General features: G+C 41.2%; 8 protein-coding genes and 1 pseudogene across 12 annotated transcripts in view; 2 read left to right on the top strand and 7 right to left on the bottom strand.

Moving 5' to 3' along the window:
• The first annotated feature begins 24,558 nt into the window (after positions 1 to 24,558).
• Positions 24,559 to 26,997, top strand: LOC108710069 (trophoblast glycoprotein-like). Its single transcript, XM_018250463.2, has one exon. It carries the CDS (start codon positions 24,681 to 24,683, stop codon positions 25,743 to 25,745), a length of 1,065 nt encoding a protein of 354 aa, XP_018105952.1. The 5' UTR covers positions 24,559 to 24,680; the 3' UTR covers positions 25,746 to 26,997.
• Positions 26,998 to 36,192: 9,195 nt separating this feature from the next.
• LOC108709043 (olfactory receptor 2M3) lies at positions 36,193 to 37,176 on the bottom strand. The gene has a single exon (XM_018248670.2). It carries the CDS (start codon positions 37,165 to 37,167, stop codon positions 36,193 to 36,195), a length of 975 nt encoding a protein of 324 aa, XP_018104159.1. The 5' UTR covers positions 37,168 to 37,176.
• A 6,307-nt stretch (positions 37,177 to 43,483) lies between these two features.
• LOC108710074 (olfactory receptor 56A5) lies at positions 43,484 to 44,487 on the bottom strand. The gene has a single exon (XM_018250469.2). The coding sequence runs from the start codon at positions 44,477 to 44,479 to the stop codon at positions 43,571 to 43,573; it is 909 nt and encodes a 302-aa protein (XP_018105958.2). The 5' UTR covers positions 44,480 to 44,487; the 3' UTR covers positions 43,484 to 43,570.
• Positions 44,488 to 47,863: 3,376 nt separating this feature from the next.
• LOC108710072 (olfactory receptor 1496) lies at positions 47,864 to 49,879 on the bottom strand. The gene has a single exon (XM_018250466.2). The coding sequence runs from the start codon at positions 49,485 to 49,487 to the stop codon at positions 48,516 to 48,518; it is 972 nt and encodes a 323-aa protein (XP_018105955.1). The 5' UTR covers positions 49,488 to 49,879; the 3' UTR covers positions 47,864 to 48,515.
• An 11,433-nt stretch (positions 49,880 to 61,312) lies between these two features.
• On the bottom strand, positions 61,313 to 64,276 carry LOC108710073 (olfactory receptor 1A1). Its single transcript, XM_018250468.2, has one exon. It carries the CDS (start codon positions 62,318 to 62,320, stop codon positions 61,376 to 61,378), a length of 945 nt encoding a protein of 314 aa, XP_018105957.1. The 5' UTR covers positions 62,321 to 64,276; the 3' UTR covers positions 61,313 to 61,375.
• Positions 64,277 to 85,163: 20,887 nt separating this feature from the next.
• Positions 85,164 to 107,828, bottom strand: cdk4.S (cyclin-dependent kinase 4 S homeolog; the record flags this gene model as incomplete). Its single annotated transcript, NM_001086250.1, is given in 8 exon segments — positions 85,164 to 86,444; positions 88,628 to 88,763; positions 89,494 to 89,544; positions 90,887 to 90,996; positions 94,745 to 94,912; positions 96,408 to 96,543; positions 104,883 to 105,135; positions 107,729 to 107,828. Coding segments are annotated over 7 exon segments (960 nt in total). The 3' UTR covers positions 85,164 to 86,303.
• A 6,064-nt stretch (positions 107,829 to 113,892) lies between these two features.
• Positions 113,893 to 114,882, bottom strand: LOC108710070 (olfactory receptor 10G8). The gene has a single exon (XM_018250464.2). The coding sequence runs from the start codon at positions 114,880 to 114,882 to the stop codon at positions 113,893 to 113,895; it is 990 nt and encodes a 329-aa protein (XP_018105953.1).
• A 6,049-nt stretch (positions 114,883 to 120,931) lies between these two features.
• On the top strand, positions 120,932 to 122,086 carry LOC108710076 (annotated as a pseudogene).
• A 19,401-nt stretch (positions 122,087 to 141,487) lies between these two features.
• arrb1.S (arrestin beta 1 S homeolog) overlaps positions 141,488 to 144,179 on the bottom strand; it is an 88,474-nt gene continuing 85,782 nt past the window's right edge. For 4 of the 5 annotated variants that reach the window (XM_041583195.1, NM_001094402.1, XM_041583192.1 and 1 more), the window contains 1 exon segment: positions 141,488 to 141,955. In XM_041583195.1, the coding sequence (XP_041439129.1) occupies positions 141,844 to 141,955 (112 nt within the window). In that variant the 3' untranslated portion in view covers positions 141,488 to 141,843. 5 annotated transcript variants of the gene reach the window in all.

Below are 144,179 nucleotides of genomic sequence, written 5' to 3'. Positions count from 1 at the left end.
GTTATTTGATTATAAAGCTTTGGACTTTGTCCTTATGATCTTCCTGCAATTAGTAGAGCTTAATAGGCAACTGTCTATGTTCACAAACTACCAGTCATAACAATACGAGTTCAACAACTCATCCACCATGTTGTCTTCAACTAATTCAACTATTTTAGTTCAGCTGACTATGGGCATCAGTTCTAAGTTGAGTTTCAACCCGAGGGTCACTTAATGAGTTTTTTCCACCACCACTGCACTAACCCAACTCCCACTCTTGGACGCTGAGCTTGAGATCTATTCCTACTTCTGGTTTATTCCCATTCACACGGTTTACAGTCCTGATGATCTGTACTTACAGATCCTTCTTAAGTGGAAACTCAATATAAATCATCCCCATTTATAAACAATTTGGGTTGGGGGGTCGTCTTTTCATGATGAGATAGCTTCTATGTAGGATCCACTTTATCAATGAGGATATAAGAAGTTGTCCAAATTGTTCTTCTATGGTAGAACGCAACTACAATTTGAGGAGCTGCACATGCTACAGTATACTCTTTGTGGAGATGACACACTTTTGCCACATTGGAGCTTGTCAATGAACTTGTTAGTATTACAAACAATTTATATAATGCAGTTGTGCCTTAGAAATGACCCATGTTGGCCATGTAGCCTTCTATTGTCAAATTAGTCTCCACAAGTTAAACAGTTGACTTGCTATTGATGCTGCATTATTTTCCATTTCCTTGTGTTTTGTGGTCTAGACCACTGAGTATACTCTAACAATATCTTTTAAAAGCCAAAATGTAACAGATAAAACACTGGGCACCTTGTGGATCCTTTGTGTTAAATAGGTACTGTACATTTCCCAGATATCCTGAGCATTACAGGTTTGTTGGGAAAATATGATGGTTTTACAGAAAGGTCATTAGAACCTGTAAAAAGCATGCACCTCATGGTGGACCCCATTTGGCAGGGGACCTCTGTGATACAAGGAGAAATCAGAGAACCTTCTCTAAAACTCTACATTGAGTTAGAAACTACTTACAAATGGCTAAAAAGCAGATTGTGGCTCTGGGAAATGTCTATATTCAACATGCAATTTTTTCACAATGCCATACTTTGATAGATACAGACACTGTCTGATCTGCTGATGTGAATATTGCAGCCTTTTAAAAATACATGAGCATTCTGGCAATAAACCAGCATAAACCACTATAGGCTGTCAATTCTCCCACTTTCTCAGTACAATGATTCCACTCATCTCAGAGAATTAGGCCTGTCCGTCTCTATGAGTCATTAAGAAGCCGGGCAGATTGATGGCAGCTCATGAAGTGGCCTAATATTAAAAGTATCCGTTAGACAGCTTGATTCAGCACCGAGCAGGAATATGGACTTCTTTAACCTTGTTGGCCCTGCTATTGATTGATTATGCAAAAACCTCACGATTCAGCAGTTTACTGAGATGTCAGAAAGGCTTTTCATTATCAAAGTGCAGGAGACCTGTGACCCCCTTCCAGCCTGAAGAATGTCAAACTTTCAATAAAAATTCATCATTCATCAAATGTTAACCTATAGGTTATAGCCAAACGATTTGACTGAAGTCTCAGTTGTTCTTAGCAAAATGGTTGGTGATTATGCAATAGTATTAAACTGGTTGCTGGGGTCACTGACCCTACAACATATTAAACCTCTTGATCCTAGTCATGAATAAAGTCCATCATTTCCTAGATTTTGGGAGTATTTGTATTTGCCACCCATTACATCACTACCCCACACAAGCCTGTAGCATTTCCCAGCAACCCCAAATTGTTGTATCCTGGATAACCCCAAATTGTTGTATCCTGGATAACCCCAAATTGTTGTATCCTGGATTACCCCAAATTGTTGTATCCTGGATAAAACTACAAATCCTTAAAGAGAAAGAAACCAGGCAAATCTGATCTTCTAATTCAAACATTCTCTATGTGCTCTGTTTTACTAAATGGCTACTCTGCAGCCCACGGATTTTCTTAAGCAAATGTTTCTTCTCATATTGAAAGTAATTAGAACAGGATCAAGAGGAAACCTGCAGGCAGAACCTGCTGAGCTCTCAGTTACAAAGGTGGAAAATATATTCCATGTCACAGAACGATATTCACCTTGAAACAACAATATTTCCAGGAAGTTCAGCTCATCTCCTCTATAATTCCTGGTGGGTATTAGCTGGGCAATGGCCATACAATTACACACCCAGCAACTGTTAAGTGGTGCAACCTGAGCTTGTATTGGCCAATCATATAAAGGTGCAGGTGCTGTTACAGTGTCTCTTTGCACATGAGCATTCTGTGCCTTGTCCATTTTGCACTGGATAAATGGACTGGAGTAAATTGGCACAGGCAAGTTGTGTAAGGCATTTTATGTGCTTAGAATGGAGCCTAGTGACCATAAATACTCCATACACTGTCTGCCACAGCTAAGGAGATGTTGCTAGACCTCCAAACGTTACCATTTGGATAATTTTTAATATCATGAAAGGCTGGCATTCCAAAGACACCACTCTAATGGTGAAAGCTTCCTATATTATAACAGTAAGGGAGAGCAGGTATTGTAGGGCAAGGTGGAGACTGTAGGACTAGATAGAGACAGTAGGGAAGATGGAGACAGTAGGGTAAGATAGAGACAGTAGGACAAGATGGAGATTGTTGGACTAGATGGAGACAGTAGGGCAAGATGGAGACAGTAGGACAAGATGGTCACAGTAGGGTAAGATAGAGATTGTAGGACTAGAGGAGGACAGTAGGTCAAGATGGAGACAGTAGGACAAGATGGAGACAGTAGGATAAGATGGTGACAGTAGGGCAAGATGGAGACAGTAGGGCAAAATGAAGACAGTAGGGCAAAATGAAGACAGTAAGACCAGAGTGAGACAGTAGAGCAAGATGGAAACATTAGGACTAGATAAATAAGCCTGGATAAAATCAGTAAGACTGGATGGAGACAATAGGCAAGATGATGCCAGAAGGGTAAGATTGCCCACATGAGGCTCTTCAGGCAAACATTGTTGATCTTGTACTTTATACAAATAATGGTGTAAATAATTTCCCTGTGCCCCATAAGAGCGGCTGAGAAATAGATGGCTACCATGCATAATTCAGCTGCAGTTTTACCCACTAAACATTTAACGGGGAAAGGGAGGGAACTCCACCTTAAATATGCAAGAAAAGTCATTTTTGACTTTTGATTGAATTATTTATTTGCGAAAGGGCACAGCACAATTAGTCGGGATGCTGGCGAGTGTTGCCTTGAAGGCTGATAAGGTTTGTCAGATGAGATTAGAAACAAAAAAATTTTTCACTTTCGCAAAGTTGCGTTTTTCTTTTCAACGAGTCAGACACAGCAACTGACACTCACAGTGGAAAATTCTGTGCCTGTTTTGCCAACCCGATAAAGAGTTAATCTGCTTTATGGCAGAGCCATGGCTATAGGGCTAATTTCTGAATGAAAGCACTATGCAACCTCTTTTTCATTCCAGAATTCCAATGTTATTTCTAGTGCCTACAAAATAGCATGTGCCACAACATATCCCTGTCTACATAATACTAAACATTAAATATCCCTTATCCATGCACTTTCCCTTTAAAAAACTGGTAACAGCTGCTGCACTAAATGCCCAATCTACGGCGACATTCCATCGTTCTCGGACTGCGTCTGTGCCCTGGTGATTTAAATACACGTCCCTGTTGCACAAACCAATTCACAGTTTTTCCTTCTCTGTGCTCTGCTTCCCACCTAGAGGTTCATCTCTGAACTCAGTGTCGTACATGAGGAGCCATTAATGAAAATCTATTTCTGTGACAGAGTCATTATTCATGAGCGCAATGATGTGGAACCATTTGAAGTCCCAGTCCCAGGTGGATTCAAAGATGTATAAATCAAAAAGAGAGAATCTTGGGTTTGCCTGTGTCTTGGTTGGTCAACAGTCATCACAAAAAGAGGTTAGGGGTATGGTGGCCCTTTAGGGGCAATCACTGTCTTGGCCTTAGTTGGGAGCTTTTATGGGGCGATGTAGGGAGGATCCCCTAGTCTGCTATTCTGTATTCATAGTGCCATGTTCCTTTTCTCTTCTTATACTACAGGTATTATGCGTTTTTTATGCCATGAGCCCCACCATTCTTTTTGTCTTTGTTGGATATTAGATATTACAGTCTTCTTCTCTTGGTTTTGACTTTCTTCCCTTTAATCTGCTGATCTGTCATTCTGCTCGACCATATCCTACCTTCTCCTTCTACTCCTTCACCTTACCCCTTCTCTTCTGTTTCAACATTTAAAGTTTTGCACACCCTTTTGCTTATCTTATCTCCCTTTTCCCAAAATGTCCTACCTCTATGTCCCTCCCTCTTCTCCATATTCTGTTGTCCATCTTTATTTTGCCATTCCGCATGACCATTTTGCTCCTTCACATTAACACTTTTGTCTCCTAGGCACAATCTTTCCAAAACAACACTAGTTTTAACCAATCACAACTCAACTCAACCTTGTTTCCTTGGTGCTCCTCACTGGGACCTCATGCTGTTTTGTGTTTTTTTCTCTCCTGGGCATTTGCATATAAATGGACCTTGGCAAAAAATAAATGCACAACAGAATATGGAGAAGAGGGAGCAGAGAGGGAGATAAAGGTAGGACATTTTGGGAAAAGGAAGAGAAGATGAGCAAAAGGGTGTGTAAAACGTTAAATGTGGGAACTGAAGAGAAGAGGTAAGGTGAAGGAGTAGAAGGAGAATGTAGGACATGGTCAAACAGAATGAAAGTCTGCAGATGGAGACAGTAGGGTAAGTTGGTAACAGTATAGCAAGACAGAGACAGTATAACAAGATGGAGACAGTAGAACAAGATGGAGACAGTAGGACAAGATGGAGACAGTAGGGCAAGATGGAGACAGTAGGACACGATGGAGACAGTAGAACAAGATGGAGACAGTAGGACAAGATGGAGACAGTAGAACAAGATGGAGACAGTAGGACAAGATGGAGATAGTAGGGCAAGATGGAGACAGTAGGACAAGATGGAGACAGTAGGGCAAGATGGAGACAGTAGGGCAAGATGGAGACAGTAGGACAAGATGGAGATAGTAGGGCAAGATGGAGACAGTAGGACAAGATGGAGACAGTAGGACAAGATGGAGACAGTAGGACAAGATGGAGATAGTAGGGCAAGATGGAGACAGTAGGACAAGATGGAGACAGTAGGACAAGATGGTAACAGTAGACATAAAGTCAAACTTTATGTCTGCCGTGAGCCAATAAAAACACTTTTCTTCACAAGACAAGTTTGATCGGTGTGCTACAGTTTTCTTTGGATGTTCGAGTTATTTGGACCTTGAGCAGGAGGTCCTGTGGACTGTTTAGCACCCGGCACCCGAGAGGGTAATTACGTTCAGATGAGCACTCTAATTCTGTGTGAAGATGGTAACAGTAGGCCAACCCATGAGACATAGACAACTCTCATCATGTCCATAGGCAACCTAGACTGCTCCCTAGATCCTCTAGTCATCCTTACAGGTTCTGTAATTTGCTCACAGCTCATGTCTTACCACCCCAAACTCATTATCCTTATGAGAATGCAAGAAGGAGGATAAGTCAGATGTCTGGAAATAGGTATGGGCCACATGACAGGATAATTTCCTTGATCCACCTTAGCACAGTCAGTACAGGTCCCTAATATTAAAGGAGACTCATCGTTTTGAACTGCTACAAACACCTCAGCAATTTTTAAAAAAATAAATGAAAAAACAATTAAGTCCAAACTGAACTGTGGGCCAAGGTCAAGTTAAATGCTATTAAATGCATCAATTAACATTAATCTGCCAGTCCCGTTGCTCGTTTGCATTTTGCTGGTAGTTTGCACATTAACTTTGTCAATATGTTGCAAGAAGCCAAAATATTTAATCCAATAATCAATGTTTTCTCATTATACCGGAATGACCTGAAATGTTCTCTGGCCCTGATAGCTTTCATTGTGTCCTTCTGTGTAAGTCTCCTCATCCTTCCTCTTTCTCCCTCACCTTCCATAGAGTGGAACCATTCCACATCTCTTATTCTCACCAACTCCATGACTTTCCATACTCTCAGAGTACTCGTAACGTTGGACAGGTTTTGGCACCAAATAATCTTGCTTAATAATAAGCTTAGGTGGCCAATAACATGGGTGCTCTTCAGCGCAGTGGCTTTCTGTTAGGGTTATATGTTGCTTAAGCTTTTTAAGGATGCCAGAGACATTCCTTTTTTGCTTAGAGATCTTCAGTTTTTCCTTTTTAACTTAGTATGGATACCCGGTAGGGAACTTCTCTCCTTTACTTCATGCTTGGTATACAGCATATTCTTCATTTGCAGATCTTTTCCATCATCTCTGACTTCCACCTACCTGATCTCTGGTGCTGCTTGTCTGGTCCACTGGCTCTTACATCTCCAAATTCCAGCACCACTGCTCAAGTTCTGCCCCAAACATCCAAGAACCTTTGGACTAGAAAATATCTGAACTTGAAGTACAACTACTCCTCTTCAAATCAAAGTCTCTCCTTTCTCTTGAAAGACACAGAATATAGTAGTGAATGATAGAACACCCTCAAAACTCCATGTGTCCCCAATGAGAGGATATGGAAGGGAAGATTAGGAATGGATTTAACATAGAGAGAGAGGGAACATCCAATGACAAAAGAAATGCCCTATGCAATACAAGCATGTTGCTCCTTCCTTCTCCTTATTACCCCAACTTTAGTTCATGAGGGTCTCTCAAAATGATCCCTAGTGACTGCATTGGAACCACTATGGATAGTTACACACTTAATTTTGATATTCAGCCTACAGAGCTGTCTTTATAGGATCTAAATAAAATCATCTGCCCCAGGCCCTCAAGAGCAACCAGGACTCATAGTCCTCTAAAGCCCAACTCAAGAAGTAACAGAGAACAAGGAGCATCCAGCAGGGAGCAGGTTTCATTTCCTTCATCCAACAAGATGATTCCCGAACTAGAATGTAGAAGGTGTTTGTATGTTCTCATGTGTATATTTGGGTTCCCTCTGGGTTTATACAGATATCCCTAGTGTTTGTAAATGGGATACGGACCTTAGAATGTAAGCTCCATGTGGATTTAATAGGCACTATATAATTTAAGCTCAAGAACCTTTTCTTGCTACTCCCAGCCCGAGCAGCAGAAGGAGATTGATAAGGGACTCAAGTGAAGCTGACGGCCAGTAATTAAAGGTTCCTGGATATCGTTACAATCTGACAGAAGATGCCAATTACATTTACAGTAAATATTACATTACAGCGTCGTTCCTGCTTGATAATAACCAGTGCACTCATCACAAACCTCTGCAAGGCAAGTCCTATGATTGTGTCCCTTCCCTAATGAGCCGTTTAGGGGTTTAGGAGATGCTTTATGGCCGTGAGTCATTGTAATAAGGAAGGCTCTGGTCTGTGTTGTGAGTATTACCTTTAGTAAATTGACCCTGGTGACTCTTTTTTTTCCTCTTCTGAGGGAGAAGCGCATAGTTCTACCTACTCAGTTATTCTGGGAGCCGCTGCTGGGAACATTGGTACCGACTGCCAAGAAAGAGAATTTGCAAGCTAATAATTTTCAGCCGCGGAGCTTGGGACTCGTCTCGCCTACGGAGGAAAAATTTATTCAAAGCGCACGGATCCGATGATGGATGCCCCAAGCAGAGCAGGAACCACCCAGAGCAGAGCGAATGGAAATTGCAGACTTTGGAGGCTGTTTTCTCTTTACTTTAATAAAAAACTATGAAGCCATTAAGGACTTTGAGTTTCTCCAAGAACAACAAAGTACATTGTCATTAGTGAGAATCCACGGTGCCTGAAGAGTTTTATTATGGAGGTCATTTGCATGCGGAGAGCGAGCGACTAAGGGAACACCCTGCGTTCATTTATCACTTTCCAACAGTATTTGTATAAAGGGAATATAAAGAGCTGAATGGGTTATTATCCCCCTCTTGCCTAAAGTTTCCATTGTCTTCAGATGTTTGGGATTGGGAACAACCTTCTTTATTAAATCTGCTATGGCAGTGACAGCAAAACAATGGCAGCATAGTTATTCCAATTCAGCAGGAACAGCCCTGTAAGTTTGCTCATAGTCTGTACAGAGAGATCCCATAAAACTATGGCAGCATAGGTATTCCCTGTACTAAGCACAATTCAGCAGGAACAGCCCCCTAAGTTTGCTCATAGTCTGTACAGAGAGATCCCATAATACTATGGCAGCATAGGTATTCCCTGTACTAAGCACAATTCAGCAGGAACAGTCCCTAAGTTTGTTCATAGTCTGTACAGAGAGATCCCAGAAAACTATAGCAGCATAGGTATTCCCTGTACTAAGCACAATTCAGCAGGAACAGCCCCCTAAGTTTGCTCATAGTCTGTACAGAGAGATCCCATAATACTATGGCAGCATAGGTATTCCCTGTACTAAGCACAATTCAGCAGGAACAGTCCCCTAAGTTTGCTCATAGTCTGTACAGAGATCCCATAATACTATGGCAGCATAGGTATCCCCTGTACTAAGCACAATTCAGCAGGAACAGCCCCTAAGTTTGCTCATAGTCTGTACAGAGAGATCCCATAAAACTATGGCAGCATAGGTATTCCCTGTACTAAGCACAATTCAGCAGGAACAGTCCCTAAGTTTGCTCATAGTCTGTACAGAGAGATCCCATAAAACTATGGCAGCATAGGTATTCCTCTGTACTAAGCACAATTCAGCAGGAACAGTCCCTAAGTTTGCTCAAAGTCTGTACAGAGAGATCCCATAAAACTATGGCAGCATAGGTATTCCCTGTACTAAGCACAATTCAGCAGGAACAGTCCCTAAGTTTGCTCATAGTCTGTACAGAGAGATCTCATAAAACTATGGCAGCATAGGTATTCCCTGTACTAAGCACAATTCAGCAGGAACAGTCCCTAAGTTTGCTCATAGTCTGTACAGAGAGATCCCATAAAACTATGGCAGCATAGGTATTCCCTGTACTAAGCACAATTCAGCAGGAACAGCCCCTAAGTTTGCTCATAGTCTGTACAGAGAGATCCCATAAAACTACTATGGGATAATTTAGGAGGCAGAACTGCTCAGAAGGGCCAGTACATTGTGGAACATTATGTTATTCCTATTAGGGGCAATTTTAGTGATTTAGTAAATCTCTACCTACTGGGAGCCTGTTTATCGTCCCGAGGGAGCTGTGCCGTAGCTTCCAGGAATCTGGTTAATATTTCCCCTGTCACAGAGAGCTGAGCCCACTGAGCCCACCCCGGCTGCACAAGGGGCTTCTATTTGGTTTTCTAAGAGACGAATTGGAACAGCCTGTGAGTCACATGATATGGAAAGAGCCAATATATACTGTATTTATATATATATATAGTCCAGCCATTCTCCCACTGGGATTTATCTGCCATTAACCATTAAAGGAGACTGAAAGAAAGACCAGTGGGGATTTCTACCCCTAGTCCATTGTGACTGTTCTTTAAAGGGGTCGTTTGGCCAATTCAATAACATATTAAACCTCAATAACATTCATACTTCAATAACATTCAATAGCAACTTTTCAATTGGTCATCATTATGTATTCTTTAAAGTTTTTTTTTCATTATTTGCTTTTTTTATCTGACTCGTTCCAGCTTGCAAATGGGGGTCGCTGACCCCATCTAAAAAACAAATGCTCTGTAAGGCTACAAATGTATTGTTATTGTTACCTTTTATTCCTCATCTTTCTATTCAGGCCTCTCCTATTCATATTCCAGTCTCTTATTCAAATCAGTGCATGGTTGCTAGGGGAATTTGGACCCTAGCAACCAGATGGCTGAAATTGCAAACTGGAGAGCTGCTGAATAAAAAGCTAAATAACTCAAAAACACAAATAATAAAAAATTAAAACCAATTGCAAATTGTCTCAGAATATCCCTCTCTATATCATACTGTTAATTTAAAGGGGAACAACTCCTTTAAGGCGCTGCATATGGGTTAGGAATAGTGATGGGCGAAATTTGTGAAACGGTGAAAAATTAATGAAATGCAAAAATTGATGTCCGCGTCAATTTTGGAAGCACATTCCGAAAACTCGATTGTGTCAAAGTCAATGAGGGAGTTTTGCGGATTTATTCGCCGGCGAAGTAGAAATTTGCCACAAACTCGCACCAGGTGAATTTATTCGCCCATCACTAGTTAGGAAGGGTGAGACAGTGGGGCAGGATAATGTATTTCCAACAGCCTAAATAAAATGTGTGGATCCCAGAGGTCCGGGCCTATAAATAACATGGGCCCATAATATAAAGTATCTGCTGCTGCGTAATTATCCCTGTGATCTCATTCCCCTTCTCTTTCTCAATTATCTCCCGACCATTAAATCAGCAATGGAAAATACATCAGCGTGGGGCTCTTTCCCTTCAGCTCCATCTCCTCCTCTGCCCAAATGGCCTGATATCTGCAGCTTTACTTTTCCTTTATTACCCAATTACACGCCATTACGGTTGCTTTTATCATGCGCGGTCGCCGGACCTCCGACAAGAGTCAAACTGGCAGTTGCATATGCTAAAAATATCTCATCATCATATCATATAGTCAGATGGCCTCTGGGGAGATGAATAGAATTTGGGAATCTATTTGCCCCTCTCTGCTCAGCACTGGCTTATTTTTGTGTCTATAGGAGAAACAGCTTAAAGCCCAGAGATGTGATTATTGTAGAGGAGAGAAGGCAATAAACAGCATTCAGAGCTGAAAGAGTTAAGGCAAGAAGAATAAGTATAAAGATCCATTTATTGGTCCATTTGCCCCGAGAGACTCTGGAGATGAGGGAGATCTGGGGAGGGGGAACGGCGGGGCTTAAATCATTTACATTTTTTAATAACAGAAACACTAGGAATTTATGGGATTTTTTTTCCCTTTAACATAATGTTCCCTTTAGTGCGGCTGCTGCTGGGGGAGATCCAAAGTCAATGAGAGGCGCAGTTCTGTATTACAGAGGAATATATTCATGTATCTGTAGCCGCCAGTCAGTTCCAGTCGCTAGAATGAGGGATGGCAGTTAGAAATCTCATCTGGATCATATGCAAAGTGTGGGCTCTGCAGAGTTGGATTAAAGGAGAAATAAACCTGTTAGGCCCCTCAGCCCTAGCACTGCCCCAATGGACTCCCTATTGCAGAACAGACAGGGATCTGACACCCAGACTACACTGTTCTGATGGTGCCCAGTTCAGAGCTGGCAGTTGCCACTGACAATTGATAGTCCGGCCAACCTGATTCAGCTCAAGCAGGGCTGCCATTATAAATCACGGGGGCCCCATACAACAACATTTTTAAAAACATTGGTGACAAAGAAGTTTTTAAAAAAATTATTGGTGGTCAGGGCCCCCCATAAGACATACATCCCAACTGTCCCGTTTTTAGAGGGACAGTCCCTCTTTTGACAGCTCAACCCACAGTCCCTCATTTGTACTGGAAAGTCCTGTTTTTCCCAACACTGAACAGCCAGAAAAAGAAAAAAGTTTCTAACTTAATTGGCTTTTGACAGAGAGCCCAGAACAGCCACAGCAGCAGATAAGATACTTTTGTAACAATTTCGAGATAAGCAAATAAGTAGCTGTAACAATATCAGATAACAGGTCTCGTGGGAGCTTAAAGGGCAATTCGCCTTCATTAGCAAAACTGCAAGAACTGAAAAAAAAACACAAAAATATGTTCAATCTTTCATAACCTGCCAAATTTTGTAAAATTAACATGGTAAATAGGGGGTGTGGCCACAAAAACAGGCGTGGTCAAAAAAAATTGCCACGCTACGCGAGCCAACTTTTTTGTCCCTCTTTTTATTTCCAAAATGTTGGGAGGTATGCATAAATTTTTTTAAAAAAAACATTGGCACCAGGGCCCCTTTAGAAGTTAAAAAGAAACATTGAGGCCCCAGAGAATATTTTTTTAGGGATTTAGGGATGCATCGAATCCAGGATTCAGTCTTTTTCAGCAGGATTCGGATTCAACCTTCTGCCCGGCCAAACCGAATCCGAATACTAATTAGCATATGCAAATTAGGGGCAGGGATGGACTTTTTGTCACAAAACAAGGAAGTAAAAAATGTTTCCCCCTTCCCACCCCTAATTTGCATATTCAAATTAGGATTTGGTTCGTTATTCGGCCAAATCTTTCGTGAAGGATTCGGGGGTTCGGCCGAATCCAAAATAGTGGATTCGGTGCATCCCTGTTTTTTCTTTTTAAAATGAGTGTCAGGGGCCTATAGAGTATTAAAATAATACATTGGTGGCCAGGGGATTAATAAAATATAAAAAAAAATGGTGTTCAGTAGACTTTAGGACTTCAACTTCGGCTCCTTTCGTGACTTCGGGTCTTTTCGGGGGTGCGGGACTTCGGCAGGTGAGGCACAGCTTCGGTGCTGTCATGGGGGGGCCTGGCTATTTCAAAAAGTGCAGCACAGCCGGGCCCCCCTTTAGGCCCAGTACAAGAGTTGCCCTGTTTCCCCCTGATGGCGGCACTGAGCTCAGGTCCAATAAAATCATTTCATTTCGAGGCAATCGCTGGAGTATTTTATAGCCAGGGCTGATCTGATGAACCTGTTGGCTCGTTTGCCAGAGAGCTGATAATTAACGAGACTCTTTTGCTCATTGGAATTGTTGGTGAGATTTACAGCTCAGAACCTGCTCCTGTACCAGAAATCTTCCCTCTGCCGTCACTAATGTATTTCCCTACACAGCTCTGCCTATAAATCCTTGATTAGAACATTGTTTTTTCTCCCCTGTGCCGCTGATTACTTTCAATTGGTCCCCAACATATATTTCCTGGCTGAGAGATTTGTATTAGATATCGACCCCCTGCCTGTAGTTTATTCTGCGCTTGGCACAAAGAAGAAAATATAATGCATGGGGTACGTTGCCATGGATATTGTGCCGTAGGCATTTTCGGCCTCCAGGTGCCGTTGCTTTAAAATTGGCAAGAAACTATTAACCCCTTCCCATGTTGCCCAGTCTCTGCCATGTCCAGTCACTTGTTTGTGATGTCAGCGAGTGGATGACATCATCAGAAGCTAGGGAAGAAGCTGTTCCGATCCTTTGCTGAACTGATTCATTATATGGGTTTCACCTTTAAATCACAGGGATTGTTTGCCTTTAAATTAACTGTTAGTATGATGTAGAGAGGGATATTCTGAGATAATTTGCAATTGGTTTTCATTTTTTATTTTTTGTGGTTTTTGAGTTTTTTAGCTTTTTATTCAGCACCTCTCCAGTTTGCAATCTCAGCCATCTGGTTGCTAGGGTCCAGATTCCCCTAGCAACCATGCATTGATTGGAATAAGAGACTGGAATATGAATAGGAGAGGCCTGAATAGAAAGATGAGGAATAAAAAGTAGCAATAACAATACATTTGTAGCTTTACAGAGCATTTTTTTTTTAGATGGGGTCAGTGACCCCTGTTTGAAAGCTGGAAAGAGTCAGAAGAAGGCGGCAAATAATTAAAAAAAATATTAAAAAGAAAAAAATGAAGGCCAAGTTGCTTAGAATTAGTCATACTATAACATACTAAGGGTTAACTTACAATTAAACCACCCGTTTAACCTCTAATTGTGTTGTAGAGAGTTCGCTTCTAAAACAAATTGCAACTGGTCTTAATTTTTTTAATGATGTGTGGTTTTTGAGTTAACTTTTTGTTCAGTAGCTCTTCAGTTTGCAATTTTAGCTCTCTGGTTGCTACGGTTCAAATAATCCTAGCAACCAGGCAGTGGTTTGAATAAGAAACTGGAATTTAGTATTAGAGAGTCTGAATAGAAAGATGAGTAATAACAAGTAACAATGACCCCCTGGGGTGCTCTGCAACTGATATGGCAACACCAATATACAAATGTGGTCAATTAATTTGCTGTTCTTACACCTCAGCCCTTAGATTTCTGATGGGGCACCTTGGAGGGCACCTAGAGAACAGGGCACATGTGGGTGGGGTACCTGGCCGTCGCAAGCAGAGGAATGGGGGTGCAGGTATAGACAATGGATGTGCCAAGTCTCCCATTGATGTTCCTGTGGATCATGTTGGTCTGAAATAATCGCACAATCCTGCCTCCCCCCACACACACACAATGTTTCTACATTGATCAAAGACAAGGCAAGTCTATTGGTCACTGTGTAAGGTCACTGAGTGGCTCATTACAGGCCCCGCCCCCGAGGAACCCCCAGAGAACAGCTGATTAATGACACAGGGACAGTTTGGCTGCAGGGGGGGTAATATATCAACAGAGGATCATAAGTCACGTGAATATTATAATGTTTCTCTATACCATGTGACTCTCTTCAAGTGTCCTGGGAGTGTAACTCCCTGCATCCTGTATTAGCCAAACTGAGACAGAGATTCCCGGCTCTTACACCATTTCTACTTCTTTGTTCCATTGTCTTGATATAGACTTTTATCTATCCCACATCTCTCTCTCTCTCTCTCTCTCTCTCTCTCTCTCTCTCTCTCTCTCTCTCTCTCTCTTTCTCTACCTCCTTCTCTCCAATGTCTCTTTTAGAAAGACAGATATACAGATAGATAGATAGATAGATAGATAGAGAGAGAGAGATAGATAGATAGATAGATAGATAGATAGAGAGAGAGATAGAGAGATAGATAGATAGAGAGAGAGAGAGAGATAATAGATGTGTCTGTGTGTCTGTTAATGGGAGCCCCGTGTGACATCACTATGTACATTGTAAAGCAATAAGGCCAGTGGGTTAGAGGCAACACATGGACCAAAGTGATAAATCCCGGGATGATAAAGTGACAGAGCTGAAATCTTCTGCCACAAACACCCATTGATTTCCTGCTCCAGCCAATAAAACGATATTGTACAATTACTATTAAGATAATCAGTGAGTGAATGGGGAGTTGGGGGGATTTATATGGCACTGGGCTAAACTATCACCAGTAAATCTCCCTGATCTATGGTCTCATGCCCAGCCCAGCTAATGGTACGGCCTAGATAATGGAACAGCCCAGCTAATGGAACAGCCCAGATAATGGAACGACCCAGCCCATACAATGTAATGGCCCAGTCTCAGTTGTATTGTAATGACCGGAGGAAACTTCCTTGATCTTAACACTTGTGTCATGTGATATAAAATGATGGGCAAGATGTCTGTTTAGCATTTGCTTTTCCAGTCGTGTGAATTCATTATTGTACTGAACTGTGTCCTACGTCTGTCCAACTCCCTCCATTGTGTCATTAGTCAGAAATCAGTAAGTCTGGAGAAAACTGTCACATAATGACGGGGAAATGGTCTCTGATTGATGTTCTGCCTCCCTCACTGGAAACACTGGCGACAATATCTCAACTGCAGCCACTTACCCTGTATTGTTATATATATATATATATATATATATATATATACTGTATATACTGTACATACCCATCTCATTGACTCTGTTCTCTTCCCTGTGTCAAGATGTTCCTGAACTTCAAATTCTGTGGCTGCACAGATCCTATCTGATCCCCATTGTAAGCAGCAGTCCTGCCCTGCTTTATGGCAGCTGAGATTCTAGCTATCTGTATAACAGAACATTCTGTCCCAGTGGCTGCACAGATCCTATCTGATCCCCATTGTAAGCAGCAGTCCTGTCCTGCTTTATGGCAGCTGAGATTCTAGCTATCTGTATAACAGAGCATTCTGTCCCAGTGGCTGCACAGATCCTATCTGATCCCCATTGTAAGCAGCAGTCCGGTCCTGCTTTATGGCAGCTGAGATTCTAGCTATCTGTATAACAGAACATTCTGTCCCAGTGACTGCACAGATCCTATCTGATCCCCATTGTAAGCAGCAGTCCTGTCCTGCTTTATGGCAGCTGAGATTCTAGCTATCTGTATAACAGAACATTCTGTCCCAGTGGCTGCACAGATCCTATTTGATCCCCATTGTAAGCAGCAGTCCTGTCCTGCTTTATGGCAGCTGAGATTCTAGCTATCTGTATAACAGAACATTCTGTCCCAGTGGCTGCACAGATCCTATCTGATCCCCATTGTAAGCAGCAGTCCTGTCCTGCTTTATGGCAGCTGAGATTCTAGCTATCTGTATAACAGAGCATTCTGTCCCAGTGACTGCACAGATCCTGCTGCCCCCCACATATATATATATATATATATATATATATATATATACACAGCACATTTATTATATTTAATATATATTGAATAGGTTTTCACGTTCCTGTATATGATTTGGCCCATTGACCTTTACTGGAAACTGGCAGCCTGTTTATTCCCTATAAAATCCTAGTCCGGGAAGGCTGAGATCTGATTGGCTGGATGGGAATGGAAAGGTCTATCCCGTCATACTGGGAATATTTACATTTGGAGTTATTTATGGGCCGCTAGCAATATGCACTCAGTATAATATACACTTAGATGGAGCCCACCCAGGTGCTTCTGCTTTCATACACGCACATTGGGAACCATTAATTCCCTTTATTTATACATAGAATGGAACATAAGCAAATTCCTTACTGGCTGCATTTGAAGAAGCTCCTTGGAAAGTGCAAAGAACCTGTTGTGGTGGCAGCAGAGGGGAGGAACCAGGGGCATTGGAGGTACCAGACACTACTACGCAGAATGAATGAATCTCTTTTTCAGGCCCATGGGATAGAACCAAATTAACTCTCTGGTTGGGGTCAGTAGGGCTTCTCATCAGTGGATGGCAGATTTGGTGGGTTCTTTTGGCCAAACAAAGTGGAGACCATCATGTGAATATAAGTGTGAGTGCTCTGAATGTGGGGGAACTCACCTCATACCAAGTGTTAGGGCTCTCTATAGGGATTTAGGAGGATCATATTCAATGTTGAAGACGATCAGGTAAGTTCAAGAACCTTAGGTCAGTGTTTGACCATAAGAAAGGGTTCATGGTTATCGTCCTTGACTGGGGCCCACCAGGAGATCTTCTGATACACTCCCAAGCCAGTTCAGCACTGGGATTGGTTGTAACCTGATGTGGAGAGGAAGATGATGGGAAGAGGGTGGATTAGGTTGGATGGATGGCTATTTCATGGATTCACCACTGGGGGATAATTGCCCTTGGACCTCTGGTCAGGGAGGTGTGATAGGTCATGGTGAAGGTGAACATTTTCTTTCTTGGATCACGTTCTGTAGAAGTGGTCCAGCTCCTCATGTTTGATACGTTATCTTGAGGATTCTTTGTGCTTAGGACTAGAGATGTCAGATGTTTGGGGTTACTATAGGGGGTTATTGGGGCAGAGATGTCAGATGTTTGGGGTTACTATAGGGGGTTATTGGGGCAGAGATGTCAGATGTTTGGGGTTACTATAGGGGGTTATTGGGGCAAAGATGTCAGATGTTTGGGGTTACTATAGGGGGTTATTGGGGCAAAGATGTCAGATGTTTGGGGTTACTGTAGGGGGTGATGGGGCAGTGTAGCTGCATTGCTGCAGGAGGAAACACTGGGCCTGGTTAATTGGCATGGCTTTGGGGTTCAGGAAAGTTACTGATTGCCAAGGGATAACTTGGTGGCACTTAGGTTGGACACCGAGAGTCCAGTAGAGATAAAGATGGTAACCCTCAGAGAGCACCATTTCTAGACCACAGGGTTATCGTATGGGGTATTTTTTTCTGATTAAGGGATAAGAAAGTATGAAGGGAGTATTTGGGGGTTCAATGGGAGATTTACTTATAAGCAAGGAAAGTGTCTAACAGGAATTTATATTTATGCATTAATGTACAGGGAGTTGCAGTGTTGGATAAGCAGCCAGCCATGTTGACTCTGGTGCCCAACCCTGATAATCTGCCACTATGTTTGTATAGGAGTTTGGAATTCCTGCGTAGTGTGGACTCCCTGCGTAGTGTGGACTCCCTGCGTAGTGTGGACTCCCTGCGTAGTGTGGACTCCCTGCGTAGTGTGGACTCCCTGCGTAGTGTGGACTCCCTGCGTAGTGTGGACTCCCTGCGTATTGTGGACTCCCTGCTCTACGAGGAGCTCCAGAATCTTCAGGGAGATGGGCCAGTAACTGTCAATATCATTCTTGCCGCCCAGGAAAAAAAGCAAAATGCTTCCAGCAGATTCAGAGTGCGACAGAGCCACAGGGCAACATCATGGGAATGTTTCATGAGCTGAATCCTTCCAGATTGAAGCAGCTCCCTCTGTTTATTCTCACTCACAGGAGGCAGAGACAATCAATACTTCATTAGGGCTCCGAATGCGTAATTAACCCTCGCCTGCCTGCAGGATATGTTCCAGTCCTACCATTAAAGGGATGGTTTACCTTTAAGTTAATTTTTAGTACGTTATAGAATGGGCAAAGCACACTGTCTTGTATTGTTAAATCTCTTATCCCCTCTCATCCCATCAAACAATACACTGCTCGGACTGTCAAATCTAGGTCACACCTTGTCTCACTCTCATTATTACTGTTACTTACAGCTGGGGATATCTCCCCAAACCCAGGCCCCACTCACTCATTCCTCCCCTATTCCCACTCTCAGGCATTTAACAATGTTTCCAGTCTCTAAAACTTTACTCACTTCTAATCTGCAAATCTTATTCACATAAAGCCATCACCTCTCTGCCTTTATCATGTGCCCCCTAGCAGTCCATGATCTCTTTATAGCTAAATCCCTTCACCTTCTGGTTATCACTGAAACATGGCTCTCCCCACAGACACGGCTTCACCTGCTGCCTCTGCTATGGAGGCTTCTCACTTACTCACACTCCTAGACCAGATGGGGTGGGGTGGGATTTCTTCTCTCCCCCAAATGTAGGCTTCAAAATCTAACTACACTGACTTCTCTCTCCTTCACTTCTTTTGAGTTCCACAGCATACGTTTGTTCTCTCCAATCTCTCTGCGTGTTGCAGTCATATATACTCTACTTTCTTGGATCACTTTGCTGCTTGGCTTCCATACTTTCTCTCCAGTGAGACACCTGCTCTCATTTTAGGGGACTTCAACATCCTCATTGACAACTCTGCTTCTCCTGCCACCTCTAAACTTCTCTCTCTAACAACTTCATTTGGTCTCTCTCAGTGGACCGACTCACCTACCAACATTGAGGGTCATGCTCTTGATCTTATATTCTGCCATCGTGCCGCCCATCCAATTTTACTAACTCTCCTTACCCCCTATCTGACCATCATCTACTCTCCTTTCAGATAAAACTTTCACCTGCACTATCACAACCATCTCTCTCCACCCACACATACAGAAACCTTAACGCCTTTGATCCAACAATTATCAACAGTATCAGCACAATACATCTCTCATATTCTCTGATACTCTTTCCTGTCCCAATATGGCAGCTTCTCTCTACAACGATGCCCTTTCAACACCTTTTGACTCCCTTGCACCTTCTACCACCCGTAAACCCCAACCCTGACACACTAGTGTAACTCGGTACCTCAGAAGATGTAATAGATCAGCTGAGCGACGGTGGAGAAAGTCACAAACTGATCCTGAATTCATCCACTTCAAATTCATGCTCTCCTGCTACAATCAAGCTCTATAATTAGCTAAAAAACAATACTTTAATCTCCACTCTGTCCTCTAAACCACAGCTACTGTTCACATTTAACTCACTCCTATGCCCCTCTCCACCCATTAATGTAACTGCCCAAGATCTTGCTCATTTCTTTAATGAAAAGATCGATCTCATTAGGCTGAGCATTCCGTCCGACAACAATCTCAGACCAACGTGCAGTCCACTCACATCTACTTTGCACTCCTTCACCCCTGCAACTCTAGATGAAGTCAGCAAACTTCTAGCCAGCTCAAAACCCACCACCTGCTCCCTTGACCCCATACCCTCTCGCCTCCTCCACCCAATCTCTGATACACTCTCTCCTGCACTTACCCACCTATTCAATCTTTCACTCTCTACTGGTACCTTTCCATCATTATACAAACAAGCACTAATCACTCCTATCCTCAAAAAACCTTCCCTTGATCCCAGCTCTCCCACTAACTATCGACCGGTCTCCCTTCTTCCATTTGCATCCAAATTACTAGAAAAGCTTGTTTACAAACGCCTGATCCAGCATCTCACTCACAACTCCCTTCTCGACCCCTTGCAATCTGGCTTCCACCCATCACACTCGACTGAAACTGCACTCACCAAAGTAACCAATGATCTTCTATTGGCAAAGTCTAAAGGTCATTATTCCATTCTAATCCTTCTAGATCTCTCTGCAGCCTTTGACACAGTTGACCACACACTCCTCCTTGACATTCTACACTCAGCTGGCATTTCATGGTTTACATCTTATCTGTCTGACCGTTCCTTTAAAGTTTCCTTCTCTAACTCTACTTCTACTATGTTCCTTCTCTCTGTTGGAGTTTCTCAAGGCTCTGTTCTTGGCCCCCTGCTGTTCTCGCTCTATACAACTTCACTAGGAAAACTCATTCAGTCATTTGGACTTCAGTATCACCTTTATGCTGATGACACCCAACTCTACTTGTCTACTCCTGATCTTTCTAATTCTGTCCTTTCCCAAGTCACAGACTGTCTCTCTGCTGTCTCCTCCTGGATGTCACACCTGAAACTGAACCTTTCTAAAACAGAACTCATTATATTTCCTCCAAGATCTTCCCCTGTCCCTCAGATATCACTCACCATAAACAACACCACCTTTCATTCCACCACACAGGCTGCCTAGGAGTCATCTTAGTCTCACATCTGTCTTTTTCACCTCACATTCAAACACTTGCAAAATCTTGTCGTATTCAACTGCGCAACATTGCTCGAATACGACCCTATCTCAGTTCAGAATCAACTAAAACACTGATTCAGTCTCTCATCATCTCCCGCCTTGATTACTGCAACTTACTCCTCACAGGTATTCCAACAAGTCACCTTTCACAACTCCAATCTGATCTAAACGCGGCCGCTAGACTCATTCATCTATCTCGCCGCTCAACATCAGCTGCTCCCGTATGTATGTCCCTTCACTGGCTCCCAATCTCCTCTAGAATCAAATTCAAATTACTCACACTCACATTCAAGGCCCTTAATAATGAAACCCCTCCCTATATTTCATCTCTAATCTCCAAATACTCTCCTTCACGAAACCTTCGCTCTGCTTCTGATCTTCCCTCACTTCTCCTCTGGTCACTTCTGCCCATTCTCACCTACAAGACTTCTCTCCGGCCTCTGCTTTTCTCTGGAACTCTCTGCTCTTTAAAGGAGAAGGAAAGCCCCAGGGCGCAAAACCCCTCCCCCCCTCCCCTGCGCATGCGCCGAATGTCACGAAGTTTTCCGATTTCACTTCGTGACATTCGGCGCATGCGCAATAGAGCTGTACCGGTACCTGTTCCTACTGCGCATGCGCCAGAAGACGCCGGTCAGAGCAGGAAGAAGACGCGCGTGGGAGAAGATGGCGACTGTGAACTCCGTGGACAGGACCTGCGCAGAGGGGTGAGTAACAAGTTAGGGGCATTTGCCCAGGGGGACAGGTAGGCCAGGGGGGAGGAGGGAGGGGGGGCAACACAGGGGAGGGGGGGAGGGGTTTTGCGCCCTGGGGCAATCCTTCTCCTTTAAAGACCCACCTGTTTAAAGAAGCTTATTCAATGTACTTTAATTAATCAATCGTTGCTGTATCAAAAATCACAAAATGATTTCTAAAATCCTAATGTCTCAATTGAACCCTAACCTTTACTTGTAAACTCTAATTTGTAGGGCCCTCTAATCCTATTGTATCTGTAACCCTTGTTTGTTATCCACCATTTATTCCCTGTTTGTTATAACTAAGGTAAATCACTGCGTATATTGTCGACGCTATATAAATAAATGATGATGATGATGAATCTAAGCAACTTTTCATTTGGTCTTCTTTATTAATTTCTTACAGTTTTTTAATTATATGCCTTCTTCTTCTGACTTTTTCAAATAGGGGTCACTGACCCCATCTAAAAAACAAATGTTCTGCAAGGCTACACATGTTTTTGCTTCTTTTCGTTACTCATCTTTCTATTCAGGCCTCTCCTATTCATATTCCAGTCTCTTATTTATATTAATGCATGGTTGCTATGGGAATTTGGACCCTAGCAACCAGATTACTGAAATTGCAAACCGGAGAGCTGCTGAATAAAAAGTGAAATAACTCAAAAACAAATAATAAAAAATGAAAACCAATTGTAAATTGTCTCAGAATATCCCTCTCTACATCATACTAAAATTAACTCAAAGATGAACAAGCCCTTTAATCTCCCAATGTTTCCATAGAAGAAACACAACAGACACGAGACTACAGGTTCTCTGTATGCAAAACAGTGGGGATTCTGGGTAAGGAGTCCAGGGTGCCAGGTGCCTGGGGTAGGGAGGTGCTGCCTGACCCAAAAATGTAATAACAGGTGCAAGAGAATCAACCAGTTAAAATGCTACTGAGGAAAAACCAAATGACAAGTGCCAGTGAATCGGCCAATGAGAATGCAGCTTCCCAGCCCTATCCCAGGCATCCTGCTGTTATCTGACATAGGGAGATTATTGTGGAATTATGTGACAGTGGAATTAGACATGAGGAGGGAGGACAGACTGCTGTTTCTTTTTGTTTTGTGACAGACAAACTGGGGTTAACCCTTCCAGCTCCAAATGCAGGAACAAAGATGATGGACCCAGATTGGCATGAATCTGCTGGGGTTCTTATTGGAGGATTCTTTTGCATGTCAATGGCTGTTGGACCCAGAGAGCTGCGGAGAAGAGTTCAGGGTGCAATATTGCTTTAAAAATACTAATGTTGCAGAACTACAGCTCTCAGCCGTTTAAACACCATTGAAATATGTAAAAGCATGCTGGGATTTGTAGTTCAGCAGGGGAAACCCCAATGATCCCTATGTATATAAACTCAGCAGGGAAGGAGTGCTAGGAATGCATCTCTTCTGTCTGCCTACCCCTAGTTCAGGGTCCTAAAAGTCTTGGAGCATAGCTGGGCGGCAGAAAGAGTGGTAGGGTGCAAGGGGGTCTGGGTGCCTTCCCTTCCACTAAGATGCTCAGCATTAGGGTCTTGACTTCTCCTCACTGACCCCTCCTGCTCCAGGTCCTCCAGCACATTCGCCCCTTCATAGAGTGTATAGAGTCCAAAGAGATAGAACTACATGATCCCCTCTCTTTTATAGACTAGGGAATACCCATAACACCCCTGGGTCAATAGGAATACATCCCACCCATGGGGCACAGAGGGGCTTCTCCCCACTAGCTCAGGTTAACTCCTTATATCCCAGACAGCAGTTTTAATGGCGAAAGTGTAGAGTGGCAAAAGCACAAAAGTCAAATCAACTGCACGAAATAAAAAAACTAATGAACAAATGCAATTGTCTGAGAATCCAACCAACGATCAGATAAATAAAAGATCAGGTTTAGATAACCTTCCATTTAATTTTCTCCTGTGGGGTAAAACCAGAGAAATGCTCTCCCTACGGATGGTAGTGTATGGGACCTGTTATCCAGAATACTCAGGACCTGGATCTTTCCCTAATTTGAATCTTCATGCCTTTAACGTCCTTGAAAATAATTTAAACATTTAATTAATCCAATCGGCTGGTTTTGCCTCCAATAAGGATTAATTATATCTTAATTGGGATCAAGTACAAGCGACTGTTTTATTATTACGAAGAAAAAGGAAATCATTTTTAAAAAAAATTGGATTATTTGGATAAAATGAAGTCTTTGGGATATGAACTTCCCGTAATTCAGAGCTTTCTGGATAACTGGTTTCCAGATAACGGATCCCATGTTTGACTGGGATTTTCCTTATCCCCTTTCCAACTGGAACATATCAGCCAATGTCACTCATAACTACCCAGGCTCATACCTAACCCCCCGACCCCTCCAGGGGACTCCCTGTGTACTCCCTGCCCAGCACCCACACACATATAGAAACTCCTCATTCCCTGTGTGCCGCTACCTGGAAAGTCAGTGAAAAAACCTTCTGGTCTATAGGAAGTAGAAAGGCATTTAACCAGCTTCACAATGGTCCCTTTTAGGAGGGGGTGACAAATAAAAGAATAAACAAATATACAGGTTGTGGGTTGACAGTCTTGCAGCCGTTGATGAACTAAAACTCTCAGCAGGTAATTAAGGCAGATACATAATCTCTCCCTCCTTAGATGGTGACTCCCACACTGTCCCTAATTGAGAAATCCTGTTGCTGCATGCCTGGCAGCAAAGGGGTTAATGCAGAAATAAATTGCCATTCCCTGGGGGGTATAATATCGTCTATATACTGTACATCTTCCCTTTAGCCGAGTCCCCATGGGAACATCAGGGGATTTTGTTCCTTAAAGGGTTAAGCGTTTGTAGTGGGAATATGTTTTGGGAATACATCCCAGCAAATCATTCCTGCCTCCCTCTCTCCGTAAAGGCAAGAGCAGCAGCTGGGAGGTGGGATGGGGGGCTGTATTTCTGCAAAGGGTGGGCGGGGGGGAGGCTTCTCTGTTAGACACAGGTCCATCCATCTGACCTGCCAGAGACGTCAAAATGAAATGAAGAGTTTCAAGGAAAGGACAGCAGTGTGGCTCTGTATAAGGGATCCGCTCTGGGAAGCCCCGTGCCCAGGAATGAGAGGAGCCGAGGATGAGAGAGCAGGAGCCTGTCCTGGTGCTTCTCTTCTACACTGACAACCAGGAGGACAGGGAGGCACCTCTTGCATTTTGGAGCTCCGTTCTCATCCCTCCGTCAACTGGCAAGATAAAAAGATGCCACGGGGGCACCTACATTTCCATGGCAACACCAACGCTTTGCTGGCCCGGAGCAGGCTCCTCTGGGATCTCCTTTTTAAACTACTGATGTTGATAAATGTCTCTGTCTCCTGCCCGTCAAAGTGTCTCTGCGACGCAGACATCGGTCTTGTGCAATGTGACTTCTTATCTCTCCAGGGGATCCTGGAGGACATCCCTCAGTGGGTCCGAAACCTGTCACTCGTAGGCAGTGATGTAAATGTTCTCCGTCCAGAGACTTTCCACAGGGACGGGACCCGACTGAGCAATTTAACCGCACTTCTTTTAATAAACAGCAGCATCCAAGCCATAGAAGCCCTGGCATTCAAGGAACTTCCACGCCTCACCACCTTAGACTTGAGCTTTAATCGCTTGACCGCCATAGCCGATGATGCATTTGATGGAGCCAGTCAACTGGAAGTCTTAAAACTTAATCAAGCTTTCCAAACTCCAGCCGTGAAACCTTTGCTTAACTCTCACTGGACAAAACCCTTGAGAAACCTTAACCGACTTGAACTGACCGGCAATGCTTTGCAGTCTCTACCCAACTTGGTCTTTCACCTGGAGACCTTGGAGACAGTGAACATTGGAAATAATGCCATAAAGAGGTTTGACGAGGAAACAATCTTGCATTTATCCTTTAAAAAGAAACTTGGGCTTTATTTTAGCCCCAACCCTTTTGTGTGTGATTGTCGAATGACTAAGATGTTTCTGTGGCTCAGGAATTCCTCCCAAGCGTTGGACGCTCAAAGCCTCAAATGTTATGCCCCATCGAGCCTAAATGGTACGGACATCATGACTTTGAAACTGGAGGACTTTAAGTGCATAAATGAAGACCTAGAAACAGCATCATATGTCTTCTTTGGTATAGTGTTGGCTCTCATTGGGGTCATCTTCCTCATGGTCTTGTACCTCAACAGAAAGGGCATAAAGAGGTGGCTCAACAACATCAGGGAAGCCTGTAGAGACCAGATGGAAGGCTACCACTACCGATATGAACAAGACTCAGATCCCAGAAGGTCCAATGCTTCCACCGGCATTTAGAACGTGTATTCCAGGACACCAAACTCACTTCATATTGGATTGATTTATTACATTGTTCCCCTTGAGGGTATTGGGATTTGGGGGGAGGTAGGACAACCAGTTTTTAGGAGGATTTTGTTTTTAATGAGATATTTCTTGCTGTGGGGAACTTTTTCCCTCTCCTCCCTTCGATGGTCTGCTGGTGAGTAACGTTTGCCATGGAATGCATCCAATTCTCATAGTTTAAGGTTTTGCCCAATAAAAACAGGTCTCCTTGCTTCTCCAGTAGAAGGGATGTGGGGCAACATTATAGCACAGCACTGACCCACTGTAGAAGCTAAAGGATCTCTATGTATTGTCATTATTAAAGCTAATACGTCATCTCCTTTTACTATGTGATCCATTGTAGCCACAGATCAATGGCAATGGCACCATGACTGGTATCTAACCACATCTTACTGGGCATTATGTAAATATCCTTTATTCACCACCACAGAATAAGCTTTCACGGGGTTCTTACTTACATTACAGGGCCAACTTTATTAATTAGAGAGAATTAATTCATATTCATTATATTATCGCTATTATCTGACTCCAAATAATCACAGATCCAGCTAATTATAAAGCATAGGAGGCTCCATCTATAGTTCATTTGCTTAATATCACTATATAGACCATAGCAATGTACTTCTAGACTGTGCAATGACTATTCTAGAGGATATAGATAATGACCCCACATTTATTTACCCCCCACACACACAATTAAACAATAGATACAAACGCCGCAACTTTTTTTATTGGGTTTCCAGGCGGCGCATATTCCAAAGCACAAGTATTCACACAAATATCAGACTATTCAGCATTCCACTTTGTTAACGTTATTTTTAAAGCCGGCATAAAAATGGAACCATAGCCATACCGGGTGCAAGTTGAGGGACTGGGGGGCCACAATCTATCATTGGGGGGGCCTATTCTAAGCATCTTTTACTCCACATGTTTTTGAGACAAGAGCAGCCAACCTCACGCATGTGACCAGTGATTAATGAGCATTAAACTGAATGAATTACTTGCACTTTAGGAAATAAACATGTTGTTAGGCTGGAAATATAAATGCATTTGTTTCCAACAATGGAGCTGATTCTAAGTAACAACTAATAATAATAATAATAAAATTGTAGATTTAATGAAAAATGCCAATGTTTCCTTCTTTTTATAGGGCTGCTATAGGGTATCCTGCTTAACTGTCTTATGGGATCTCTCTGTACAGACTATGAGCAAACTTAGGGACAGTTCCTGCTGAATTGTGCTTAGTACAGGGGAATACCTATGCTGCCATAGTTTTATGGGATCTCTCTGTACAGACTATGAGCAAACTTAGGGACTGTTCCTGGTGAATTGTGCTTAGTACAGGGAATACATATACTGTATGTGTCCAGCATTAGGTTAACAGCAGATCTAGTGGGGGCTAAACTTTGAAAATAACAATAATGGCTTCTGTAGGTTGGGTCATGTTATTGGGGTAACAGTCTCCCTGCTATAGTTCTAGGGGTAACCAGGGCACAAATACAAACTCACCCCAAATCTCCCCTAACTGACCTTCAGACTGGGCCCCCTTAGCGCATAACAAGGTTACAGATATATAGAAACATTGGGGTAACAGTCACCCTGCTATAGTTCCAGGGGTGCCCAAGGTACAAATAAACACTCACCCCAAATCTCCCCCTAACTGACCTTCAGGCTGGGCCCCCTTAGCTCATAACAAGGTTACAGATATATAGAAACATTGGGGTGTCACCCTGCTATAGTTCCAGGGGTACCCAGGGTACAAATAAGCACTCACCCCAAATCTCCCCCTAACTGACCTTCAGACTGGGCCCCCTTAGCTCATAACAAGGTTACAGATATATAGAAACATTGGTGATGTGTGATCATCTAAGATGATGTATAAGATGGTGGCACCTCATGTTGGTTATTGTTAATAAAGAGGTTCTTGTCTGGCATGTTGAAACTGCACCCCAACAAACTACAGATGTTGCATTTACTAAACACATGTCCAGGTGTAGCCTGATGTAGCAAATAGGTGGCACTTATATAATGGGTTATTTAGCTCTAGAAAGTATAAGTATGCAATGAAATATGATCAATGTGGTGCCCATAATAAAAAGCAGTAGATATTGGGTAATATGTGGGTAATGCTCACACAAAATCATGGCACTTATAATAAATGGCCAGTAGATGTATGAGAGCTGCATGGTTAGACAGCACAGTTGGTGGGATTAGGCTACATTTAGTGGATAACATTTAGGGTGCAAGATATTTTACTTATTGCCCCCAATGTATTACATAAATTGCCCAGAGGTCACTTTACACTGTGGCCTAAACAACCATATAAATGATCATTATTTTGTTTATTGGTTTGTGTTACACCTACTGACTCACTGCATTCAACATTTTCATCATCTTCATCATCATCATCATCATCATCATCATCATCATCATCATCACACATTATCTGCCCATAACTCATGATCTCAGGGTCTGATGGCAAGTTCTGGATATCTTTAGCTCTTGATGGACATGGCTGATCCCCTTTATATACTAATTATTCTAAAAATTGTTCTAGTTTTAAATGTATCATTTATTCTTCTCAACCAAACCCAATGTTTTAGGTTCAGTTGTCCTGGTGTCTACTGGGGACAGTGGTTGACTGGTGAAGACATCTGAAGTCTGTGTAGGTTGAAGAATAACCTTCTCATCTCCTTTAGTTTTTACCCTCAATGATTTGGCAGATTGTCTACTTGTTAGGGAGAGTTTGGAGACTGAAGGGATAAAGCAACATTCTCACGTTCGAATACAATGAATATGATACAGACGGTTTGCTCCAAGTTTTAAGTATTTATTAGCATCTAATTTCCCTGGTTTGTAGAATCAAAAGATCTGTGCTCATCGTTGACTTGAATTGATTTTCTTTGGGTGGTTTCTGGGGTGTTGATGTACATTAAAATGAAAAATGTCTTAATAACATCAGTTATGTGTAGTGAATTCTATTCTCTGAAAAAAACGACGAAACTGCTAAAAAAAATTCACAAAACTGTGATAAAACAATAGTTGACAAAAAAAATGTTTACGGGCTACATTTTTTAAGTGTGCAACTTTTTTTCTCACTTCAAAAGCATTAAAGTCAAAGGGCGCTTTTTTCTTGCGTCACTTTTTTGTCTCTGCGACTTCATGTCCTGATGGAAGAAAGTCAATGGACATTTTTTCTTTTGGTGACTTTGGCACCTGCACAAACTCATTCTTTACAATAAGAGTAAAAAAAAGAAAGAAGAAGAATACTCTAATGGCCCCGTAACCATCATTCTACCCTTGCAAATAATTCACTCCACCATATAAAATTTCATTCCTAACCCAACAAGTGTTTTTTTTTAGTTGTAATATTGGTGTGTAGGTGCATCTCAGGTAATTTTGCCTGGTCATGTGATTTCAGAAAGAGCCAGCACTTTAGGATGGAACTGCTTTCTGGCAGGCTGTTGTTTCTCCTACTCAATGTAACTGAATGTGTCTCAGTGGGACCTGGATTTTACTATTGAGTGTTGTTCTTAGATCTACCAGGCAGCTGTTATCTTGTGTTAGTGAGCTGTTATCTGGTTACCTTCCCATTGTTCTTTTGTTAGACTGCTGGGGGGAAAAGGGAGGGGGTTGATATCACTCCAACTTGCAGTACAGCAGTAAAGAGTGATTGAAGTTTATCAGAGCACAAGTCACAAGACTGGGGGCAGTTGGGAAACTGACAAAAGTTCTAGCCCCATGTCAGATTTCAAAATTAAATATAAAAAACTAGACTAGAAAATCCTGTTGGACAAGCTCTGCATAATCATATTGATGTGGTCTTCTCCTGGAGGAGCTCTATAACTCTGGAGAATAATCCATCTTTGGCTTAGGGGCTGTAATAAAATTTCCTGTGCGGCGGGGACGCCCGCTGCGTGGTTCTTAGGCGCCAGCGCCATATTTGATTCTTAGGGCGCGCGGTGCGCCTGCGCGCCTCTTAAAGGTACAGGTGCGTGGCGTGATTGCAAATCCCCCATGTATATATTGGGCTAGGAGTGCTGGGCACAAAATAGAGTGTGGTTTGGGCTGTAACTGGCCAAAAATCTCCTGAAAATAACCCAGAGGAGGTTGAGGTCATAACAATAATCATGGGAGAAGTCAAGGACCACCCTCTGTGTTTTTCTAATAAAAATCCCAGATACCAGTCAGAGGTACATCTGTAAATGTATATATATATATGTATGTATGGAGATATGTGTTCCATTTAAGATTGCCTAAGACTAAGTGTAAGGTAAGCATGAAACGAAGGTTTTTTTGTTGATTTTTAATATGATGTAATAAAACTTTCTTATAAAAAGCATGGATATTGGGAACGTTTTTGAATTTGTAGTCTTACCTCTGTTTGGTCACTAGAGGTCTCAATCGTGCCATGACATTTACGATATATTTACGGAGTTCTGTGATCCAGCCTTTTTTTCATGGATTAATACAAGTCAGAGGTAGACATGGCATTATCTTTACTTGTCATTTACTTATATGATTTCCCTAAATCTGTCATTACAACCAGTGGCGTAACTAGATCTTACTGGGCCCCACAGCAAATAATTTTTTTGCCTCAAAAAATGTCCAGAGTAGTGATGGGCGAATTTATTCGCCAGGCGCGAATTCGCGGCAAATTTGCGCGATTCGCGTCCAGCGAATAAATTCGCGAAACGCCCGCGAAAATTCGCCGAAAAAATTCGCCGGCGTCAAAATTTTTTTTTCGAAAAACGGACGCCAGCGTCAAAAACGGGCGCCGGCGTCGAAAAAACGGGCGCCGGCGTCAAAAACGAGCCGTTTCGTGAATTTTTCGCCGTTTCGCGAATTTCGCGCGAATTTCGCGCGAAATTCGCGAATTTTTCGGCGAAGCGAAACGGCGCAAATTCGCCCATCACTAGTCCAGAGGTTGAGCTGTTTTACCGATGTTTATTGAAATTGTGTATGAATTAGTGCCTCATGGGGCCCCTATACCTCCTGGGCCCCCTGCAGCCGCAGGGTCTGCTTCCTCTGTAGTTACAGCTCTGATTACAACATAACCATCATCATGATGTCATAATTATACCTGTTTATAGAACAGCTTCTTATTTCATACCAAAAACCTGTAGAAGTCAATGTTCTTGCTGGATTTTCTACTATAGTTATTGGACCTGTTATTCAGAATCGTCGGGGGCTGGAATTTTCCAGATAAGGGGTCTTTCTGTAACTTGGATCTCCATAAAAATTCCCAATTCTGTTTGCACATTAGATACACTTCTCTTATCCAGCCTTAGAAATATTCCCATGCGCAGGACAAATATGTCCACGTGTGACTATAATGTGCTGCACAAAGATTATAAATGAGCCCCACTATCTGCCAGTAATTGTAACTTCATGTTAAGATGGAAAGCTCAGGCCGGCACTTATAATTATTTAATTAAAATAGAGTCTATGGGAGACGACCTTCCCATAATTCAGAATTTCATGGATAATGGTTTTCCAGATATTGGATCCCATACCTAGATTTATATTTTGGGCTCGGTGCAGTTGTAGCCAAATAAAACCCACAGGGGATCTCCTAGAACCTATATGGAAGCAATTGGGGAAGTTTGGGAGATCAATTGTCAAAGTTAAAAAAACTTCAAATCGAAGTACGATCATAAGATTCGAAGTATGATCGTACGATTCGAAGTAGGCTGAATTCAGCCCACTCCGACCCCAAAAAACTTCGACCTCCATTCGGTTGGTCTTTTTGAATTCAAAGTTTGAAGTTTTTTTTTACTTCAAAATTCGACCTTTGATAAATATGCCCCTAAATATTCGGATTTTATAGTAAAAAAAAAACCTAAAATTTTTCAAGCATTTGGCATTGGGACTTTAAAAAATGACCCCCTTAGTGTTTAACTCGGGGTCTATCTAGGCCAAAAGCACAGATATAGATGCAAAGCAAAAAATATCTCTTTATAACAAACAACTTGTATTAAACATTATGAAAAGGGAAAACAGGTTTTGGTTACTAATCTGTACTACCTCTGGGTGGCAGAAGAAGAGGAGGGCCCCGTGGTGCTGAGAAGAAACCCAGGCCGGGGTGTAAGTTTATTGTATATTATATATATATTAATATACCTTAACCCTGTTACTAGGGTTCTGGTTCTTTTGAGCAAGCAGACAATGAATCCACACCAATAAGGATATATTAAAGTGATCAGGGCAGGATTTACATACCGGGAGCCCCTAGGCCAACTGCCGTTCATTGCCCCTGTCCCCAACCCTTAATGGGGATTGGTGCACGGTAAATATAACTTCAAAACCACCACCATTGTCCCCGTGTCCTGACTCAACGACTACTGTCCTGTGGAACTCACCGCCATCATCATGAAGTGTTTTGAGAAGCCTGTCAAGAAACACATGAAAACCCTGCTGCCACCAGCACTGGATCCTCTACAGTTCACATACCATCAAAATCGCTCAACAGACGATGCAATAGCCACCACCCTCCATCTGGCCCTCTCTCATCTGGACAAAAAAGACACCTACGTTCAAATTCTGTTCAAAGACTTCAGTTCAGCATTCAACACTATCATTCCTCAACATCTGAAAAGCTGAGCCTGCTTGGACTGAACATCTCCCTCTGCAGTTGGGTTCTGGACTTCCTAACCGACAGACCTCAGTCAGTCAGGATTGGAAACATCATCTCCAGAACCACCACACTGAGCACCGGAGCCCCTCAAGTCTGTGTGCTTAGTCCTCTACTGTTCACTCTGCTGACGCATCACTGTGCAGCCAGGCACCGCACAAATCACAGCATAAAGTTCGCTGATGACACAACCGTGGTGGGTCTCATCAGCAATAATGACGAGTCACCATACAGACAGGAGGTGCAGTGGTTAACAGACTGGTGCAGAGCCAACAACCTGTCACTCAATGTAGACAAAACAAAGGAGATGGTTGTTGACTTTAGGAGTGACCACCTGCCACTGTACATAGATGGCTCTAATGTGGAGATCGTCAAAAGCAGAAAATTCCTTGGTGTCCACCTGGCAGAGAACCTCACCTGGTCCCACAACACTAGCTACTTAGCCAAGAAAGTCCAACAGCGCCTCTACTTCCAGTGCAAGCTGAGGAAATCCCATCTCCCACCATCCATACTCACAACCTTCTACAGCGGGACTATCAAGAGCATCCTGAGCAGCTGTATCACTGTCTGGGCTGGAACTGCACCGTCATGGAGCAAAGACCCTACAGAGGATAGTGAAGACAGCAGAGAAGATCATAGGTGTCTCTCTACCTTTCATCACAGACATTTACACCACTCGCTGCATCCGTAAAGCCACCAGCATTGTGTCTGATCCAACACACCCCTCACACTCACTGCTCACACTCCTGCCATCTGGAAAAAGGTACCGAAGCATTAGGACCCTCACTACCAGACTGTGTAACAGTTTCTTCCCCCAAGCCATAAGGCTCCTGAATACTCAGGGACTGGACAGATCTCTCTCACACTCACACTCCATCTGACCTTATTGTATAAATAAATAGCCATTGGTAACAATTGTTCTCTATGAGCACATCTGCACTTTATCATGTTCTTTATTCTTACTACTATCATATCACAATGATACACCCATCACGTCTGACGTTTAGCATTATTTACTTAACATATTACATCTACTGAGTGTGTCTTGTCCTGTCCCTGCACTGTGTTGTCCTGTCTTGCACGAGTTGCACATTTTTGCACTTGCACTTTTTGTCTGTTGTACATCTATGTTGTGTGTAGCACCAGGGTCCTAGAGAAACTATGTTTCGTTTCTCTGTGTACTGTACAAACGTAAATGGATGAAATGACAATAAACTCACTCTTGACTCCTGACAAAATCAACCTCTATACAAACTCTTCTGAACAGGGGAGGTACCACAATCCTTCCAAAGATGGAGCAGAACCCAGAGATTTCACCCACATGGAGACGCCAGTTTATTGCCGACCTGTAAGTGTTTAGACTTAGATGAAAACATTGATAGAAGCCCTAATACAACAAGATTTTACTTGTTGTATTACTAAAACTCACCCCCCCCCCAAAATGCACAAATTTATTCCCTAATTTTTTTTAATTCCCTAACATTTTTTATTTATTTTTCTGTTTTGATTACAAAATTTGAAAAAGGATTATTAGTTGAAAGTAATTAAAAACCCCCGTAAGCAATGACCAAGAACAATAATCTCTAAATATCTTGAGAATAATAGGAATGAAGGCTGGGAATTCTCTCCTAAAAAAATCTGAAAAGAAAACAAATCTGGAATATAGGTGTTTCGTGAGAGAAACCTGATGTAAGGGCACCTGGTGGTCCAGTGGTGTGGTGGGGATGCCCAGAGCAGCCGCCGCACTCATGTGCTTTTACTTCAGCGCCAACATGTGACATCGAATTCAAATATTTAAAAGGGCCCTTTGCATAAAATTCATTGTCCAATGTAAAGTCTATTTCAATAGTTCCAGTGTCACGGTCGGCACCCTAAACCAGAACTAGTGCCAAGCTCCATGGTCTCGGCTCAGCTTCACCAGTAGTGTGACCGCCTTTGGCTTCGGGAGGAGCCCTCAGCATACTCAGATGCCACCTGGACTTTTCGAGAGGAGCAAGGCGAGGAGTTCTGGCAAGCAAAGGGGCATGACTGTTGTTAAAGTCAGTTAGGCCTGAAGGTCGTTGTACAATAACGTAAGACAGATTCGTGGTCAGACTGGCCGGGTTGAGGCAGGCAGATAGCTAGAGTCATCAGGCAGGCAAGGGTCAAAACCGGGTAATCAATCAGATGGGACGAGGCAGAATCGGAGTCAAATAACAGGCAGAGGTCAAACCAGAATGTCGAACAGAAGGGTTAAGCAGAATCAAGGTCGGTTTCAGGCAAGGGTCAGGTTCCAGAGATCAGAGTAGTCAAACAGCCAGGCAGGGGTCAAAGCAGATAATCAGGATCAGATTCAAACAGAATAGTAACAGCTAACAGCACCAGGAACAAAACCTATCACGGGCAATGACATAGAAGAAAATCTCTCTTTAAATCCTATTTGAATTTCACGCCAGCACGCATGCGCCTATAAAAACTGGAAGTGCACGCGCGACGCACATTAGGAAGCCGGCAGTGAAGGAGAAGGACGTTGCGGCGGGCGTCCCCGCTTTGTACTGCGATATTGGTGTGTTTGACTCGGCCTGTGACCTCGACTACTCTCTCAGCTCATAAATCTGTACTGCTTCTCCTGATTGGTATCGACCCGACCTGTCCCTTGACCACTCTCCTTGTTCTCTGTTCCAGTTACAATGTTCGGTTCCCTTGCCTGTCCTGAACTCTCTCGCTGGTCCTCTCACATTGAGACCTGGTGGCACCCGGGTATTGGAGGGCTTCCCCCGAAGTAAAAGGTAGTTGTTATAGTCGGAAGAGTGAGCCGCGAGGGGGACCTTGGAGCTATTTCTGGGTTAGGGACTCTGCTTGTAAAACCTGAGAATTGTCTCCCAAGCAAGTCTATAAAGAAACAGCAGCTGAAACTTTTGGTACAGACTTTGCCTGGAGACAATTCAATTATTTCTTTGTAAGATAATTGCACCCAAAAGCCAGTTGTATCCATTGTCAGGGAGTGAGCATTTTATAATATCTATATATTTTTGAAGATCATTGACATTATAACTGTAATTATTTTTCGTGGCCTTTCTTTGCAGAAGGTTAATTTCCTCACCAGCATCTGTGTTCTTCCACCCATCCATATCTCCATGCTGAATCTGATTCTATCTCCCACTTAAAAACTTGCCATTCTTCTCTATGGTAAGTCAAAAAACTTAATTGGAAGAAAATTCACCAATGAGGTGACGCCTAAGGTTAAATGACCCCTGTGGATTTGAATAGAAAAAACGAGATGCTTTGTTTTGTGCAAAAAGAAAAAAAAGGATGAATTTGAGCTTCAAACTCAGATTTCCAACACATATCAATCAAAAAAAGTCTTGAAAATTCAATTGAGAAAAATCAGCAGCTAAAAATGTTTACAGCTCTACAGAAGCCTATGTGTTCTATTATTCTATTCTTATAAGTTTTTATAAACATTAAAATTTACAAAAATAATGAGATATTAATTTTTTCCAATTCAAGGTTTTTTTCCCATAAATATGGTAACAGTTGAGAAAAAATGCAAATGATAAGAAAATGTGCATTGTTCCATTGATTTATACTAATTTGACTCCAAAAATAATATACTTACACCTCTAGTTGACTTATATAGAAGCTGATTATTTTGGTTGGAAAACCTTGTTTTTGCGATTTGATAAATCTCGTAAAAACTCAAATTCAAAATAAAAATTGCAGATAGTGTTCTAGAATTGCAGAGAAAATGCAATCTTTAATTTTAATAATAACCTCTAAATGCACAATCTACCATAGTCGCTGCAGGGTTCTAGATGTCTGCAAACATTTTACAAGAAATATATTATTGAAACTTTGTGCAAAAATATTTCCAATTTCTTTGGTTCTAAGACAATATATAATGGGGTTGGCTAAATGGGGAACAAATGTGTAGAGACAAAGGAGAAAGACGTTGATATCAGCATCAAGGATCAAAGGGATCTGACTTGTACTATATACAAACACCCTGGGGATATAATACAAGACAATGACCATTAAATGAGTAGTACAGGTGTAAAAGTAAAAGGAGTTTTCATTGTTGGTTGATGAGTGTATAACCCTGATTATGAGAATATATGAGAGTATAATAAAGGTCAAAGGCAGGAGGAGCACACACATAGCACTAATAAAGGCAATTCGTCTTGCCAATGTAACATCTACACATGCCAATACTGTGACAGCTGTGCTCACACAGAAACAGTTCCTGACACGATTAGGCCCACAGTAAGGGAGTTGTCCAGCTATGGCTGCAGGAATGGACCCAATTAAGGCAGCAAAGAGCCATAAAAAGTAGCAGAGCAGAGACACCAGCCTATTGCTGATGATGGAGTGATACCTGAGAGGTTTGCAGATAGCAACATAACGATCAATAGCCATCAGCATAATGATGAAGGAGTCAAGGCTTCCAAGGGAATGGACACAGAAGAGCTGGAAGAAGCACCAGTAGAATGTTATAGAATCTGCTCCAGACCAATATTTGGCAATAATTTTCGGTAATGTTATTGTGTCAAAGAGCAGGTCGGAGAGAGCGAGGTTTCTCATTATAATGTACATCGGCTGGTGGAGTTGCTCTTTCAGAAGGATCAATAGGAGAACAGAGCTGTTGGCCAACAGTGTAACACAGTAGACAAGAAACATTGTAATGGAGACTGGAATGTGGAATTTCTGCTGGAGACCTGGGAATCCAATGAGGATGAACTCAGAGACGGCAGATTGATTAGACATGGCGATAGGGAGGATCTTCTGCACAGAGCTCTGATATGGGATATGGGAATCTACAAAAGAAAGTTGACGTTTGTTATGAACTGGGTCAACCTGCAAAGAGATTCCAAGAACAGTAATTATAATGAATGCAAATAAAGATACTTAAAGACCTTGTTATTGGTTAGAGCCAGGTGTGTATTTGTAGTTTGTGTTGCCAAGACCTAGCCAATATAACATCGTAGCCAATTGACAAATAAATGATCAAGTCTTTCAAAGAAAGGAAAATAATGTCAAATTGTCTTTGCTCAAGGCAGCACCAGGTTGGCACTTTTCAATATGACTCCAATAATACAAAAGTGCCATCAAAATGTTGTCGAAGTGAGTCAAAGTGTTGACTTGTATCTGCCTTTATCTTTATTGTACTTCCAGTGGACCTCTGTTGATCCAGAAAATTGGATAATGTTTTTCAATTTCATAGGTCTATAGAGCCATCTGGATAAAATCTTGTAACGTGATCGAAGCAGTTTGTAACAAACATAATAATGTGTGAATTTGGAAAGATTACATTTCATTTTATAATATAAAAAGTGTTTGGAACATCTATTGCTACTGTTCAGAGAATATATATTTTCAGTTGTCTCAGCATCTTAACTATATACTGTAAGTTCTACCAAACCATGAAATACATACATTGGTACAATTTTGTATATTTCTGTCTACAGCTTCAAACAGCTTTAAATACTTTTTTAGATGAATACAAACTAAAACTGACAACGTAGTAACAATGGAGACTCAAGAACAAAACAATAATTGTCCTACAATGATGATTTTAAACCTTCTATGAATCTGTGACTTAGTTTGAAAGCTTAAATAAGCATCTATATATCTGACTGTCTGTCTATCTATATATTTATATCTGTATTCATATTTTTGAAACTAACACTAAACACTTGCAGTTAGAGATATCAGCTGCATCTGGTGAAATATACAATGTTCTGCTCTGATCCATGCAGGTTAATGGCACATTCCTATCTCTGCTGAGTTTATATAGAGAAGTGGAATCTCATGTGCAAAAATTAATTGCTGACCTTGAAAAATATGCTCATTAATTGGATGAGTACAGAATTCTAGTCTTGTTTTCAAAGTGCTTCAGGGCCTATTTAATAGAAGAAAATATACAGCTATCCTCTATGGATTTACTTAGCAGACAAAATGCATTTGACGCCTTGTTTATCTGCTTATCTTACCAGCACCTTATATAATACCCCAGAACAAATGTCAGGATAAATACAGTGCCAATTCCATATATAATACCCCAGAACACACAGCAGATAAATACAGGGCCAATTCCATATATAATACCCCAGAACACACAGCAGATAAATACAGGACCAATTCCATGTATAATACCCCAGAACACACAGCAGATAAATACAGTGCCAATTCCATGTATAATACCCCAGAACACACAGTAGATAAATACAGGGCCAATTCCATGTATAATACCCCAGAACCCACAGCAGATAAATACAGTGCCAATTCCATGTATAATACCCCAGAACACACAACAGATAAATACAGTGCCAATTCCATGTATAATACCCCAGAACACACAGCAGATAAATACAGGGCCAATTCCATGTATAATACCCCAGAACACACATCAGGATAAATACAGTGCCAATTCCATGTATAATACCCCAGAACACACAGTAGATAAATGCAGGGCCAATTCCATGTATAATACCCCAGAACACACAGCAGATAAATACAGGGCCAATTCCATGTATAATACCCCAGAACCCACAGCAGATAAATACAGTGCCAATTCCATGTATAATACCCCAGAACACACAGCAGATAAATACAGGGCCAATTCCATGTATAATACCCCAGAACACACATCAGGATAAATACAGTGCCAATTCCATGTATAATACCCCAGAACACACAGTAGATAAATGCAGGGCCAATTCCATGTATAATACCCCAGAACCCACAGCAGATAAATACAGTGCCAATTCCATGTATAATACCCCAGAACACACAGCAGATAAATACAGGGCCAATTCCATATATAATACCCCAGAACACACAGCAGATAAATACAGGGCCAATTCCATGTATAATACCCAGAACACACAGCAGATAAATACAGGGCCAATTCCATGTATAATACCCCAGAACACACAGCAGATAAATACAGGGCCAATTCCATGTATAATACCCCAGAACACACAGCAGATAAATACAGGGTCAATTCCATGTATAATACCCAGAACACACAGCAGATAAATACAGGGCCAATTCCATGTATAATACCCCAGAACACACAGCAGGATAAATACAGGGCCAATTCCATGTATAATACCCCAGAACACACAGCAGATAAATACAGTGCCAATTCCATGTATAATACCCAGAACACACAGCAGATAAATACAGTGCCAATTCCATGTATAATACCCAGAACACACAGCAGATAAATACAGTGCCAATTCCATGTATAATACCCCAGAACACACAGCAGATAAATACAGGGCCAATTCCATGTATAATACCCCAGAACACACAGCAGATAAATACAGTGCCAATTCCATGTATAATACCCCAGAACACACAGCAGGATAAATACAGGGCCAATTCCATGTATAATACCCCAGAACACACAGCAGATAAATACAGTGCCAATTCCATGTATAATACCCCAGAACACACAGCAGATAAATACAGGGCCAATTCCATGTATAATACCCAGAACACACAACAGATAAATACAGGGCCAATTCCATGTATAATACCCAGAACACACAACAGATAAATACAGGGCCAATTCCATGTATAATACCCCAGAACACACAGCAGGATAAATACAGGGCCAATTCCATGTATAATACCCCAGAACACACAGCAGATAAATACTGTGCCAATTCCATGTATAATACCCCAGAACACACAGCAGATAAATACAGGGCCAATTCCATGTATAATACCCCAGAACACACAGCAGATAAATACAGTGCCAATTCCATGTATAATACCCCAGAACACACAGCAGATAAATACTGTGCCAATTCCATGTATAATACCCCAGAACACACAGCAGGATAAATACAGTGCCAATTCCATGTATAATACCCCAGAACACACAGCAGATAAATACAGTGCCAATTCCATGTATAATACCCCAGAACACACAGCAGATAAATACAGTGCCAATTCCATGTATAATACCCCAGAACACACAGCAGATAAATACAGAGCCAATTCCATGTATAATACCCCAGAACACACAGCAGATAAATACAGTGCCAATTCCATGTATAATACCCCAGAACCCACAGCAGATAAATACAGTGCCAATTCCATGTATAATACCCCAGAACACACAGCAGATAAATACAGTGCCAATTCCATGTATAATACCCCAGAACACACAGCAGGATAAATACAGTGCCAATTCCATGTATAATACCCCAGAACACACAGCAGATAAATACAGTGCCAATTCCATATATAATACCCCAGAACACACAGCAGATAAATACAGTGCCAATTCCATGTATAATACCCCAGAACACACAGCAGATAAATACAGTGCCAATTCCATGTATAATACCCAGAACACACAGCAGATAAATACAGTGCCAATTCCATGTATAATACCCAGAACACACAGCAGATAAATACAGTGCCAATTCCATGTATAATACCCCAGAACACACAGCAGATAAATACTGTGCCAATTCCATGTATAATACCCCAGAACACACAGCAGATAAATACAGGGCCAATTCCATGTATAATACCCCAGAACACACAGCAGATAAATACAGGGCCAATTCCATGTATAATACCCCAGAACACACAGCAGGATAAATACAGGGCCAATTCCATGTATAATACCCCAGAACACACAGCAGGATAAATACAGGGCCAATTCCATGTATAATACCCCAGAACACACAGCAGATAAATACAGTGCCAATTCCATGTATAATACCCCAGAACATACAGCAGATAAATACAGTGCCAATTCCATGTATAATACCCCAGAACACACAGCAGATAAATACAGTGCCAATTCCATGTATAATACCCCAGAACACACAGCAGATAAATACAGTGCCAATTCCATGTATAATACCCCAGAACACACAGCAGGATAAATACAGTACCAATTCCATGTATAATACCCCAGAACACACAGCAGATAAATACAGGGCCAATTCCATGTATAATACCCCAGAACACACAGCAGGATAAATACAGGGCCAATTTCATGTATAATACCCCAGAACACACAGCAGATAAATACAGTGCCAATTCCATGTATAATACCCCAGAACATACAGCAGATAAATACAGTGCCAATTCCATGTATAATACCTCAGAACACACAGCAGATAAATACAGTGCCAATTCCATGTATAATACCCCAGAACACACAGCAGATAAATACAGTGCCAATTCCATGTATAATACCCCAGAACACACAGCAGGATAAATACAGTACCAATTCCATGTATAATACCCCAGAACACACAGCAGATAAATACAGGGCCAATTCCATGTATAATACCCCAGAACACACAGCAGGATAAATACAGGGCCAATTTCATGTATAATACCCCAGAACACACAGCAGATAAATACAGTGCCAATTCCATGTATAATACCCCAGAACACACAGCAGGATAAATACAGGGCCAATTCCATGTATAATACCCCAGAACACACAGCAGATAAATACAGGGCCAATTCCATGTATAATACCCAGAACACACAGCAGATAAATACAGGGCCAATTCCATGTATAATACCCCAGAACACACAGCAGATAAATACAGTGCCAATTCCATGTATAATACTCCAGAACACACAGCAGATAAATACAGGGCCAATTCCATGTATAATACCCCAGAACCAGGGATGGGCGAATTTGTCACACGACTCATTATCACAACCTGTTTCTGCCTTAATAATGCAAAGTTTTGCAGCAGGGTTTTCAGGCTCAATCTTGTGCTGCTTCTAAAATGCTTTTTTATAACTGGCATAGAGGATGAAAAGTTGAAACCAGGACCAGATTGGCTTTAACAGTGCATTCCTCTAGCTAACTCACACAGAAGAGCATCAGAATTGGTGGAAGAATGCACATACCAACCCCAATGCCAAACTATGACTTTTTAGATTGGAATGTTTGTGAGATTCCCTCCTTGGATTGGTTATGAGACCAATTGTAAGGTCCATTCGCGCACGAGCGTCAACATGGACGCGGACGCGAGCGCGTCGGAAACTGTCGCGCGCCGAAGTGGACGCGGGCGACGAAACGCCTGCTGACGCAACGGCGTGCGGGGTGATGACGCTGATGACGCTGGCGTCTTCACGTTTGGCGCCAAGACACTGCCTTTAAAAAGACGCTCTGGAAAAGGATCCTTGCTTGGTTATAATCCTAGCTCTTGGATGTGACTTGATTCCTGATTTCGGTTTGACCTTCGGCTTGTTTCCTCGGACTTCTGATTGACTTCTACCTGCTTGACCCCTTGCCTGTTATTGGACTTCGCTTGCTATCTGCCTGCCCCCGACCCGGCTTGTTTTCGGTTACGCACGAACTCTGCCTGCCCCGACCTTGGCCTGCTCCGACGATTCTTCTGCTTACTCCTTGGTACCCCGCTTCTGGCTTAATCTGGGACTGTTGGCCATTCCTTGCCTCCTCACATCTGGACTCGATAACCCAGGCTTGACACCAATCCTAGACGGTAGTGGGGAGCGAGGCCTTTGGAGAGAGCTTGGGTTCTAGGTTTGGGTTTTATTTTCCTTGGGCATTTCAGAGGGTTGTGAAGCCCTCTTTATGACACGTGCTGTGTAAGAAGACCAGACATTCCAACCCCACTACGGATCTCGGTTCAGGAGCAACTCAGGAGCAGAGAAAGAAGTCATAGGTGGTGACCTGTGGTTGGTAGAATTGTGTTCCTTGTAATGGAATTTACCAGCTACACACAGATAATTTTGTCTCAAAAATATTTTCTGAATAAAATCCACCACCCTCGAGCAGTGGCAAAAGGCTGCCATTAAAGTCAGTGCCTGGCTCAATGGTTGTTTTCTCTGCTGGTGTTTTTGCACCAATTTAGACATTCGCCCTAGTTAAAATCTCAAGAATTTCATGAACAATAGTGTTACAACAGATGGTGAGAAGAGACCTGTTGTTTGTACATGAAGTAGATACATTTGTGTTGTCTACATCACTTTATCCTTCTATAAATGTTCCATAAAACAAACTGGCATGGGTTGTTCTGCAGAGATATTATATAGAGTAGCAGAATGTTTGTGCCTATTCACAACTGAATTTAATGACTTTCACTTGAGTTCTAGACCTGTGCTCAAATCTGGGGCTCTTGCTATTGAACATTTGACCCAAAATATTTCAAATTTCTTTTGTTTGAAGACAAAAAATAATGGGGTTGGCTAAATGGGGAATAAAAGTGTACAGAAAAACAATTAGAACATTTAAGTCAGGATCAAGAATTAAGGGGATTTGACTTGTACAATATGCAAACAACCTGGGAATAAAGTACAAGCCAATGACAATTAAATGAGTGGTACAGGTATAAAATGCCTTCTGCTGGTTTCCATTATTGGCTGATAAGTGCACAGCCCTGATTATAAGAATATATGAGAGAATAATAACAGCCAATAGGAAGAGGTGCACACACATGCCAGTTATAAAACGGTTTCTTTTTTCCAAGGTAACATCAGAACACGCCAAAATTATTACAAATTGGCTGGCACAGAAACAGTTGTTGACCCTGTTTGGTCCACAGTAAGGAAGCTGAACCGCGATTAAAGTCATAGCTAATCCAAATAGGGCAGCAAAGGGCAATAACATGTAGCAGAGGAGAGTCACCAGTTTATTGGTGATAATGGAGTGATATCTGAGAGGTTTGCAAATAGCAACATAATGATCAATAGCCATCAGCATAATGATGAAGGAGTCAAGGCTTCCAAGGGAATGGACACAGAAGAGCTGGAAGAAGCAACCGTAGAATGTTATAGACCCTGCTCCAAACCAATATTTGCCAATGATTTTAGGTAATGTTATTGTGTCAAAGAGAAGGTCAGAGAGAGCGAGGTTGGCAATAATAATATACATGGGGTGGTGGAGTTGTTCCCTCAGAATAATTAATATGATGACTGTGCTATTTGCAATCAGTGAAACAATGTAGGCAAGAAATATTGTAAGTGAAACTGGAAGGAAGAAATTTGGATGTAGACCTGGGAAACCGAGGAGGATAAATTCAGTGACAGTAGTCTGATTCGACATTGAGATGGTCATGGTCTTCATTGATCTTCTATTGCGCTTCAACATGGAGAGATGAGTGGACAAGAAGAAGACAGATGCTGGCAAAGAAACAGACCATCTGCAAAGAAAGCCCAAGTAATCAAAGTTAATGTCAAAAGACTTGGTGAAACTGTAATGAGTGAGAAGGTTCCTGGAGAAGCCCTGGGCACAACTGAGGACATCTTGAAAAGAGACACCCCTGGACCTTTGTAAAAATGTGGCTATACATTTGGAAACAGAAGTGTAAGGGAGAGGGCAGTCCTATCTATCATCATCATAATTTTCTTAAACTATTGCTATGTATTTATCTTTTTTTCCTTTCAATCTCAAATGTAGCGTAACACTTACAGGATGGCAATAAACTGGCATCTGCACGTGGGTGAAACCTATGGGTTCTGTTCTGCTCCAGGGAGGATTATGGAGGATTATGGAGTTTATATAGAACTGAATTCAGTCATGCATAAATAAAGTACCCGGCTTGGGAAATGTGTCCATTAATTAGTCAAGGAAAGTGTTCCACATTAGTCAGGGTATTTTTTTCTGCTTAACTACAATACATTTTACAAAAAACAAATGTAGCAAATGTAGTGGTTTGTCTGAAAATTCCTTTTATTTTATTCAGTTGGGCAAATTGAATTAATTTTGCCCATTAACCTTGTTGTTGGTAAAATCATTTATCTGTAATTAATACAAAAAATCCTCATTAATTTACTCCTATCCCATTGGGGTGTGGTTTCTAAACCTGGCTTTGTAGGTAGGGATCCTTGTTATATATGAAACACACCCAAATGTAAAGAAACATGGAGAATAGCACAAGCATGCAAAATAAGGACTGTGATTGGCACATTGATTTGGTAGCCCCTATGTGGACTGGTATAGGTTGCTAGGTTTGCCGTACACTTGGGTTGTATACAATCGAAACTTGCCTCCAAGCCTGGAATTGAAAAATAAGTACCTGCTTGAGGCCAACAACATCCAAGGGGTTGGTGGACAACTCACAAGCTACTGGTTGGGGATCACTGCCATAAGAATTAATGCCATAACCAGGTTAGGCATGTTCAGGGATGGAAGGGGAAGCTGCTTCCCTTTTCAGATCCTATCATGTAGGGTTACCACCCAACTGGTTTTGACCCGGACAGCCCGGTTTTCAGAAGGTTTTGGAAAACTGTTTTGGGAAAACCAGACAGGATTTCCGTAGATTGATGTGGTGACTGGGCCAATCGCTGCTGCCACTTCATCACCCTGCCCCGTGACAGGTAAAGATGGCAAAGCCTTTCAAAGGGGAGGCACTATGTGATTCTGTTACTTTTCCACTTGATGGAGGCAATGGTCATGCAGAAGACCTTGAGGCCTAAGTAGAAGAAGAAGTTGAGGAGCTGGCTTAGCGGTTAAATGATCAGCCTATGATATGAAATCTCTTGCTAGAAACCCTATTTTGATTCCCGGTTTGTGACCTCGGACAAGTCACTTAATCTCCTAGTGTCTGTGCCTATAATGGTTTGCTGCTTTGAGTCCCATAGGGACCATGATTCCCCTTCCTTCCAGAAGAGATAGGATTAGCTAGTGCGAGGGTAGACTCGGTTAAAGTCCACTCTAGGGGGTTGAGTTACTGACATTGGGATGTCTTTTTTTTACGAATTGTATTTTTTTTCATTCAATATATGTGGGTTTTTATTTCTCTGTTACTCACAAAAAAATTTGAGATTTATTAAGTGTAAAAATGACAAAAAAGACAATGCTTTACCAAGTAAAAACAGATATCCTATATAAGTCAATGGACCTTTTTTAAAGATATTCAGACTTTCAGAGGTTTTCAGATTTTCGCAAATAATTGTCTGAAAAACTAAAAATTTGAGAGGTTTTAAATGCTTTCGAATTTTTTAGAGCATCGTTCTGTGTTTTTTTTTCCATTCGTATTTTTTAAGATTTGGATCTTTTAATAACTTCATGGCATTCATAGTTTTAGAGAAAATAATTTTACCCAAGGTTTCAAAAAGCTCTAGTACCACTACAAAGGGCCTCTTGGAGCATGGATCAGGCTTGGGGCAATAAGCAAAGTAGCCAGAGGGTCAAATGAAGAAAACATAAGGGTAAGTATCCAGGGTATCAAAAAACAGCATAGGGAGTGAAGAGGTCAGGCTAGAGAAGCACCACTGTGAGGACCTTGCCTGTGCCTAACACTATCAAGGGAAGAAAATCTGTGAAGATATTCAATTGTACTGTTCTCAGCCTCAAAACTATAGACCAGTTAGTCTGACGTCAGTGGTAGGAAATATTTTTGAAAGGGTATTAAGGGATAAGATACTTGGCTTCATTGCAAATCATAATAGCATGATGTTGTGCCAGCATTATTTTATGTGTAATAGATCTTGCCAGACTAATTTAATTTCTTTTAATAAGAAGGTGAGCAGGGACCTTGACTCTGGAATGGCATTGGATGTGATTTACTTAGACTTTGCTAAAGCATTTGATACAGTGCCACACAGAAGGTTACTGGTTAAAGTAAGGAATGTTGGCCTGGAACATAGTATTTGTACCTGGATAGAGAACTGGCTAAAAGATAGACTACAAAGAGTGGTGGTAAATGGAACATTTTCTAATTGGACCAGTGTTGTTAGTGGAGTACCGCAGGGCTCTGTACTAGGTCCCTTGCTTTTCAACTTGTTTATTAATGACCTGGAGGTGGCCATTGAAAGTACTGTTTCTATTTTTGCAGATGAGACTAAATTGTGCAGAACTATAGGTTCCATGCAGGATGCTGCCACTTTGCACAGTGATTTGACTAAATTGAAAAACTAGGTTCAATGTTGATAAATGCAGGTTATGCACTTTGGTAGAAATAATAAAAATAAACTAAAAGGCAGTGTGTTTGGGAGTTTTCTTAAAGGAACAGTAACACCAAAAATGAAAGTGTTTTAAAGGAATGGTAATATAACATACTGTTGTCCTGCACTGGTACAAATAGTGTACTTGCTTCAGAAACACTACTATACTTTATATAAACAAACTGCTGTGTAGACATGGGGGCAGCCATTCAAAGCTGAAAAATAAGAAAAGACACAGGATACGCAGCAGATAACAGAAAAGCTATGTAGTATACAATGGAATTCTTCAGAACTTATCTGTTACTGTATCTACTGTGCACTGGGTTTTATTTGGAGGGGTTGAACTTGATGGACTTTGGTCTTTTTTCAACCCAACTTAACTGTGTAACTATGAACTGGAAGACTTGCCATTAATGATCATCTGGCTTTTTCTCACTTTCATTATTTGATTATTGAATTAATTGCATGGAAGCAGCTACCACATGTCTGCCCAATATGCACTTACAGTCAATGTTCAGGCAGGAGCCAAACAAATGTATTGTTCCTTTTTATTTCATAACATAACTTTATTTTATGAATGAAGGTACATAATCTTTTATGCAGAATACTTGGGAGTAGGGGTTTTCAAAAAAAACAAAACATTTGATAATTGGAAACACCCAATAGGATTGTTTTTCCACCAATATGGAATTATGAAGCTTGTTTACCATCGTGCAGGAAATCTGTCTCATTTTCAACAAATTTGTGCCTGAACAGTAACCCATGGCAACCAATAACATTTTTTTAGATTGTTGCTTTTCCTTGCTCCTGGCTGCACATAGCGTATCAATGATTGTTGCCATGGGTGACTGCTCTGTGTCAGTAAATGAGTCCCAATTCCATGCACCCCCTAGGATGTAGACATCAAAGAATATCACCTAGAGTGATATTATGCAAACAATTGATTTTCTTGACTCAACAACATTTGCGTTGCCTCATAGATTCATCTTCATGTGTTCCTTCATCTGCTGGTTTGGTTGTCCAAATCAAGAGCACACAACCGCTTGTGTACAGAAGGGTAAAGATTGAGTTGATCAACTTAAAGGATCAAATGTGTCATTTTGGTTCGATTTTAAAGGCAACGAAAGAAAGATTCCAGGGGCTGTAGAAGAGACAATTAAACATGACAGACCTATTCAATGAGCCACATGGCTGTTCTGGCAGTACTAGGAAGACAACTGTACTGCGGACACCTTGTGGTTAGTTTTCGAGTCAAATATTTTCTGAGAAATTAGTACGGATCTTATTTCTTTGGTTCTAAGACAATATATAATAGGGCTGGCTACATGGGGAATATATGTGTAGAGACAAAGAATTAAGACATTTACATTAGCATCAACCATGAAAGCGATCTGACTTATACTATATACAAACACCCTGGGGACATAATATAAGCCAATAACAAACAAGTGAGTCATACAAGTGTAAAATGCCTTCTGCCAGTTCTCACTGCCGGCTGCCGAATGTACAACTATTATTATGAGAATATATGAGAGTAAAATTATAGACAAGGGCAGGAGGAGCACCACCATGGCAAAAATATAGCTCAATGTTTTTAAAAATGTTTGGTCCTCACAGGCTAAAGGAATTAGAAATGTTAAGGAACAGAAACAGTTCTTGATTTTATTAGGTCCACAGTAATGAAGTTTTGCAGCAAGGGCAGAAATTACTGATACTCTAGTGCCATTAAACATCCAGAAGCAGTAACAGATAATAGTGACCAGTTTATTGGTGATAATGGAGTGATATCTGAGGGGTGTGCAGATAGCAACATAACGATCAATAGCCATCAGCATAAGGACGAGGGAGTCAATACTGCCAAGGTAATGGACAAAGAACATCTGGAAGACACAAGGATAATAAGAGATCGATCCTGCATTAAACCAGTATTTGGCAATGATTTTTGGTAATGTTATTGTGTCAAAGAGCAGATCAGAAAAAGAGAGGTTCCTGATGATGATGTACATGGGTTGGTGTAATTGCCGCCTATGACTGATCAGTATGATAACAATGCTATTTGCCACCAGTGATACACAGTAGACAAGAAACATTGTAATAGAGACTGGGATATAGAAGTCCTGATGGAGATCTGGGAAGCAGAGGAGAACAAACTCTAAGACAGTGGATTGATTAGACATGGAGATGGTCAGGTCTTCTCTATGGACCAATGGACTGTAGATGTGGATAGGAAATAAGAATGATAATGGTTCACTGTAAATGGACTTTCTTCAATGTTGCTCAGGGATTGAAACCTCAGACAAATGTATTTCAGATCAGTCTTCCTTATGATTCCGAGCAGTATTGGAGAAACCAGGCAAAAGTGAGTCTGAAAAGGAACATATTAAATAAATTTACTTAAAGCTGATTTGTAAATTAACTACGATGGAGAATGTTTATATAAGTCATGGAAAGTATCTGATTTCTTTTTTAGCTAAAGGTAGAACTCTTTTGAAAATAATCAACCAAATCCAAAAATGATGGACTTGTTTCATCCCTACTTTCAAGATTAAAAATAAAACAAAGATGGGTATAAAAAGATTTGATTAGGAAAGATTTGAGAGTTTCTTATTTTATTTCCTAAGCAAAAGAACATCAGCCTCTTTCTTTCTCCTGACAACTTCCTTGACTACTTGCTGGTCAGACTGGTGGGAAACTGACCAGCAGGTGGCGCTGTTGTAACAAAATTAATTCATATTAACAGTACATATATCCCTTAAAGGATAAGTAAACCTTTAAAAAGAGTGAATGTAAAATTGATGAGGGGCCATTCTAAGCACTTTTGCAATGTACATTCATTATTTATTTTGTTTTAAGTTGTTTTAAGATAGTCATGTAGAGGACTTCCAGATTAAGACCCACTAGAATAGTTTGATCTAAAAGAATGACAAAATCTATTTTTTGTAGTAAGTTGGCCGTGTCTCTTAGATATGAGCCCAAGTTCATATACAAATTCCTTTAATACTTGTTTTTTTTATATCCACAATAGGGACTACCCAGTGGATACTTTGTTGTAAATAACAGGGGTTTGTAGGCGGTATTACCTTTAAAGGATAGGTAAACCTTTAAAATAAGTGAATATGAAATGAATGAGCGTGTTATTCTAAGCACTTTTGTCACTTACATTCATTATTTATTTTTAATTCCAAGATATTTGTATATGAACTTGGGCTCATATCTAAGAGACACGGCCAACTTACTACAAAAAATAGATTTTTTCATTCTTTTAGATCAAACTGTTCTAGTGAGACTTAATCTGGAAGCCCTCTACATGACTGTCCCTCATGATCTGGGTCTGAATAGTTTATTACGGAATTTCTACATTTATTCTTAAGTTGCTGATATATAACATTTTGCTTTTTGATGGTGCCCACTACCAGCAGACACAGGGAATGGAAATGTTGGCCAAATATGCCGCATACATTTAGGGGCCCATTTACTTAATTCGAGTGAAGGAATAGAGGAAAAATAGTTTGAATGTTTTTTTTGACTACTTCGACCATCGGATGGGCTACTTCGACCTTCGACTTCGAATCGAACGATTCGAACTAAAAATCGTTTGACTATTCGATAGTCGAAGTACTGTCTCTTTAAAAAATACTTTGACCCCCTAGTTCGCCACCTAAAACCTACCGAGGCCAATGTTAGCCTATGGGGAAGGTCCCCATAGGCTTCCTAACAATTATATGATCAAAGGAATATCCTTCGATCGATGGATTAAAATCTTTCGAATCGTTCGATTCGAAGGATTTAATTGTTCGATCAAACGAATATTCCTTCGATCGTTTGATCGTAGGGATAGCAGAAAATTTTTCGAGTTCGATATTCGAAGTCGTAGGATTTTACTTCAACGGCCGAATATCGAGGGTTAATTAACCCTCGATATTCGACCCTAGGTAAATGTGCCCCTTAGTGTACCTGTAGCTCTAGTGGTGGTAATACGACATTCCAATACCACAATAATTCCAATATTAGAGCCATATTGAGAACATGTAATAATGTGGTCATATTTCAGTTAGGAAGGGGAACAGAAGATTCAGCTTTGTCAAGTCAATGGCTGAGCCAGGATATGGTATAAATGTTTACTCTAATTTAATGTGAAGGACCCATTAATCGAATTCACCAATGGGTACAACGAGGCCCATTGATCATCATTTTAGTGGTTTTAGAGGTCTTTGAAGCCACAAATAAACTCATTTTCTCTAAAACCACAAATTTCATGTTATATATTCAAAGATCCAAATTTATAAAGCACAAGTAAAAAGGAAACATCTGAACGGAGCACTAAAAAAATCCAAAGACCACTAAAACCTCTACGAATTCGAGTCTTTCTGACAATAATGAGCAAAAAAATCTGAAAAACTTTAAAAAAAAGATCCAATAGGATCAGCGCAGCTCCCAATGACTTTTACTCTCTTTACCTGGGTACGTATTGTATAAGAGATTTTCGTGGTTTATACGCTTAATAAATCTCAAATTTTTACAGTGTTAGAGAAATGAAAAAAATAAAAAATTTTAGAAAAAAATGCAATTTGTGAAAAAAGTAGAGATTGAAATGTTATTAAATCAACCCCATAGAGAGCTTTCAACATAGTTCAGTTTTATCCAGGCCACTTTATCTCATTTGCTGAGACTCCTTGGTATGGGATGGAACCTATGGAAATGGTCGGACTGAGACGGAAAAAAAATGGTGGGCTTTGGCCTTCGTGTGCCCCACTAGCCCAGACCCACTCCCCCGATTGGCTGCCTCTAATGTAAAGAATGCGTGACTAATGCGGAGGGGCGACAACATGCACACAGCGGTACATAGGGGTCGGTCCAGAGTTTTGAAGTTGGGAGGGGCCCCTGGTGTCTGCCAGGAGGGCCCTTGGTGTTGCAGCCTCAGTGGGTCCCCAAGGCTCCAGTCCGGCCCTGTCTATGGATTAGATGTAACTGCAGTATTTATAAAGGGATTACTACACATAATTAATTCATGAGGATAAGAAAAAGATGAGGTTGCATTAAAATATTGTTCCCCAGCTAAAACAGGTAAGGATTTCAGAGAGAGGTGATGACACATGTATAAAATGCTGAGGGGCCTCGAATACGGACAGTGGGTGCAAAGAACCTCATACAAAAAGGGCCTTCATATTCCAAAGTCACCCGAAGTTGCCGGACGACTAAATCTCCCGGATCTCCCAGTGTGACCTTACCCTTATGCATTTGGAGAAAAAAGTCGCCATAACAAAAAACACCCATTGACTTTAATGCATTAGGATAAAAAAGTCGCCATAATAAAAAACGCCCATTGACTTTAATGCATTAGGATAAAAAAGTCGCCATAAGAAATATATGCCCATTGACTTTAATGCATGTAGACAAAAAAGTCGCCATAAGAAAAAACACCCATTGACTTTAGTGAATTAGGTCAAAAAAGTCGCCAAAAGAAAAAACAACCATTGACTTTAATGAATTAGGACAAAAAGGTCGCCATAAGAAAAAACTCCCATTGACTTTAATGAATTAGGACAAAAAGGTCGCCATAAGAAAAAATGGCTATTGACAAAAAAGTTGCAGAGACAAAAAAAGCCACCGAGACAAAAAACATCCGTTGACTTCAATACATTTGGAGTAAAAAAAACTGTCCCATTTTGAAACCTATTGACTTCAATGCATTTGGCAAATTTTACTCTGTTTCACAATTTTTTTTATAATTTTCGTGAATTTTGTGGCAAAGTGAAATGGGACAGATTTGCTCATCACTAATGGTGCAGATCTGGGAGAAGGTACAAAGATGATTTTTATCAATTGAATTTTTTTAAAAAATAGCTACTGATTTCCTTTAAATCTGATCTGTCTTTGTGTCTCTGACATTCTTGGGGTGTTCATCAGCAACTGGAAACATCGTTATTGGCTGTCTCACTTCACTGAAAAAATTAGCAAAATTTTGAAATTTCCCCAAATTTTCCCAAATGCATTGGAGGCAATGATATGGCTAATGTCTTTTTCCATATGTTTTTTTCCTGTGCAACCAAAGTGTTTTCTTCCTAAACATTAACGATAGTTAAATTTTTTTCCTATTTTTTACATGAAAGGCATAATGAAATTCTAGTGTGGATTTCTGGCTTGAAAATGTTTTGCCATGAAACTGAACCAGGGTAAAAAAATTCCCTCATCCCTAACTACCCCATGTAAATCTGACAGTTTCAACCTCATTCATTTCCCACAACTTATCACGACTAAAGATTAGTGATGGGCGAATTTGGGGCATATCGCTTTGCGGGATAATTTGCAACAAACAGCGAAAAATTCACGAAACTGCATTGGTGTCTCGTTTTTGACGCCAGACGTCCATTTTTTTTGATGCCGCCGAATTTTCACTGGCGAATTTTCACGGTGGTTTTGCGAATTTATTAGCTGCCAGCGAATAGCGGGACTTTGCGCCTGGCAAATAAATTCGCCCATCACTACTAGAGATGATTTTATTTATCAATTGAAGTCAAATGGTCTTTCCATTGTAAGAAAATTGTGACAAAAAAAAAAAGATCGAAGCGAAACAATCCATAATAATCCACTTTTCAAATCAAAATTTTAAAAACTAGAAACCTACTACAGATATTTAGAATAAATAGGCAAAACATAAGCAAATAATTTTGGGAGGTAAAAAACCCTAAAGGTAATAAGAACAATGTTTTAGTTAATCGCAGAAAAATAATTGCTTTTAAAAAATAGTTACAATTCTGGGTATTATCCTGAATGCTTGGGACCTGGGAATATCCAAATAGGACTCTTTCCGCAATTTGGATCTTCATACATTACGTCTACTAGAAAATCATTTAAAGGGGTGGTTCACCTTTAAGTAAATTTTTAGAATGGCTAATTGGAAGCAGCTTTTCAATTGGCCTTCATTTTTAATTTTTTTTTTGTTTTTGAATGATTTGCCTTTTTCTTCTGACTCTTTCCAGCTTTCAAAGTTTTTTAAAAAAATGTGCAGCATTTTAGTTTTAAAAAAAAATCCTGTATTTGGCAATCAGGGGCAGATTTATCAAGGGTCGAATTTCAAATAATGGGAGTTTTTTTGAACTCCCATAACTTCGAAATTCGAATAAAATTTGTAAGAAAAAACAACCGTTGACCTTAATGTATTTGGACAAAAGAGTTGATGACAATATTCTCACAGAGACAAAAAAGTCACCACAAGAAAAACGTCCGTTGGCTTTAATGCATTTGGAGTGAGAAAAAAATTGCACACGTAAAACTTTTGCATGTAAAACATTGTTGCCGGTCATTGCCTTCAATGCGTTTTGCAAATTTTTTCGCAGTTTTGCTAATTTTTTGGCGAAGCAAAACAGAACAGATTCACTCATCACTAGTTGCTAGGGTAATTTGGATCCTTGCAACCAAATGGCTGAAATTACAAACTGGAGAGCTGCTGAATAAAAAGCTAAATAAGTCAAAAACCACAAATAATAAAAAATGAAAACCAATTGCAAATTGTCTCAGAATATCCCTCTCTTTATCATACTAACAGTTAGTGATGGGCGAATTTCGCCAGATGGAAATGCAAGTTAAACTTTCGTGTTTCGCCGCTGGTGAATAAATTAGCGAAATTGCAGCAAAAATTTGCGGGCGAATTTTCGTCTGTGTCAAAATTTTTTTTTTGATGCTGGTCACAATTCTGAAGTTGCCAACAATTACGACACCGGCGACAATTACAGGCGCCTATTGACTTTATTGCATGTCAAAATTCACCCACGAAATTCACAGTGCCTGGAGAATAAATTCGCCCATCACTAAGGGGCAGATTTATTAAGGGTCGTATTTCGAAGTACAAAAACTTCGAAATTTGACCATTGAATTAAAAAACTTCGAATTTCAAATATCGAATTCGAAGTTTTTTCAACAAATTTGGCAATCCTGCGGTCAAATAAAAATCGTTCGAATGATTTGATCAAAGGATTTTTATTCGATGTGTAAAGACTTGTGAGATGTGTAAAAAATTTTGTAGAAGGTCCACATAGGCTAACATAGCACTTCGGCAGATTTAATTTGGCAAAGTTTTTTTAATGAGACATTACTTAGATTATCGAATGGTCGAATATTCGAACGATTTTTACTTCGAATCGAAGTCAATGTAAATTCGAAGCCATAGTATCCTATTCGATGGTCGAAGTATCCAAAAAATTACTTCGAAATTTGAACTTTTTGTACTTCGAAAATTCACTTGAACCTTAGTAAATCTGCCCTAACTGTTAGTGTGATGTAAAGAGTGATATCCTGAGACCATTTTTTTTGACGCCAGCGCTAAAATTCACGTTTAATGAATTTTTCACCATTTCGCGAATTTCGTGGGAAATTCACGAATTTCCCAGCGATGCAAAACAGGTAAAATTCGCCCATCACTACTAACAGTTAATATAAAAATTAACATCCCCTTTAAAAATTAAATAAAGCCAATAGGCTGGTTTTGCCTCCAATAAGGATTAATTATATCTTAGTACAAGCGACTTATTACACAGAAAAGGGAAATCATTTTTAAAAATGTGACTTACAGTATTTGATTAAAATGTAGTCCTGTAATTCAGAGCTGTCTGGATAATGGGTTTCCTATAGATGAATATATAACTAAATATACATATATATAAAATCAGGGAAGATTCCATTGGCAAAAAGACAAAATGTTAAATATTATTGAATCTGTGTCTATTTGAAACATGGATCAGAATTATTAGAATTAAAGAAGGGAGGCAAAAATACTTACTGTACGAGATCCACTGTCACCGGACTCCTCTGTGCTCTGCTCTGGTTCTTACTGGTATTTATACAGAATTCATTCTACTGCAATTAGTACAAACTGCTGAGAGTGGAAAATAATTGTCATCAATTTGTTACACGTGAAATAATATTGTTCTCCTTTGGGATTTAAATAATAATAAATAAATCTCAACAGCAGTCAGTCATACAGAGTGAGGGGAAAGGGAAGATTTATTGTAAGGCCTGGGGTTGGGTAAAAAAAGATGCAAAATAAGTCAATTCTATTCTTTTTTTAAAATCATTTTTTTTCAGATTTTGTTTCAATGATCGGGATTTTTCTTCTAAAATCATGAAAATTAATAAATTGTAATTTCACCTCCTAAAACCTGGCAAGATTTTTTATTAGTGATTTATAGAAGAAGAATAAAACAATAGAGGGGTGAAAATAAATCAAGGTTTTTTTTATTTCCATTAAGGAGCATCTAAAGCAAGATAAAATCTTAGGGTAGAAATAATTTTTTATTCTAAAATTCAAAAAAATGTAAAAATAAAGCCCAAAATGCGGACTGACTGTTTCTTGTTAGATCCCATTGGTGGAACAATCCTTCCGCTAGGGTGGCCACCTTTTTCTTTTATTAAATCCAGCCTTGGGGTCGCGGAGTGGCTGGTGACCATATGGGGTGGGGTGAGAATGTCACTGGGCCAGGAAATGGGCGGGAGTGGGTGGCAGACATGGGCGGGGTGGGTGGGGAAATGGGCAAGGAATAGGCTGGCCTGTCCATATAAGGGATAACAGGCAGTGGATTGGGAGGTATTTATATACCAGCTATTACATGGCCAGTGAATTCCAATTCCGGCCCTTGCTCTAACTGGTGATTTACCAGCTGGGACAGTCAAATACTGACCTATGGCAACTGCCACCCAGACGACCATTAATGGGATACTTTCATGGGAAAAAACATGTTTTTTCAAAATGAATCAGTTAATAGTGCTGCTCCAGCAGAATTCTGCACTGAAATCCATTTCTCAAAAGAGCAAACAGATTTTTTTATATTCAATTTTGAAATCTGACATGGGGCTAGACATAATGTAAATTTCCCAGCTGCCCCAAGTCATGTGACTTGTGCTCTGATAAACTTCAGTTACTCTTTACTGCTGTACTGCAAGTTGGAGTGATATAACCCCCTCCCTTTCCCCCAGCAGCCAAACAACAGAACAATGGGAAGGTAACCAGATAACAGCTCCCTAACACAAGATAACAGCTGCCTGGTAGATCTAAGAACAACACTAAAAATCCAGGTCTCACTGAGACACATTCAGTTACATTGAGAAGGAAAAACAACAGGCTGCCAGAAAGCATTTCTCTCCTAAAATGCAGGCACAAGTCACATGACCAGGGGCAGCTGGGAAATTGACAAAATGTCTAGCCCCATGTTAGCTTTCAAAATTGAATATAAAAAAATCTGTTTGCTCTTTTGAGAAATGGATTTCAGTGTAGAATTCTGCTGGAGTAGCACTATTAACTGATGTGTTTTGAAAAAACATGTTTTCCGATGACTGGATCCCTTTAATGTCTGGTGGAGCCACCAATATACAGTAAATGTAACTAATTACAATCATGAGACCTGTTATCCAGAATGCTCAGGACCTGGGGTTTTCTGGATAACAGATATTTCCATAATTTGGATCTTCATACATTAAGTCTACTAGAAAATCATATAAACATGAAATAAACCCAATAGGCTGGTTTTGCTTCCAATAAGGATTAATTATATCTTAGTTGGGATCAAGTACAAGCGACTGTTTTATTATTACACAGAAAAAGGAAATCATTATTAAAAATTTGGATTAAATGGATAAAATGGAGCCTATGGGAGGCGGCCTTTCCATATTTTGGGGCTTTCTGGATAACAGGTTTCCCATACCTGTACAATTATTTCACACTGTTATCCGACAGGGGGACAGTAACCATTCAACCTCCATAGAGTCAGATGTAATTCAGTGAGAGAGACTTACCTCTCTGACAAAGGAACTGAATAAGGGCAAACATTTTCTCTCGCCCATAATCATTACACTCGCAATGTTCCTGGAATTCTGGGGGAAACACTGCATTGTGGAAAAAAATGTTTTGATTACCCTTGAAATCGAATTTACCTCTGTGTCAAGGTTGATGAATGCACCCTAAATTTTTTTGAAGATTTTATTTTTCAGGCTGTGTATGTTTTTCCTCATTGAATTGCATCTGGCTTGGAAAATCTTAAACTGAACCAGACTTAAACTTTTCTCATTAAACTTAATTGAATGATGTAGGGCATGTAAACCAGCCAGGAGTTACACTGCTATCTACTTAGGGGTATATAGCATCAAGGGCAAATAAGGTCTTGAGCTGTATTAAATGGGGCAGAGAGTCACGGGAGGAGGGGGTCATTCTTCCACTGTAAAGAACACTAGTAATTTTCATTTATTTCCCCAAGTAGCGCTACCTTTCTCAAAGTACCGCTCCCTTTAGACACTTAGTGGCAGCTCCCACATAGCAGGTACACAAACAAGACCTGTCCTCACACAGGGGCCCCAAACTTGTATCCTTGCCAATATCCTCCCTTGTATGGCTTACTCACCATGGTGCTCTCAGACAGGGCCAGAACTAGGAGTAGGCAGAAGGAGGGGTTGGACTGCCGCGATGCCTCCCCACCACACTATGTATTTCCTAGTGCGCAATCATGCACTATATTTTTAGCTTGTTCGAGGCAGGAAAAAGTGACAAATCGGACAATCAGGGTGCGGATCTGGGCTTTTTTTTCTGGGGGGTTTTCCCAGTGTCCCGCCGGCCCAGCCTGACCCTGGGCAGAAGAAGCACACGCCTAGGATGGAACAGTGAAGGGGGCAGAGGGCACATACCTCTTCCCTCCACTTACCCCTAGTCCAGGCACTCTTCTGCGTCAGTGTGCGAAGGAGTGCGCCCACATATAATGTCAGCATGGGAAGGAGTGTGCACATGGGAGAGGAAGTGAGGTGGCACCCTAGGCAACCCGGCCAGCTTGGCCTGGCTCTGCTTTCAGAGGAAGTCACACTGGAGACAGGCAGCTCTACAGCAGGGTCAATCTCAACAGTGGCACCATTCACCTCCTGAATCTCTCGCAACCAGGATGGGCTCTTTCTCTTCTTCTAGGGCTCCAGACCTCTCTTACAGGTTGAGCTCTGCACAACATGAAACAGCAGCCTGCTGAACTCCTGGACAGTCTCACACACACAAACTGGTTCTGACTGGATGCTGTAGTAGGGGCTCTTTTATAAGGTCTTCTGGCCCACCCCATGGATTTGGCTGCAACCCCAGGCTCTTCCTGGATCCTCCTCTTTTTCTCAGATGTCCTCTGGGGTTTCCAGCCAATCGGTCACTTCCCTGCCTGTAACCAGGCTTGGTGATGTCACAGCCAGAACAGGGGGGGAAGCCTTGTCTGATCCCTTACAGAAGATACACAAGTCTATTGAAAACCCTGAAGTTCGCCCAATTGTAAGATTGGGTCAACTTTGGTCCCTAGTGAAGATGTTGGAGCCATATTTATAAGATTATGGTAACTTGCTTAAAGGGATACTGTTATGTGAAAACATGTTTTTTTTTCAAAACGCAATTGTAAAAAAAATTAATTGTAGAATAAATTATTTGCAGTGTAAACAGTTTCATTTAGAAATAAAAACTACACTATAAAAACATGACAGAATCCTTTTAACAACTTAAAAAGGGCTCTTGGCAAAACAATATCAAATTAATAATAATTTATGGGGTTTTTTATATTTATCAATGTCACAAAGAAATAGGTGCTGTTGTTGACAGTATATATATTGGTATATATTGGATGCTATAGGTGATTCTTCCTTTATTTGGAATGACCCAGAGGAAATTGTGAAACGTTTTGCAGAATATAAATGTTATTGACATTTATTATAATTTATTATAATATAAATGTTATTGACAATCATCTTAATCTATTTTTTTTAATGTCACATCACAATTCTGAGATTTGTTTCTAAAGTGACTTTGATCTCCTTCCTAGCACCGCATAGCACCAACCTCAACGCCATAGTAGGACAAGCTTAACTATAGTCGAATTCTTTACTGCCTTGTATATTTTGAACATTTATAGCAATGTATAAAAATATATCTCACTGGGGGCACAAATTCATGTAGAAGCTAGAGCAACAAAAGTGGCCTTGATAAGGGCTCATTTCCCAAATTATTTCCCGTAATATAATTAGACTTTAGATAAATGTCCCTTTGAGAAGCAGGGTTGACAAATGTTATATAAACAACCACAGCCTCCTACATCTGCAGTTTTCAAATAAAAGTATGGGTTATCCAGAAAGCTTGGGACTTGGGGATTCCCAGATAAAGGATCTTTCCATAATTTGCATGTTCATACCTTAAAGGCATACTGTCATGATAAAAAACATTTTTTTCAAAATCAATCAGTTAACAGTGCTGCTCCAGCAGAATTCTGCACTGAAATCCATTTCTCAAAAGAGCAAACAGATTTTTTTATATTCAATTTTGAAATCTGACATGGGGCTAGACATATTGTCAATTTCCCAGCTGCCCCAAGTCATGTGACTAGTGCTCTGATAAACTTCAATCACTCTTTACTGCTGTACTGCAAGTTGAAGTGATATCACCCCTCTCCCATCCCCCCCAGCAGCCAAACAAAAGAACAATGGGAAGGTAACCAGATAACAGCTCCCTAACACAAGATAACAGCTGCCTGGTAGAGCTAAGAACAACACTCAATAGTAAAAACCCATGTCCCACTGAGACACATTCAGTTACATTGAGAAGGAAAAACAGCAGCCTGCCAGAAAGCATTTCTCTCCTAAAGTGCAGGCACAAGTCACATGACCAGGGGCAGCTTGGAAATTGACAAAATGTCTAGCCCCATGTCAGATTTCAAAATTGAATATAAAAAAATCTGTTTGCTCTTTTGAGAAATGGATTTCAATGCAGAATTCTGCTGGAGCAGCACTATTAACTGATTCATTTTGAAAAAAATATTTTTTTCCCATGACAGTATCCCAAATCTTGTAAACGTTAAATAAACCCAATAGGCTGGTTTTGCCTCCAATAAGGATTAATTATATCTTAGTTGGGATCAAGTACAAGCGACTGTTTTATTATTACACAGAAAAAGGAAATTTTAAACATTTGGATTATTTGGATAAAATGGAGTCTATGGGAGATGGCCATTCCATAATTCGAAGCTATACTGTATATATATAATTTTTTTAAGAATAGCAGCTGTATTGCCATTTACAGTCTAAATCCAACTTTCCTTGTATACATGTCCCTAAGAGTGACTTTGATCTCCCTGTTCCTGAGACAGTATATGACAGGGCTGGCGACATGGGGCAGGAACGTGTACAAACAAAGGATCAGAACATCGACATCAGGGCTCTTAATCAAACGGATATAACTGGCCACGTAGAGGAACAACCTGGGGATGTAATACATACAGATGACCAACAGGTGGGTTGTACAGGTGTAAAACAGCTTCTGCCAGTTTTCTGAGTGTATGGATGAATTGATGATCACAATTATCGAGATGTAGGACAATATAATAAACGACAATGGAACCAGAAGGACAATGAGACTGATGCACAGGTTGACTATGCGGAAAGTAGACAAATCAGAACATATTAAAGGAACTATAAACGTCCTGGAGCAGAAACAGCTGTTAATTTTATATCTACCGCAAAAAGGAACGTCGAGAATGAGGAAAGTGCTGACTGACGACACCGCAGTGGCCAAGACCCAGGAGAAGAAGCAGATAATGACCGTGACCTTCTGAGTTACTAGAGCTGAGTATCTCAGCGGCTGGCAGATAGCAACGAGACGGTCACCCGCCATCAGCATGATGATAAATGAATCTGCCGACCCCAACAAATGCACAAGAGACATCTGGAAGTAACATCCGGAGAAAGACATCTTGCCGTCTCCAAACCAGTATTTGCCAATGATTTTGGGCAAGGTCAAGGTGTCAAACAGAAGGTCAGAAAGGGCCAGGTTTGCGACAATGATGTACATTGGTTGGTGCAGATGCACTTTAATAATGATTAACACCACCACGGTACCATTAGCCACCAGCGACATCAAATAGACAATGAAAAATGCCATTGAGATGAGACTGTGATATTTCTGTTCGACCCCTGGGAAACCAATTAGAACAAACTCGATGGTGCCAGACTCGTTGGCCATTTCCACATGTGGTATATTTCAACAGGAACGCATCTGCAATTGAAAAGGAGATGAAATAAGGTGCTACATGGACTGTCCTGGACCATACCATGTACTGTATATAATAGGGGCAGGGTCACCATCAGAATTTGCAGGGCCCCATACAGCAACATTCACTGGGCCCCCCAAGTAAAAAAAAGTTGGTGGCATGGCCCCCCTACAAGTTAAAAAAAAACATTGGTGGTGTGGCCCCCTACAAGAAAAAAAATGAGTGCCCAACGGTTTAATAAAATAAAAGAAGACAATTGGTGTTCAGTGGAAATTAGCTGTCTTCTTCCTCACCTCCTTTCTGTGGCTTTGGTTCCTACTTCGGCTCCTACATTGGTGCAACTCATCTCCTACTTCGGCAGCTCAACGGGGCCCAGCTAATTCAGGAAATGCAGCATGGCTGGGCCCTTCTTAACATATAGAAGCCATGAGGCCCAGGACGATTGTAACCCCAGTGCCCCCCTGATGGTGGCCCTGAATAGGGTGGTGGGGTTGGCTCAGCTGAACAATTGAACAAGGTGCATTATGGAGTTCAATGCTATGGTTGTATCACACATTCACTGATAGAACAACAAATAAAATTGGTTGCCCTTATTGGCTACAACTGAGATTTTATTCCATTTCGGGAACCCCAAGATAAAGATTCAAGGATAATCCTCAGCCAGTGTGAGATATATGGCCTGCACTTGGAGCCAACAAATACAAACAATTGTGAAGATTTTCATTCATCCAGGTCATGGAATGTCTAATATAAGTAATTAAAAAAAAAACTTTTTGACTTACTGATACAAGTCCAGTTGTTTTTTGAATTACTTTTATAGATGCTACTTGAACTGTTACAAAACATTCATAGAAGAACCTATAATATGTTTATTGTTATATCAGAGAGCTTCTCAGGTCAGTAGAAACCAACCTGGATTAATGAAAATATTTTGTAGGCAACCATTAGTTCAAAAGGGGCTACACTTGACTCTCCTGCACCCCAGTAATTGTTGGATCATTTTTTGGCAAATATAGTGCTATTTAGGGGCTCAGAGCGTTTGGCAATAACCATATAAAGAGGTAGTCAAGTGTATAAAGAAGAGGCAGGATTCTACCCCAGACATTTACTGGGCTTTTGGAGGACTAGGGGAACAGTTTTATTGTTCTGTTATGATTTAGGAATTGATCTTTATGGTTGATGGACTACAGCTCCCATTTTTCTATAACCCTTGATAACATGTTGAAAAATCCTAGGAGTTGTAGTCCAGGTGTGGAGGGTTGTCCATCGCTGGTTGCATGGGTCTGACAACACACACATATCAATCGGTGGATCAGTCAGAACTAGTGATGGGCGAATCTGACCCATTTCGCTGTCCTGAAAATTAGCGAAACTTTGTCGCCAAATGCATTGAAGCTTATGGGCGACACTTTTTTTTCTTTACACGCTACAAGTTGTAGAAGTCTAGGAGTGTCTTTTTCATGACGAAACATTTTGCTCATCACGAATCAGAACCCTGGCAAATTAGTTGGAGATGGTGGCAAGCAGATTCCCAGGCTACATAACAGATGACACTAAGGGGCTTATTTACTAACATTCTCATTTCATTTTGGTCTGTAAAAATTATTTTTTTCAATTTCTATAAAACTAAAAAAATTGAGATTTATAAAATGTAAAAACCATAAGAAAACTCTAATACAAAACGTTGGCATGTAGAAGCAGTCTAGGTCCTATACAAGTCAATGGGAGCTGTGTTGATCCTATTGGACCTTTTTTAGCCATTTGGACTCTTGGAGGTTTTCTGATTTTCTCTTTCATTAGTAATTGTCAAAAAAACCTTGATTTTAGAGGGTCTCTTGGGAATCCCATAAACTGACTGCCCTTACAGTAAAGAACCCCTTCCTATGCTGATGGTGAGATCTCCTTTCCTCCCCACCAATGAATCACTCATTCCCCTCTCTTGGTAGGGAATCCCATAACCTGACTGTCCTTACAGTAAAGAACCCCTTCCTATGCTGATGGTGAGATCTCCTTTCCTCCCCACCAATGAATCACTCATTCCCCCTCTCTTGGTAGGGAATCCCATAATCTGACTGTCCTTACAGTAAAGAACCCCTTCCTATGCTGATGGTGAGATCTCCTTTCCTCCCCACCAATGAATCACTCATTCCCCCTCTCTTGGTAGGGAATCCCATAACCTGACTGTCCTTACAGTAAAGAACCCCTTCCTATGCTGATGGTGAGATCTCCTTTCCTCCCCACCAATAAATCACTCATTCCCCTCTCTTGGTAGGGAATCCCATAACCTGACTGTCCTTACAGTAAAGAACCCCTTCCTATGCTGATGGTGAGATCTCCTTTCCTCCCCACCAATGAATCACTCATTCCCCCTCTCTTGGTAGGGAATCCCATAATCTGACTGTCCTTACAGTAAAGAACCCCTTCCTATGCTGATGGTGAGATCTCCTTTCCTCCCCACCAATGAATCACTCATTCCCCCTCTCTTGGTAGGGAATCCCATAACCTGACTGTCCTTACAGTAAAGAACCCCTTCCTATGCTGATGGTGAAATCTCCTTTCCTCCCCACCAATGAATCACTCATCCCCCTCTCTTGGTAGGGAATCCCATAACCCGACTGTCCTTACAGTAAAGAGCCCCTTCCTATGCTGATGGTGAGATCTCCTTTCCTCCCCACCAATGAATCACTCATTCCCCTCTCTTGGTAGGGAATCCCATAACCTGACTGTCCTTACAGTAAAGAACCCCTTCCTATGCTGATGGTGAGATCTCCTTTCCTCCCCACCAATGAATCACTCATTCCCCTTCTCTTGGTAGGGAATCCCATAAACTGACTGTCCTTACAGTAAAGAACCCCTTCTTATGCTGATGGTGAGATCTCCTTTCCTCCCCACCAATGAATCACTCATTCCCCCTCTCTTGGTAGGGAATCCCATAACCTGACTGGTTACTGATTAATAAGGGGCTAGGATATATTCCCACATATAAGACTGATTTTTTTGATTGGAAAATCGATTTCTTTAAATTCACTCGCAGGTTAAAGCTTAAGCAACACTTTGACAAACCTGTTGTAACTAATGTAGTTAATTGTGACAACCCTGGATTGAAATTTAAACCAAAAAGTGATTTTACACCTGATGTGACAAATAATGCTCTTGATCTGTTTGAAAACATTGTGCTACACGAAGCAGGGATTGAGTGGCGTAATGACTTCTGTAATATCCGTAACAATGTTAATAAACGTAATCGTGAAGCACTGAGGGATTTAGAAAATAATGCAGATATTGTGATTAAAAAGGCTGACAAGGGGGGTGGCATTGTAATCATGAACAAATGTGATTATATAGCGGAGGCACATCGACAATTGAATAACACTGCTCACTATGACAAATTACACTCTGATCCTACTTGGCAGATAAAAAAATCAGTGGATGACGTAATACTGGGAGCCTTTGAGTCTGGGATCATCACAAAGAACAACAAAGACTTCTTAATTACCACACATCCCCGTACACCTGTACTGTACCTACTCCCTAAGGTACATAAAAGCCTAATCAACCCACCAGGGAGACCCATTGTCTCTGGTATGGGGTCAGTGTTACAACCCTTATCCCAGTATGTTGACTCCTATCTCCAGGACATAGTGAAAAAAATCCCTGAATGCCTTAAAGACACCACTGATTTTTTATGTAAATGACAAGAGTTGACACATGTGGGGGTGGATTGGGTACTGTGTAGCATCGACGTCCAATCCCTATACACCTCAATACCACATGAGGAGGGCATACACTATATTGAGGAGGCATTACTAACTACCCAGACTCCACATAATCTAATATATTTTCTACTTGATTTACTGTCTTTTGTTCTGAAAAAAAACTACTTCAGATTTAATGATGAATTCTTTATTCAAACACAAGGCACCGCTATGGGTAGTAATCTCGCGCCAAGCTATGCCAACATCTTTATGCACTATATTGAACAAAAGATAATCCTGGGCCATAGTGAATATAGTACACACATAAAATGTTATCTGCGATATGTGGATGATGTATTCTTACTATGGGATTCTAGTGAATCCAAATTGTGTGAATTCATCGAGTACATCAACACACAACATCCGACCATCAAATTCACTGCTGACTATAGCACTAAAATGGTACATTACCTGGATGTAAATGTGATTAAAGAAGGAAACACTCTAACGACTGACTTGTACAGTAAACCGACTGAACGAAACAACATGTTACATAAGACCAGTTACCACACTCCTAGTACCCTTAAAGGAATACCTAAGGGGCAATTTTTAAGGATAAGAAGGATAGCCTCTGACGATTTAAAATACGTCAATAGTGCGAATGGGTTAATAGAAAAATTTGTAGCAAGAGGTTATGAAAGACAGTTGCTAACCCAAGTACGTGATGAGGCTCTAAGGGTTCCACGAGATTCCTTACTTCACAGAAAAGTTAACAAAAAAGAATCAACTCGGTTTCCTTTTGTAACTACTTATGGCCCTAACAGTAAAATGATGCAAAATGTAATTTGTCAGTTCTGGCCAATTATCCAGAAGGACCCTTCTTTAGGCAAATACTGCAAAGACCTCCCGATATTTTCCTACAAAAGGGGTAGAATTTTAGCCGATAGATTGGTTAAGTCTAGATCTAAACAAAAAACCACAAGATTCCTCAGCACCCCAAAAGTAGGTACTTTTCCTTGTTTAAATTGTGGATGCTGCAATTCCATTATTAAAGGTGAAAATGTAACACATCCTCTACAAGGTAACAAAATTAAAGTGAAACAGTATGCTACATGTAACAGTGATTTTGTTATTTATGGCCTGAAATGTCCATGTGGCAAGATGTATGTAGGCCAGATTTCCAGAAAAGTACGAGTAAGGATCGGTGAACACAAAAGGTCTATAACTAATTATGATCCGAATGAATCTAAAACCCATACGCCAGTAGGTAAACACTTTTTTGACAATAAGCACAACAGTGCCAGCCTAAGGTGGCAAGTACTAGAAGAAATACCCGTTCCAGCTAGGGGTGGGGACAGAAAGAAATTGTTACTTCAACGTGAGGCTAAATGGATTGATACATTGAACACACTTGAACCGTTGGGATTAAATGATGCACTAAGCTTTAAATGTTTTCTGTAAAAACTAATGTATACTTTTTACCTTTCAGCTTGTTAAAGATACAACATGGACTGTTTACTTGAAAGGTAGGCAACTACCTAAATGTATAATGATTACTGTAATATGTAATTGTACTTTAATCTGTGGTGCAGTATCGGAGTAGGCCTGAAGGGGGCAGTGCTCTGTAAGGAAAAATAATTGTGTTACAATGTACCTGAATGTGTCTAGCCAGTGTGGAATGGACCATCTTGTTTGTTTTGAGGTGTTTTAAAAGGGTTTGGGTTATCCACAGCATTTGTATAAGCACCTGAGGAAGAGCCACTAGGCTCGAAACATGTCGTGCACATTTTGAATAAATGAATCACTGAAACTGCAAGAAAAAAAAAAAAAAAAAAAAAAAGTGCACATTTTGAATAAATGAATCACTGAAACTGCAATTTGGTTCTCCAGAGTCCTATCTTTGATTTATGAAAGTCTGTAGGTCTTGCGGTGCCTAAACTCTGAAGTTGAACCCTCCATTATAACGAAAAGGATCTCATCTTCCATAAGAATATACCTTTACAGTAAAGAACCCCTTCCTATGCTGATGGTGAGATCTCCTTTCCTCCCCACCAATGAATCACTCATTCCCCCTCTCTTGGTAGGGAATCCCATAACCTGACTGTCCTTACAGTAAAGAACCCCTTCCTATGCTGATGGTGAGATCTCCTTTCCTCCCCACCAATGAATCACTCATTCCCCTCTCTTGGTAGGGAATCCCATAACCTGACTGTCCTTACAGTAAAGAACCCCTTCCTATGCTGATGGTGAGATCTCCTTTCCTCCCCACCAATGAATCACTCATTCCCCCTCTCTTGGTAGAGAATCCCATAACCTGACTGCCCTTACAGTAAAGAACCCCTTCCTATGCTGATGGTGAGATCTCCTTTCCTCCCCACCAATGAATCACTCATTCCCCCTCTCTTGGTAGGGAATCCCATAACCTGACTGTCCTTACAGTAAAGAACCCCTTCCTATGCTGATGGTGAGATCTCCTTTCCTCCCCACCAATGAATCACTCATTCCCCCTCTCTTGGTAGGGAATCCCATAACCTGACTGTCCTTACAGTAAAGAACCCCTTCCTATGCTGATGGTGAGATCTCCTTTCCTCCCCACCAATGAATCACTCATTCCCCCCCTCTCTTGGTAGGGAATCCCATAACCTGACTGTCCTTACAGTAAAGAACCCCTTCCTATGCTGATGGTGAGATCTCCTTTCCTCCCCACCAATGAATCACTCATTCCCCTCTCTTGGTAGGGAATCACATAACCTGACTGTCTCCTCCTTGAGATGACAAATGAACACGGATCAAATTCATACCTGTGGCTCGGCTGCTTCAGAAGATGAAATGAATCAGGTTTCTTAGATATTTATAGGTAGGTTAGAGAGCTCCCCAGTGTATCACGGAGCAGAGGGACTAAATTATTTCACCATTAAGTACCCTGAACTTATAACAAGAGGATGTTGCTCCTTTTCTTTTCCCAGAAGGGCAGTGGGGCTCATTTGCTATCTAGAGTAGACCGATCATTAAAGCTAATGCCACAGTTAATCAAGGGTTCCACATTCTAGTATTAACATGTTGCCACTTACACAGGGTGTGTAACTCCCAGCACCATGCCCCAACTCCTGCTTTCCCAAAGTTTCATTGGCCATGGTGTTCCTCCTGGACATCCAACAGGTCTCCCTCGTTGTCCTTATTCCTGTCATGTGCAGCTCTCAGCACCAGACATTCCTCATATTCATAAAACTCCCACTTTGCAATTACTGTAGAATTTACTCAGTGAGTGCACTTACAAACAGGACTTTACTTTACACCTTACCCAAATGGTGCAGTTGGCCACCCAAAAACCACTACATGGTGCTAAATTATTATTAACAAATATTTTAAAGCTACAACATATTTCACAGCACTGTACAATAAATTGGTTCTTACACTGAACATACAGTTTGACAACCAATAGATCAAGAGGGCCATGCTCATTGGAGCTTACGATCTAAAAGATAGTGGGGAAGTTGAATGTACTACCATGGTACTGATTGTAGTATTGTCCCATGGGAGACACAAATGTCTGGGAGGGCCGTACTGACATGGAGAGGCCTAGGAAAGGAAAATCATGGTAAGTATGATGCAAATTTTCCCTTTTCCCCTGTCCTCTCCATGTCAGTACTCACCGGGATGTAGCAAGCTCCCCGGATCTATAGTGTGGGATAAAATAACCACAGACATTGATTTATTGCTTTCCGGAAGCACATCTGAGAACACTGGCGCCAAACTGAGCGTTCCTTGCTGAGGAGATATCCAGCTTGTAGTGTGAAATAAAGGTATTGGATGATGACCATAAAGCCGCTCTGCAAATTACCTCCATTGGAGTCCCTGCTTCAGCCGACCATGAAGCTGCTTGCCCCTGGTAGAGTGAGCCCTAACGCTTGCCTGGACCTGAGTAGTTTGAGACGAATAAGCCTTCTTAATGACCAGTTTTATCCAACTGGAGATGGTGTAGGAAGAGGCTGCTTTTCCCTTATTCTTTCCCGCAGGGACAATAAAAAGGTGGTCATTAGTTCGTGTGGCCTCACAATAAGATCTTACCACCGCTGCTACGTCTATTGCTCGATAATGTTGGTCTTCCTCTTCATCTGGAAAGGATGGTAAAGATAACTCATCTTTTAGATGGAAAGGAGATACCACCTTGGGTTTGAATGAAGCCGCAAATCTCAGGACTACTCTATCACGAAAAAACACTGGACTGGTGTTGTCTCTTGGCCGAGGTGATTGCCACCAAGAACACAGCTTTTAACGTCAGGAACCATAATGACACCTCTTCTGTAGGATGAAAAGGGTGTCTGGACAGTATCTGTAGTACTAAGGGTAGGTCCCATTGCGGGCAAGAAGGTCTCTTTGCTGGCAAGATTCTAACAGCTGCCTTGAAGAAGCAAACTACCAATGGGTGCTGGGACCAGCGTACCTACGAGAAGGCAGATAAGGCTGAGACCTGAGTCCTCAGGGTGCTTACGCTCAAGCCCTTATTCAGGCCTGACTGCAAAAACTTGAGCAATTCCCCAACTTTGAGGGTTGCCGAAGGTATGCCCCTAGTTTCTCTCCAGAACCTGAAACATTCCCAGGTTCTCCCATATCTGCTATTGGAAGAATCCTTTGAATGTCCCTTGGGCTAGGAGAGGTCCTGCACATGGAAGTTTCCATGGAGAATCCACTGTCATCTATAGTAAATGAGGAAACCAGGGGCACCTCGGCCACGGCGGGGCTATGCATATGACTTCCGCTATGTCCTCGCTGATCTTCTGAATCAGTTTCCCGATCAGAGGAAAAGGAGGAAAGATATAAGCCAAAGGATGGATCCACCTCTGACAGAAGGCATCTACTGCTAGTGCCCTGTGCTCAGGATCCCTTGAGTAGAACCTTTTGAATTCTTTGAAGTAGTCATCAAATCTATTGTGGGACTGCCCCAGCGTTGGACAATCTTCCTGAAAATCCGGGAATGAAGTTCCCATTTGTGCTTTTCTAGAGTGTGTCTGCTCAGGAAGTCTGCCCTTTGGTTCTCTCTGCCTGGAATATAGACTGCTGAGAGATCCTCCAAGGCTTTTCCCGCAATTTCAAAGAGAGGCTCTACTTCTCGCATCAGTGAGATGCTTCTTGTGCCTCCCTGCCTTCTGATACAGGCCACTGTGGTCGTGTTGTCGGAACAAATCATTAGTCTTTGGCCCTGAAGTTGACCGCTGAAGAACCAACAGGCTGCAATTACTGCCCTGATCTCTAGCACATTTGAGGGCACGTTTGAGGATGGATTTAGCCATGAGCCTTGAGTGACTTGGTTTTCTAACTCTGCACCCCAGCCTATGCCTGATACATCTGTGGTCAGGATGGACCATGGTTTCAGGAAGAGCTTGACTCCTCTGGTCAGATGTTGAGGGACCTGCCACCAGGAAAGAGCTTTCAACGTTGAAGGTAACATGATGATTATATCTGATCCTGGGAAACTCCATCCCACTGTTGAAGAAAAGGAAATTGAATTCCCCTCATCCTCCACTGGGTCCAAGGGACTAATCCTATGGATGAGGTCATCATCCCCAAGATCTTCGTCAATCTGATCGCTGGGACTCTGGGGAGTAATACTAATTCACTTGCTTCTAGAGCTTGGGTTCGTTATCTATCCTCGGACAGACAGGTACCCCTGCAGGAGTCTATGATCGCTTCCAGGTACACTATTCTCTGAGTTGGAAGAAGTTGGCTCTTTTTCCAGTTGAGATACCATCCATGCCCCTGTAGAAAGGTTATCACCTGTTCCCTGTGATCTATTAGTTGTCTCCTGGAGTCTGCAAGGAGGATAGGATTGTCCAGGTAATGGAAGATTCGGATTTTCTGCCATCGTAAAAGGGCTACCAGTACCATCAGGATCTTGGAGAAAACCCTCAGGGCTGTAGAGAGGCCAAATGGAAGGCATTGAAACTGGAAGTGAGCCGTTCCTACTGCAAATCGCAGAAACTGCTGATCACGGACAGTGACCGGGACATGATGATAAGCTTCGCGGATAACCAGGGAACACATTCAATCGCCTGGGAATAAGGCTTTCATCACTGAGTCCACGGACTCCATTCGTAAATGCTGCTTCCGTAAAGTCTTGTTTACTGATTTTAGGTCTAGAATCGGGCACCAAGCCCCCGAGGCCTTCATGACTAGGAAGAAGACTGAGTGTACCCAAGACTTCTTTTCATCCCTCAGCACCGGAATGATAACCTTCTGCTGCGTCAAGGTATTGAGACACTGGAGAAGAGCCTTTCTTTTCTTTGGGTTCCTCGGGACAGCTGAACGGTGAAAAGCTGGTCGCGGAAGGTTGGTGACAAACTCTAGACTGTAGCCTTCTTTGATCACCCTGCAAACACAAGCGTCGTCTGTGGACTGATCCCAGGCGTCCCAGAAGTGGCGTAGTCTTCCCCCAACTAGAGACCCTGGGGACCACCTCCTTCAGAAAGGACGACAGGCTGGGCCTGAGGATTTTCCTCTGGAGCGCCTAAACAATCCAGATTGGCCCCCGCGCCAACTTGACAATGACAACTTGTCATCAGAGGTCTTACTCCGAAAGGAATATGATTCTCCAGGTGTTTTTCTAGCCCTAGAAGGCAACTTGCATTTTGAGGATTGTTTCTCTGGAAACCTTCTTCTTTTCCTTTGGGGAAGCAGCTGGCTCTTTCCTCCAGAAGCCTTGGAAATCAGATCTTCCATTTTCTTTCCAAACAATGCATCCCCGCCTGCATCCCAAAAACTGATGCGGCTACAGTATGTCGCATGGGAGCCGGACGCTTTGTGAGCAGGCCAGGAACCCGGGAAGCAGGGGAACGCCGAGATTTCTTTGAGGCAGATGGCAGGCAAAAAACCCCTGAATCACCAGGGAAAAAAGGCCGGTTCCAGGGACGCCTTATGGGCAGGTCCCAGCTATTCCCTCCTAAAATAAAGCGAGCTCCTAGAAAAGGAGCAGAGCATAGGAGAAGAACCAAAAAGACACCTTGGGGAGTGAAAGTGAGACCTTTATTGATTGTGGGAGGGTTCTTCTGATGGGGCATGAGGGGAGGGGCTAGTTCCGGTGAGTTCTGACATGGAGAGGACAGGGGAAAAATGTACACTTGGACAACAAAGCAACTGAAGTGTCCACTTTAGGAGTTCAGAAGTTCAAAAGGAAACATTTGCTTAAAACTTTTGCTCATCTTGGTTCTTTTCTCCGGATGTGTCTGTTCATCCACAAAAATGGTCATGAACCCGTCACCCTACCATGACACTTGTGTAGAATAGGATCTACACTCTCACATAAAATACAATTTCTTCCTAATACAGGCCCTGTATCCTCTTTGCTTTGTGAAGGATACTGGCAATTTTAACGCAGGGCCTCCACCTAGTGGCCATTACACCTCATTAGGACAAATAAACCACACACATGCAATGAACAAATGTAACTTTATATAGAAATAAAGGAAGGCAAGAATACAGTAATAACAAGATCGCCCCTGCCCTGGGGAAGCCGTGTGGTATGTCCAACCCCTTACAGGAAAAAGAAGAGTAAAAGAAGAACAACAATTGGCCATAACACAGAGCAAGGATATCCATAGAATTATACATATTTGGTATAGCCCTGCTCAAAAGCACCTATAATGTATCTTTAATAATATATGTTTCTCATAGATTGCTCTATATCATGTAGGGATGCACTGAATCTAGGATTCGGCCGAATCCTTCTGAACCAAATCCGTATTTGCATATGCAAATTAGGAGCAGGGAGGGAAATCTCGTTACTGTTTTCCCTTTCCCATCCCTAATTTGCATATGCATATTTGCATATTCAGTATTCAGACAAATCTTTTTTTTTGTAACTTATATTTTATTTCTCATCAAAGAAGAAAATACAAAGCGATAGCATGTTTGGTACAGTCATTACACGTGGATCAGAAGAAACAATATGAGGTCTCAGTTACACATCAATGCCCAGTGCTTATTCTCACAGTCTGTATTATACATGCTAGTCTGTACATGTACCAATTAGCATTAAAACAGTTCTATAAAATTATACAATAAAAGAAGAAGAGAAAAAAAAGACAGAGAGAGACCAACTAGAGAGAGAGGGTCGGGGACCAGTAGGGAAGGGGGTCCTAGTTCGCTAAATGCAATTGATATTGTCCAAGTATCCTACAGAGTTGGATTTGAAAGTAGTTCCCACGGAGACCAGATCTTGAGATATAAGGGGACTTTATTTTGCAGTCTAGCCAAATTATATTCATACTGCTTGACAGTATTAACCTTTCGCTTCACTTCTTGTAGGGAGGGGATAGAGGATGTTCTCCAGCTGGCAGCTGAAAGTATCTGGTTAGCCAATTTTTGCATGTGTTTTGGAAGATGTTTATATGGCTTCCCCAAGAGTACATGCAGACTGCATTTATCCAAAATCTGGTGGGTCACCTGATTTAGCAGGTGTATGACGTCGTCCCATAATGTCAATATTTTGGGACAGAACCAGAAAATGTGAGGCAAGGTTCCCAGGTGCCCGCATTCCCTCCAACAGTTAGAGGAAGTACCCGGGAATAACCTGTGGAGCTTGACTGGTGTGTGATACCAAAACATTAAAATTTTAAAGGGATACTGTCATGGGAAAAAAAAAATTTTCAAAATGAATCCGTTAATAGTGCTGCTCCAGCAGAATTCTGCACTGAAATCCATTTCTCAAAAGAGCAAACAGATTTTTTTATATTCAATTTTGAAATCTGACATGGGGCTAGACATTTTGTCAATTTCCCAGCTGCCCCATGTCATGTGACTTGTGCCTGCACTTCAGGAGAGAAATGCTTTCTGGCAGGCTGCTGTTTTTCCTTCTTAATGTAACTGAATGTGGGACATGGGTTTTTACTATTGAGTGTTGTTCTTAGATCTACCAGGCAGCTGTTATCTTGTGTTAGGGAGCTGCTATCTGGTAACCTTCCCATTGTTCTGTTGTTAGGCTGCTGGGGGGGGGAGGGAGGGGGTGATATCACTCCAACTTGCAGTACAGTAGTAAAGGGTGATTGGAGTTTATCAGAGCACAAGTCACATGACATGGGGCAGCTGGGAAATTGACAATATGTCTAGCCCCATGTCAGATTTCAAAATTGAATATAAAAAAATCTGTTTGCTCTTTTGAGAAATGGATTTCAGTGCAGAATTCCGCTGGAGCAGCACTATTAACTGATTCATTTTGAAAAAAAATTTTTTTCCCATGACACTATCCCTTTAAGATATTTTCTTGTTGCCTGACACAGGTAATCCCACGTTTGGTGTTATCCGGGATCGCCTCCCATTCCTTAGTTTCGATCCTCCGCCCCACACAGTCATCCCATTTTTGCATATAACTATGTCTATATCCCGTGTCCAGGGAAGGGTTAATTAGTAGTTTGTAAATGAAAGAGTTTAGACCTTTTTGGGGTAGTCCCTGAGCTGCTAGGCGTTCAAAGGGGGTGAGCTGCTCATCTCTCTGTGGTACCAGCAATGGGGTACAGTAATGTCTTAACTGGAAATATTCGTACCATGAGAGTGGGAGATCTGGTGCTTTGTCCTTTAATGCCTCCCTCGTTGGGAAGGTGCCATTGGCCTGTGAGGTCAGATCTCTTAAAGTGAAAAAAGGGGCATCTTTCCATTGCTGTACATATTGTGGGGTTAAAGCTGGTTGGAATTGAGGGTTACCCAAGTGGGAAAGTAGTAGGGACGGGTTTGATGCTAGCTTACATTTCAATCTCAATTTCAAGTTTTAATGTAAGTTCTGTAGTCTTAATCATCAGCACTTTAGGTCTAACTTTACCTAAGCTGGACCAAAGCCATGCGTTAGGATAATCGGGTTGGAAGTGGTGTGTTTCAATATTTGCCCATACAATGTCAGAGGACCATCGTGACCATGCCAACACCTGGCGAATTTGAGCTGCCTCATAGTAAAGTTTAAGCTGGGGCACCCCCATTTGAACCAGGGTTGTTAAGGTGTTTCTATTGATTCAATGTCTCTTTTTTCCCCATATAAAGACATGAAATAGTGTCTGGATCTCCTTTAGCACTGTCTGGGGAATAGGAATAGGTAGAGTCTCAATGAGATAAAGATATTTTGGGAGGATAGACATTTTAAGAGAGGCTATTCTACCCATCCAAGATATGGAATATCCAGCCCACTTCTGAAGTTTAGATTTTGTCTCCTGGACCAAGGGTGGGAAATTGTATCTAAAAAGGTCACCGTATTTGGGTGTGATCTTTACCCCCAAGTAGGTGACATAGTCTGTCCTCCAGTTGTGTTTAAAAGTGGCCTGCAATGCTTCCAAGGATGGAGTAGGGATAAGTAAGAGAAGAGCTTCAGTCTTAGTCACATTGATTTTATACCCAGAGAGAGTGCTATATGTGTCTAACAGCTTATGTAGGGATGGAAGGGACACTTGTGGGATGGTTATCTTTAAGAGCACATTGTCTGCAAAGAGAGCGATTTTGTGATGGTTAGGACCAACCTCCACTCCTGAAATGTCTATATGGTTGCGTATATGGGCGGCTAGTGGTTCTATGCTCAGTGCATAAAGGAGGGGTGAGAGAGGGCAGCCCTGTCTGGTACCGTTGGAAATCTTGTAATCCTCTAATGCCTGGAGAAAAGGTCCAGTTAAGTTAAGGTGGCAGAGAAGGGTAAAAAGGTATGTCCAGTCTAGGCGGTCAAACGCCTTCTCAGCGTCTAAACTCAGTACCAATGCTTGTCTTTTTTTGCACTTCCAGTATGTTAAGTAAGTTAATTACTCACCTTGTATTGTCCCCTGCCTGGCGACCTCATACGAAACCCACTTGGTCTGCATGGATCAGCTTCGGCAGGAAGGGGGCTAGTCAGCCAAACCTTACGCAAAGGATTTGGGGGTTTGGCAGAATTTAAAATAGTGGATTCGGTGCATCCCTAATATTATGAATTAGATGGTTTTTATTTAGGGATGATAGACTTTCCAAAGAATTCAGGCAAATCTTGAAAGGAAAGATTACTCTACAAAAACTATGTAAATGTATGATATGCCAAAAAAGTGAGCAAAATATGTTTAATATCTGGCTCTAAGTGACACGGTTAATGTTACGTTTAACCCACTGTAGAAATGACTCGTTAGATTATGATGTATTGTAATACACAAAAGCCTTGAATATCTTGCAAATTATATCCTTATAAACGGTGAGTTCTGATGTCATCAGTTGTAAACTGAGTAGTGATTTCTTTTCTGTCACATGACTCACTGAAATTTGTATTATAATAAATAAAGTAATGTAGACCCCTCTCTCTCTCTATATACGATACAATAAACGTTTCTCTTTTTTCAAATTCTCAGTAGGGAATTGAAGATTTAATAAGCCTTTAATCAGGCAGTCCCCTGAAGTTTTGGATAGCTAAATGGGCCCTAATTTACAGTTGGGAAGGGAAGGTATTTTCCTTTTACTGGGTTAAACAATCTTCCTTGTAGTTCAGTAACTGACCAGTAGATGTCATTGTTCTATTTTATAAAAGGAGGACCAACATGTGCTTTGCCTCTTTCTTTGGATTCCACCAAATGTAAATGCTGAATATTTGTGCTGAGTACTATGCTCCTGGAGGTTGTACCCAGGGCCGCCATTAGAAATCGCGGGGCCCCTTACAACAAAATTTGCCCACCCCACACCACAGTGAGACCACACAGGGCCCCCCATAAGTTAAAAAAAAACATTGGGACCCAAGAGAATAATTTTTTTTAAAAAACATTGGTGGCCTGTAGAGTATTAAAAGAATACTTTGGTGGCTAGGGCTTTAAAAAAAAGATTAAAAAAATCACACATTGGTGTTCAGTAAAACTGCACTCGGCTTCAGGACTTCAAGTTTGGCTCTTTTCGGGATTTCGGGTCTTTCTGCAGCTTCAGGACTTCAAGTTCGGCTCTTTTCGGGACTTCAAGTTCGGCTCTTTTCAGGATTTCGGGTCTTTCCGCAGCTTCAGGACTTCAAAATTCAGCTCTTTTCGGGATTTCGGGTCTTTCCGCAGCTTCAGGAATTCAAGTTCGTCTCTTTTCGGGATTTCAGGTCTTTTTTGTGGCTTCAGCAGTTTGGGACTTCGGCTTTTCAGGACTTTCGAAGTGGCGGCACGGCTTCGCTCTACCAATGGGAGCCTGGCTATTTAAAAAACTGAAGCACAACCAGGCCCCCCCTTTAGGCGGTGTACCCCCTGTGCCTCCCTGATGGTGGCCCTGGTTGTACCACATTCCAGTAAATAAAGTTATCATTTGTTTTAAAGGATAAGTAATCCTTTAAAATAAGTGAATGTAAAACTGACGAGGGGGTCATTTTCCCACCAGTCTGACCAGCAAGTAGTCAAGGAAGTTGTCAGGAGAAAGAAAGAGGCTGATGTTCTTCTGCTTAGGAATAAAATTAGAAACCTTTCTCACATCTTTCCTAAGCAGAAGAACATCAGCCTCTTTCTTTCTCCTGACAACTTCCTTGACTTACTTGCTGGTCAGACTGGTGGGAAACTGACCAGCAGGTGGCGCTGTTGTAACAAAATTCATTCATATTAACAGCACATGTATCCCTAAATATCTTGGAATAAAAACAAAATAAATAATGAATGTATATGACAAAAGTGCTTAGAATAGCCCCCTCGTCAGTTTTACATTCACTTATTTTAAAGGTTTACTTATCCTTTAAGGACAAGTGGTGCCAAATTGATTTAATGAACCTGAGGGTTATGGTTGTGAACACTTTTCCTCCACCAAGTCCACGTGGGCCCAGGTTGCAGAGAGATGTCTAAAGGTAAGAGACCGTCCCCTCTCTGTCAGGTAATGAAGTGGCTGCTGAGATTATAGGTGTTATTGCTATATGTTCCCACACCAATGGGCTCGCTTGTGTTTCTGAAGGAGATGTGCCCAGCAGTGAATGAGAGACGCACAGAAAACATCTATTTGGAGAGCAGCATTTGTGTTTGGGTGGAGAAACCCTATATAGACGCAAAGGAATGAGGGTCTTTCATCTGTTTAGCCAGAGACACTGGGAAAAGTTACTATTTCGTTATCATGGTGTGAAAACTGAACTGATGCATTGAGAAAACTGAAATTTGGCACCACTTTCTCCCATCTGCCTTCATTCTGCCACTACCAACTTGTTCAAGTTTCCCTCACGCCCTTAGATTAAAATAAATAAAACCAGAAAATATACTTGGAAAGTTCCATTTGATCCATTCATAGCTGTGCAATTAGTTTTATTTAGCCAGTTTTGCCACAATTCATGTTTCGGGGGGTCAGCACATTCCTTTGGCATCAAGAAGCAGCATCACCTAGAACAAGGGTGCCCAAAAAGTAGATGGGGATCTACCAGTAGACCTTTAGCTGGTGATCAGTAGATCTCAAGACACTGTCAACAAACAGCTAAAGCTGGCCATAGATGTTGAGATTTTTAAAAGATCAGATCCTCATCATGAGACCACGATCTTCTCAGAACGATGGTACGAATTTACCATCAATTAAAAAGACCAATTTGGCAGTAAAACAATGGGGAGCTGCTTGGCCCTGCAAACATAGATACATTGCACTGGGACCCACAAAGATTTTTTTTGACCTGGCCGATCAATCTCCTGACAGATGTCGGCCGAAAAATCGTAAGATGTACGATCGTTCGAATCCCACTAACCGCACAATAATTTCAAAGGATTGGTCGGGCTTCCCTAAAATCGGTCGTTCGGCAAGAAGAATCGTCGTGTCTATGGGGAGCTTAAGCCTCCTGTTTCCTGCTTTCATTAAAATATTTAGGTTAAAGCTACATAAGAAATAGTTTGGTAAATATAGCAATATAAATTCTCATAAATCAATATAATATTTAAGGAATATTTTCCATGGAACAGAATGCTAACAATGCTTTTATAGATGTAGATCTTAAATGGACAACATCAATAAAAGTAGACCTCACATTAGTGAAGTATGGGCAACTCCTGACCTAGAATTACCGGCACACGTAAATGCGAGTATTAAATAACTACCTACATATCTATAAATCTATTCAACAGTGACCACAGTCGGGCATCAGTTTAGCAAGTAAAACATATACTGAACAAATAGGTCATCAATAAAACAGAAGCCTACTTTTACAATATATGAACAGAAATAATATATATATGCTGTAAATGTGGACACCACGTCAACAGCGAACCATATTTTAAAAGAATTGTTCTTCCGTCTCTTCCATGAAGGACAAAGAAAATCAGGTGCACTTGTTGCCCCTTTGGGTGAATGGACTGAATTTGAGAGGAAAAAGGTGGCGATAGATGCACAGATAATATCGTATAATATTCTGAGCATGTAGTGGGAGACGAGCCGACTGATATCAGCAGAAGACTTTGATATTAGTCGGCACGTTGATCGGGCTGGTCGGAATATTTTGATCCTTGTAGGCACCTTAACATCGGTCGTTGTTAGTGTAGAATTCTATCGTTTTTCTATATCGGACGATTCAGCGCTACACATGTGTTACGAAATGAACAATCTTTCCTGGAAAGATCGTAATTGTAACATCTATGGCCAAGTTAACACAAGGAACTGCCGCCAATATTTAATGCACACGCCATACAGGTAACATGCCAGGATTTGCCTGCACCATGGTTTTAGTTGCAACCGTTATCAGGATCACCAAACTGTTCCATAGAGAAACCAAGTGCAAGTGGCTCGATGTTGCTGGATCTCAGTCAACACTGCTTTTTAAAACATTTGCTTTGACACAAGTGTGTGCTGAAGAATCCAAGGGGTAAAAGTTAAAGGAGAAGGAAAGGTTAAAACTAAGCAAGTTTTATCAGAAAGGTCTATATAAATTCACCAGTAACCCTATTCTATTGTGTACTCATGGGCTTCTGTATCAGACTTCCTGTTTTCAGCTTAAACCTCCAGGGCTAGGGCTTGAGCATGCTCAGTTTGCTCCTCTCTCTCCCCCCCCCTCCCTGCTGTAATCTGAGCCCAGACCTATGAGTGAGCAGGGAGAGACTAAGGCAGGAAGTGATGTCACGCCGAGCTTATATGGCAGCTGATATCCTAAAAAAAAAAAAGTTTCTAGAGCGGTTTATTCATGTATGGTAAAGCATTCTGCAGCATAAATATAGTCTTATAGCTTGTACTATTGTAGCTTATCTATTTGCAATAATCTGCCTCAGTAGCTTTCAAAAATTGCATTTATAGGACATTGCATTGGTTTAGGCATTTGGAAACGTACTTAGAAACCCAATAAACAGTATCCAGTATGAGTTGCACCCTAGAAACAACTGTCTTGTTTTTTTATATGAGGATGTTTTGTTGCCCAGAACAACTCATTTCCTGCTGTGCTATTTTTATTTTACTTCTTTAGCCAAAAATACAAGTTTTTTTGCGGACAGAGAGGCTTAGTGACAGTCTATCATTAGCATTGAGATATTGTTTTAACCAGTACGGCAGAAGGTGATTTTTACAGAATGTGACACCATTTCCATATGAACCAAGATATTGCTTTAACCTTTCCTACTAATTGACCCCTGCCACCGCCCCTTACTATTTCAGTCTCCTACATGGTGCAGCTTCCCAAAAACAATTATAGGCTTGGGGCGCGGTTATTTGTCCTATAAAGAACATCGCTTGCCCACAAACACTGACATTAACAAAGAAGGTCCATGTTGGTAGGCTGGATATCTGGGTCTATAGAGGAATAGTGACACATTCCTGTTAAGAGTAATGGCCAACGGGGATAAACCTGCACGTCTGTGGGTGATAAATCGCCTGAAAATGCTTCTCCATCTGCAATAAATTTAAATTTCTTGAGGCAAAACATACGCGTCCGTTAGATTTTTCCGAAGCTGCCCAAAGTGGTCACGAGAGGAAACTTCACGACACTTAGGCTTCACCATCAACAATTTCAATAATTGCAGGAGGAGAAACATTTCCGGTGGATTTATTACCCGCAGTAGCGCAAATTTATCGCCCATGGCCTTAAAACCTCAATGTGACGTTAATTATTTTTCACAGTGAAAAAAAAAAAAATATAACGACTACACGGAGTAGAGCAGTGATCCCCAACCAGTAGCTCGTGAGTAACATGTTGCTCTCCAACCCCTTGGATGTTGCTCGCAGGGTCCTCAAAGCAGCTGCTTATTTTTGAATTCCAAGCTTGAAATCAAGTTTTAATTGCATAAAAACTAAGTGTAATGCCAAACAGAGCCTCCTGTAGCCTGCCAGGCCTCATAGGGGCTACCAAATAGCCAATCACAGCCCATATTTGGCACCCCAAGGGACTTCTTCATGCTTTTTACATTTGAATGTGGCTCACAGGTAAAAAAGGTTGGGGACCCCTGGAGTAGAGTGATCTTGTCTACACCTAGTGGAAAATATGATCTAACCAAGGGCAGCAGCAGTGCACAGCGAGATTTTAAATCAGAGGTGCTGACAAGCTCCCAGACATTGGCCAGGCTTGTATGGAAACCTCATTGGGCCAATTCACTGGACAAAATCTTGAGCTGAAAGAAGCTCTCAAAAATTTAGCATCAACTTTATACCAGGGGTAAGTTTGGGAACAGGGAAATATGAGCCATGGCTTGGTGCTGTCCTACAAGGCTGGGGTACCAACATGAGTCTACACCCTACGGATACCCCAGGCAGACTACTGGCTATTGCTGCCAGAAGGGCAAATGAACATCAACTCCACCATGTTTTGCATGCCAACTCTGATAAGCATAAGAAACCTGAGTTGACCGACAATTTACCATTAGCCAAAATTCCCTTCCCAACGTGCAATAATGACTCAAAAGAAAACAAGGAAAACTACATAGAAATTTATTCCGAACAAGAGAACGTACCCCCCAGAGCTTTGCTATAACCATATCTGAACGAGTATAGTATTTAGCACCGCTATTATCCGCAACTGGAGGATAATGGCCCAGAACCATTAACACGGAAATTACACAGTAAAACGGTCATATGGAGCATCTGTGGTTATCGTTTCTGGCATATACTTTGAAACTAACCAAAAAAGCAATGTAGGTGGGTTTAATATTTCATATACATTGGCTAAAAACTGGAGACGAAAAAAAAAACCCAAACTCTAAAATTTCAGGAAAGACTTCCAGCGCTTAGAAACCAATTTACAAAAACATGTAAATATAAAAATATGCAAGCAGATATAAATTAATACAATTACTCTGTACTCAAGCATTACATTGTTAGTAACAAGTAATATCCCACAACCTGCAGAATTAGGCAGCACATGGAGCGGTGCAGCGGGAGAGGGCAATGGATACAAGTGTCTGTGCAGACCGGAGAAGTGCCTGAAACTGCCCCTACACCACCTACAACTAGCTTCAACGGGATCTAGCAGAGAACACCAGTACTGGTAGTTCTGATCCCACTCAAAAGGAATGTTTTTGGCTTCAGAAAAGCCACTACTCTGGGGCAGTGCCCTTTGAAGTCAGTGTGAGGCATAGGGGCTATATTCTGCTGGCTGAAATACCCCAACTGCAATACAAACATTATTGATGCCCACTTTGGAGCTTATCGTCAGACCCTAGGTTTGGAGCTGGACTCCCTTGGTCATTGTCAGTGTAAAACAAAGGTGCAAAGAAATAAACCAACATTAACATTTACCGGCTGTTTGAAGGTGGAGCTTTCAGTGCTCAGGGGTGGGGTTGGAAGTATGACAGAAGACTTTTTCAGCCACTAAACAATCATTTTCTGGTAGGTCAAGGTAGGTCTTGCTTTGGGCAGTTCTGAAGCAAACAGCACCCTCCCTAAAAACCTGCATTTTGCAGTGTTTTAATAAAACTTTATAGGCAATGATTAGTCATGAAGGACACCTAATAGGGCAGCTACTGCCTTGTGACTGAATACCGGCAGAGTCATAATTAAATAGGGAATGTAAACAGCGATATTTCTCGCTATAACAAAGGTGAATAGCTGGGAGAACTGCACATCCGCAATGGCTACTCTTGTCCCCAGTTCCTATAATTGGAGGCAATTTAAAGTGATTTGTTGTGGTTTTCCCAAAAGGTAAAAAACACTACCGCCTGTACTTTATCTTTGCTAGTGTTACAGTTACAGACGGGAAGATTCCGACCGCACCGCTTACTTTTCTTTCACTCGCCACACTTTAAGGTTAACGGCACAGGTAGGGGCAAATTTACCTAGGGTCGAATATCGAGGGTTAATTAACCCTCGATATTAGACTGCCGAATTGAAATCCTTCGACTTCGAATATCGAAGTCGAAGGATTTAGCGCAATTCGTTCGATCGAAGGAATAATCGTTCGATCGATTAAATCCTTCGAATCGAACGATTCGAAGGATTTTAATCCATCAATTGAAGCATTATCCATCGATCAGAAAAACCTTGGAAAGCCTATGGGGACCTTCCCCATAGGCTAGCATTGGCCTCGGTAGGTTTAAGGTGGCGAACTAGGGGGTCGAGGTTTTTTTTTTAAAGAGACAGTAATTCGACTATCGAATGGTCGAACGATTTTTAGTTCGAATCGTTCGATTTGAAGTCAAAAGGTCGAAGGTCAAAGTAGCCCATTCGATGGCCGAAGTAGCCAAACAAAAAAACATTCGAAATTCGAAGTGTTTTTCCTCTATTACTTCACTCGAGCTAAGTGAATGGGCCCCATAGTGTTCTCTCTGCACCAGCAGTTGCCACCTACTCCACTTGCCAACGCAACTGCCAATCAAATCAATGGAAAGCAACGTTGGCACCAACAGGCGTTAATCCGCTGGCAAGAAACCGCCACATGTCCCATGAATGTAAACACTAAGGGCATAGGATATCACAGGATGAGCAGACACTCGTGTAAATTCTCACTTTCCACTAATACAGAATTCTATGTTTATACACAAAATCAGGGTCAGACTGGGCAGGCGGGACACCGGGAAAAAACCCAGTGGGCCGCGGCTCTTGTGGGTCCTGCCGGCCCAGACCCTCTCCCTGCGCAGCAAATCATCTTCCTGCCGCTAGTCGCGGCAAAAACACGTACGCACACGTGAGCAATCATGGCTGAGATTGGGCTAAGTTAAGGCCACAGGGGGGCCCTAAAACATCAGCCCCAGTGGGGCCCGGGCCCCCTAGTGTGACTCTGCATTAAATATTTTATATAGAAGCTTTTTTTTTTTTGTCTTTCACCCTCACACTAAATCTGGCAATTCCCACCCGTTTTAAACTTCACTTTATGAGTAGACTTTAAAGCTGAACTGTAACATTCAGAACGACAGCGTGCGCAGTTGAACCAACGCTGATAATGGGGTTTCAATGTCAACAGACAAACAAGGGCAGTTCAGAAAGGAAAGAATTCTGCATTAAAGGATTTAGCGAGGCAGGCTCCAAATTGAACAAATTATACCCACAATGGGCCCATGACCGTCCAACATTCACCAGCATGAAAGATCAAGATGTCAGTTGTAGGGATGCAACAAGGCCAAGTTTTGGTTGTTGCTTTGGTTAAAACCTAGCACTTTAATGAAACATTAACATTCAGCCGAATCCTAACCCTCATGGCCATTTGTCTTTTAAGCTCTCAATAACTGAATGTGAAATGCTTGGTTTTTATCCAATATGAACTTGCAAATTTGGGTTCAGATTTTGCAGAATCTTTTGTAGAGGATTCAGCCTAACAAAAAAAATAGCGGATTCCGTGGATCCCTAGTGGGTTAAGACTGCCATGTTTTTACCATAGGAACAAAATAGCCGCAGGTCAATTTTTACCCCACCCCAGCGCAATAGAAATACCCTTGAAAATCCAATATAAAACATTATTGTAAAACAGTACAAAAATGGTAGAAATTATTTGTCGGGCTCTCGAACAGTCTGGCGTGCGCTAAATTTTAGCACATGATCAATAAGTCTTTTTTGTTTTTTTACCCCAGAAAGAGCACCGTGATAAAAATTGTGGTAAAGCCGAGATTTGACACCATCAATGCGGTGAGAACAGAAATAATGAGGATAGTGTAGCTTATTGTGCGTCTCTGGTTAAGGGAGCTCCCCAAACCATAAATGTAAGGACCGATAAGGCACAAATGCGAAACGGCGCTGATCTGAACAGCGGAATCTTGCGTCGGTCACAGTGACTTTTGCAGCATAAAATCCATTACAACCAGGAAGTGGAAATGTTTTACAAGGATCACATGGTCACTTTATCGCTTATTTGCTTTCCCCTCCCGCTGAGAACTCCCTTTAAGGCAGAGAAAAAGCAAATAATGTGCCCACATCTGCGCCGACCCTGGAGCCCCCAGGCAGGGATGCCGTTTCATTTCACTTCATCCGTTGCGGTGCAGATATGAGTAAAGTGTTCTTGTTTGGAGCAGGCCTGGGGATCGTCAGCGAAAAAGGGGTGGAGCAGAGCATCGGAGGCGGAAATACGTTTTTGAGGGCTGAAGGTCAGCATGGCCTGGGGGGACGACAAGGCAAAAGGTTTTAATTATGCAGGCGAAAAATATAAATGATTAATAAATATGATCAGTTTATCCTTCAGTAACCAATATGCAGGTTTAGTTTAAGCATCTGGGTGTTTAAAGCTGGCTATAGACGCAAAGATCCAATTGCACAAATCCTCGATTCATACGATTTTCAGACCGTGCGTGGAGAGTCCCGACATTTTTCATCTGGCGGAGATCGGTCGCTTGGTCGATCGGACAGGATAATATCTCTGCGTGTATTGCCGATCTGATGATTTCCAGTGGGGTCACCAGCTTTTGTCGGACATAACTTTCGTACAATTGCCGTCAGGAGCAGAACATCGGCTGATAAGGTTAATGGCAGGTCGGGAGACGGGAAAGCCTGATTGTTCGAGGACTCGAACGATAGTATCTTTGCATCTATGGCCAGCTTAAGTCCGTAATGTGTTTTGGTGTTGTTTAAAGGAGAAGGAAAGCTACCAAAGCATTTAATTGCCAATAGATTAGCCACAATAGTGCAAACTATATTTATTCTGCGGAATGCTTTACCATACCTGAGTAAACAGCTCTCTGTTTATTTAGGATAGTAACTGCCATATTAGCTTGTTGTTTCATCACTTCCTGCCTGAGTCTCTCCCTGCTCACTCATAGCTCTGGGCTCAGATTACAGCAGAGAAGGGAGGGGAGGAGAGAGGAGCAAACTGAGCATGCTCAAGCCATAGCCCTGGAGGTTTAAGCTGAAAACAGTTAGTCTGATACAGAAGCCCATGAGTACACAATAGAAGGAAAGAAATGTGATTTTTCTTTTGTCAGAGGACTCAGAGCAGCATTACTTTGAGGGTTTACTGGTGTATTTATATAGACCTTTCTGATAAAGCTTACTCAGTTTTAGCCTTTCCTTCTCCTTTAATATAGTTTATGTAATTGGACAGCACAGATTCTTATAGTATTTATTCACGAATAGGGATTCAATATGTTAATTGTATTGTATAAAACCTGTGGGACTTTTATTTCCTTTTCCCTTAAGGTGGTCTGTAAGTATCTAAATATAGAGATTTATTATCCGTGAATAGTGTTCCAAGATATAAATCCCACTTGAACATCGGCGTTTACACTTTTAACTACCGTCTAATATCGTAAATAATCTGAGCTAATTGTTTATGGGAAAGGAGCTTTCCTAATTGCTCCATGAACTACAGCCGGCTTTCTCCATATTACCTGGATGGTAATTAGCACCGGTGGACGGAGTTTAGAATTGAACACATAATTCCCGCTACAACATTATAAAGAAGTCAGATGCCAAGATTAAAATAGTGTTACATTAAAATCCTTGCTGAATATACATATTTACTACTTGCCTTTTGGGATCAATGAATGGGCAAATTGTATCGGCAGAATCAGATTTCTACATCCAATATTCCTTGGTATCGACACCAGGAACTTTTAATAGTGGAAGGCAAATGATATGGCCACCTTCTACCAAATTCATTGGCTGGACTAGTACTTCCACCAATAGTTTGGATAACATAGAAGAGATGCAGCATCAGACTCACCCCCTCTCCTATCAATACCAGTGCTTTGCTGCTACGCCTCTGTTTCGGCCGGGGTGCTCCCTAAATAGGGAACCCCATTACAACCAGCAGGGAAAAATGCAGGAAGGGCACTCTGTAGAGTTGCCACCCGGCCGGTATTTTACCGGTAAAACACCTGCCAAGGCCGAGGCCGGCATTGCAAATTTACCGGCAATGCAATTGCCGGTAATTTGAAATACCCTTTAAAAAAAGCCCCTGGCCTGCCCCAATTCTAAAATAACTTACCTTTTTTCCAGTGCTGTGCGATGTTGCTCCACCCCTTTTGCGGCACACCGCGTAGCTCCCCCCTTTTAGCATCACCCACATAGCTCCGCCCCCTTTTAAGCATCACCCCGCCCCCTCTTGGTGCCCTCCCCCCACTGGCCGGTAAAAAAATTTAATAAAGGTGGCAACCCTATCACTCTGGTTAAAAAAAAAAACAACGGTTTATTCCATGGAGCTATTACTAAGGGCCAAGAGCCTGAAACGCACAAGGCTTGTAGTCTGTGAAGATATATGGAAAAAAAAGAGTTGTTTCTTTACCAAAGTGCCTGCATTTTTCAACATTTTGGCTAACACAAGTAATCAGCACGGCAAGCACCTACCAGAAGAAGATCGGCTCCCATGGCATCGATTTCCGGCACAAACTTGTCCACTGGCTGCTGAGTCCTCGGGGAAAAGGCAGAACGTGGCAAAGTAACATCCACCGGCCACTCCTCTTCAGAAGGAAGCCCAATAATACTAGCAAGGCAAGCACAAAGAGAAAGAACCATTTTAGTTCATGAAGTGCAGGCGTATATAATGGCACATAACTACTAGGTGTAAATGGAACGGCAGCAATAAACTTGAATGCTAAAATGTAGCACAAGCTTTCAGGCAGGATTACACAAGCCAGATGCACCTTATCTGTGTCTGCTGACTGAGAGTCAGGAGGTTCGGCACATCAATTAGTTCTTATCACTTGCCACATTCAGCAAATTTGTGCCTGAAACGACTGGTTCCTTCCGCCTCGTGATGCAACCGACACATGGAAGGATTCTGCTGATCGACAGAAAGCTTTGCACTTAGGCAGCAGAATTCAGCTCAGAGATTATGTTATATGGAAACCTGTAAGTGACAATGTATCTCGGCTATGAGCCAAGCAGCCCTATTTCTTACTGGCCTTGGAATAAATGGATCACCCATGGGCCAAGTTAGTGACAATCTTTTTCAGGGCCCCAGTGTAGGAACGATCTCCTCTGTCCATGTACCGAGTCTCGGCATGAGCCAATATTCATGCATTGGCCAATACATGACAAGATCTGCTCACCACAGGCATCGTGGGGAGAGAAATAGATCACAGACATGGTAGATCCCCAGCCAATCACAGGACAGGGTGGCATAACCAAGCATTCCCATCGCATGTAACGGAGACCAACCTGAACCAATAAAGGGGAAAGTGGTGACAAACCTCCTGGACATTATCACTTACTCAAATATCTTGCACAACTGGTCAGCTTCTGAATTGCCGCAGAACAGGGGTCTGAAATACAGAATATTATTAGTTATATACACAATCACTGATATCCATTCCATGGAGTCCTGCAATGTTCTGTGAGTGGCTACAAGGCTAATACACCAACACAATATTTGTTTCTTGCTATTTATACAGAGCCAACACATTTCCATAGAGCTTTACAGAGATTATACATAGTTTCCAAACCCCCAACAGAGTTACAGTCCCCGCCCCAGTGAGCTCACAATCTAAGGTCCCTATGAAATTTCCATCAGACCCTGCCACGGTGAGCTTACAATCTAAAGTCCCCATCAAATTTCCATCAGCCCCTTCCCCAGTGGAGCTTACAATTGATGGTCCCTATGACATTTCCACAAGCCCCTGCCCCAGTGGAGCTTACAATCTAAGGTCCCCATCAAATTTCCATCAGCCCCTGCCCCAGTGGAGCTTACAATCTATGCTCCCTACACAGTCACACACGCTGGGGTCAGTTTTCTCAGGAGCAAATTAACCTCCCTATATGTATTTGGGGTGTTGGAGGAAAATGGCATAATCCTGGAGGAAATCCACAAAGACACAGAGAGTGACCTGATCGAACTCAGGACTCCAGTGCTGTTTGGTAGCAATGTTACCCACCGAGCCACTGTGCTGCAGACAATATGGAAAAAATGGATGCCAATAGCCATATATCTTTAAATGCAATGTTATATCCCAGAATTCCTGCACCCCCCCCTCCAGTAGTGCAAACCACAGAGTTAAAAAAAATTAAGTTTCCATTGTGCAATTTCCTATGCACAGTTCTCCAGCGCTCTCCAAACCCCATATCTTATCAGTCTGTGTGACTTGGGACACAGAGCTACTTGATTTTCACAGGAACCAGTAAAAAGAGCTCTATGGCATGAACTGCAGCCCTGCATAATAATGTTGGACTTTGGTTGCTCTTTAAATTGTGATGCCAGTTAAATATTTGGAATAGCTTGGCAATAATAAAACCTAGCCTTTGGGACACCTCCCAATGCATGTCTATTACTAACGCACAGCACCTTATTTATGCCCATATTAGACTTTACAGCCAATGCATTTCTCATACCACTTTAGATGGCAAGCTCCAATGTCCAGTACCCTCTATAATTTTGTCCTTAATTGCACATACGTCCTAATAATTAATTCCTTTATTGTCTGCTCCTGTACCCCGACCCTGATCCAAACAATGTACCATCACTGCTCTCTATTAACACCCCAAGACTGCCCAGGCAACCCTTTAGCCCCGATCATGAGACCCGTCTGCCCATTACTAATCCCAAATCTTCAAACCTCCGCTGTCCCAGAATGTGCCTTCTCTGAGTGCAGAATACCATGATGTACTCACTTTCGCTTGAACATCTCTGCGAAGATGCAGCCCGCGCTCCACACATCTACCGGCGTGGCATACGTGGACTGAAGCAGGACTTCTGGGGCCCTGTACCACAACGTCACCACCTGCATGGAATATGAAAAGGGAATCATGAATCTTATGTTTCACTCCAGTAGAAATAATAAAGCCAACAAAGGCCTTATTTTGATTCCCCAAGTCCATTTAAAATCAGTTTATTGACTTCTGCAATTATGCTACCAAACTGGTACTCCCGACAGCCCAAGCCCTGGCAGAATAATATAATTAACACCGATATCCATGGGTACATTGAGATTATTGATCAAGTAAGCACCACTGAGCATGAATCTTATAAAGGGGAAATAAAATGACAAGTTGTGTTTCCCCCATTCCCATGTCTATTATTCAATTAGTTCTAAGACAGAGGAAAAGCAGGAAGAAGAGGGTCATTGTGCCCCCCACAATAAGCCTGTGTGTGAGATCAGAAACACAAGCGAAATATTCCATGTTCTGCACTGAAAAGTCCAGCAAGATCGTCAACATGAATGGGTTCCTTTCACTGCCCGCAGAACATGTATTGCAATGCTATACAGCCTCATTTTCAGGCCACTAATTCATGGCTGGGCTACAGTGAGGTCCCAGACATGTAATTCTACCACCTTTTAGGTTGAAGAAGCTCAAGCAGACCTTGTATAGCCTACCAGTCATTGTGTGCGAGAGGAACCACAAGTTCATGCACATATCATCAATCACCACATTCACTGGCTCTGTTGCTTTTGTGTTGGATACAATTATTGTTCAGCGCACAACCCTATAGCCAGTAACGCAGCTGAGAATGTGCAGATTGCCCAGTCCCCCGCTCCATGGAAGCAACGTACACACACAATATGCACTTTTTTTCCGTCTGCGTAATCCTACGTGAAGCCTCAAGCTCGCACCCATGTTATCTGTGGATACTCAGCAGCTGTGTGCATGTGCCGTAGGCTAGAGACACAAATGACCTTAAATTAAGTAATTGGTGTGTACAAGGTCTCAAAACAGTGGTCTGTGATTGGGTTTGTGTGCCTGAGGTTTTTATGTATATCTCCAGCTCTTCAGGTTCCTCTGGGAGCTTTATGGTGAAATGTCTCAAGATGAAGAGAAGCGGCAGCTAGTCTTCTCTGGATTACAGCAAGTGACAGTTTTATGGGGAAATGTCTCACGATGAGAGCATGTGCTGGTGGTACCTCCTCCAACAAGGGATTCAACAGATAGACATCACTAGGATCTTTAAGGGGAAACTTCTCATGGTGAGTTCATGTGGTGGCACCACTTCTCCAAATAGTCTGGACAACAGCAAGTGAACTAAGAGCTTTATGGGGAAATATCTCATGATGAGACCATGTGCTGGTGGTATCTCCTCCAACAAGAGATAACAGACTGTAAATAGGATCTTTAAGGGGAAACTTCTCATGATGAGCACCGCTTCTCCAAACAGCACCCAGCCCCCCATCAGATAACAATGGGAAGGTAACCAAATAACAGCTACCGGACACTTCTGTGGAAGGACATGTTTGCATTGCTAAACTTGAAAACCGAGTTTTTCCTGCATGGGTGCTATTTTTAGGTCTATCACAAGGCTAGAGAGCATGACCTAGGCCAGCGATCCCCAACCAGTAGTTCGTGAGTAACATGTTGCTCTCCAACCCCTTGGATGTTGCTCCCAGTGGCCTCAAAGCAGGAGCTTATTTTTCATGCTTGTGTTGCTCCCTAACTGCTTTTACTTCTGAATGTTGCTCATGCTTTCAAAAGTTTGGGGATCCCTGACCTAGGCCATGGTTAAAAGCAATGGGAAGGGGAGAAATAGTCTCAAAGCAGTTCCATCCTGGAATGCTGGCACCTTCTCAAAGCACAGAATCGAGCACAATGCACCGAGATGCCTCCACACCAATATTACAGCTAAATAAACATTTGTTGGTTCAACAATACACATGTTAAATGGCAGTGAATTTCTAATGTAAACAGTGTAATTTAGAAGTAAAAAGTAAACCATAAAAATGATGACAGAATCCTTTTTAGAGGAAACCTCTCATAATGAGGCCATGTGGTGACTCCACTTCTCCAAACAGCCTGGATAACAGGAAGCCACCAAGATCCAAAGCCCTTGTACTTCTCCAAAGTGCATGTACATTATTGGTCCAAACGCCACTCAATCAAACCCCTGAACAGACAAAAGCTCAGTGGCATCTGACCAACACCAAGGCTGCCTGGCACTGAGCTCAAGTTGGAAGCAGCTGCTGCCCAGAAAATTATCTCTGGAAGCTTTTGAAACCCTACACAATAGGAACAGGGTCACGGTTTTGGCCACAAAAATGAACAGGATTGGGGCCTGAACAACATTTCAATACCAGGGTCCTGCTTCTATTTAGTATTGTTTTTCTACTGACCAGGTTATAGGTCTCCAGCCCCCTTTAAATGGACAGACACACGTTTACATTAGGTTAGGGACTTCATAGTGACTTCTAAAATACTAGTTTTTCTATAAAGGTACATTTTCTTATACTACACAAATGTCAAAAAGTCACAAATGACATCACTAAGCACTATTTATAAGGCAGTTTTTTTTCCCCAGGACCTTCCTGCCTGGTATATAGCCAGCATTTTTCCTCCAATCTTAGAATTCTTCTTTCAGAAACCGGTAGATCCAAGTGATTTAAATTCGGAAGCGCAGTCCTGCCGGCTTCTGTAAAAACTGTTCTAATAGGACGGAAGAGGCAGGGGAGGCATGGATCTATTCATTTTAATTTTTTTCCCCTCTGGCTTAAAATTTTCCCTGCCCATCCTTTTTGTTTTGTGGGGAGAACACTGTAAGAACCTATTATACAGATTATCTGTGCATTATACAGACACATACACACAACTGACCCAATAATCCTGTGTTGTATTCCACCTCTGCTCTTTATTTTACACCTGTACGTATTACGTATATAAAAAAAAAAAAACTTCCTCTTGGAAGGGGCCCACAGCAGGGCTATTTAACAGCCCGGTAGATAACGATTAATTTAACTCACATTTGCCAAGTCAATTTCCCTTGTTGTCGGCTCAAAGAGGGAGTGTTGTATTTACCCAAAATGGAATTCTGTCCCACCCATTTGCTTTATCCATGCACAGATAAGAGATTTATGGATTTTTTTTTTCTTCTTTTTTTGCACCTATCATGGTTCTGTGCACCCTGGCTACAGTGTTGTTTTCTGGTTGATGGCAGTGGTTGACACCAAAAGCCCTCCTTATATTGCGGTTCCATTGCTAGAGCAAATAGCTGGGGTGACAGCGGACACCCCTGTCTGGTATCACAACGTATTGGAAAGAACCTGGAGAGTTTGGAGTTGGTGTGGACTTTAGCGATCAGGAAGGTGTACAGCACTTGGACCTAGGCTATGAATTTTTGGTGTATTCCCGTCCTTCTCAGTGTAGCCCACAAGTATTCCCACTTTACAGAGTTGAAGGCTTTTTCGTTGTCCAGAGCGACGACTACCCTGCTGCCACAGTTATCATGTTTAATGAATATATTTGTAAAAAGCCTCCAGATTTTTTTGTCAGTCTATCTACCGGGCATAAAACCAGTTTATCAAGGTGATATTATGTTCTTCAGGTGTAGTCCCCTTATACTATCACTTTGCCCAAGCCCCTATTGTGAAGAGATTACAGTATAGTAATATTCAGCCCCTTGTAAATCTACTTGGTGATGCCAAGGTGGTGGGCGCATGGTTGGCAACAGTTAGAACATGGATTTGATAGCCCCAGCATTACTGTGATTTGGTGGTTTATTTTCATCTGTCTACAAGGAAAGAGAGAGAGACTCAATAAGAAACTTACCACGGGCGTGAGAGCCATCTGACAGCTGTATATCCTCGCTAGGCCAAAGTCGGCAAGTTTCACCTGTCCCCCACTTGTCACCAAGATATTCTCCGGTTTAAGGTCTCGGTGCACAATGCAATTCAAATGGAGGAATTCCAGGCCCGAAAGGAACTGCTTCATGAGGTCCTGAGGGATTAAACAGAAGGAGAGTGGCACTGACAAACCTTTCAAACACGAGCAGTTCAATTCTGAGCACTCTAGACCAGGCCATTCATCACTAACAAGGCTAGAGTAGAGGGCTGTTATTGGCACTGATTATGGCATCCCTCTGTACAGGACAGAGTGCAGTACTATTTTGGGTAAAAACCTTCTATGACATGGCTCAGAGCCGCTTGCTCACACCCCCAGCTGGTTTCTAGTAATGGCATTATTAATTATTAATGGTCCGAGTGGCTGCTTGGGCAATGTTAAACAGCAATGCACCCATTAAACATTATCATGCAATATATTGCACGGGCAGGACAGGCAACAGACGTGGCCTCACTACAAGTTCCGCCAAAATGCCAAGTACTCTTACTTACAATCTCTCTCTAATCTTCCAATGCCTAAACTTCTCCAGATACAATAAAACGTCACTTCTATTGCACTAAATTATATATTCACATATATAGTTCATTCGTTGTCCCATATGTAGAAGTTGAACTTTCCAGATAAAGGGGTGGTTCACCTTTCAGTTAACTTTTACTATGTTATCGGATGGCTAATTTTCAATTGGTCATTATTTATAGTTTTTGGATTATTTGCCTTCTGACTATTTCCAACTTTTAAAAGGGGGTCACTAACCCATCTAAAAAAACAAAATGCTCTGTAAGGCTAAAAATTTAGTTATTGCTACTTTTTGTATTAATCTTTCTATTCAGGTCTCTTGAATTCTTATTCCAGTTTATCCTTCAAATCAATGCATGGTTGCTAGGGTAATTTGGGCCCTAGTAACCTGGCTCCTGAAACGGAAAACTGGAGAGCTGCTGAATAAAAAGCTACCGGTAAATAACTTTAAAACGACAAACAATTTAAGACAAAAAATGAAAACCCAATGGCAAATTATCTCAGAATATCACTTTCTACATCATACTAAAAGTTAACTCAAAGGTGAACAACCCCTTTAAAAACAAACACATGAACTTTCACGGAAATGACAAAAATGCCTGGAATGTTGTGGTTGCAATTTTGATATCAAAGTCTGGCCTTAGCCACAGGAAACATTAGGAGAAGCTCTGGGAAGACAAAATAGCCCTTCTTCCTCTGGACAATACGCTGACGAGTTTAAGAGGAATATAAAAGGCTAGCATCAGAAAAGCAAATTTAATTTGAGATAATTTGCAATATGTACACATCAAAATGATAAGGACATCTTAGAACACCTTAGATACTTAATGATTAATATTTGGTTACTCAACCTAACTTTTTTTTATAGCTGCAAGCAACACACTCATGCTGTAAGTCACTGACAGATTTGCCCTCCTCCTGCTATAGACGGACACACAGCATGGCTGTATTACTTGTAGTAGGGAAGAAAAAGCGTAAGGCTGAGGACGCACACACAAACCAGTTCTATCTGCAGAGTTTGAGAGTTTAAATCCTTTCCCCCTTTATTGCAGAACAGAATCAGAACTGTAGGTACCTTAATAGTCTCCAGTGGAAGACCTGGAGGTGGGACTTTGCTCAAGTAAGTCTTCAGGTCTTGGTCCACATGTTCAAACACCAGCGTCACTTTAGTCTCTCGGTCAGTTCGGGCAGAAGCACAAACATCCATAAGTCTGGAGGAAGAGACAGTCATAAGAATTTACAGAATTTGTACATCACCCAGAAAAAAAACAAACAAAAAAAAAAAACAAAACTTATAGTCCAGCCTGGAAAAGGAATGGTACCTTGAATGCAGTATAAATTGTAGAACCAATACCCTTGGCCAAACAATTCCTGCTGCTGCTGAACAGATTTGCAGAACCATTAGACTGGGATTCCCCAACCTTTTTTACCCATGAGTATTAAGAGTTGGGGAGCACCATAAGCATTAAAAATGTTTCCGATGGTGCAAAATAATTGCTGCGATTTGCTATTTGGTGGCCTCAATGTTGACTGGCAGCCTACAGGAGGCCGTTTGGCAGTACACCTGGATTTATGCAACCAAAACTTGCCTCCAAGACCGGAATTCAAAAATAAGCAACTACTTTTTGGCCAACTGGGAGCAACATCCAAGGGGTTGGTGAGCAACATGTTGCTTACAAACTACTAGGTGGGACCCACTGAATTAGACCATTCCTTCTTACAGAACCACTTGTACTTCTTAGACATTTCTATTGAACAGTTTAAGTTTTCTCACATCCATCCATCCATGGAACATGGTTTCGGAAGGCTGGAATATGGTTTCAGAAGGCTGGTGGAACATCCAGTTAATTTTTCACAAACTCAGCTTGCAGCAGAAAACCTAGTTTTCCTCCATGGTTTCCTTCCACTGCTACCACTATTGTTTAGAGTTCTGCTTACGATGGACATATGAACAAAGACTTCATGAGTTCATGAGGTTTTTTGCAGGTCCTTTGCAGTGATCCACCAAGCTTATTTGTAACCTTCAGAACTGATCTAATTATCTCTGCAAGATGCCCACCCCTAGAGAAAGTATCAACATTACTGCAATTTCTCCATTTCTGTAGACTTTCCCATCCTTGTGAATCTCTAAAAACAAAACATCTCCTTCAATCTATACATTATACTTGGTATTTGGCTTTCAAACCACAGAACATCATACTTCTCTGTATTTTTTGCAATGCAACAAATCTAGGATTTGGTTTTGGAGTCACGTGTATTACAGCACATTTTGCAATCAGAATTCTTTAGGTTTGGATCTTCTTTAAAACATGTTATTTAAAAGCAGATTTTAAACTTTAAATTTTTTGGAATGACGTTATGAAGCCAAGTGACAAATACAGTTCCCCTTCTAAATGAATCGAAACTACGCCAAGTGACTACATCCCTCATAAAAGGCATTCACAACCATGGGAAAAACTATTCTGGGCTTCCCCACAAGTTCTAGTTTCTGCGCTAATGATGACTCTGCAAATTCAGCCCTTTGACATACATTGATGACATATTCCCATAGGCTGCTGCAGACTAATATCTTCATTTTGACCAGTGTTCATCTTCTCGTTTGTTTTGTCTTAAGTGTCCAGGCAACACACTTACATAATGGTCAGTGGAGTGTAGACAATTAGATGAGAAGGTTCTTCCAGAAATGACTTGAAAACTAGTACATATAAAATTCACATGCACTTCCAGTTTAAAACGAGTGAGAGCATAAAACAGTCCCTTCACAATGAGTAGTGTGAACAAAGTGCTGTCATGTTGTGCCAAATGAAGCATGTCATGCTAATGAACAGAGCATCTATGGTTCTTCTGTTGGCATGGTGTCTAATAAGTGTATCTGATGGGTCTCGGCTGCTGAACTGGAAGAATTTGGGGAGATTTAGCCATGCAGAACAAAGGAAGGAACTTGAAATTGTCATAGGGAGATAATGCTACAACAGTAAACAGGCCTTGCAGCAGCAAGTATGGGCTTTGGGCTGACCACGCATGGGTTGATCTAATACAATCTCTGACCAATCAGCTCAAGGGCCAAACAGAGCTAACAAGGAGCCACACAGCAAAGCGCACAAGTAATTGAACCAAAAGGAATTGAAGGGGAGCTGCAGATGAAAATTCTACTTGATGCTCATAGAGACATGGAGGTCATCTGGATCAATGGGCCACCATACACACACAAATAACCGCATGAAACGTGGGAGTGTATGGCCACCAAAAGTCGTTACATTTTGGCTAAAATAAAAAGACAGGCAGGTGCACAGTATCTGAGCAAATCAATATTTAGGCGGCAGTTGAAATATATAGGCTTAGGTCACCGACCATGTAAAAAAAGGAGCAAATGCCTAGAAAAGCCAATAAGAAGGCCTGTAGAGATTGCAGCTCAGTTAGATCAAGGCAACTGTCACCTTGCATTGGAGGTGATCCCAATTGATCTAATGATCTGGTAACTTAGTAAAGCTTAACTAAAGAAGTAGCTAGAAATGTTGTACATGATGTTTTGTACTTCTGTACCAGCCCAAGGAAACCACAGCCCTTTAGCAGTAAAGATCTGTGTCTCCAAAGATGCCCCAGTAGCTCCCCATCTTCTTTTCTGCTGATTCACTGATTCACATGCTCTGTGCTGCTGTCACTTACTGAGCTTAGGGAGCCACTCACAATATACAGTACACATAGAATAGAAATGTCACAATATAAGGCTGATTAGTAATTAATACACATAATTACTACATGGCAGCACAGAAACCAGTGCAATTAGCATCAGAATTGAATAATCAGCAAACCTGTAGCATCAGCTTATATTACAGCCAGGGAAGCTCATTTTCTGCTGGATAATTAGTGACGAACCCTAAGCTTAGCTTCTCAACAGCCAATCAGAGCCCACTGAGCATGTGAGTGTCACAGACACTTTCCAAGATGGTGACCCCCTGTGACAAGTTTGAAGTCCTGGATCATTGCTGCTATTGACAAGCTTAAACTTTAGCCTCGTGCAATAAGTTCACTATAGAAAATAGGACATTTTTAGCCCTACTCGTTTTTAGGGTTTAGTTCTCTTTTAGCCCTAGGGGCCAATAAGATTTAGATCATACAAGAAGCCATTACCTACTATAGGACTAATGTGCCTGCTCTGGCCAATACTACTCTGTTACGACTAGAAAATAAGAGAACCAAAGTCAAGATTTCCATTTTTACAAGGAATCAATATAACATTTTCTAATAATTCCAACAACTTCCAGGTTCCTCAGGATGTCAGCACCCCATCCAAATCTATTAAAGGAAAACTATACCCCAAAATGAACACTTAAGCAATAGATTTTTTTTTATGATTTATATCATATTAGGTGCCATATTAAAGAATCAAACTAGAATATTGACCTTTTACATCTCTTGCCTTGAACCACCATTTTGTGATGGTCTGTGTGCGGTCTCAGAGATCACCTGACCAGAAATACTGCAGCTCTAACTGTAACAGGAAGAGATCACCTGACCAGAAATACCGTAGCTCTAACTGTAACAGGAAGAGATCACCTGACCAGAAATACTGCAGCTCTAACTGTAACAGGAAGAGATCACCTGACCAGCAATACTGCAGCTCTAACTGTAACAGGAAGAGATCACCTGACCAGAAATACTACAGCTCTAACTGTAACGGGAAGAGATCACCTGACCAGAAATACTGCAGCTCTAACTGTAACAGAAATGACCTGACCAGAAATACCGCAGCTCTAACTGTAACAGGAAGAGATCACCTGACCAGAAATACTGCAGCTCTAACTAACAGGAAGAGATCACTTGACCAGAAATACTACAGCTCTAACTGTAACAGGAAGAGATCACTTGACCAGAAATACTGCAGCTCTAACTGTAACAGGAAGAGATCACCTGACCAGAAATACTGCAGCTCTAACTGTAACAGGAAGAGATCACCTGACCAGAAATACTACAGCTCTAACTGTAACAGGAAGAGATCACCTGACCAGAAATACTGCAGCTCTAACTGTAACAGGAAGAGATCACCTGACCAGAAATACTGCAGCTCTAACTGTAACAGGAAGAGATCACTTGACCAGAAATACTGCAGCTCTAACTGTAACAGGAAGAGATCACCTGACCAGAAATACTGCAGCTCTAACTGTAACAGGAAGAGATCACCTGACCAGAAATACTGCAGCTCTAACTGCAACAGGAAGAGATCACCTGACCAGAAATACTGCAGCTCTAACTGCAACAGGAAGAGATCACCTGACCAGAAATACTGCAGCTCTAACTGTAACAGGAAGAGATCACCTGACCAGAAATACTGCAGCTCTAACTGGAACAGGAAGAGATCACCTGACCAGAAATACTGCAGCTCTAACTGTAACAGGAAGAGATCACCTGACCAGAAATACTGCAGCTCTAACTGGAACAGGAAGAGATCACCTGACCAGAAATACTGCAGCTCTAACTGTAACAGGAAGAAGTATTGAAGGAAAAGACATTACTCTGTTAATTGGCTCATGTGACCCAAGAAGTATAGTTTGTTTGGTATGTTTGTGTGCACAGTGAATCGGTGTTTTAGGCCCATGGCATAGGAGGTGTTCGCTCAACTGTTGAGGCAGGGGTGAAGGTGCTACAGTATGTGGGCACATGGCTGGTACGTAGGATGCAGAGTAGTGTTGCATTCAGTACAAACACGACTTACTACAAATACGACTTGGATTGTACATGGACAGGTGAAAGGGTTCTGGAGAATCTTCCATATAGATAATGCTACTGAAGCCATTAAGCTGAGGGTGCTTTAATGAAATAAAAGTCGCTGTGACTCACCAGCTCTTCAGACACGAACATTGTGGGGGAGTTTAGAGTCAAGTAAGGGCGAGGGGCCCGAGTATAGGAAGTTTAAAAACCTCTGCTGCAAAACAAACAATAGAGGAACCAAAACCCATTACTCCCACGCAGGATTTTGTTTTTACTTTTAACCCTGCAGCTCACAGAGCGCTGCCAAAAATCAAACATGCCAGAAATGATCGGTGAGAGCCACAGAGAGGGAACCCACATGTACTGGTGGTCAAAGGGTCACTATCACCAAAATTGCCCAACCAGATCCGTGCATGTAAAGCTGGTCATAGACGCAAAGTTATAGTTGCACAAATCGAAGTTTCGTATCATTTTCGTATCGTCCAGACATTTTTTTTGCCATGGCGATCGGTTAGAAAATTTGTCAGCTAATGATTATATCTCTGTATTATTGCCTGACGATATCACTGGGTGACTGTCACTTCTATCTGTCAGACATTACTTTCCTGCAATTTCATGGTCTGATTTTGTATTTTTACTACTTTATTTCATCTGAATGGTTAATGGCAGGTTGGAAGTTTTGTAGGATCGTTCATCGGATACAAGGGTAAAATCTCCACGTCTCTGGGCAGCTTAAGGTGGGCAATATCAGGCTGATCCGATCGTGGGGCCTAGGGCGCAACAATCGGATCATTATGCAAGGAGTATGGGCGGTTGAATCGTAGGACCATGTCAACGAACAGATACGGTCAGCGATCCGACGGGATTTTTAGCCCCGCCCGAATGACTTTCGGACAGATATCGATCAGGGAAGTCCGATGGACGGCCCTATACTAGAGTCCTGCATGGAACCAGGAGCATAAGAAGCGGATCCGAACCCGCAGCCTGCGACCCGAACATTTACCCAATTTAATCCGGTAGCCAACCACCATCAAACAAGAAGTGATGTTGCTGCAAACTGGAAGTGACGTCATCAAAAGTTGGCGGGGACAGAAACAAGTTTTGTCAAACTTTAAAAGGAGTAAAATATATACAATATAACACAAGAAATTTAGACAAGACCCGCAACCCGACCCGACACCTGTATCTATACCTGCACCTGAAATTACCCTTATTCCGCAGGGTGCCTGCATTTTTGTGGGTAACCCGCCGGTACCTGAACCGCTGCAGGACTCTACCCCATACACAGGCCAATAAGATGCTGACTCGGTCTGTCAGCAGCTTTTAATTGGCAAGTGTATTGTCACTTTTAGAGTGCAAAAGAAAGTTGGATGCGCTCAAACCCCTCAGCCTCTAATTTTAAAGAGTGAAGCAACACGTTTTTTTACTTATTCATACAATCGCTCGCCCTATTACTGGGTGGGACCAGCTGCAAATGCCCCAGACCATTCGCTTAAACAGTGACCGTCACATATATTTTCAGGTTACTCACCGATCGAAGTCCCTGGCCCGGGTGCAACGCCCCAAACCCTTAGCTTAGGGAGGCCTGAACGACAATGTACTTCCAATGTAATGTGCTGCCACATGAAACGCGTTAGGAGGATCGTTGGGTAAATAAAGATATTCTTAAAATCCCCGCTGATCTCTGGTTTGTGGAAGTGCACGCAACTTTGGAAGTACATTGTCGTTCACACCTTTAGAGTGCACCTCGTTTTATAGCAACAGGCACAAGCCTTGCACGTTACCCAAGCAGCAGTGCCAGAAATAAAAGGCAGTGTAATGTTCCTGTTCTGGCAAGTTTGATTGATTTCTCTTATGTAACCTGAACTTTACAAATATCCGTGTTTTCTAAACCCAACGTTACTCTGAAAGTTCAGCAGAAGTGGAACAAGCCGAGGCTCGACTACAGCCCAGAGTTGTACCTCCCGGGGCCACAATGCGCCCAACACCACATACTCCTATAGGTCTGCGATCTGGAACTAAGCAGATGTATAAAAGGATAAAAGAAAATAAGTGATTCAATTAAACTGAATAACAGCAAAAATGAAAAAGTGCTTCCGCTTCAATTTCCAGTCACACCTCGAGCAGAAATGTTGGGTGTAATTAAGCGAGTGAGGCAGTGACCTTTATCTCTCGTACAAGCACAAGATTATTGTTGTGAGAGAGCGGCTCCATGGAACATCTGAGCAAGCAAATCCAGTAGCCACATCATTGTAACCCGAGGCCTCCGTCATGCACCCGGCCCATACTATACCATCTCTATGCCCACCCTCTACGCCCACCGCTGTCACGAGCATGCCCTTATGTGACATCTAAAAGCCCCGTTTCATAACGAGCACTAGCGATATGGTATCCATTATTCGAAAACCTGTTATCCAGAAAGCTTCGAACTATGGAAAAGCCGTCGCCGATAGACTCCGTCTTATCCAAATAATCCAACTGTTTTATAAATGATCGACTTTATCTCTGTAATAGTAAAACAGTACAGGTATGGGATCCGTTCTGATCTGGAATTCTGTTATCCAGAAAGCTCTCCAGTACGAAATTGCCATCTCCCATAGACTAAATTGTAATGAAATACAAATTTTAAAAAAAATAATTTCCTTTTTCTCTGTAATAATAAAACAGTCGCTTGTACTTGATCCCAACTAAGATATAATTAATTCTTGTGCTCTGATAAACTTCAATCACTCTTTACTGCTGTACTGCATGATAGTGATATCTCCCCCCCGCAGCCAAACAACAGAACAATGGGAAGGTAACCAGATAGCAGCTCCCTAACACAAGATAACAGCTGCCTGGTAGATCTAAGAACAGCACTCAATAGTAAAATCCAGGTCCCACTGAGACACATTCAGTTACATTGAGTAGGAGAAATAACAGCCTGCCAGAAAGCAGTTCCATCCTAAAGTGCTGGCACAAGTCACATGACATGGGGCAGCTGGGAAATTGACAAAATGTCTAGCCCCATGTCAGATTTCAAAATTGAATATAAAAAAATCTGTTTGCTCTTTTGAGAAATGGATTTCAGTGCAGAATTCTGCTGGAGCAGCGCTATTAACTGATTCATTTTTACATTTTTTTTTTCCCATGACAGTATCCCTTTAACATTTACATGGTTTTCTAGTAGAAGATCCAAATTATGGAAAGATCGGTTATCCAGAAAACCCCATGTCCCTAGCATTCTGGATAATGGGTCCCATACCTGTATCTTAAAAACGTCACTGCAGAGCCCTACTAACATGTCAGCGCTATATGAAAAGATGAACCCATTATAAACAAAACAGATCTGCGGCTTCACCCCAACCAGTCAAAAGTGAAAGACTTCTCATAGGCCTCCTGTTGTACTATAATCCGCTATGCAGGAAGCAGCATAGGCGGGACATTGGCGTCTATATATGATGACATCACGGCCCTTTAAAAGAGCCGAGCCACTAAATATTGTGGATTAAATAAAAGTTTGCTATTTTATCTGCAACAAAACTTCTTCAGGATCCCCAACCCAGACACACGGGTTTTTGTGCAGCCATTGTAGAGCCCAGAATGCCCTTCTCTGTGGCTCTGCTGCTGTTGCTGAACTACAATTCCTCGCATGCTTCTGGCTCCGGGAGAAGACGACAGAATTCATACAGAGCAAACAAACCACATCACGTCCTCTCACATCATGGGAAAGAATGTGCAGTTTTCTCACTCCCTACACGAAACAGCCCGTGGATTTAAAGGGGAACTGCGGCTATTAAAACAAAATCCACTTAAACAAAACAGATGCTTAAAGGAGAAGTAATGGGTATAACACACTTACTTTACAATGTTTGGATGGTCAAAATGCTCCAGGCGTTTCAATAAAGCCACTTCCCTGACCGTAGAGAGGGGGAGTCCATTCTCGTTGGTTTGCACCCGCACATTTTTGAGGGCAACAAACTTTCCACTTTGAAGGTCCCTGGCCTTGTATACCGTGCCGTAAGCCCCGACGCCAATCTCTGCGACAGGTTCATATTGACCCTTCATTTCTTTTGACATATTCCACACTGGTATTCTTCTCAAGAACCCCCTGTCTGAAAATAACGTGAGAATAAATCACATCTTCCACCACTCCATTCATTTACAATACGAGAATATTAGAATTCACTCTATAAATGCACTTTATATGGTCCTGGGGTACATTATCCCTTATAATACATAAGTGATACTCGGAATTCCCTGTATAACTCAGCCTGCAGCCTTGTGTCTTTATATGGTCACAGAACAACCCCTCAGTGACTTCTAATATCCTTATCATTTACAGTAGGGGGTACATTATCCCTTATAATACATGAGTGATACTCAGAGTTCCCTGTATAACTCAGCCTGCAGCCTTGTGCCTTTATATGGTCACAGAACAACCCCTCAGTGACTTCTAATATCCTTATCACTTACAGTAGGGGGTACATTATCCCTTATAATACATGAGTGATACTAAGAGTTCCCTGTATAACTCAGCCTGCAGCCTTGTGTCTTTATATGGTCACAGAACAACCCCTCAGTGACTTCTTATATCCTTATCATTTACAGTAGGGGGTACATTATCCCTTATAATACATGAGTGATACTAAGAGTTCCCTGTATAACTCAGCCTGCAGCCTTGTGCCTTTATATGGTCACAGAACAACCCCTCAGTGACTTCTAATATCCTTATCATTTACAGTAGGGGGTACATTATCCCTTATAATACATGAGTGATACTCAGAGTTCCCTGTATAACTCAGCCTGCAGCCTTGTGCCTTTATATGGTCATAGAACAACCCCTCAGTGACTTCTAATATCCTTATCATTTACAGTAGGGGGTACATTATCCCTTATAATACATGAGTGATACTCTGAGTTCCCTGTATAACTCAGCCTGCAGCCTTGTGCCTTTATATGGTCACAGAACAACCCCTCAGTGACTTCTAATATCCTTATCATTTACAGTAGGGGGTACATTATCCCTTATAATACATGAGTGATACTCAGAATACCCTGTATAACTCAGCTTGCAACCTTGTGTCTTTATATGGTCACAGAACAACCCCTCAGTGACTTCTAATATCCTTATCATTTACAGTAGGGGGTACATTATACCTTATAATACATGAGTGATACTCAGAGTTCCCTGTATAACTCAGCCTGCAGCCTTGTGCCTTTATATGGTCACATAACAACCCCTCAGTGACTTCTAATATCCTTATCATTTACAGTAGGGGGTACATTATCCCTTATAATACATGAGTGATACTCAGAGTTCCCTGTATAACTCAGCCTGCAGCCTTGTGCCTTTATATGGTCACATATGTGGTGCCTTGTGCAGAGCAAAGGGGAACTAAACTAAGTTTTACAAAACATGACTTTATAAACAGAATTATTTTTCATTATATTGTCCACGGTTATACAATACCCTTAAAGGGCCAGTGACAAAAGAAAAATGCCTGTGTAACCAGCCTGCAAACCACTATATGTTAATGGCGTATTTAACACAATAATGTTTTCCTCCTGGGGGCAAAGAGGAGACCCAGTAAGACAGGAAGGAATTCTTCCCCCCCCCGGAGGACCCCCATCAGTGTGATGCAATTATAATGTGAATAGACCACAGGCCGTCGCTAGGCAGAGTGAGCCCTCATGGCACATTGCACAGATACAATGGAGGCCGTTGCTACAGGAGGAAATCAAACTTCTGCAGCTCAACTGCACTGAACTCCACAATTACTCGCTGATATGTAATTAAAGTGCAAGGATAATCCTAATGCCAATACTATAGGCTCAGTGCATTTGGGCAGCCAGTGTTCCTACCAATAGATATTTGTAGTAGGTCGGGTGTTGCTGTGATTGGCTGCTCTAAACTGCGCCGTAAACTGATCTCTGCCGCCAGCAGGTGCCACTGTTGCTACAAGTGGATCCTTTACACCTGGGCCAAACCATTGGCTATTGCCCCCATTTGCTCAAATAACAAGACTGGATGAGTTTAAGGGATTCTACACCTTTAAATTAACTGTTAGTATGACGTACAGAGGGACATTCGTAGACAATTTGCCATTGGTTTTAATTTTTTATTATTTGTGGTTTTTGAGTTATTTAGCTTTTTATTCAGCAGCTCTCCAGTTTGCAAGTCCAGCCATCTGGTTGCTAGGGTCCAAATTCCCCTAGCAACCATGCACTGATTTGAATAAGAGACTGGAATATGAATAGGAGAGGCCTGAATAGAAAGATGAGGAATAAAAAGCAACAATAACAATACATTTGTAGCCTTACAGAGTATTTGTTTTTTAGATGGGGTCGGCGACCCCCATTGGAAAGCTGGGAAGAGTCAGAAGACAATTTAAAAAGTAAGAAATAATGAAGACCAATGGACAGTTGTTTGGAATTAGTCTCAGTGTAACAAGTAAAAGTTCACTTAAAGTAGAACCTCCCCTATAAAGAGAAAAGCTGCAGCCAGAAGGCTCAGCCCAGGCTCGTTTCCTTTGCAGCCTCTACTTCCTGCAGAAACTTCCAAATAATCCTGGAAACGAATTAGGAACAACGTGGCCCCTCGACCCCGGGAGACGCAGCTGTGAGCGCGGAAGGACATGGGCAGTTACAGCGGAAGGATATCGACAGCTCCGCAGTAAAAAGGCCGCGGCGGTATTCGCTACTCACCCTGAACAGCACGGGAACCTCACAGCGCTGATCTCCTGACATGGAAGCGCCCGCATTCACGCCATGCCTTACACTGCTGCACGCTAGCATGAGGAGGATGTGGGCGGGAGCCTGACGTCACGGCCATGTGACCAACATGTAGAATTGCGCGAAGCAACCGCGTTCGAGGCGGATCTAACTCCACCCCCTTCGCTAATGACCCACCCGCAAAACAGAGCCACGTGACTCCCCGGAGCAAGAAGTCATAGACAGAAGGATAGTGCTCGCGCTCAGTATAGAATAAAGAGGCGAATTGCTGTGTTCCGTACGCTCCCAGCAGCTAAGGTGTGGCCTCAAGCGTTCCAAGCCTCCTTGTGGTTAGTGAACGTATAAGCCACGCCCAGCGAGCCATTGCTGACTCTGCTGCTTGTGGTACAGACAGTGGCGGTGTATTGGGTGCAAGTGAGGCGCTCGCTGTTATTCAGGGTGTTTCTTATAGTCCTCTAGAGGTTATTAGTGCACATTTCTGCTCTGCAACCGCTGCCCCGCCCCTTTTAGCATGTAGGCGGGGCTTGTAGGGCTCCTGTAAATAGAGAAACTTTAAAGGGATATTCCAGACGTATTCAACATGTATTTATGCAGCAGCTATAGAGGAAGCAGAGCCCACAGTCATGGGGGACTAATAGAGAAAAAACTCCTCCCCAGCCGCTCTGTTACCTGCATCGAGAAACTGGGCGTGGCAGAGGCGGGATGGGAGGATGGGCCCCTCAGAAGATTTATTTGCAGGGTGGCCAGTAGCGTAACTAGCGGGACGCACAGCGTATACGATTTTCTGCTGGGAATCAGTGGTGCGTGAGCTGCCTGAGGGGGTACACGCCCTGGCCCAAATGCTCCCCCAGTAGTTCCGCCACTGAGGGTGGCCCAGCGCACTCTACTTACTCCACATGCACAAATCTGGGTTCATACAGAATGAGTTTACTGAGATGGGAAGAACCTGACTGCTCAGAGCCCTGACCCCAACCCAACTGAACCCCTTTGGGATAAACTGGAACCCCAACTCTGAGCCTGATCCCCAACATCCGTGTCCAACCTCACTAATACTCTTGTGTCTGAATGGAAACAACTCCCAGCAACAATGTTCCAACATCTAGTGGGACCTTCCCTGAAAAGTAGGGACAGTTAAAGCAGCAAAGGGAGGGGCAACTCAACGGAACCCCTGTGGGATGAACTGGAACCCCAACTGTGAGCCTGATCCCCAACATCAGTGCCCAACCTCACTAATGTTCTTGTGGCTGAATGGAAACAACTCCCAGCAACAATGTTCCAACATCTAGTGGGACCTTCCCGAAAGAGATGGGGCAGTTATAGCAGCAAAGGGAGGGGCAACACAACTGAACCCCTGTGGGATGAATTGGAACCCCAACTTTGAGCCTGATCCCCAACATCAGTGCCCAACCTCACTAATGTTCTTGTGGCTGAATGGAAACAACTCCCAGCAACAATGTTCCAACATCTAGTGGGACCTTCCCAGAAGAGATGGGGCAGTTATAGCAGCAAAGGGTGGGGCAACTCAACTGAACCCCTGTGGGATGAATTGGAACCCCAACTTTGAGCCTGATCCCCAACATTAGTGGCCAACCTCACTAATACTCTTGTGTCTGAATGGAAACAACTCCCAGCAACAATGTTCCAACATCTAGTGGGACCTTCCCTGAAAAGTAGGGACAGTTAAAGCAGCAAAGGGAGGGGCAACTCAACGGAACCCCTGTGGGATGAACTGGAACCCCAACTGTGAGCCTGATCCCCAACATCAGTGCCCAACCTCACTAATGTTCTTGTGGCTGAATGGAAACAACTCCCAGCAACAATGTTCCAACATCTAGTGGGACCTTCCCGAAAGAGTAGGGGCAGTTATAGCAGCAAAGGGTGGGGCAACTCAACTGAACCCCTGTGGGATGAATTGGAACCCCAACTTTGAGCCTGATCCCCAACATTAGTGGCCAACCTCACTAATACTTTTGTGGATTCAACCACAAGAGCATTAGTGAGGTTGGCCACTGGGACTGCTGGGGGCAGCAACTCACGGCAAGGGCCTGGCCGGAATTACAAATATACCGGTAATGCACTGACCAGTAAATTTGTACTACTCTGTAATTCTCTCCCTTTCTTCATCATCTCTGAACCAGATTTCCCCTGATACAGACCTGCCTCTATTCTCCTTTTTTTCCTGCCCTGAATGCCAATTTCCACACACATTCACCCTTTTTCTCACTCCCCATTTTCCACCTCATGCCATTCCCCCACCGTCATCAGTATTCCAGTCCCAAAACCCCATATAATGACGCTGAAAACCCTATTTGGCTGTTCTGTTGTCATTTGGACTTCCAACCATTTATGGCCTTGTATTGCCGCCTACAGTTTGGGCTTAAGCTCTTCATAATTTTTTCCAGATCTTTGGTTGCTCTTTATACCTGCTGACCTGTCTGCACCAAGTTACCATGAAACGTTGCACCTTGGCGGGTACAGGTTAATGGCGCATTTAACATCATGAAATGAAACAGAGCGTGACTAGACCTGTGTAATGTTGGGCCTGTTTTGGGTAGAACAGGGCAGAGGCTTTTTAGGCCAGTGATAAGATTTGGGGAACCCAAGGAAGATCTCTGGTAACATATAGGACTTATTGACAAGTGAGGAAATGCAGAGTTAGTGAAAATAGCTCCTATTAAGTTGATCCAAAGACATCCGATTGCCATCTAGGAGTTAGGAAAGGAAATCTTTGGAGAGGCTTCAAATGTTTTTGTTTTTTTGCCTTCCTCTGGATCAGCAGTTAGGCAGGTTTCATTTAGACAAAGGAGTTTAACTCAATGGGTATGTGTCTTCTTTTTCAACCTATGTTATTAAATGAATCTTTTAATGGTTTTTTACATTATCGGCATTCCAGAAAGTGAAAGTTCTGGACATTTTGTGAGTATTAGGGCACATTTTTGACAATTAGCTGCACAACCACAAGAGGGCAGTGCTCATCTCTACTTTCTCCTACTTCTACCGACACAAACCTTCGGACACCAGGAGGCTCATTTGCCAGCATCCTCCTTTTAGTGGTTTTAGAAGTTTTTGAAACCACACAAATGCGATCTTTCTCTAAAAACCACAAATGCCATGCAGTTTATTAAATATCAGAATGTAAAAAGCACAAAGGAAAAAAAAAATCAAGATTTGAATAAAAAATGCAAAAATCTAATTATTCAAGTTTTTCAGGCAATAACTGGTGTAAAAAAAAATCTGAAACTTCTTAAAGTCCAAACTGATTAAAAAAGTCAAATTCCATTGACTTGCATAGGACAGCTCCTACCTGGCAAAAGGTTGTATTAGGGGTTTTTACACTTTTTAATTGTCGATTTTTTTTTATTGTTTTAGAGAATTGTAAAAAATTAAAAATAACATTTTAGAGAAAAAATATGATTTGTGGGAAAAAAAACTATTTTTTTTCCTATATTTATTAAACTTTGATAGTCTTAAGTCTAAATAAAATAAGTACTCCCAACACAAACCTGCTGAGATCATGTAGAATCAATGGCAGATGTCCCGTTGATATCAGATATCCTGATCTGCGCTGGGTTTCGTTCAATGATCCAAGATTTAGTCGTTTCGGGCATCAAATCCAAAAAAGTCACAGTTTTCAGCGTCAAATCCGAAAAAATGGACAATTCAGATTTTTTGCGATCAATTGTTTTCCTGTACAAGAAATTTTCGTGAAAATGTATTGATAAATAGTGGGGGAAGTCCGTGCAAATTCATACTTGTGATATACTTGTAATTACACAAAAGACCAGGATAATAAATGGTGATTGTGTCTCTTTAAATAGATCAATGATGGGTGAAAGATAAATAACCAGCAGGTATATATATATATATATATATATCTTTATTTCCTACATTAAGTGCACTTTATGCAGTATATACACAAGGTAATCAGGGAAATAGCCGTTATACAATAGGTTAGTAAATAGTGATGGGCGAATTTGCTCCGTTTCGCTTTGCGAAACGGCGCCGGCGTCTCGTTTTTGACGCCGGCGCCCGTTTTTTTTCAAAATGAATCAGTTAATAGTGCTACTCCAGCAGAATTCTGCACTGAAATCCATTTCACAAAAGAGCAAACAGATTTTTTTATATTCAATTTTGAAATCTGACATGGGGCTAGACATTTTGTCAATTTCCCAGCTGCCCCAAGTCATGTGACTTGTACCTGCACTTTAGGAGAGAAATGCTTTCTGGCAGGCTGCTGTTTTTCCTTCTCAATGTAACTGAATGTGTCTCAGTGGGACCTGGGTTTTTACTATTGAGTGTTGTTCTTAGATCTACCAGGCAGCTGTTATCTTGTGTTAAGGAGCTGCTATCTGGTTACCTTCCCATTGTTCTTTTGTTTGGCTGCTGGGGGGAAAGGGAGGGGGTGATATCACTCCAACTTGCAGTACAGCAGTAAAGAGTGACTGAAGTTTATCAGAGCACAAGTCACATGACTTGGGGCAGCTGGGAAATTGACAATATGTCTAGCCCCATGTCAGATTTCAAAATTAAATATTAAAAAATCTGTTTGCTCTTTTGAGAAATGGATTTCGGTGCAGAATTCTGCTGGAGCAGCACTATTAACTGATTCATTTTGAAAAAATTTTTTTTTCCCATGACAGTATCCCTTTAATGAGCAAGACGTTGTTTTCTAAATTAGCTGTCACTCAATAGCAATTTAATAGATTCTCAGGTATAAGTTGACCCGAGCGTTACATAATAGATTGAGAATGTTTTATTAAATTATAATAATAACAATATTAAAGGGATTCGGTCCTGATTTTTATGGTGCCGTTTTTATTGTTTTCATTGTTTACACTGCAAATAATTCACTTTACCATATAAATTTTTTTTATTTATTCCTGAACCAAAATATTTTTTTTACTTGTAATATTGTTGTGTAGGCACTATCTTAAGTCATTTTGCCTGGTCATGTGCTTTCAGAAAGATCCAGCACTTTAGGATGGAACTGCTTTCAGGCAGGCTATTGTTTCTACTCAATGTAACTGGAGGTGTTGCAGTGGGAAATGGAGTTTTACTATTTAGTGCTAATCTTATATCAGGCACCTGTTATCTTGTTACCTTCCTATTGTTCTGATGATTGTCTGCCGGGGGGGTGATATCACACCAACTTGCAGTCCAGCAGTAAAGAGTGACTGAAGTTTATTAGAGCACAAGTCACATGACTGGGGGCACATGGGAAACTAACAATATGTCTAGCCCCATGTCGATTTCAAAACCCAATAGGCTGCTTTTGCGTGCAATGTGGATTAATTATATCTTAGTTGGGATCACTTGCAAGGCACTGTTGTTTTATTATTACACAGAAAAAGGAAATCTCTGGTAAAAATTGGGATTATTTTGAAAAAAGGAGTCTATGGGTAATTCAGAGCTCTCTGGAAAACAGTTTCTGGATAACAGATCCCATACCTGTATCATGCGACTACTAAAACAAGTGCCAACTCACTTGTGTGTCTAGGGGCATGAGAATAATCTCCAGGTTTGTGATATTACAAAAATTTAAGAATATTTACACAGATAAGTATGAAAATGCACCATCAGTTTGTTAAAAACAGACATATATTCTAACAGTTTGTTCGATGTTCAGACGTCAGTGCTATGCAGTCTCAATACATCATTTCCCATTGAAAGCAACTGAACTAAGCTCAAACTCTCACATACATAATATGAGTCAAGCTCACCATACTTTGCAGGATCATCGCTCGACACACAATGGCGCCCTACGGAGACCCATTGGCAAAGCACTACATCAATGTACTCTATGGATTTCCATCCAGGTTTTTGTGGCAAAAGCCTTGCCACAGACATAATTGCTGCTCAAAAATATTTTTGTGCAATGATCTACTTCGTTATAAGACCAGATAATCTAAACATTTCATTGACATAATATGAGTAAAGCTGGCCAAACATTGTGAGATCACGGCTAATGTTTGACTTATAATGGGCCCTACAGAGGCTGATTGTAGAAGGACCATATCAGTGGACCATATTGAGTACCAATTAGGTTTCAGTGGGTCAGATAATTGTTGCTCAAAAATGGTGACTGCCATCATTTTGTTCAATGATCTACTGAGTAATAAGCCCAAATAATCGAACATTTAGTTGACAATTACACTTACTGAGATAGGATTTTTTACTTTGATAATAATCTTCTGGATGAACCTTCCAATGGTTTTTCGGATTTCCTTAGTCCTCAGACAGTATATCACAGGATTTGCCATGTGCGGAACAAACGTATACAAGCAAAGAAGCAAAACATTCAAATCCTCATCTAGAATTAACTGAACCTGATTAGAAATGTACACAAATATCCTGGGAATAAAATATAAACCGATAACCAGGAGGTGCGTGGCGCAGGTATAAAAAGTTTTCCGCCAGTTTTCACAATGGTCCCGTGAGCAGATGGCCTTGATGATGGCAACGTAGGAGAATATGATAAAAGTGAAAGGCAACAGGAGAACGAACATTGCCAGGCCGAAAGCCAGTTGTTTCACAAAGGTAACGTCCGTGCATGATAATGCAGTGAGGGCCGTATTGGTGCAGAAACAGCCCTTTATTTTGTTTTTGTTGCAGATGGGTACTGTAGAATCCAAGATGGCTGTTACTGCACCGATGGCTCCAGCAAAGATCCAGAAGAAGCAACAGAGAATGCAGGTTGTTCTGTTGGTCATGATACAAGAGTATCTCAGAGGGTAGCAAATGGCTATGTAACGATCCAAAGCCATTAACATAATGATAAAGGCATCAACGCTTCCAAGAAAATGGACGCAGAAGAGTTGTAAGATGCACACACAGTAGGGTATAGATCCAGCACTGAACCAGTACTTTGCAATAATTTTGGGCAGAGTTATGGTGTCAAACAGAAGGTCGGACACAGCAAGGTTCACCATAATCTTGTACATTGACTGATTCAGATGACGATTGAAAGCGATTAGAAGTATCACTGTAGCGTTTGCAAAGAGAGAGATGATGTAAGCAAGGAACAAGCCAATGGAGATCGGGACATCAAAACTTTCATCGAGTCCAGGAAAGCCAAGTAGGATAAGTTCTGACACCCGTGTCCAATTCGCCATGGGCTGATGGATCATTTCCTCAATGGAATGTTCCTGAGGTAGAAAATGACAGTGAGATCAGCATAGGGAATGATATATGTGGCATAGGGATGCATTCCAACCAATAAGAAACTGTTATAGTATATGCTACCAGATTTGTATGTGCAAAGACTCTCATGAATACAGAGCTTTCTGAATTCCACATTGACTCATTCATGCAGACTGGGGGTAGCTGGTGGTGTTCCCCATTGATATCCCCTAAATACCTAGATAGTGCCAACAGGAGCAGTGGAGCCTTGTATTTGGGCCTGTCAGTACTTCACATCACTTTGTGAAGTGTATTTGGGCATGTCAGCACTTCACTTTGTGCTCAACAGCAGATACATATACTGAGCTCTTGCATCTGGAGCTTATGTAAACAAATCCTATAATCATAAATGAAGTATACCTGAAGAAAACTTTGAATAATTTGCCTATAATTGCCAGGTAGTGCCCACTTCCAGTACTTTGCCACCAGGCTAAGACCTGTAAGAGTTGTGAAGCCTTCTGGGCTGGCTGGGAGTCAGGATGTAGGAAGAAGTTGACTCTTGGAGAACAGGCAAGAATTTAAATTAAATAAAAAGTGAGTTAACCAAAGGGTTAAACACTCTTTCGTGAATACACAGGCAATGGCAGGAAGAATAGTAGTGGATCTAGTAAAAACTGCACCTTTAAAAAAAAAATCAAACACTAGGGTGCCCATTCACTTAGCTCGAGTGAAGGAATAGAGGAAAAAAACTCAGAATTTCGAATGGTTTTTTTTGGCTACTTCGACCACCGAATGGGCTATTTCGACCTTCGACTTCGACCTTCGATTCGAACGATTTGAACTAAAAATCGTTCGACTATTCGATAGTCGAACTACTGTCTCTTTAAAAAATACTTCGACCCCCTAGTTCGCCACCTAAAACCTACCGAGGCCAATGTTAGCCTTTGGGGAAGGTCCCATAGGCTTGCTTACAATTTTCTGATCGAAGGATAATCCTTCGATCGATGGATTAAAATCTTTTGAATCATTCGATTAGTCCTTCGATCGAACGAATTGCGATAAATCCTTTGACTTCGATATTCGAAGTCGAAGGATTTCAATTTGCCCCTAGGGATTTGTGAGCCTATAATAATTACTTATTTATAAGCAGCCCTGGTGGGCCTTCCGGCCCAGACCCGATCCCCGCCGGTGCTCCCCCAGGCTGCAGTGTAGGGGCCCCTGGGGCGCCAGCCCCGATGGGCCCTGCTCCCACCAGTCCAACCATGTTTATAAAGCCTTAGCTAGTTATAATGACACCGGGTGTCCATTTATGCAGCACTGACCAACCTGAAACTAAATCTTACGTTATATTGTTACCCCCATGTGTAGCACCTGTAGGATATACAACAGGAAGGATCTACAGGGGAATTCTGTAGGAATGCTGGAGATTACTGTGCTGGTAACATCAAAGGTCTGCCTTGGAGGGACAACAGCTACTGAATATGTTTATTATATATAAATATATTGTATTTTACAAAGTATCTCCAGGATATGCAGCCCTCTGGCTTTTTTTGACCATGAGCTCCAAGCATGCCCTGGAACCAATGAGTTGCACTTCAACAACCCCTTCCAACCGTCCAGCACCCTTCCCTTTCTGTTATACATGTTATTTGTGTTGCCAATTGCACGTGATTATTATGTTCATCACAAAGGGAAACCATTTAAATAGATAAAGATATAAAAATAGAACATTAAATATAACTTCCTCTTTATAGTTACAATTTCTAACGTATGAGGTTGAAGAACCCTCAGGTCCTCACCATTAGCTCTTCATGAGTTATGGTTTCAATTGTCATTTCTCTCTAAAACCCCATTAGGTTCCCTTATCTATTCATCGTCCTGTGCTTTTGTAAACTCATATTTGTTTTTATGAGTGGGAATGATACATTTAAATATTGAGGAGGTCATTTTGGCTCGTTTGTTTCCCACCAGGGTTTTGCAGAAACTTTAATTTATTGCATTGTCCCCCCAAAGAGCACAATAATAAAATGGAAACAAATGCAAAGTGTTAATTTTATTTACATTTTGGACCATAGAAGGACAAAGTATTCGTGGTGAGCACCATATACTACATTCTCTCCAGTCTTATAATAGACTCTGTAAAATATATCCTCTCATTAAACAAATTAGCTTTTAACTAGGAGTCACAATACTTGGGCCAACCTAGGGTTTGTTCAACCATTGTCGATGGGCCGAAAATATGTATATAGTTTGAAGTAAGAAGATTCCACCCTCAGAGACAGGGCTTCAACACAATGTCTGGTTTGGACAGGCCAGATGCCATCTCCTAGAACCTATGATGGTCTACTTAAACTGTCCTCTCATGGCACACACCTTCTTATCTAAACATAAAATTGGAAAAGGTGACTGACCAAACCTGGAACATATGGCCACCTATTGACAACAGAAAATTCCCACTTCCACCCGTGACCAACAATGGACTAGTGGTTATAGAAGGAAGAGCCTCCAACAATTCAGTTCACCAAAACATTACTCTTGACCAGAGGAAATTATGAGGGTTTGTCAAAAGAAGAACTAAAACCTAGTGTCACGATTGGTACCCAAAATCCAGAAGCAATGCTAGGCTCCCTGGTCTCGGCTCTTGCTTCCGCTTTTATCAGCCGCCTTTCACCTCAGGAGGAGCCCTCGGCTAATTGGATGCCGCCAGGTCTTATTAAGAGAGGAGCCAAGCTAAGGGTTCTGGACAAGCAGAGGGACACAATCGTTAACTAAGTCTTTTTGGACAAAAGATCACAGTTCAAGGAACAGACAAAAGCGTAGACTAATCAGGCCGGGTCGGTGCGGGGCGAATACAAGCAAAGTCAGACAGGCAAGGGTCAAAACCAGAAGATCAAATCAGAATCAAGCCAGGCACGGGTCGGGTAACGGATTTCGGAATAGTCGGATAACAGGTAGAGGTCGGGATCACAGAAGTCAGCAAAGTCAGGCAGGGTCAAAACAGGAATCAGAATACAAACAGAACGCACCCAGGAACTCAGAAATGGAACCTAACAACGGGCAACGAAAATTACACAAAATTCCCTTTAAATATTTGGCGCCATTGCTCGTTGACGTCATCACAAAAGCATCAATGCGCATAGGAAACGGGTATCCCCGCTGCCCCACTAGACCACCAAGGTGAGTTTTCCTTACACCTAGAAGCTATTGGAAGGGCTATGCCATGTGAAGCTGTCACATAGTCACTAGGATTCACTTCTGCCCCATTCTTCAGAAGGTAGAGCAAGGTAAGTAGCAAAGTGATTTACATGGATACCTTTGGTTAGATCCTATCTAGGGCACCTATCTGCAATAGTGTGTATCTTCTCCCTTTGCCTTTGTAGCTTTCAACCGGTTACTCTGGTTTCCCCCGACACTCCAAATACCTACAGGCAGGTTACCCTTAGTGTGTGTGAATGTGATAAGCAAATGGGGAACTTGAGCTGTAAACTTTACTGGGGACATGATATAATGATATTGAATCTCTGTATAGGAAAGTGTAAATGTGTCAGAACTGTGAACTTTGTTGGCGCCGAAGTAGTGGAATATTTTGAGTGGAAACCAAAATATGGAAACTCAATATGATGCTATCATGTTTGAAACATTATTAACTAATTATTACTGGCAAACCATGTCTGATCAATAGCAGGTTGGCAACTGGTTGAATGCAGTGGAGTTTTTACAAAAGGGATAGTTGTATTTTATAACCACTAGAGAACAAAGTAATGAAATCATATATTGCATAGTGGTTAATTTTAGTCTGTAGTATCAAAATCAGTGAACTTCGTTCCTGGAGTAGTTCCCCTTTAATGGCAGGTGTGAGCAACCTATTTATATGCTATAGGTACTATTATACTTAATAAGGGATGGAAAAGTAGTTGAGCCCTTGCCATGAAGTGTAGATTTTGTTTGTCAGGGCAATTAATTGTGCAATTAACGCTACTGAGTTATGTCACAAGAGATCCCTTTCCATGATTAGCCGGTGTATAAATACAACTGAATCCCAGCACCGCACTTGTATTCAGGAATTTCGGGACCAGTGCCAGACCGTGCCAGACCGTGCCAGTATTGTGAGTATAGATATGGCTCTTATTAGAACAACTGCTTTTAAATTGACATTTTTTTTGGGGGGGGGACATAATACAATCAATAGTTCTCAGAATTAAGAGTAAATATTTGAATTTTGCAATGAAAAATACCTCAAGAAATTCAAGATTTTTTTCACTAGAAAGCATGAATATTTAGAGGAGAAAGAAACCTAGTCGGCACAAAAACCCTCCCCCCCTCCCGTGTGTTGCCCACCCTCCCTCCTCCCCCCTGGCCTACCCGTCCAGCTGGGCAAATGCCCCTAACTTGTTACTTACCCTTCTGCGCAGGTCCAGTCTACGGAGTTCACCGACGCCATCTTCTTCCAATCGATCTTCTTCCTGCTTTGACCGGCGCATGCGCAGTAGGAGCATTTCGCCGGTACGATCTACTGCGCATGCGCCAAAAGTCACGAAATCAGAAAACTTTGTGACTTTTGGCACATGCGCAGTAGATCCGTACCGGCGAAATGCTCCTACTGCGCATGCGCCAAAACGCCGTTCAAAGTAGGAAGAAGATTGCATGGAAGAAGATGGTGCCTGTGAACTCTTTGGACTGGACCTGCGCAGAAGGGTAAGTAACAAGTGAGGGGCATTTGCCCAGCGGGACGGGTAGGCCGGGGGAGGAGGGAGGGTGGGCAACACTTGGGAGGGGCGGAGGGTTTTTGCGCCGACTAGGTTTCCTTCCTTTTCCTACCTTTAAAGGAAAAAAACCTCAAATTTTTCAAGATTTATTATACCCCAAGGCTGCTAAAAGTCAGAATCCGAAAATACTCCATCTCCAACTTGCCAAGGTCCTGTAATAGTCAATGGCAAAGGTCCTATGTCAAATTTGAAGATATCATGGTCTGCACTGAGTTTCATCCAAAAATCCAAACAATTCGTGGGTTGTAGGCAATAACACGAAAGAAATTTTTTCCCAAACTGATGGGCATTTGGTCTGGCTTTTTTTTTAATGAAATAAAGAGAAATATTTGGATTTAATAAATAACTCCCTTACTGAACGATTTCCAAAAATTATGTATTTCTAAAATAGATTGCGCAGTGGAATGCATTTTCTTGTGGGCATAACACAAATGATAACATGCTGGTGAACATGCACAATCCCAAATCTCTTGCATCCAATATTCCTAATGGAAACGTATTTTCATGATACATATTATGTCTGTTGACTTATGAGGCACAAATCAAGTGTTGCGTTCTGTTGAACTGTAATTTGCATATTTTTCTCTAATTGCCACTCTCCTTATACAGACCAGAGCCCTGAATACTGTTGTCTCCAACCGCAGGCGTCGGGATAGTTTATCAGTTGTTGGTAGAAGGACTACTGTTGACCACAAACATAAAGAAGATGGTAAGTTTATCATCCAAAAACATCAATTGTTCCATTTGTCATCATAAAGGGGTAAAAGGTGTAATTGAAAATTCGAATTTTCGAATTTCTTTTATGGTCAAAACTGTCAAATTCAACTAGGGAATTATCCAAACTCGTTTTTAGTTTTTAAAAAAATTCAAATTCGATTTTCGAGATCTATCATATTCTAACTCTTTAAAAATTTGACTATTCACCAGTTAAAACCTGCCAAATTACTGTGTAAGTCAATGGGAGAGGTCCAGGGATCAATTTGGAGATGTTTGTAGTCTTCCTGACAATTGAGTTTTTTTTGGAGAAAAAACTCGAATCGAGTTTGATCAAATTCGATTTGAGTTTTCAGGTTGTTTAAATGTGTCCGAGTTATACAAATTAGATTTTTTTAATACATTTCCCCAAGTCTAGTTTTGAATTCATTTGTATTTAAGAGAGTTTAAACTTGACCCTTGATAAATGTGCCTCAAAGTGTCTGTATACATAAACTGAGTCATAAATGAAAGATCATCAACAACCGAAAATGTTTCCTTCAATGCATTTCTTTCTTTGTAGGATTGCTTCTTCTAGAAGTTTCTGCAGTGAGAGATGTCTAACCGGTCGGAATCCTCTGAGTTTGTCCTTCTTTGCTTTCCAGGACTCCAGCAGAAGTTCCAGATCTTGGTGTCCATGACAATGTTCATTGTCTATATCAGTACATTGTCCGCAAATGGTGTTGTGGTAGGGCTGATGATTTTGAAGGAACATCTCCGCCAACCCATGTACATGTTCATTGGGAACCTTGCCCTTTCTGACCTTCTGTTTGACACCATCACGTTGCCCAAAATCATTGACAAGTATTGGTTTGGAGACGGGAACATCTCATTCTTTGGGTGCTTGTTTCAGCTTTTCTTTGTTCATTATCTGGCTTCTGTAGACATCTTCATCATGATGCTGATGGCTGCTGATCGTTACATTGCTATTTATGAACCACTCAGATATTCCACAATAGTCAGTCAAAAAGATACAACCATTCTCTGCTTTGCATTCTGGGTGTTATGTGCTTTTCCTTCAGCCTACGCAACCTTGATGGCTCTTAATGTGTCCTACTGTGGTAGGAATAAGATTTATAACTGTTTTTGTTACAGCAATGTCGTCTATGAATTAGCTTGCTCGGATGTCTTTCTGTCCGACAAAACCTTTTAATTATCTCCATGTTAATTCTCTTTGTTCCATTAGGTTTCATTATATTGTCCTACGTCATCATTATCAGGACAATCTGCATATCAACATCCTCTGATAATTGGTATAAGGCCTTCTACACTTGTACCACCCACCTGTCGGTCATTGCTTTGTACTTCACCCCAAGGGTCATCATATATACGTCCAACTGGGTCAAGTTAACCCTCAAAGTCAACCCTAAAAGTCTTAATTCTATGCCTGTACTCATACACACCCCACATAGTCAACCCAGTGATCTATTGTCTCAGAACTAAGGAAATCAAATTAACTCTTCGGAAAATCTTTATGAAGACATAAAACTAAAGGAGGATGTTTACACTCTGCATTGTATCTTGTTTCTGGAAGTATATAGTACATGATATTAGTAAAAACCAGCAAAAACTGTTGTAGCATGAGCAAGAATACCCAAGTGAGATTTCTGTCATTGGTGGGCTTATTTATCAAAAATCGAATTTGTACTAGTTTTTTCTTCTTTGTATAAACATTTTTAAAAATTCTCACAGTTTAAAAAAATTCAAATATTTGCTATTTATTTAAGAAGCCAAATTAAAAAAAATCAATTGAATACAATCCTGGGAGAATTTGTTGAGTTTACAAACTCAAAAAACGTTTAAAGAAAACCCTCAAAATTATCAAATTTTAAAAAAGGGGCTTCAAATTTGCCTAGGACAGCTCCCATGGACTTCTACATGAACTCACATGTTTTTTAAATGAGGAAGTTTTACATTTGTGTTTTTGGATTTCTTAATAAATACCAAATGTTTACATTTTTGAAAATAAAATTTGAATACATGTAAAGGACCTGTTATAATGGAAAGGCCGTCTCCCATAGACTCCATTTTATCCAAATTTGTATAAATGATTACCATCTTGTTCTTGATCAAAACTAAGATATAATTAAAGGGGACCTGTCACCCAGACATAAAGAGCTGTATACTTAAAGTCCTTTGCAAATTAAACATGAAATCCAAATGATTTTTATTATGAAAACATCCATATGTGTTATAAACTCATTTAAAAGATTTTGGTATGATGCAAAGCTTGCCTTAATAAGTGTCTACAAAATGGCAATCACTGCAGGTGCTATTTCATTGGCATTTGAGGATACCCTATAATTTAATTTAAATGCAGATAAAGTGCTTATAAACCCAAGTCTACGGGCTGATTTTTGGTTTTCCTATATTTCCTAAAACCTTTAAAACTTCTGAAAACTTGTAATACCACCTTTAATACAAAAATCCACCAATTAAAAACTAGTCCATAATCCTCGAAAATCACGAAGGCAAGAAACTTCACGCTCAGAAAAATTTAAGAGAGACTTGATATATACCTGAGAAAGGAAAACCAAGAGAAGCTTTCCATAACATTTCCCGCAGAAATGCACCGAGAAACAGAAGAATTTTTAAAATTTTGACATTTGGCCACTTGATAGGGATGATCAGTTAATTTATCTGATTGGGATCTAAGGGGCAGATTTATCAAGGGTCGAATTTCGAAGTTTTGTTGAACTCCCATAACATCGAAATTCGAATAAAAAAAGACCAGTCGAAATTTATTTAAAAATCTTATAACTTTGGGTGAATAGGCTGTATTCGAATCGTTCTAATCGAATGTTTTAGTACATTTGATCGAATTCGAAACTATTTGCCCCAAAAAATTCCACCAAATGACTCCAAATAGGTTCTAGGAGGTCCCCCATAGGCTAAAACAGCAATTCAGCAGGTTTTAAATGGCGAATGGTCGAAGTCAAAGTTTTAAAAAGACAGTACATGATACATTTTGATATTCGAATAGTCAATTTTTTTTCAAATTCGAATCGAATTTTGGCCTATTCGATATTCGAAGTGCACAAAAATAGCTTGAATTTTGAATTTTTTTACTTCGAATTTTCACTTCCTGACCGTTCATAAATCTGCCCCATAGGGGCCGATTCACTAACTTCGAGTGAAGGATTCGAAGTAAAAAACTTCGAATTTCGAGTAGTTTGTTGTGCTCCTCGACTATCGAATTGGCGTAAATTCGCCTGAGTAGAATGATTCGAATAGATCGAGAATAGATCGACTATTCGCCCATTCGATAGTCGAAGTACTGGATCGAGCGCAAAAACGCTGCGACTATTCGCCCATTCGATAGTCGAAGTACTGTCTCTTTTAGGCGTGTTTTCCACTTTTTTGATCGAATAAAAAGGCATTCGATCGAATGAAAATCCTTCGAGCGAATATTCGATCGAGCGCCTATTCACCTGGCGAATATTCGCCAATTCGGCTATTCGCCAGCGTGTAAATTCTCCCAAATTGCCTATTCGATTCTATTCGATTCTATTCCCCAGTCGAAATTCGAGGGATTAAACCCCTCAAAATTCGACCCTTGATGAATTTGCCCCTCCCTAAATGTTGTGGAGATACCTCCACGCCAATATTACAGCTAAAAAACTCTCATTTGTTGGTTCAAGAATACAATTATAAGTGGCGGAGTGAATTATTTGCAGTGTAAACAGTGCAATTTAGAAACAAAAAGTAAACCATAAAAATCACGTCAGAATCCCTTTAAGCCAAATATTTTGGGGCGAAATATACATCATTGTTTAGACATTGACCTTGTGGTTTTTTTTTAAAACAAAACTAAAAATAGTTGTGCAAGGACTGAAAACAAAATTTGTTGTGTTGCTTTCGAAGCTGGTAGTTCTAGTTTCTGTTCACTATTTATAAATTGTGTCTATTTATAAAGGGGCCCATTTACTTAGCTCGAGTGAAGGAATAGAGGAAAAAAACTTCGAATTTCGAATGTTTTTTTTGGCTACTCTGACCATCGAATGGGCTGCTTCGACCTTCGACTTTGACCTTCGACTTCGATTCGACCTAAAAATCGTTCGCCTATTCGACCATTCAATAGTCGAAGTACTGTCTCTTTAAAAAATTCTTCGACCCCCTAGTTCACCACCTAAAACCTACTGAGGCCAATGTTAGTCTATGAGGAAGGTCCTCATAGGCTTCCTAACAATTTTCTGATCGAAGGAATATCCTTCGATCGATGGATTAAAATCCTTTGAACCCTTTCGATTTGAAGGATTTAATCGTTCGATCGAACGATTATTCCTTCGATCGTAGGAATAGCGTTAAATCCTTCGACTTCGATATTCGAAGTCGAAGGATTTCAATTCGGAAGTCGAATATCGAGGGTTAATTAACCCTCGATTTTCGACCCTAGTTAAATTTGCCCCAAAGTGTCTACAAACTTTAGTAGAATTATTGCTAAAATGTCCATTTCATTGACTTTCCCAGACTTATCGATGGGTAGTAAAATATTGAGGGCTTCTCATACCCAAAATGCTGTAGCCAAATGATGAGAATTTTGCCAAGGCTGAGATGGTGAACACATTTCAAAAATACTTTGTTTAGAATTGAGTGTAAACATCTTTATAAATTCAGAGAAGAGTTGGGGGGAAAAACAGCAACATGAACAGATGAAGTCTATAAACAGAAGTCAACCCAATGGTGCCCACTGAGGATAAACCATGAATCCAATAAACTTTCATCTAAAATCTCAGTTTTAGTTCTCATTGAAAATATTACGCCAGTTTATCCAGTGTTTGAATCTACCAACTTATATTATATTATACCCGTTCTCTAGACCTATTCATCATGAAACTATTCAAGCATATACCTGCGTACATTTGAGGCAGGGTCCCAGAAGAGACTGAAGGTCCCAGAAGAGAAGCCCATTTGCTGAAATTCCAAATCAGTTGAAAACGATGTGACTCGTTCACTCATCTCTAGGCGTCACCTATGGAAATGTTTCCATTTTAGTTAATGATACAATACATGTTCCCTTTGTTCGGGTTTCTCCTGGTAAGAAACAAATATTAGAAACATATTTTACTCTTTTTTATCTAATAAATACATTTATTTAGCTGTTAACGTTTTTCTAATCAAATCTTTATATTGGCCAGGGTCTTCTGGGCTTCACATGCTATTGGAGATCATTGAGTCTCTTTCTGGACTGTTTATCTGTCAATAAGCCAAGGTGGGCACCTCGAGTTAGCTAGGATCCAATCTAGGGTGACAAATAGTTGCCCCAATTTTCAAAAAAATTGCAAGTGACTTTACAGTGAAGGCAGTGAGGATCTACAAGGCAGGGGGAGAGCAGTGGCACACTGGGGGTCATTTATCAACACTGGGCAAATTTGCCCATGGGCTGTAACCCATGGCAACCAATCAGATTGCTGCATTCATTGTTCTACTTGCAGTTGGCTTTAGAAAGCTAATCAGTGATTGGTTGCTATAGGTAACAGCCCATGGGCAAATTTGCCCAGTGTTGATAAATGAGCCCCAATGTCCCCAAGAAGGTCGTTACATTGACCATTTGCAACTGCCTATTACAATTTCTGAAGTGGCATTGCCAGCGAAGAGTCATTAAACAGTAGTAATTATCTGCATATCTGGCTGAAAGGTTCTCTTTATTCTGCCAGTGGGCTCCTGCCAACATATAGGCTACCTATAAAACATGCTTTATTCATTCAGTTTACAGTTGCCTCCTGCCAAGTGCCCAGGTTGACAATAAAGTGCTGGCCATTGACTATAGCAGTACTAGCCTAGCATTCTATGTGGTCCCTCGCTAAAGCCTACTCAGAACATTAACTGAATCCTAAGGATCTTGGTTTACTGGAGTTATTGAATCTCTAACTATTCTGCGGTCCGGCCAATTAAAGTTCTGACACATGAGCCCATGCTCTGGCTACTTATTGGATAATGCTGGTGATACAGAACTGACAGTTGAGGCGAGACATTTTCAGAGCCGTTGCCCTACAGGAAGTTAATGATTCTCCACCATCCGACCTTTACAGCCGGCAATGGCCTACGTTATCTGCTGCTCTCTACTGACTGACAATAGATAACCTGTAGCCTGTGCCTCGGGTACATAGATACCTGATATTATTTTATGGAGGTGCTTCTACATTTTCTTAAAGGAAAACTATACCCCCCAAACAATGTAGGTCTCTATTAAAAGATACTGAGTAAAACAGCTCATGTGTAAAACCCTGCTTCATCTAAATAAACCATTATCATAATAATATACTTTATTAGTAGTATGTGCCATTGGGTAATCATAAATAGAAAATTGCCATTTTAAAAAATAAGGACCGCCCCCTGAGATCGTAAGATTCACTGTGCACACATACAAACCACATGTAAGGTCACATGAGCCAATTAACTGACAGAGTTCTGCCTTTTGCTTCCTCACTTCTTCCTGTTACAGTTAGTGTTGTAGTATTTCTGGTCAGGTGATCTCTGAGGCAGCACAGATAGAGTCACGAAATGGTGGCTCAAGGCAAATGATGTCAAAGGGCAATATTTATGTAAATATATATTCCAGTTTGGTAAGATTCTTTAATATGTCATTCAATTTGATATAAACTATCTGTTGCTTAAGTATTCATTTTGGGGGTATAGTTTTCCTTTAAGCTACTGATTGCTACCTATTATATTGACATGTGAACTTCCCTCTGTTTCATATATGTGAGAGGATCAGCCCCAGAAGGGCCACCCGGGGTAATGACATTCACTAATCACTACTGTAGCCCCCATGGGAATCTTTTACAGAATTCCAAAAAACCCCAAATTGTCAGTTTATATGGGGAGGAGACGTCCCATTGCCACTGACAAACCCATAGGTAGAAATAGCATTCTCCTGTCTGTGATATATATATATATATATATATATATATATATTCAGTGACTTCATGTAACCCCCAGCAATATATGACACTGTGGCCCCAGCATTTTATAACACAGTAGTTTTTAAAAAAATACAGGCCTTTCCTGACAGTTGCCCCAGCATTTCATGGCACAGTGTCCCCAGCATTCTATGATATAGTAAACCCAGCATTTCATAACCTGGTGTGATAGATCTTACAGACAATGTCCATCAACTCCAGCCCAACTGTAAGTAGAACAATGAATGCAACAATTTGATTGGTTGCCATGGGTTACTGCCAGGGATAAGTCAATTTTTTTTGCCATAGATTTCAATGGGAGAAAAAAAAATGTTGCCTGTCAAAAAAAAAAGTTTGCTTTTTGAAAAAAAAACAAAAAACTTGATGCCCATAGTCTTTTCGATGAATTTTCGGTGGTGGGGAATTTTTGGTGAAGTGAAATGGGTTAAATTTGCCCAGTGAAGATAAATGACCCCCAAGGTTTTTCCCATAGACATACATTGTTCTAAATTTTATATAGTGAGAAAAACTCAGGGCTTTTGATTCTGGTGGACTTTGGAGCAGACCAAAGGATCAGATCAGTGATGGGACTGGCGAGACGGAATAAGCTGTTTGTTGGTTGTCTGACGCTTTATTTGATTGTGTCTCACACACACACACAGCAACCATCTCTGTTTAACAAACCTCTGCAGGTTTAATTAAATTCCAGCTTACTGTTATTCTTGGGAGCAAATATTAGTTTAACCTCAATGGGGAAGTGCTGTTACTTTACTTCCAAATGCGGCTTGTAGACATCTTTTCTGCCAAAACTAGAAATGCTATCTAGTTACTAAGGTGGGGTTTCCCAGCAACCACAGTGATTTGGAGGCTACATCTCTATTCCTGGTATTAATTCACCAAGTTATTGATCATTTTTCTCTCCTACCCATGATAACATGTCAGAAAAGTCTACGGAAGTTTCACCAGAAAATCTTCAGACGAAGATTGGCCTTAATATTAGGAAAGGACAATGACCACCACTGGGGTGTTGGTGGCTAATAACTGATGACTGAGAGCAATGATATACAGGTATGGGACCTGTTATCCAGAATGCTCAGGACCTGGGGTTTTGGGGATAAAGGATATTTACGTAATATGGATCTTCATACCTTAAAGGGGTGGTTCACCTTCAAAGGGGGCCCATTCACCAAGCTTGGGTGAATGAATAGAGGGAAAAAAGCTCGAATTTCGAGTCATTTTTTGTGCTCCTCGACTTTCGAATTGGCGTAAATTCGCCTGAGTAGAATGATTCGAATAGAACGAGCGCAAAAACGCTGCGACTATTCGCCCATTCTTTAGTCGAAGTACTGTCTCTTTTAAAAATACTTTGACTGCCTATTTCGCCAGATTAAACCTACCGAATTGCTTTAAAAGCCTATGGGAAAGTCCCTTTGGCTTGTTTTCTAAGTTTTTGATCGAATACAAAGGCATTCGATCGATCATTCGTTCGAATGAAAATCCTTCGATCGAATATTCGATTGTGTGCCTTTTCGCCTGGCGAATATTCACCCATTCGACTATTCGCCAGTGCGTAAATTCGCCCGAATTGCCTATTCGATTCTATTCCCCAGTCGAATTTCGAGGGATTTAAAGGATAAGTAAACCTTTAAAATAAGTGAATGTAAAATTGATGAGGGGGCTATTCTAAGCACTTTTGTAATGTACATTCATTATTTATTTTGTTTTTATTCCAAGATATTAAGGGATACATGTACTGTTAATATGAATGAATTTTGTTACAACAGCGCCACCTGCTGGTCAGTTTCCCACCAGTCTGACCAGCAAGTAGTCAAGGAAGTTGTCAAAAAATGTTTATTAGGAGGTGTAGAGCCTAACGCATTTAGTGCCAAATGGACACTTGCTCATTTTCTTTAGACAAGTTTTAAAAATGCCTCCAAGTAAAGTCTATGGAAAAATAGATTGTTCTAAAGTCTTAGGGGCAGATTAACTAAAGGGCGAATTGTTGCCAGTGACCGTTTCGCACACGTCGCACCACTTTGCTACGTGGAAATGCGATACGAATGCGCTAAATCACTAGCATGCGAAGTTGCGCCCTGGGGCCGAACGCTGATGACTTATCGCTAACGTTACTTCGGCAGTGCGAGCATTTCATAACGAAGATGCGCTAGCGTTTTTGTGCCTAAACCGGTTACCTAAAAAAAGTTTGTTACTTTTGCAGCCAATCCCACTGAAAAAAGGAAAAGTCGCCAGCGTTTTTTGAACTTTGATGCATTTTTGGCTCACAGGATTTGGGGCCCATTTACTTCGTTCGAGTGAAGGAAAAGAATAAAAAAAAACTTTGAATTTCGAATGGTTTTTTTTGGCTACTTCGACCATCGAATTGGCTACTTCAACCTTCGACTACGACTTCAATTTCGAATCGAATGATTCAAACTAAAAATCGCTCGACTATTCGAACAATAGTCGAAGTACTGTCTCTTTAAAAAAAAAATCGACCCCCCTACTTCGCCACCTAAAACCTACCGAAGGTCCCCATAGGCTTTCTAATGTTTTTTTGGTCGAAGAAAAATCGTTCCATCGATGGATTAAAATCCTTCGAATTGAACGATTTTTCGTTCGATCCTTCGATCAAACTATTTGCGGTAAATCCTTCGACTTCGATATTCGAAGTATTTACATTCGGCAGTCGAATATCGAGGGTTAATTAACCCTCGATATCCGAACCTATGTAAATCTGCCCCATAATGTAAGTGACAGAAGATTGAGGAAGATCTCGCTGCTTTATAGGACTTCGTCTGGTCTGAGGTGGCAAAGTCAACTCCGGTGAAAGAGCTGACGTTCAGTAAAATCCGCATTATAGTGAATTTGCGGAGTAACGTCCATTAGTCAAAGTTAGAGAATTCGCTCTTTAGTAAATCTGCCCCTTAGAATTCCTTCTCAGTAAAGTGCATTGGAAAACTGGTTTTGAGACAGATTATTCTTAAGATTGGCTTGAGAATTGTCTCCAAGTAATTTAGATGAGAAAACTAGAGATTAAAACATTGTTCTTTAGACTGGTCTCTCAGTTGCCTCCAAGTAAAGCCTATGGGAATACTGGTGAGAAAAACAGATTAAACTAGACCAGGGATCCCCAACCTTTTTTTACCCATGAGCCACATTTAAATGTAAAAAAAAGTTGGAGAGCAACGAGGGAGGCACCGAATCCACTATTTTGGATTTGGCCGAACCCCCGAATCCTTTGTGAAAGATTTCGCCGAATACCGAACCAAATCTGAATCCTAATTTGCATTTGCAAATTAGGTTTGGGAAGGGAAAAACATTTTTTTACTTCCCTTTTGTGTGACAAAAAGTCACCCAATCTCCCTCCCCGCCCCTAATTTGCAAATAAGGATTCAGTTCGGCCGGGCAGAAGGATTCTGCTGAATCCGAATCCTGCTGAAAAAGGCCGAATCCCGATCCCAAACCTGTATTTGGTGCAACACAAGGATGCAAAATGTTCTTGGTGCTGCAAATTATGGGCTGTGATTGGCTATTAGTAGCCCCTATGTGGATTGGCAGCTACAGGAGACTCTGTTTGGCAGGACACCTGGTTTTTATGCACCAAAACTTGCCTCCAAGCCTGGAATTCAAAAATAATCACCTGCTTTGAGGCCACTGGGAGTAACATCCAAGGGGTTGGGGAGCAACATGTTACTGGTTGGGGATCACTAGACAAGACCAAGGATTGTTTCCAATTAAAACTCATATCTATTCCAGCCCATATCTACTGTGGATTTGTAGGTCATTAATACTCATAGGGGCAGTTCCATGTAAATTGGCCTCTAATCTTGAGGAAAGACCTGGGTATTAACAAAAAATCACATATATTTCCTCACTGGACCCAAAGGAAATCTGAGCCCTGAACAGAAATGATCCGATGGCAGTGACTTACCGAGTTGATGATCAGCACTTGGAAAGAACATTCTCAGGCACGTCCAGCAGTTTTATACCCCCATCACCCTGCGCACAGAGCAGCGTTTATGAGCGAAACAACACGGAAGTCGAGGTCATTTGAGGCATAAATGTGTCACTCGATGAAGCGGCAGAACGAAGTGTTGAAAGGCGGGTGCAACTGGGAATGGCTCTCTGATTGTAAATTGGGATTGTTCATTAACAAAAGAAACATAAAAAAAAACTGAATTTCCACAGCCTTCTGCATTGGTGGCATTTCTCCCTCCGATATAAAGGGAATGTAAACTCAAAAATAAAATGTTGCATAATAAAAGAACTGTCAAATATTACAACAAGTTGTGGATGGAGGTCATTAAAATAATATATTTGTAAGGTTTTTCAATTATTTCACTTTTCTGTAGTTAATGGTCTCTCGTATCCATCATAAACACCCCTCTTTATTCTGCCAAAACCCTTATATCCCCAATACCCACCCCTTTATTCACCCAACCCCCTTTATCAACCTGCCACTCCCATTAATGCATGTCTCTTGTATAAAAAGGGGGATATGATCACTATATATAAATATATAAGGGGGATATGATCACTATATATAAATATATAAGGGGGATATGATCACTATATATAAATATATAAGGGGATATGATCACTATATATAAATATATAAGGGGGGTATGATCACTATATATAAATATATAAGGGGATATGATCACTATATATATATATATATATAAGAGGGATATGATCACTATATATAACTATATAAGGGGGGTATGATCACTATATATATATATATATATATATATATATAAGGGGGATATGATCACTATATATAAATATATAAGGGGGATATGATCACTATATATAAATATATAAGGGGATATGATCACTATATATAAATATATAAGGGGGGTATGATCACTATATATAAATATATAAGGGGATATGATCACTATATATATATATATAAGAGGGATATGATCACTATATATAACTATATAAGGGGGGTATGATCACTATATATATATATATATATATATATATATAAGGGGGATATGATCACTATATATAAATATATAAGGGGGATATGATCACTATATATAAATATATAAGGGGATATGATCACTATATATAAATATATAAGGGGGATATGATCACTATATATAAATATATAAGGGGATATGATCACTATATATAAATATATAAGGGGGTATGATCACTATATATAAATATATAAGGGGATATGATCACTATATATATATATATAAGAGGGATATGATCACTATATATAACTATATAAGGGGGGTATGATCACTATATATATATATATATATATATATATAAGGGGGATATGATCACTATATATAAATATATAAGGGGGATATGATCACTATATATAAATATATAAGGGGATATGATCACTATATATAAATATATAAGGGGATATGATCACTATATATAAATATATAAGGGGATATGATCACTATATATAAATATATAAGGGGGATATAATCACTATATATAAATATATAAGGGGATATGACCACTATATATAAATAAATAAGGGGAATATGATCACTATATATAAATATATAAGGGGATATGATCACTATATATAAATATATAAGGGGGATATGATCACTATATATAAATATATAAGGGGGATATGATCACTATATATAAATATATAAGGGGATATGATCACTATATATAAATATATAAGGGGATATGATCACTATATATAAATATATAAGGGGGATATGATCACTATATATAAATATATAAGGGGATATGATCACTATATATAAATATATAAGGGGATATGATCACTATATATAAATATATAAGGGGATATGATCACTATATATAAATATATAAGGGGGATATAATCACTATATATAAATATATAAGGGGATATGATCACTATATATAAATATATAAGGGGATATGATCACTATATATAAATATATAAGGGGATATGATCACTATATATAAATATATAAGGGGGATATGATCACTATATATAAATATATAAGGGGGATATGATCACTATATATAAATATATAAGGGGATATGATCACTATATATAAATATATAAGGGGATTTGATCACTATATATAAATATATAAGGAGATATGATCACTATATATAAGGGGGATATGATCACTATATATAAATATATAAGGGGGATATGATCACTATATATAAATATATAAGGGGATATAATCACTATATATAAATATATAAGGGGATATGATCACTATATATAAATCTTTTCAATATAAATTATATAAATTAACTGTTAGTATGATGTAGGGATTTATATTCTGAGATAATTTGCAAAAGGTTTCCATTTTATTTTATTTGTGGTTTTTGAGTTATTTAGCTTTTTATTCAGCAGCTCTCCAGTTTGTCATTTCAGCCATTTGGTTGCTAGGATCCAAATTCCCCTAGCAACCATATATTGATCTGAATAAGAGACAGGAATATGAATAGGAGAGACCTGAATAGAAAGAGGAGGAATAAAAAGTAGTAATAACAATACATTTGTAGCCTTACAGAGCATTTGTTTTTTAGATGGGGTCAGTGACCCCCTTTTGAAAGAGTCAGAAGAAGAAGGCAAATAATTCAAAAAAGATAAAAAAGAAAAAATGAAGACCAATTAAAAAGTTACTTAGAATTAGCGATTCTATAACATACTAACAGTTAATTTAATTGACTGCTTCTCCACTCACATATTGTAGGAATTAACTGATTGTTTTGATTGCTATTATTGTGTTTGTTTGCCGCACAGTCTATTGCTGCCCTCTACTGGTTAAACTGTTTACTCATCATTTTTGCTGATGGAAACAGATTGTAGTAAATATAATAATCTCCAGGTTTAAAAATCCAAAATTTCCAGCCAACTTCCTGCCAGTGTCTATTCACTCTCCCTGCTGTTTGTATTTAGTTGTGACCAGCCAGTAACTATAGCAGGGTGACACCCCAATGTTTCTACATATCTGTAACCTTGTTATGAGCTAAGGGGGCCCAGTCTGAAGGTCAGTTAGGGGGAAATTTGGGGTGAGTGCTTATTTGTACCCTGGGTACCCCCTGGAACTATAGCAGGGTGACACCCCAATGTTTCTATATATCTGTAACCTTGTTATGAGCTAAGGGGGCCCAGTCTGAAGGTCAGTTAGGGGGAGATTTGGGGTGAGTGCTTATTTGTACCCTGGGTACCCCTGGAACTATAGCAGGGTGACTGTTACCCCAATGTTTCTATATATCTGTAACCTTGTTATGAGCTAAGGGGGCCCAGTCTGAAGGTCAGTTAGGGGGAGATTTGGGGTGAGTGATTATTTGTACCCTGGGTACCCCTGGAACTATAGCAGGGTGACACCCCAATGTTTCTATATATCTGTAACCTTGTTATGAGCTAAGGGGGCCCAGCCTGAAGGTCAGTTAGGGGAAGATTTGGGGTGAGTGTTTATTTGTGCCCTGGGTACCCCTGGAACTATAGCAGGGTGACTGTTACCCCAATGTTTCTATATATCTGTAACCTTGTTATGAGCTAAGGGGGCCCAGTCTGAAGGTCAGTTAGGGGGAGATTTGGGGTGAGTGTTTATTTGTACCCTGGGTACCCCTGGAACTATAGCAGGGTGACACCCCAATGTTTCTATATATCTGTAACCTCGTTATGAGCTAACGGGGCCCAGTCTGAAGGTCAGTTAGGGGGAGATTTGGGGTGAGTGATTATTTGTACCCTGGGTACCCCTGGAACTATAGCAGGGTGACACCCCGATGTTTCTATATATCTGTAACCTCGTTATGAGCTAAGGGGGCCCAGTCTGAAGGTCAGTTAGGGGGAGATTTGGGGTGAGTGCTTATTTGTACCCTGGGTACCCCTGGAACTATAGCAGGGTGACACCCCAATGTTTCTATATATCTGTAACCTTGTTATGAGCTAAGGGGGCCCAGTCTGAAGGTCAGTTAGGGGGAGATTTGGGGTGAGTGCTTATTTGTACCCTGGGTACCCCTGGAACTATAGCAGGGTGACACCCCAATGTTTCTATATATCTGTAACCTTGTTATGAGCTAAGGGGGCCCAGTCTGAAGGTCAGTTAGGGGGAGATTTGGGGTGAGTGTTTATTTGTGCCCTGGGTACCCCTGGAATTATAGCAGGGTGACACCCCAATGTTTCTATATATCTGTAACCTTGTTATGAGCTAAGGGAGCCCAGTCTGAAGGTCAGTTAGGGGGAGATTTGGGGTGAGAGTGTTAGGAAGTAGAAGACTTTACTAAGTTTGTGGTCACAAGTAAGTGAATTAGTGTATATGTTATGTCCAGGGTTGATCCTGAGTCTTCAGGTGGCAGTAGCCTCGATGCCTAAGAGGCGGCTGCCAGTTCTCATTTTGCCCCATGGAAGGAGCGTCCCTGGCCATGTCCCTTATACGTTGGGGAGCTTTTCCTTCACTGGTTTCGGTATCACATGTGACACATACAAAACGAGTATTTGGGTTTGACACAACATTGTTGATCTATACCAGGAGTTCCTCATATGTTTTGCCTTCATTGATTCAGTTATACCGAGTGACAGTTCAAATCGGAGTGATGGGCGGGGCCTGTAATGAACAATTTATATGTGGGGTTCCCCGTTGGTGTGTTTTACTGATTGTCTGATCAGAAGGGATGATGGGTAGATGGGTAGGTCATTTATATAAGATGTTATTGATATTCAGATGTGGGGAGCTCCTCATGTGACCTACTTACAACCCAATCCACTTACCCATCATTTTAATCAAAGCAACACGAATGTCCTCATTTCATAAATCTCATATTGTAAGGCGCTCTGGAAGACCGGCACATTCCCTTACCTTTGCACATGCGCAATGATATAATATAATATACGTAATGTGCTGTGTAGATGGCGGCGGTGCTGACGTAACGCTTGGCATCAAATTTGAATTTAAAAGCGAATCTCTGACAGTATTTATTGCTCAAGCTTGTCTTCAGCTCCCCCGAACTTTCTAAAGCTTTATTTGACTATCCTTTCTGGTTTTTGGCCCTTGCCTGTTGTTTTGATTATGAATCTTGTCACCAGCCTTTGAATCTTTGCCAAAAACTACGAATCTTCCCGCCAGCCTTTGAACAGTTCCGACTCGTACACTTCACTTGTGAATAAAATACCTGCCTTTTTCCGCTGCAGAAAGTCCCCAAAAGGGGGTCGGTGAATTCTGGGGAAAGTGGGGCTCTCTTGTTCACTTAGAAGTTGTTCTGGGCAGTACACAGGCTTCTCCGCATACAGGTTGTAACACTTATAGGACCAAAGTTTGCTCCTTTTGCGGGCACTTGAACCATAGAAGCAGGGCAGCCATCGGGGGGGACAGTTGTAGGGGGCCCCGAGCGTAAGGGGGGGCCAGGCCACGCCACACTTACTTGATTAGCCAGGCCCCCGCATCTTTCTAAGAGCTGCTGACTTCGGGAAGGCATGGACGTTTAAGGGGCCCTGGCCACAAATTTTGTGGGGGGGGGCCTGGCAACCAATTTTGGCCACCATTTTTTTTTTCTCATGTGGGGTCCTAGCCACCAATATTTTTTAATGGGGGGACCCTGGCCACAAATGTTTTTTTATGGGGGGGCCCTGACCACCAATATCGTTTTATTTTTTATTAACATGTGGGAACCCTAGCCACCAATATCTTTTTTGTTTTTTTACTGTGTGGTGGGGGGGCGGACCTGTAGGTGGGGCTTGCGGTGGGTGCAGCCCAGGGGGCCCAGGAAATTTTGTCGTATGGGGCCCTGCGATTTCTGATGGCGGTCCTGCATAGAAGTATGAAAACCTCTACTCATTTATCTAGAAAACCAGTAGAGACCAGTAATATATAATCCCAATTGTAACATTACAATTATAATAGGGTGTTTTTTTAGGTTTAAAAAGCAAACGTTTCCCCTTATAGCAGTGCTCAATCCTTTAGGATTTTGATTTTTAAAACAATGTAAAACATGGTGATTTCCGTTATCTTTTTTTGTGTTAATTTCTAACAAAATGCCCAATTATGCCATAAATGAATATGCTCCTTATTGGCTCATATACACGACACAGATAGTGTGACCAGTTGTACCAAACCATTAAATACATTTCCATTAAGGGTCACAAATCCTTAGAGACAATGGGGCAAATTCACTAAAGGACGAAGCGCTTAACGCTAGCGTTAATTCGCTAGCGTAGCGCATTTTCGTTAATGCGCCGATTCACTAACGGACGCTGGCGTAAATTCGCTAGTGTTACTTCGCACCCTTACGCCTGGCGAATTTGCACAACGGACGTAACTACGCAAATTCACTGACACGCGCATTTTTTTGAACTCTACCTTTTACGCCAGACTTCCTTCGCCACCTCAGACCAGGCGAAGTGCAATAGAGAGTAGATAGGGATTGCTTCAAAAAAAGTTCACATTTTTTCAAAGTCCCAAAAAACGCTGGCGTTTTTTCTATATTATGGGTGATAGGCTGAAAAAGATCGAAATTTTTTTAGGGCTCCCCTCCTTCCCCCCTACATTTCCTAACTCATGGCAACTTAACTATACAGGGGGCTCATGTGTAGGGCAAAATAAAAATTTTATTTGATGTTTTGAAGGTTTCTCAGGCTTGTGTAGTGCTGATACGTATTCCTCCATTGTAACTTCAATTTGGCGCCGTATGCAAATTAACCATCGATAGAGTAACTTCGCTTTTCTTGGCGAATTAACACTAGCGCAACTTCGCAACTTTTCGTTTCCCTGAGCGCAACTTCGGATTTTAGTGAATTTGCGTAGCGCTGGCGAAAATTCACCTGGAGAAGTGCGGCGAAGCGGACGCTGGCGCAACTATGAATCTTTGTGAATTTGCCCCAATGTCTTTCCCCGTTGATAACCTCGTTCAATTGTCTTGACAAATTTACAAACCGAGATCTGGCAAGTTTTGGGCAAAATCAAAGACACACATTCCAGGTTGTGTTAACTTGAGAAATAAAATGTATTGTCCAAGTAGAAACAGCGACACTGCGTTTAATCTGAACACAAACACACGGACATATCAAGGAACAAACTTAAAATGATTTGCACAAGTCATGTTAAAATACTAAATATACATCTTACTCGTCGGCAGAAAAAAAAGGAAATGGAGTCATGAAATGTTCGTTATATAAAGGTAAATATTTACAGAGTAATCATCGCAGTTACATTTCAAAGCAGCTCATGGCGTGAGAAATGGCAACACTTTTTAAAAAAATACAAATTACTCGACTGGGGCCGATAAATATTTCTCTGAAAAATGTTTAATTGTGATGTAAAAAGGTTGCAACGTGTTCATAGTCTCAGTTCTAATTTTCCTTTGTAAGACTCTTGTGCTCAACTAGTAGTATCCCTCCTATAAATTGAATAGTAAAAAAAACATTTTTTGAAATTTATAAAGGCAAACTCCACCAAATAATACTGGTCTAACAAAGCTCTACAACCAGGAGAGACAAGCCATCTATGGCATATTTCTAACTAGAAAAGCAAATTTATTTCCTTTATATTATACCTCTGCCAAAAAATAAAATTACTTTTCACTGCCAAATTAAAAAAAGATATAGGAATTTAAGGGGCCCATTTACTTTGAATTTTCGAGTGATTTTTTTGGCTACTTCGACCTTCCACTTCGACTTTGAATCGAACGATTCGAACTAAAAATCGTTCGAATATTCGATAATCGAAGTACTGTCTCTTTAAAAAAAACTTTGACCCCCTACTTCGCCACCTAAAACCTACCAAGGTGCAATGTTAGCCTATGGGGAAGGTCCACATAGGCTTTTTAATGTTTTTTTGGTCGAAGAAAAATCGTTCGAACGATGGATTAAAATTTGCGGTAAATCCTTCGACTTCGATATTCGAAGTCGAAGTCGAAGGATTTACATTCGGCAGTCGAATATTGAGGATAAATTAACCCTCGATATTCGACACTATGTAAATCTGCCCCTAAAGGATAAGTAAACCTTTAAAATAAGTGAATGTAAAATTGATGAGGGGGCTATTCTAAGCACTTTTGCAATGTACATTCATTGTTTATTTATTTTTTATTCCAAGATATTAAGGGATACATGTACTGTTAATATGAATGAATTTTGTTACAACAGCGCCACCTGCTGGTCAGTTTCCCACCAGTCTGACCAGCAAGTAGTCAAGGAAGTTGTCAGGAGAAAGAAAGAGGCTGATGTTCTTCTGCTTAGGAATAAAATTAGAAACCTTTCTCACATCTTTCCTAAGCAGAAGAACATCAGCCTCTTTCTTTCTCCTGACAACTTCCTTGACTACTTGCTGGTCAGACTGGTGGGAAACTGACCAGCAGGTGGCGCTGTTGTAACAAAATTCATTCATATTAACAGCACATGTATCCCTTAATATCTTGGAATTAAACAAAATAAATAATGAGTGTAAATGACAAAAGTGCTTAGAATAACCCCCTCATCAGTTTTACAATCACTGATTTTAAAGGTTTACTTATCCTTTAAGAACTATAGGAATAACTGGCCTTATCAATAATTCTGTATTACTGTTTGGAAAATAGTCTCTCTCATCTGGGCTTTGTTTTGCCCCAGGGCAATATGATCACTTTGTATAAATATATATATATATATATATATGAGAGGTGTAATACTATAACCTCACGTTCTTTTCTCAAACGTCATCCTAAGGTGTAAAAAGATTGTGTTACAGCGAGAGTAGTGAATCCTCTTTCTGAAATTCTCATACTGGAAGGTCTTCAGAAAGGGTGGAATATAATTTTAGCAACCGATACATAAAAGCCGACGGATAGTTTTACTCTTGGGACAATGGTGATCCAGGAACTGGTTTCATTGGAAGGTTTTGTTTTTTGGAGGCCGCATGAGATGAGGTTTTTTTTCGCCTTCCTCTGAATCAGCTACAACATAAGTAGGACTGACTTTCAACGTAACTATGAATTGGCTGATTTCTTCCTTGAACCTCCTACAAAATGATATCGCCTACTTAACAATATAAATGTCTTGTGTCAACTTTTACCCTTAATTTTCCTAAAATCTGTTGCAACATCAAATCCATGTGATCAATTAATATATAGGTACAAGATGAGGAACTAAGAACAATAGCCATTTCATGAGTTGACGAATGGTATACATAATTTGCTTCTCTTGGGGTAGTTAATAGATGAGTAACCCCCAAGAACAATTTCTTCAAATATTGGATAAAATACCTTAAAAATAAATGTGACTTTTAGTTATTTAATAAAAGAACATATTTGCCATATTAACAGGGTTCAGATAATACTAATATGAGTTGGCAATATGGCAGTAAGGGAGATGAGATTAAGGGGCAAATTCACTAAGCGCTGAAGCGCCGAACGCTAGCGTCAATTCGCTAGCGTTGGGCATTTTCGTTACTTCACAAATTCACTAATGAACGCTGGCGTAGACTCGCTAGTGTTACTTCGCACCCTTACGCCTGGCGAATTTTTGATACGGACGTAACTACACAAATTCACTAACGCGCGCAGTGTACTGAACGCTACCTTTTACGCTAGACTTCCTTCGCCACCTCAGACCAGGCGAAGCGCAATAGAGTAGATAGGGATTGCTTCAAAAAAAGTTAAAATTTTTTCTAAGTCCCAAAAAACGCTGGCATGTTTTCTATATTATGGGTGATAGGCTGAAAAAGATCGAAAAAATTTTTGGGGCTCCCCTCCTTCCCCCCTACATTTCCTGACTCATGGCAACTTAACTATACAGTGGGCACATGTGTAGGGCAAAATAAACATTTTATTTGATGTTTTGAAGGTTTCCCAGGCATTTGTAGTGATTCGCTTAGCGAATCAACGCTAGAGCAACTTCGCAACCTTACGCTACCCCTGTGCGCAACTTCGGATTTTAGTGAATTTGCGGAGCGCTAGCGAAACTACGCCTGGCGAAGTGCGGCACAGTTGCGCCTGGCGCAACTACAAATCTTAGTGAATTTGCCCCTAATACTGATGGATAAAGTTCGGATGGAGGGCAAAATGAGACATTATCATGTGACAGGCACATTGAAGAGTAATGGATACCACACAATGAGGCGTATCTATCTCTAGCAAGAGACTAGTAATTTAGATATCTTCCTTCCATTTATGTCATAGACTATTATCCTTCATGGTCTATGTGGAAAGCCTCCAACCGTTGTACCAAAGGTCTGTCAAGAAATATTTTTGTTTAGAAAATGCAACTTTTTTTGTTTTTAAAATTCAGAAACCGTTAAAGCTACAGAATCGCCTCTGAGCTAGCTGTTCTGTTACAAACATTGGCATGTGATACTACCGGAGTTATACAAAATGCATAAAAGACTTGATTAATACAAAAGTGCTACGAGAACTCCGTTGCGTAACTTGTTGCACGAACCATGATTGCACTCTTCAATTCTCACGTTTCATTTAAGATAGTGGAGCTGGAACTCAAGATAGGTAGCAAGATGCAGAGTGACAATGATGGAACAGCACTAAGATAATAATGGCTGCCAGAATCAGTAGGCTCGGAACGAAGACGCCTAATCCACGAGTTAAAACACAGTGAAAGGTATAACTTGACCCCAGTTTATCTGTCGTTCATTAGAGGAGAATTCGTTCCTTCCTCTTCTTCCTCTTTGTCTTCTTTCATTCCTTTCAGTCTCTGCCGGGCAAAGTCTTCAAAGACAATGTCGTCATCACTGGGTGAGGGAGGAGGGGGAAAAAAAGACAAAACAAAGAGTTTCAGGTTTTAAAGCATCTCATTGTTGTTCTACTGAAAGTTTGTTGTTACTTCTACTAATCTTCAGCTGTTTCACTTTCACTCTGTTGGGCTGGTGGTGTAGGAAGGTCTACAATGACTCTAGATATTTCTGGTTATTCTCACACCTTTCTTTGACTTAATTCATTTTTATATTTATCATTTTTATATTTGCTGATTTCACGTTTCACATATATTCATGTTTCAAAGTGATTATATAATCCTAATGTCTCAATTGTACCCTAACCTTTACTTTGTAAACTCTAATCTCTAGGTCCTTCTAACCCAGTGATCCCCAACCAGTAGCTCGTGAGCAACATGTTGCTCTCCGACCCCTTGGATGTTGCTCTCAGGGTCCTCAAAGCAGGTGCTTATTTTTGAATTCCAGGCTTGGAAGCACATTTTTATTTGTATAAAAAATAAGTATAGTGCCAAGTAGAGCCTCCTGTAGGCTGCCAGTCCACATAGGGGCTACCAAATAGCCAATCACAGCCCTTATTTGGCACCCCAAGGGACTTTTTCAAGCTTGCGTTGCTCTCCAACTCTTTTTACATTTGAATGTGGCTCACGGGTAAAAAAGGTTGGGGACCTCTGTTCTAACCCTATTGTATCTGTAATCCTTGTTTGTTATCCACCATTTATTCCCTGTTAGCTATAACTGCAGTAAAGCACTGCGTATCTTGACAGCGCTATATAAATAAATGATGATGATATTTCTTGTTGTTTTATTCATGGCAATTCAAATGGAAAGACTAAAATCACTCCAAATCTCTTGGAGGACTGAAGCCAGTGTTCAGACCAGTCAGCAAGAGACAGGTCGAAAGGGGCTCTGTAAATGGGAAAAGAGCAGGGTAGAATGAAAATAAGTCTTGCAAATGTAAACAGAGTTCAGTGAAGTCATACAGGCAAGGGTTTTATGGCACAATAGTAGCTAAATAAATGGTGTCTACTGTTCTGCAGCAGTGCCCTCCCATCTTGACATATCCATAGGATGAATGCCTCTAGAAAAAGGGCATCTGTATTTTTAAGCAGTCGGTAGTTTTTTATTGAGTTGTTGTGTATCTACAAATCACTTTTAGCCCTTATATATGTTCTTAAAGGGATCCTGTCATCGGAAAACATGTTTTTTTTCAAAATGCATCAGTTATTAGTGTTACTCCAGCAGAATTCTTGAAATCTGACATGGGGCTAGACATTTTGTCAATTTCCCAGCTGCCACTGGTCATGTGACTTGTGCCTGCACTTTAGGAGAGAATTGCTTTCTGGCAGGCTGCTGTTTTTCCTTCTCAATGTAACTGAATGTGTCTCAGTGGGACCTGGATTTTACTATTGAGTGTTGTTCTTATATCTACCAGGCAGCTGTTATCTTGTGTTAGAGAGCTGCTATCTGGTTACCTTACCATTGTTCTGTTGTTTGGCTGCTGGGGGGGGGGGGGAAAGGGAGGGGGTGATATCACTCCAACTTGCAGTACAGCAGTAAAGAGTGACTGAAGTTTACCAGAGCACAAGTCACATGACTTGGGGCAGCTGGGAAATTGACAATATGTCTAGCCCCATGTCAGATTTCAAAATTGAATATAAAAAAATCTGTTTGCTCTTTTGAGAAATGGATTTCAGTGTAGAATTCTGCTGGAGCAGCACTATTAACTGATTCATTTTGAAACAGTATCCCTTTAAAGGACTCTTTAATTTAATAATAAAACTCTAGATTCTAAAGAATTTATGGCTTTCATCTTTAATTGTAGATGGATGGATGCACACATCTCTCCCTTTTTGTGAACATGGGCTTTATTTGAACCTTAGTTGACATGAAATGAGCCACAAATAAAAACCTGCTTTCCAAATGAAGTCCATCTGCACATATAAGGGGTCACCATCAGAACACTATGGGGCTTCCTGGTGAACTGACTGACCAGCCCAGAAGATGATGGCTTCAGATGGCTTCAGATGGCTTCTTATGTGGCCAAATTGTATTTTACAATACATATGTCCAAAAAATTGAGCACACATTTAGCCAAGTTTTATTGATGAATGCCACAACTGCCTTTTGCATTCTTTCTTTACTTTGGGGTGTCACAAAACAAATGTACATTGCATATATATACAAACAAACAAGAGTCTTACTTTGATTTTCCTTTTATGCATGCAAAACAGTTTGGAAGCCA

The sequence above is a fragment of the Xenopus laevis genome, chromosome 2S (genome assembly GCF_017654675.1).
Source record: "Xenopus laevis strain J_2021 chromosome 2S, Xenopus_laevis_v10.1, whole genome shotgun sequence".
NCBI classification, from domain to species: Eukaryota; Metazoa; Chordata; class Amphibia; order Anura; family Pipidae; genus Xenopus; species Xenopus laevis.
Note: the sequence above shows the minus strand (reverse complement) of the source record. Positions and strands in the feature narration are given on the sequence as shown.

Coding starts and splice junctions, on each gene's coding strand:
- LOC108710074 (XM_018250469.2), bottom strand. CDS start 44,479: ATGACCATCTCAATGTCGAATCAGACTACTGTCACTGAATTTATCCTC.
- LOC108710070 (XM_018250464.2), bottom strand. CDS start 114,882: ATGATCCATCAGCCCATGGCGAATTGGACACGGGTGTCAGAACTTATC.
- LOC108709043 (XM_018248670.2), bottom strand. CDS start 37,167: ATGTCTAATCAATCTGCCGTCTCTGAGTTCATCCTCATTGGATTCCCA.
- LOC108710069 (XM_018250463.2), top strand. CDS start 24,681: ATGCCACGGGGGCACCTACATTTCCATGGCAACACCAACGCTTTGCTG.
- LOC108710073 (XM_018250468.2), bottom strand. CDS start 62,320: ATGGCCAACGAGTCTGGCACCATCGAGTTTGTTCTAATTGGTTTCCCA.
- LOC108710072 (XM_018250466.2), bottom strand. CDS start 49,487: ATGTCTAATCAATCCACTGTCTTAGAGTTTGTTCTCCTCTGCTTCCCA.